Source organism: Magnolia sinica, chromosome 2 (genome assembly GCF_029962835.1).
Source record: "Magnolia sinica isolate HGM2019 chromosome 2, MsV1, whole genome shotgun sequence".
NCBI lineage: Eukaryota > Viridiplantae > Streptophyta > Magnoliopsida > Magnoliales > Magnoliaceae > Magnolia > Magnolia sinica.
Window position 1 is genome coordinate 20,031,568 of NC_080574.1, and position 138,994 is coordinate 20,170,561.

The 138,994-nt window shown below is 40.3% G+C and overlaps 3 protein-coding genes across 9 annotated transcripts; all 3 read right to left on the minus strand.

The window, feature by feature from the left end:
* Nucleotides 1-295: 295 nt before the first annotated feature.
* Nucleotides 296-18,201, minus strand: LOC131236553 (ACT domain-containing protein ACR3). 4 transcript variants are annotated; one of them, XM_058233808.1, is made up of 8 exons: nucleotides 17,976-18,201; nucleotides 11,734-11,843; nucleotides 11,438-11,483; nucleotides 9,744-9,858; nucleotides 9,534-9,601; nucleotides 1,419-2,036; nucleotides 1,160-1,264; nucleotides 296-876 (listed from the first exon to the last, which is right to left on the minus strand). In XM_058233808.1, exons 2-8 carry the CDS (start codon nucleotides 11,802-11,804, stop codon nucleotides 556-558), a joined length of 1,344 nt encoding a protein of 447 aa, XP_058089791.1. In that variant the 5' UTR covers nucleotides 11,805-11,843; nucleotides 17,976-18,201; the 3' UTR covers nucleotides 296-555. The 4 variants fall into 4 exon arrangements, with proteins under 4 accessions (XP_058089791.1, XP_058089792.1, XP_058089793.1 ...); XM_058233809.1 differs by lacking the exon at nucleotides 17,976-18,201 and adding an exon at nucleotides 14,244-14,262; XM_058233810.1 differs by lacking the exon at nucleotides 17,976-18,201 and having other exon boundaries at nucleotides 9,534-9,626; nucleotides 9,744-10,306; nucleotides 11,734-11,809.
* A 28,453-nt stretch (nucleotides 18,202-46,654) lies between these two features.
* LOC131236554 (serine/threonine-protein kinase CDG1-like) lies at nucleotides 46,655-92,049 on the minus strand. 4 transcript variants are annotated; one of them, XR_009166787.1, is made up of 11 exons: nucleotides 91,572-92,040; nucleotides 80,098-80,234; nucleotides 77,059-77,156; nucleotides 58,571-58,914; nucleotides 57,546-57,998; nucleotides 57,188-57,348; nucleotides 54,857-54,930; nucleotides 54,624-54,771; nucleotides 53,945-54,094; nucleotides 47,138-47,279; nucleotides 46,655-46,957 (listed from the first exon to the last, which is right to left on the minus strand). XR_009166787.1 is itself a non-coding variant. In XM_058233813.1 (11 exons), exons 1-10 carry the CDS (start codon nucleotides 91,858-91,860, stop codon nucleotides 47,193-47,195), a joined length of 1,941 nt encoding a protein of 646 aa, XP_058089796.1. In that variant the 5' UTR covers nucleotides 91,861-92,040; the 3' UTR covers nucleotides 46,655-46,957; nucleotides 47,170-47,192. The 4 variants fall into 4 exon arrangements, 3 of the variants coding, with proteins under 3 accessions (XP_058089796.1, XP_058089797.1, XP_058089798.1); XM_058233813.1 differs by having other exon boundaries at nucleotides 47,170-47,279; XM_058233814.1 differs by lacking the exons at nucleotides 46,655-46,957; nucleotides 47,138-47,279 and having other exon boundaries at nucleotides 53,949-54,090; nucleotides 91,572-92,049.
* Nucleotides 92,050-119,167: 27,118 nt separating this feature from the next.
* LOC131227145 (NAC domain-containing protein 104-like) lies at nucleotides 119,168-120,169 on the minus strand. Its single transcript, XM_058222872.1, has 3 exons — nucleotides 119,919-120,169; nucleotides 119,557-119,822; nucleotides 119,168-119,420 (listed from the first exon to the last, which is right to left on the minus strand). The coding sequence occupies exons 1-3, from the start codon at nucleotides 120,073-120,075 to the stop codon at nucleotides 119,271-119,273; spliced, it is 573 nt and encodes a 190-aa protein (XP_058078855.1). The 5' UTR covers nucleotides 120,076-120,169; the 3' UTR covers nucleotides 119,168-119,270.
* Nucleotides 120,170-138,994: the final 18,825 nt, after the last annotated feature.

Consider the following 138,994-nt stretch of genomic DNA (forward strand, 5'->3'; position numbering starts at 1 on the left):
GACAAACCTACGGTCTCATCCTAACACTTGCACGGAAAAACGAAAACGATGGTAGACAATTCGCCGTCTTTAACTTCTCATCACGCCAGTCTCCATCAAACTCTTTTTTCACCGTGTGTTACAAGAAAATAGTGTGTATGCATGAATTTTCTCACTGAAGTGAGGCCCCCCATATGGATGGATAGGCTTGTAATAGATGGTCAGTAAGTTCAGATCATTTGGTAAATGGTGATAGCATGGGTGCCAGATTGGAGAAGGACATTTTGAGATGAGGACAAGCGATGAAAGATGCCTGATTGAAAGAGAGAAAATACTATAGCATGTTGTTAACAAACACAAGTCTCCTCACTATATCACAAGAGCTTCTTTCATACTGTATATACAACGGGAACATTTGTGTGAACAGAGTCCATTAATGAACAAAACATTCAGTCTTGCCTGTATGTTTAGTTCATGGATTTTTCAACGTTAGTTAGGCGCTTTATGTGAAATGGCAAAACCTTCACATGCCTTTGATGGAAGATTTGCTCTCAACAGTTCTTTTTTATCATACGATCAAGCCAAGAATCGCTCAAACAGACTTCCGAAAGAGAGGCTGGTTTTGGCCCACCCACTAGACTCAGGCGCCTCCGCATTAGTGGGCACTTTCTTAACATTAAGCATCATGGTGTGGCCAATCTCTTGACGGAGTGATTCGATGGTCTTCATGTCTACTGGGTTCCCAGAAGCATCCCTCACATAAAAGACATTCATCGCCTGGTCTCCGACCGTTGTGACTCCTGCCCTAGTGACAGACAAACCATTCTCACGAAGAACCCTAGTTACGTCCGACAGCAGCCCTACTCTGTCCCTTGCACAGAGCTCCAAGCTCAGACCCTGCAGTAAAACCCATAACAAACTAAAAAGTTATGGCTAAAGTTGCATTTTGGATGCTCAACTGAAATGAACTACAATCATACAAATGATGATCGCAACCCTAATTGCAATTCCATGTGTTTCAAGCTGGAAAAAAGATGGAATTTATTTCAACTGCAGAATATGAACAAACATGTTTTCCTCTGTAGTGTAGCATTAATTGGTAGTTAGTAGAAAACCTCTCATTGTGAATTAGAAGGGCAATGTGTAAGGTTTGGATTAGGCATGGAGCTTTTTCACTCACCTCAGATACTCTTCGTCGGATTGCAGCTTCCATACATTTGATGACCCTCTCCTTTTCACCTAGTGGATCAAGGGAACAACCGTCCACATGACGTATATAGTACTCCTGAAATTTTCAAAAACTCCTTTTGTAAAGATAGAGACAAGAAAAGGAAGGAGAAAGATTATGCAATTCCAGATCGGATGATACTAGACTCCCAGCAGTAAGTTAAGATCAGGCTGTGTAACAATGATCCATAAGGGAATGATCATATGCATACCTGTAGTGCATAGGGGCCATCGGAGACAATGGACGCATGAAAGACAAGATACTGCATGTCCGTAAGTGTGCACACAGTGTCAAACAGTAACTTTGGCCGATCTTTGCACCGGACATTCACTAGCAAGTAGCCCTTGTCCTCACACCGATCAACAGTGATGATTGGTCTGGAAGAGACAATACCATCCCCCTCAAGCACTCCACCACCTTCATAGTCTCGGTCAGCAAACATCATCTGGTGGAGGCGGCGATCTGTGTGAGTGAAGCCCATGGAGAAACTAGTGCAGGCTCCCTTGCCATCTTCATCACGTCCACGGAGAACATTCCTGAGTTGCTCTTCCATTGCAGATAACCGCTTCGGGTCATCTACAGCACGACAAGTGGCATCATCATTGATGTAGACGACACAGGCTACACGCATGTTGTGTGTCCACACCTCTGCAGCCACCACGTTGCAATGGAAGTTGGCAAGGACGGCAGAGATCTCAGAGAGGAGGCCAGGGCGGTCTGTGCCAACAAGCTCAATGGCTGTGTAATCACCAATGGAGTGTACACCCACCCTCTTCCCGGTCCAACTCTTCCCATCTGTCGATAGAATGTTGCTCTTTGGTCCCAGAGCCTGTAGCAAAAACCAAATGAAAATCTGCTTACATACATTCATTTTCTTTTGGGTAATTAAGCAATTTCATTCAAATGGGATAATCCCAGAAAGAGAGACAAGAAACCTCTAAATCGCAGCATACCATGCCCACATTAAGAAGAAACAAGACCGTGCACGTCAAAAAATAATTGCATCAAGATGCATCAGTCCAAACTAGCATATAGAAACATGAATCTGTTTTTCTTCTTCTTCTTCTTCTTCTATTTTTTGGGTTACATAGATGTACATTGTACCTCAATAATCAATTTAAACAAAACAAGAACAATCACAGTCAGAAACATGTCTTCTATGTTGCTTTTACAATGTATTGGAATTAATATTTATTTTCTTGTTCTGTTTCAGATAATTACCTAAGTCAATTTCAAACCATGTCTGATTATACTTCAAACAAATCAGTCTCTCCTAAACATTGGAACCAGTTACCACTGTCCCTCATATCATACTCAAAACCACAGAACCATGACCGCAATACCAAATGCAAACAACTGGACAGAATCCATGCAATAGAAGAAGGGAGTGTGAAGTACAAAAGTGATAATAAAATAAAACACATTTACTAATAGAAAATTTTAATACGAAAAGAAAAACTCTTTAAGCCCTGGTCCGTAGATGCCCAAAAATGAATTCATCTCATTTTAGTTAGTAAGTAATTATGTATTAGAGATCTCGATCTCTAATACTTTATTACGTTTAGCATGAACTCATTATGTATCAGAGATCAATATCTCTAACACATAATTACAGTTAACTAAATTGACATGAGCTCATTTTTAGGCATCTACCAAAACAGGGTCATACTCTGTCTCACCACATGCTACCAGTATTATTTCCCACGCTTCATTAAAACTTTCTGCACCTATTTGTAATGTAATCAGACAGTGAATTTGAATTGAAATTCAATGAAAGACCCTACTTTCTGCTCCGACTCAGAAAACCTGGGAAAAGAACAACTGCAACTAATTAACCAATTCTATAGATCAACTCAAATTTGACTAACCAGTTTACCATCTTGCTCAAACTAGCTTCTAGTTTTAGAACTGTCCAAAACTTTTAACAGATCCAATATCCTAACTTAGTGATGGTTTTTTAGCAATATTTCAACTGAGTCCTAAGTAGAGCCACATGCTTGGGAAAAAGTAATCCATCTGTGCTGATTGGTCGACCTAAGAAGGGACCCACCAAAACAGGGCTTCTGAGAGTATTTTGGTTGATATAGAATCTCAACCCTGTTTATATACACCGATGAGAACGTGCTTGTGTTGCATTTTTATTTTTTTTCCAAAACCAGTAATTGCACTTAACCATTACTTTTTCAACTATAGTTTTTGTTTTACTTTCATAGATTAGAGTATGATCAAGTTAAGATATAAGAAATGGTGTAGATGAAAGGCAGGGGAGTGTCATACTGTATACTAGATGGTACATTGGTTAGTGTCAACTTATAGCGTCTGTGCTGTTGGCAAGATGAACTGCGATTTTGCTTTCAAGAAGATGGTGATCTCCCTCTCGCTAGGCAGTACATAGATTCAAACCTAATTCCTAACTACTTGTCTTGCTAGGCAGTATACGGACATTTAGTGGATATCAAAACGAAAAACAAGAAATGGTAAAACTGAGCAAGCAAAATATCCAATAATCAGAGTTTATAACATCTCAAGCAATCTAATTTTGGGATGATAACCTATCCATGGTGGGTCTCGCAAATTTGACAGTTGAATCAATGCAAGCAGCACATACGATTTCTGAGATTGTGCATATCAACCATCACCCTCTTCCAGAGCATCAGATAATTCCTCTTTTCTTGACTAAAAACATAGAAATCTCAGGGCAAGTGAGAGGGTATTGTTGGGAGGTTGAAGCTGTTCCATCTCATGGAAAATTTGACAACAATGCACAAGGAATCAGTTTCCAGTTTATGTAGAAAATTAGGAACTTCTCATCCAATCAATCTTTGCACAGTGATCCATGTATGTTGGAACTCACTGGATGAGTGGTCCAATAATGTGTATGGTGGAGATTGTGGGGAGGGCCACGAACTGGGCCCTAAATTTACATATGAAGGACATGCTAACACAGACAATTCTTTGCAGGTGACAATGAGGATCTTTATTTTAAAATAACTAGATGTCTATCACTTGCTGCATGGTAAGATGAGTGGGACATCCATCTGCAGAATTACACCGTGGATGGCCCAAGGACCTCAAATATCACATCAATACAACTTCGTGATCCAATAAGCCAAAATTTCACTATTGAATGTAAACTGTGGACTACTGTTTCTGTTTGTTTGACAGCTATGCAGTTAGCATCAGTACTGGACAGCAGCCCATCAACAGTAGTGTGCACCTGATAGATAGTACAGATCATCTGATCATGCAGGCGTGTGAACCCCATCCATTGATGGGCATATAAATGAGCCCAATCTTGATAATCGCAAAGCATCCTTAAAGGGTAGCTTACCAAAAAGTGGTGCCAACACCACAAGATGTCAACTGAGGTATTATATGATGCTGGATGTAATGAAGATGTTCCTTTTGTTTGTCTTGGCCTCCCTTTTGGCGATTGACATTGTTCATCCAATCTGCTAATTATAGATATGTCATGTCCCAAGATCTCCTTTATCAAATATCTTAACACACTGATTAGCTTTCTATAAATGGATGGTTATGCCAATGGTCTGCATCAAATGTGAAAAGAATCAGCTAATTCTATCGCTCAGATTTTCCAGTGGGGGAGATTTTCAGGGGATGATCCGTTCATAATGGGTACCGAATGATGAGCAGTTTGTAAGAAACTTAACTGGAGTAGTTTGCATCAACTATGAAAGGTGTAAAGAATAAATATGTGCAGGATTCTGCCATTGGTGCTGATTTAGAAGCTTCGCTGGAGAAGATGAGGGATAGCACCAATGTTCAGGTCTTCCACTCCTCATTGTTGATCTTTGGGGCTTTTCCTCTGATTTGAACTGGTGAGGGGAAAGGAGGCCAAATCACTTTTTATATCACTAGATTGGTGGTGGAGAAGTCCCACCCAACTGCAGACTCTCCACCACTGTTAGATGCCTCCACACCTCTCTCGAATGAGAGAGAATGCCCTCTTGTTTACAACTCTTAAGGTAAGAGCCAGTTCGGTATTCCAAGATGCATTATAGGGCTGTACACACCCCACTTTTGTGAGCCCCACCACATGTAGCCAATTGGGTCAATCCGGACCATCCATCCATCCATTCCACCAGCTGTATGGCCAATGCCTTGTGTGACCCATAATTCTTACATTCTCCTACTTAGGTCACTTATGGCATTGGAATGTATGAAATGGATTACGTATATATCCACTTTACTAGACTTTTTTAATGGGCCATGGACAGTAGCCTCAATAATCCTTTCCATCTAGACCACTGATATGGGACCCCGATAGTTATCACTTTATTTATTGAAGTGGGTCTAGATGTGATCACCAATAACAATACTCTTAATGACATGGATTCTAATAGCATGGGTGCGTTGTATAGAAACCTCATGCTAAGTGTGACCCCGCAGGCAAACTTTCAATCAGTCCTACCATCTCTAACAAGAGATGCCTTATGTCTCAATAAAAGCCAACTTGTAACGTACATCTACCTTACGCATGCACAACAAATTAATTCAAATCATAGCAAAAATCTCATCAGTTGATAGTGAGGAGCAGAAGACCTCAACGTTGGTGTCATCCCTCATCTTCTCCAGCGACTTCTCCAGCGAAGCTTCCATATCGACATTGATGGTGGAATCCAGTACGTCTTTATCCTTTACCTCTTTCGTGGTTGATGCAAATGACTCCGAACATGTTTCTTACATTTGGTATCGGAGCATTAGGGCCAAGCGTTGGCCATGATCAATTGAGAACTTGCTATTAATGGTAGCGACAATGGTAGCCACCATCGCCAACAGGTGCACTTGGGTTCATGGCTGTTGGATATTTGGGTTTGCATAATTGTCAAGAAATCTTAAATGAACCATGCTAATGAATTCATATCCCATCCCAGCTTGACCGTGTCAACGAGACATGAATGATGATATCAAGATTGGTTGCATTGCTGTTTGCATTGATCTGCTGGTTAGCAGAGAGGTGTACCATTTTGGATGTTTTGTATTCAAGTCCAATCGGGAAAGAGAGGTTCTAGTTGGGCTAGCTAATGGACTTCTTGGGCTTTGATCTTCATGCCGAATTGTTGGGATCCAAAATCTAGCATGATGGTGGTCGATGCCATCATTGCATTAGGTCCATTCTCATGTCACTATTGGATGATGAAGATCTTCTATCATTACTAACCAAAGATGGTAAAAGGAACTGAGTCGTAACCTAGCCATCAAGCCTGCTTGTTGATATCATGTGATTAAAGGGGCCAAAGCTTCACCTGTTGAATCCAGGCCTGATGGATGGCTGGGATCGACTGATCTATATGTATTTTGAACTGTTTACCATCAACTCAGAAGAAAATATATGGACAACCCAAAATATTAAGTTACTGGTTGAATTGATTCACTGGTTCCACTGCCTCCAAGGTATCATCTCTTGAAGTTTGACAAGGTCTAATGCTACATCTAGAGATGAATGGATTACGTTGTACAAGTAGGGACCATGCTAACCTGATCCTAATTATTGACCTAAAGAAACCTATAGCTAATGAGTGATCCATACAAAATCTCATAGATCCAACAAGTCTAACACTTGCATCAGTGGCCTGTGGGTAGATGGTCAATGAGAAAAGTTAACTGGCCTGTATTTGTTTTGTGGGGTCCACTAAGATATTCATGGCTTGATTCTAAACAAGGCATGATTGTATATAGTGTGAATTGATTAAGGTTTTGATCATAATAATCCATGATTATAATAGGTTACAATGTAAGCTTTGGTAAATTTCGATTAAAAGATGCCAAATAGGACATGTTTAATAAATCTAACTTGTCAAAATTATTGATAATTGACTATATATGCTGTTGCATAGATAGAATGATTCAGAAAAGTGAATATGTCTAAACCCATCATCAACCGAAATAAGAATAAAAAAAACTTATTTACTCAACTTTGGATTAATAATACAAGTAACTTAGGCCTAAATGCTCATACCAACCTAGGGAAATGACAATATTTTGGAAATTATGTCCATGCAAATAACTGAGGGTCCACAGCCCGACATAATGGCTGGACAATTATAATAGCGATTGAGTTGATCCATTCACCCGTCTCTTTGTCCAAGAGCATTGAGAATTTTCATTGAGGGCAATGGATTGGGTAGGATCCATGTTTCTAGGGATTGGTGAGTAGAATTAGTAGTGCATTCCATAAAAGGGGCTGTGACTGATGATGCTTATCGATTCTTATGATCAAAGGGCATGACATATGCATTGTACATTAATGATCAGTAAGGTAGTGTTTGTCTTTAAACGGGCAATGCTCGACCCAAAGGAGTTTATCATCTGGTGGGAGCCAAACAGGGTGAGGTGGATGGTGTTAACAACATAAGATCAAACAATCCATCTTGCCACAAAGGTGTTGGGTTATTTCAGCTTACGTTGTTGGCATTCAGCTAGCCTCATGTTGTGAGTACTCACGTGTTGTGACCTTGGCCAAAAGAAAAGGCCTATAGTAATGCACTGGGTTTCACAAAAGGATTGATGTTTAGGCTGATCATCCTGGATGATCTAATTGACCACCCTATCAATTAAATAAAAGTTCAGCACAATGAAGTTTTTCTTAATTCATGCTTAAAGGACGATGAGATTTCGTTTCTAAATGTGAGCTTTTACACATATTGTCACAGTTATGAATATTGTATCAATTACCTTTCAACTAAATAGCTGAATTGGACAACATTCCAACATTTACTGGTTTAAACTTTCCAAAATAGAAGAAGACTCTAGAAATCACTCTTGGATGTTTGGATTTGGACTTAGCCTTAAGAGTGGATCAGCCTCCTAAGCTTGCTAATTCATGCTTGACTGCTAAGATAATCAAGTACAAGAAATGGGAATGGATTAACAAGCTAAGTTTAAAAATTATTAAACATTCAATTCCAAGGCTTTCCATAAAGGTATGCTCGAGAAAGAGAATGCAAAAGAATTTCTAACCGAAATTGAGGAAAGAATTGCCAAAATCGATAAGTCAGAGATGCTAACACACATTGGTAAACTCATATATTTGAAATGTGACAACAATGGGAATATAAGGGACCACATCAAGAGAATGGTCAAACTCGCTTCTAAAATCAAGGCACTCCAACTTGATGTACCTGATGATTTGATAATCTATCTTGTGCTTTTTTCTCTTCCATCTAATTTTAGCATATTTACAAATGATTACTATACATAAATGGAAAAGTGGACCTTGACTGAGTTGATTACTCACTAAGTGAAGGAAGAAGATAGATTTAAGCAAAACCAACCTGAAAATGCCCACATCGTGTACTCTCCCTGAGGTAATAACTCCAAGAAAAGAAAATGTGGTTCCGAGGATAAAGGAGAAAAGAAAGTAGCAGATACTGACTCGGAAACAAAGAATAAGGCAAAAAAGATCAGACCTGCTACTTCTACAACAAGAATGTTCTAAAGAAGCACTATTATGGATATAAGGCTTGGCTTAAAAAGAAGAAAAATAAAGGTAAAGCTTCTTGTCTGACAGTGATTGATACACATTAAAATTCATAGTGCATCAATACAGGATCAATATTCACATACTAAATTCCATGAAGAGGCATCTAAGGAGTAGGAGACCCACTAATTCGGAGAGTCACATTATCATAGGGGATATCAATAAAGCAAAGAATTGAGGCTGAAATTTTCAGTTTTCCCTTTTAAACATACAAGTTCATTTACATTTGAATCTCATTTAAACCTTTCATATTTTATACTACGTTAGTTTTGGAGCGAGAGCGAGAGAGAGAGAGAGAGAGAGAGAGATACTCTGATTTTGAATTCAAATGTCAGATCAAACCTCAATGCTCCAATAATGTAATGTGAATTTGCATGTCAATGATGGCAATGTAAATAGCAAGCGAGAATAGAAGGAAAATGTCACATGTAGCAATGTGAAGTTCCAAGCTGCTCATCAGGTAGGTTCCATTGTGTGGATACCTCATCTCATCTCAAGACTCGGGTTGCCACGGTCATCAAGTGGACCAAATGTGGTACAAAAAAAAAAAAAATGGATGGTTAAGAGAAATAGACCAAGGCCGACATGCAGCATACACATGTGGCCCACCTAATAATGGGATCAGCCAGAATTTTGGGACAAGGCATCTATTGGATGGAGCCAGCCTGATGAACGTGCTGGATCTGCCATAAGAACACCTAGTTTCCATGAATGAGGCGAAAAAATGCACTTAGCATTCATACCTCGAATACTTGCTCAACTCAATTAACCTTCATTGGTTTGATAATAAATAAGAATAAACAGATGAAAGAAGAGAAGACAGACCTTCTCGATGTCTTCAATGGTTTTTCTGTCCGTTAGTTTATTCCCCTGTTGGTCTGTAACGTGGAATACTGCCACCAAAAGGAAGGGTTGTTGCTGAGAATCACAGAGAGAGACTTTTGTTGTCTTGGATATATGCATGTGTATGAAATGAAAAAGAAAAAAGATAGAGAGAGAGAGAGAGAGAGAGAGAGAGAGAGAGAGAGAGAGTACCATCCATGAACCATCCCCCATCAGAGGAGATGTAAGCTTTGGAGATGGTTAGGTCGAGATCAGTGAGTACCTGCACCACTTCCAGCAGTATCCCTGGCTTGTTCACGCTGTCCACCTGCACCCACCTTCTTCATTCACCCCACCATTCGTTCTCTCCGCATGTGCCAAAGATGCACACGTGTGAGACATTCAGGTAATTATTCAACTAGGCTGCACTATGAGCATGGGCTGGCCCAAAAATCACATGGATGGCCCTTTTGTGCCAAAAAAATTAATACACCAATGGTTAGTCCATATTCACGTAGATATATGGTCTAGTTGATGCGCGAACCCATCTGATTTTTGGGCCAGGCCATGCTGACAGTGTACCCTACGATCAACGGCCAGATCTCCACACAAGTGTGCCACGATTTAGCTTTTGCCAGCAATGCCATGTGTACATCTGAAAGTGTTGTGAACTTCTCAATCACCATTCACCAGGGAGGTTCACTTGGGGGAATGCCCATTCTGCCCCATCACGTGATGATCTAGACCGTTAATCTGTAGGCCCCACTGTATAAAGACTACATAGCGAAAATCCCGCTGACTAGAGATCCTTATCATCTACGTCTACGTGGTGAAATCAGGGCCATTACTCCTCGCCTTTGTATATATTCTCCAATCATCAAGTCATCTGCCATCAGCCGGATCACCTCGAGGTGAGGCAGAAGAGATGAGCCCCTCTTTTACCAGTGTGCATAGATACCATATATAGCTCTGTTTTTATACGGCAACAGTCTCACGGTGCAGATATTTCAATGGGCCAGACCAGTGCGTTTGCCATTCATCGACTTTACATGAGGCACACATGTACATCAATCCAGACCCTCCAAATTGTCTACCATACTTCGAATGGAAAGCACGCCTAAAGTCATAACGATCCAACAAACTTACCCACCCAATCTTGACTGTTTATGCTGGACTGCTAACCCTTCTCTTTGTAATCTTTATTGGTTATCATGGCCATCAATTGGATGGGCAAGATCATCCAACCATCATAACTTTCCAGCCATGCCCCACCCATGGTGGGGCACCAATTCGTATGGTTGATGAGTGACCATAGTTTTACCGAAAGACAACCGAGTTCAAAAATTTTAGCCCATATCCACTCTCGTCTCATCGCCTAAAATATCAAACCTAGGTTTGCTCACGCACATTCACCTGGAAGCAGGTCTGGTATGCGTGTGGGTGGGGGATATCCGCATTGTGAAAATGGCCAGGCGCAAAACTCTGTCAGGTCAGTTCATCAGGCGGGAGGTTGTGTAAACTGAACCCGGACAGGTGGCAAGTTTTTAACATCCATTGTTTTCGTATAGGGATAGCCCACTTTATGAGAGGACTAGCCCAATTTCTGCATCAGGCAGTCTTCACGTCGAGGCCCACCTTATAGACCATTCAGATGTCCCACACACTATCTAGTTTGGGACGTCTGATGTGAATTGGTGTCTTTGGAGAGGGTGCTTATGGGCCGTGTATAGACATCGCAGCAATAAGAGAGTGGTAATGACAGATGAGTGGAGCCATCCAGTCACGTCCTCGTGGGACACATCCTCAAGTGGGTGGGCCCCACTAATCACCTTGGACTTTGACACGATCATTCATTTTCTAAAGTAACAGAAATTTGGGGGGCGTGCCAAGTAAGAGTTCTGCCATACCTTGACAAGCGTGCAGTCGCTGCAAGTAGCATTGTCGATAGAAACCCTGCATTAGGAGTAAATGACAAGTAGAACAATCGTCAAATATCTAGTGATCATTTTGCAGAAACCATACAAGGAAACTTTAGCTCATAAATCATCTCTACCAACGATTGGCTCACATGCTCATCAATCTAAACCATTCAACCACTGTCTATGGATCATATGATTACAATAAAATCATTCGATCTTGATCCAACAGTGGAGGTGGTTTATACATAATAGTTTCAGTGTAGAATGAAGAGATTGAGTGGGACCTTGGAGGATTTATTCTCTGGCTTAAGTTCTCGTACTCAGGATCGAAGTAAGGCCAGCAAACTCGCTCCATGCACGAACTACTTTCTGTACACGCGCAAAATACTCCTCCCTACACACATATGAAGGTTTTTTGAGCTCTAATAATAGAGATTTTTAGAGAAAACAACGGTACATGCCCACAGGAAGTATTTCTACCTGCTACTTTAGCTACATATACATCCTGCCCGTAATTTTCATCGGTGTTATCACGGACTATGTAGCTAATGTACTGCTACGGGGGTATATGTAGGGCAATCAACGGGCTGGATTCTGAACTATTCGGGCTGGCCCAATTAAAATTTAAAACTTTTGATTGAGACAAGGGTCTCATTTCCACTCGTAATTTTGTAGTCGGACCTTGGTGGCCCAGACAAGGCTGGTTCACCTCTACTAACACTGTAGTTGGGCCTGAAGGCCCAAGTTTCCTCCCACATGTATGCAGGGATTGATTTTCTGTAGTAATTAGTAGATGAGTGGATGGGTTGTGCATGTCTGGGCCCAAATAGCCTTATATTGCAGTTTTGTTAATATGGACTTTTTGAGGGATTGGGTTACCCGTCTAACTACGCCAAACAGTGATCGTGCCCGATCTCCATTGTACACAGTAGGGCCCACCATGGAGCAAGATCAATGTGTAGATCGGAGCCCCTACACGGATCACTAAGGTCAAAACCTCACCTGATGTTCCTGTGAAATTGGTAGTCTACAAATGGACGGCTATAATGGAAAGGATAATTTGATTCATTGATATGACGACAGAGATTGTTGATCAGATAAGTATGATGAGTGCGGAATTTACAGACGCTTCCTATCAACGTGGGGGGCCACTGGCTAAAATGTTTCAACCAGAAGGCCCAAGGATACACGGGTTGGTCACAGTTTCGTCACCAGAACGTGAATGGTGTCCTGAATTTGCACAATCTGGGCCAATGATTCATCTATCCAGACCGTTGATCATATATGATCCATATAAATGGGGGATGTCACAAAACTTTTTTTTTTTTGGGTTAGCTTGTTAGTACACACCCATGTCAGTACACACACTCCATATTAGCCACCCCCACTAGGGATCGATACCATGACCTCAAGTGTTGAAACGAGGTATCTCCACTCAGTCTGCCAGTTGAGCAATTTCAAGGTTAGAACACCGTAAACATCATGTCTTTGGCCATTTCGTATGGACAGTTGCTTTATATTTTTTAGTAGCCTTAATCATGACCCATTGATAAATAATAATAATAATAATAATAATAATCATCAACCTATAGTCTCGAAGAGCTTTCAGAAATCCTGCATCCACCGTAAGTCATATAATAAACGGTGTAGATGACAGAAGCATGGGCCGTATTTGTACATTGCATCAGTATACTATTCACGATTCGTCAGGAGTTTGTTAACATGGGAGGAGGGCAGATGGCTAGGGAACTCGATCCATTGCATTTTTAGGCTCTGGACTCTTCCATGTGGAAATATGGAGCACGTGTGAAAGATCGAAGCTGCTCATTAGACAGGCCGTGCTATTTATACGCACTGTATCAAAGACCCACCTTGATACAACCATCAGGTAGGACATGCCGTTTAAATGGACAGTTACGAGAAACGGACCAGTGTGACATACTCAAACGTATAAGTGCAGCGAACCATATGATCACGTGGTCCTTAAATTTTATGGCAAAAATATATTAGGAAGGATCCGTATGATGAGCGGTTTTGATCCTATACTCGTGTGACAGTTTCCACGTGTGGAAAAAGGGTGTCAAAAAGTGTAGTCGCTTTGGTGAGCATCCTTGAAGTGAAGTGTGTGGATACGTGAGGTGGAGCCCGCCGCGCAATATGACACGTCATGCGCATCCGAACTTTATTGGTATTCTTTTTCCGCCCTCTTAGTTTCGGAAAAGAGAAAATCCGGCGACCGGAGCCTACCAACACGTCTACACGTGGCATGCAGGAAAGCCATTCCTGAGTTCCTGACCGCCCAACCCACAGGCCCATTGCCCGAAATATCACTTACCTGATAATCGTACCCTTCCAAAGAGGTAATGTTGAAATGAATGTTAAAGGCAAGAATGATGAACGGCCTACATTCACGGGGCAAAATCGATTAAGATTACCCATCGACGACGGGGCTCTCGGCCTGGAGGTCTATGATGCATGCATGCCTCACGGAAAGTGGAAGAGCAACCGCAGTTCGCACCCCCAGTGTGGTCAGGTCGAATCTCTGACAATGATCCGGCCCCTCAGTGAATCACGACCCTTGAAAATTATGAAGGGGCAGTAATTTGAAACCCAAAGGCAAAAGGAAAAGATAGATATGGACAACACGTGAGAGGCATACATGGCACACATACGCTAGATAACGTTTCCCGCGAAACGAAGTATGAACGAGAGATGCTCCGAAGGAGAAAATAAAACTGAAAATCACGAGTTATAAAGCAATCCATAAAAAGAGGCAGGAGGAAAGCAACCATACGCGAACTCTTTAATTGTACGGATTCTCCATGACTGATGCACCGGCACCGCGAGAGAGAGAGGAAAGCGATGTTTTGTTTGATGGGAATCCTTCTGCAGGGTAAAGCCTAGAATAAAAAGGAGCGTTTTCGATCCCTCAGAGAACCAACCCCAAAAGGAGAGAGCGAGCAATGGAGCCAGATTTACATGATATTCTACATTTCTGCTCTAGTCTTGTTGAGATGATATGCGAATTTGGAGCAACTGTTACCGTACACTGCCTGACTTTGCCAACTTCTACTCATGCACACCTCTGTACGCGTGGCACGCATGTCCCTCAATCCGAACCGTCCAAGACATGTCCCCATCTGTTGATGTACGGTATATCCAAAAATTCAAATCCATTGGACAATCCTAACTGTCTCGTTAGTAAATGCTTACTGAATCTCAACTGTCGATTTTTTATATTCTTTTTCTAGTAATCCATTTTGGTGGCCACTGAACAGAGTCGGGTTTTGGGATGCAAGGGGCCCACGATTTGGGCGGTGGTTGGATTTTAGGTGCATACATTGCATGTGTACGCCTATTTGGTGCTACGCTTTTGCAGTGCAAGATCACCTATCGATCAAAAAGAATAATAGTGTAATTGGCTCATTGGGAATAGCACGAAAGATTACATAAATCTCTAAAGTTCTTCAGCACGAAGAAACATTTCTTTCAATGAGAAAGGGGAAGCATTTATCTCTTCTAGGCTAAGACTAGCCCATCGATGGTGAGCCCGCTTCATGAATGGTAGGATCAGCTTATATAAAAATCCCAAGCCACGGCCCAAAAGTCCACGCCACTACGAAGCTGCAAATGGAATCATAAGATCCCTTTTACTGAGGGAGAATCATACGATCCTCCGCCCTGAGGACGAGCACGGTACCCGTGGGTTTTTTGTTTTAATAAATACGGCCATGGACCATGGTCCATTGATCCAGAGCAACTTTGAAAACCTCGAAAGAGTAGTAGATCCCAGCCGCCAATCATGAGCCTCTTTTCAGTTGAATCGAGACCGTCCCTTGTACTTCACGGGCCACAGATTGATGCGTTACATTCTCTGGTGAGGAGATTCTGGGGGCATGTTCCACAGTTAGGCCCAACAGAAAAAGTCAACAACAGTACACGGCCTCACTTGTACAGACGCGGATAGGGGAAGCGGATTGCGTAGTGAGTAACTTACTAGGCTTAGCGTGTTGAGTAAACTCTGTGAGGTCCACCATAATTTATGGATTTTATCCGCTCCGTCCATCCATTTTCCCAGATACTTCTATGTCATTGAGCTAAAAAATGAAGCACATAAAACGTTTGAATGGACCACAACATAGGAAAGAGTTTAATTGAATGTCTACCATTGAAAATTTCTTGGGAAATACCGAAGTTTTGGATCAAGCTTACATTTGTGTTTTCTGTTCATCCGTGTCTTTACGATCTTATGAAAAGGTTGGATGACAAATAAACATCACTGTGGGGCCTAGCAAGGTTTAAACGGTGGAAATCATTATCCCCACTGTTTCATGTTTTATGATCCACGTGATCTTTGGGTATGCTTCAAGTTTGAGCTCAACCCCTTAAGTTAGATGGAAAAACGGATGGACGGCGTGGATAGACCACATACATTAAGGTGGGCCCAACTGAGTTTACTCAGTACAATAATAGCCTACTGACCGTACTAAAAAGGACTGCTAAACATTACTCATTACGCAATCCGATTTCACGGATTGGGTACTCCCCAGGAAACATGACCTTCCTATGATATGACACGTGGCATGATTTAACTGAGTAAAAATTAAAGCCGGTAACCTTTCAAACAAATTTCAAATGAATACGGATTCCATATAGCATGACCGTACTAAAAAGGATTGCTAAACATACATGATACTATGATAGCGAGAGCGGACAGCCCATGGCAAGTGGTCGGTGCACTGTAGGCCCCACCATAATGTATTTGTTCCATCAATTCTGTTCATCTATTTTTCTAGATCATTTGACGGTATGATCCCAAAAATGAGTTATATCCCAATTTCAAGTGAACCACATCACAGGAAACAATGTTGATTGAGCATCTACCATTAGAAAATTTTTGGGTGCCATAAAAGTCTTGGATCAAGTTGATCTCTGTTTTCCCCTTCGTCTAGGTCTGCATGACCTAATCAAAAGATTGGATGTCAAATAAATAGGGCAGTGGGCCTTAGGAGGATTTTAATGGTGTGTTTTCAATCACTACTGTTTTCCTGTGGTGTGGTCCACCCGAGAATTATATTCCCCTATTGTTTTGGAGCAAGCACTAAACTGATCTGTAAAAATGGATGGACGGCATGGATAAAACACATACTTCATAGTGGGGCCCACAGAGCACCGACCACTAGCCACCGGACTAGTGGCAGCGACTCTAGCCAAACCGCGTCCGATGATAGAGGCCATCAATGGTCAAAAGTCTTGGATAATCAGGATGTCCCCTATCTACAAATTTTGGGAGGGTCACATTAGATGAAGGGCTCAGATCATTGTACATGTAGTCATGATTGTGTCTTACACATAAATTATGTAAGGCAGAATGCACCAATGATCCAGACCATCCATTACATGAGCTCCACCATGGATGGGGTGGGCCACCGTGTACAAGAAGCAGTTATTCAGTCTATACATGGGACCTGGAGACCTAAGGACCTTTTATCATACTCCAATTATACATTTGATTTGAAGTGAAAATCTACCCTTCGTTACGTTTCACCATCCCAGAAGAAGATAATTACACTTCCATAATTTTTCAGAATTCTTACTTATCTAAGAGGCTTAAAGAAAGCATGGCCATTACCACCAGATATTACGTCACCTTTTAATAGTGACCCACCGATGGTGGGCTCCGCAGTGGAAATAGAGGTTTGGAGGTACACAGTTTTGCGTGGTCTCGCAGACACCTACCTTTTTTCCAAATAAAAACGAGAATTCCGGTAGATTAGAAAGTCTGTGCATCGAGGATGGATGAAAAATGCTCTGTTCTTGGACAGAAATCCGCTCAAGAAATCCGATTTTTCTGAGAGGAAAATGAAAGGTGGCGTACTGCGCATCACACATGCCCTGCTTTGACAGCGGGAACAGTGCATGTGTGCGGCGTGCAGCAGAGAAACGCCACATGCGTACACAGAACACACGAGTACTCTAGAGCTACCCGTTAGTAAAATGAGCGACGTTTCGAAGAACGGCTCAGAACCGAAAAAGAATCACAACAAACACAACAGAAAAATACAATTCCCGAAGAATAGAAATCTACACAGGAAATCGAACAGATGGATTGCTGTAAAACCCTAAAGATCCACAGAGAAAGAGCTTTCCTTAAAGAAAGCGTTAGAAAATGACTCGGTGATTTAATCTCTGAAACTACGATAATTACTTGGAATTCTTTATGAATCGCGTTGAAATACCCGATTCCAAACCAAATCTACATATCTCACGATTTAAGGAAAAAAAAAAAAAGAATTAAAAAGCACGTGGAAAGGAACAGAGACTATTCTAATTCTGATAACTTGTCAAGATCTAGCAGAAGAATCGCCCAAATTATGAAGAAATCGCACCAAATTCACAAGAATTGCTCCATTTTTCCGTTATTTAAAACAAAACATGCAGATTTCAAGTAGTGAGAGAGAGAGAGAGAGAGAGAGAGAGAGAGAGAGAGAGAGAGAGAGAGGCAGATTCGAAAGGAAATGCGAACCTGTTTGAAGGCGATGCATGAAAATCTTCAGCGAGAGGAGGAGAGAGAGATGAAAGTCGGTGGAGTCGATTTCAGGGCGGCTGCTGCTGCTGCTGCTGCTGCTGCTTTAGACGTTGGAAGAGCATTTGAAGAGAACATGCTCACGTTCGCCAAAATAAAATGAAATAAAGGAAAACGAGAACATTGAGATATGACAAGGATCGACGATGCTGGCTGCCCACCTCCCTAATAAATAAATCGTGTAATTATTTTTTTACAAAAAACTACTATTTAATATAATATAGAATTTAAGTTCCCTTACCTTTTTGAAAAAGGTTTTCATTAGACTCCCCGATTAATTTAACTAATTATCATTGTAGTACCTTCCTTTACCTAAGTTAATACCTTCCTTTACCTAAGTAGGGCCGGTGGTGTGAGTAATGGTATGGCCTATCTTATTATTTAGGGCTTGATTGGGAGCTTGTAAATCAAGGTAAATGAATTGGGAGCATGGCTTACTTAATTATGTTTGAATGAGAGTAAATGAAATGCATTTGAAATACTAATATTCTGTTTGGATGGGGTAAATGTGAGGAATTGAAATGTATTTGAATTTTTTAATATATTGATAAAAACATATATAATATACCAAATCAATTTTAATATCATGTGATAGTGTGATGAGAGTACAGGGGAGGAATTGGAATGTATTGAAAATTTTTAATATATTCACGAGAAAATATGTGATATCCTATATCATTTTTAATATTACAAGCTAATGTACATCTATGATATTTAATACGGTTATTGAAATATTTACTTTAGTAAAAAATGAGGAAACTTCAAACCTCAAGTAAGCCATAAACTTAAGGATCATAAACAAGTAACTAATCAATATTTTTTAACCGTCCATTTAGATGCTCAACTTTTGGATGGTTTGGATTGTGTTTATTAATGTGATTTTAGTGATGTAGTCATTAATTGAATTGTTTAGAAGTATTATTAGTGTGTAATGTGTGAGGTGGACATGTGCGTAGTGACACCTTTGTTTACTTGTGCAACTCTACAAGGAAGCTTAAAAAGGTATTTCACCCAATTTACTTCCAAATCTCTTTTGCTAGAGGATTTCATTTACATGCTTATTTATCATTAATTCATCTCATTTTCATGCATTTACTCCCATCCAAGTGCACCTTAGGAGGCCATTTACTTTCAATTCCTCTCATTTACCTCCATTTAGTACTTATATCGAAATGACCCGTTGTGTGAAATTTACCTTTACCACTATGTGTATCATTCAATATAGGGGTCATAGATTTTATATATATATATATCAGCCTTATTTGTGATTAAGGGGGACCACAAGATTAGAAACATTGCAAAGGAATGCTCACCTTCTTAACATTTTCCCTTAGTGTGGCTTAAATGAATTATAGATGAGCCAATTTCTTTTGTCCCAGGCCCAAATTTCGATAGGAAATTTAATGGTTGGAGTGAATTTTATATAATTATCATAATAGACCTTATAAAAGGTAAGGATGGTCGTCTCTCTCTCCTGATTGTTTCCTTTGTTGTGGCCCAGCTGAATCATATGTTAGCCTGCTTTTTTATCCTTAAACCTAATGTGAGAGTATACAACTAGTAGTTGGAGTGGATCTCACATACACATCATAGATGGCCTCACCAAAAATCAAGGGCTTCTCTAAAATTCAAGGGTGGTGTCTTGTAAAATTTCATATCATCATAAATTTGAAACCGTTGTAAGAGAGACGCCTACCTTTCATTTTTTTTTTTAAGGGTTACACAATGATGTGTACTTGAAATCCATTGTCACCCTTAGACAAGTGATCCTATCTTAGGCCTAGGGCTAAAAAATCAAGTTGAATTATTATTAAGTGAGACATACTAAAGAAAATAGGTGAGAGACCTTCACCCCTGATTTTTACAAGGCTAATGATAATGATTATACAAAATCTAATCTAACCATTGAGGCAGGCCACACATCGAGAGAAATAATTTAGAGGTTAAGCATTACCCTGTAAATTGTTTTCAATTGTGTGGTCCACCTAAATCATAGATGAATCCAAAGAAGAGGTAGATCCATAGATAAAGTGGACCACACCATACGAAACAGTAGGGATCGAACGCCCACCATTGAAAAGTTATTGAGGATCAAATTTTTTGGACCAAGCTGATATTTGTGTCTTCCCCTTCATCCAACACGGAGTGGGCTTATAAACGGATTGGATGGCATACAAAAGTCAAGGTGAGCATGCGCCCACCGTTCCCTCTGGTGTGATCCATTTGAGCCTTTTTTCTGTGTGATTTTTGATATCATGCCATTAAAGGATACGGAAAAACAGATGAACAAAGTGGATGTAATGCATACATCACAGTGGGCCCTACAGAGCTCAGGGCTGCATGAATCCCCTGCACCCCTGCCACTTGCCGTCCGCGTCCAAGTAGAGGTGTCAATGGGCCGGGCTCAGGCTTGCAAAACCTCATATTGAATAGAGCGGGCCCGGTGGCCTAGATTGAAACAATTCAAAATTCGGGCCGAAGCCTAACCCAGGCCCCACCCGTTGACAACCCTAGCCCTAATGTGTTAATGTGTCTTGAGTGTTTATTTGTAGCGACACACTAAAGGGCTAGAATTTCCAATACATTTCGATTTTTGTATTGTTGATGGTGCAATTTGGTGGTCCTTACTAGCCCATCACATACTTGTAAAATGAAGTGACACTCATTGGTTGGAGTTGGGGGCCCTTTGATGCCTAAGTCAGGTAAGCACACAATGGACCTAGTTAGGTTAGGATAATTGTAAGGACCTTTCTCTTTAGCAAGGGCCTCTATTTATAATTTCTTAAGACCACGTATGTATATGAAATGAATATGCTAAATAGATTCATATCATATAATGAATTTGTTCCTAGATATATCATATTTTTTTTCGGCGTGATCCTCGGCTGAGATCTCGGAAGGTAATTCCACCCATATACAGAGAGGATTCTCCCCTCTACTATAAGGTAGCGGATAATATTCGAGGCTGAGGTCAATGGCCGGAGCCTTTGGTAGATGATAGTCCTCCAGATTGACAGTCGAGGCTGTCCCTCGGATCCGACCTCCAAGGTTGTTGGTTGAGAGTGTGAAGTCCTAGTTCGACGGCAGAAGGACATATTCATGGCTGTTAGTTGGGCTAGTCGCTAAAGTCATGGTCCGCACCTAAGGCTGAGCTGACATCCGACCCTTCACTTCAGGGTGTTTGCCCAATCTTCCCGTTTTATTCCTGGTGAGTCCGATTTTAAGCATAACATGTAGCATAACCTATTCACTATTGGAGTCACAGAATGTACGGTTTAGATCTCATCCATGTACCACGTCTTCAAAATGACCTGGAGGCACGGAAAAATGCCGTAAGTCCGGAGGTGCGGAATCTGCTCCCCTTTAGTATTTTGGTTCCGAGGAGAGTCAGGATGCCTCGTCGTAGGTTACTACCGCAGACGTGGCATAAAGATGTAGTCATCTAGACCATCCGTTAACTGTTCCTCATAAGTACCAGTTCAAAATCACAACCTACTGGTTGGACGGTCCATATCTTTAGAAGAGCTGATCACCCACAGGCAAGGTACAGCAACCCCTGGTAACATACAATCTTTCCTCCCAACATGCCTCTTGTGTATGGCATCAGCACCATGAAAACAGTATGTCCCACCACGAAGACCACCTGCCAGAGAAATCAGTGAGTCAGATCACAGATGGACCCCACTGTTGGAACCAATGGACAACCGACGGTCTGATCCAATAAAGAGGTGTGGCCTACCTAGTGAGAGAATGAGTTTGATAACGAGGAGTGCGATCTTCACGGTGGACCCCATCCTTTTCATGATACCAGTGTCCAATTGGCGGGAAAGTCGGTAAGTACCACAAGTTGTGGCACTGAGTATCTTTAGATTAATGCCACGTGTTTGGTGGCGATGCGCGACATCATAATACACGATATCCAGTTGGTGAGGCGACCTGCCATCTCCCTTCTGATAACTTCAAAAAGAAACTCCCCTGTACTTGTTTGTTTCGCTTCTGTTTAATTTACAAAAATGCCCCTGCATTGAAATTGAGAGGAAGGGTCCTTTGCTTCAGAACGTCCATGGTGTCCTTGTGGACCGTTCATTACCAGAAAATCCATCATTAATGATCCAAACCATTCATATGTGGGACCCACCATCAAAGAGGGAGTCCAAAACTTAAAAGATTAATGGATATAATAGTGACGGTCCAGATAAAAGGCTATAGATTGCGTGGCTACGATCTTTTTCAATCCGAGAGGGTTTGGGTGAGACCCATGTATAATATAGATCAATAGCCTGATTATATGACCCGTGGAACCACTAGATCGATCTGGTGCATCAGGACTGTATAATCAGGACTCTACATATAAAAGAAAAGAGGGTTCCACGTGGCCCAGAACGCAATCCGATTTCATAAATTCCATTGCTTGGTCAATCCATGTGGCTGCTTGGTGAGATGATTAGAGCCATCTGTCCATGAGCTCTAACGCAGGTGGATTAGTCCGGTCTAAGGTTGATAGGAAGAAAACATTGATCGGACGGATAGATTTGCTTGATCGTTGTGATTTTTGTAAAGTGGGTCATTTGGTAAGGCCCACGGATGTTTCAGAGATCTGATCATACAGCCATGAGCATCGACGGACCAAAAGACACCAACACATCGGTGTTACTATATGCAAATGGCTAATGTCGTGCATGCTGTTCGCATACACGTTTGTGAGTTATGATACTCGGGCTGTATATTACGCTTGATGCGCAGTCATCCTGGCATTGTACACGTGGAAAAATTAACTAAACTAAAATAGACTAAACTGTGGGACCCACTCTCAACAACCCAGAGTCCCAAAATCAGATTGGTTAAACAATCCTAACCTCTGATTTGTGGACACTTATTTATTGAAATAGGATTTTTTGAAAATTTTCATTTTTAACCTTCTAATAAATGCCCACTAACTCGGTATTATTCTAAGTTCATGATACATCAAAATTGGGAAGCATATGTTGGACAGTTTACTCAACCTTGTACGGCAACGTAGGCAATTTCTTAAGTGCCCGCTTATCATCTATCCCACACGGCTAGAGTCTTAAGCCTTTTTTCCGATTTTCACGTACGTAATCGGACAGCGCTTTCCATGTCCTGATCTTGTAAGAGAGGATTGACAGACGCTGTGCATCGGTTTTGGACTCTGAATCTAGGGTTAATGCTTTGGTAATCTAGACCAGTGATCTGTTGTGTTGCACTGCAGATGGGTAACGGCGAATAACTCTCCCAGTAGAACAATCTCATCCTTTAGATTTGTGGCCCACGAATACACGGTTAAGAAGGTAAATACAGGAAACGTTCACATTCAACTGAAAAACTGTAAAAAAAATCAGAATTTTTATTCTAGTGGTCCACCTAGGATCGACAATGTCGCTGAAAAAACAAGGGATTAGATCGTGTAAACAACCAATCAGAGTTCTCCAATCACTTGTATTTTTGGCCCAATCAGCTCTGAGGACTAATGAGGTGTGGTCCAATCCACGTTAGGGGAGCAGGAGATGTATGGCATGGATCAGCAACACATGCAAACCACTCATCCTTGCTCAACAGTCGAAGGTTGGTGAAGTGCAACGATCGATGCACATGCACTTTGGAAAATTGTACACATGTCATGTTGCTATGGTTACACGACAAACCAGACCATCCAAAACGTCGACTGAAAATATGGAGGGAGCATAACAGGAAATTGCACTCACCTCTTACAAATATGGTGATGTGATGGAGTGATCTACGGCTATATTCGCACACACGTGTCAGTCTCCCAAGAACAGGTAACATAAACTCTGTAGGGCCCACTATGATCATGTATATATGTAAAATCCATTCCATCCATAACCTAATACATCACATTTTAGTTGGTAAGTCTGAAAACAAGGTCCATCCAAAACTAAAGTGGGTCACACCATGGGGAATAAAGAGATAAGATGCATACTATTGAAATCTTCTTGGGACCCACTGAAGTATTTGATAAAGCAGCTGTTTGGTCATTTACTTTCATCTTTCATGTACTCACATTATGAGCGAGTTGGATATTATATGAAGAAAACGGTGGGCCCCTGGACGATTTCAACGGTGAATGTCACTGTTATATAAACATTACAATGGGCCTCAGGAGGATTTCAACGGTGAATGCCACTATTCCCACTTTTGGTTATATAGTGCGGCTCACATGAGTTCTCATCAGCATCGTTTTCGGCTCATCTCCTAAAATAGGCTGTCTCAACTGGCATCATTTTGAATGTTGAAACCAAAACACTATAGCCATTGTCATCCCAACTTTAATCATCATAAAATAATCATGACTAAATAATGCTATCCACACTGCTGCATGACCCGGCCTAATGAACCTAGGTGCTCCTAGTTGCATCTAGAAACTTGGACAGTTTGATTGATAAATCTGCCCTGTCCATTAAATTCATCTACCCTGTCTAGGGGTTATCATGAAAGCAGTCATGCATGCCCATTATATGTTCTTAACTATCCATAAGTTGTCTATCTTTTTCCTCTTCTTCTTTTTTTTTTTTTAGTTTTTTTTAAGCATTTTCTTCTTAACAACCATCCACTTTCCAGACCATGAGATGGATGATTAGACATGTTTTACAATAGTGATATTTTATTTTTTTAACGAACATATATAAATGAGCTATGATAAGTCTTAACGTATACACTTAGCTTGACATGGTTTAAACTAATATTGAATGCAAATCTATCACAGTTTGGTACATTTATATAGAAATCAGAGAAAATCATACTCATAAGAGAAGACCACAAATGCCTATACGCTGATGACACGTATCTTGCAAAAGGGCATACGGTCAAACCCATTTGAGCATACGTACGGCCAAAACTTGAAAAGCAGTCGTCTCTTGCATGACATGTGATCAACAGACGTAAGTCACACATGACCCCTAGCGTATGGAGAAAGTATTACTAGCTTGTCATTGCCAGACTGTCCACAGTAAATAATCGCACAGCATAGTTGATCCATAATTTAATGCAAAAAGAAAATTCCCCTAAAAAACAAATGAGATCTTTTTAAAAGCCCTTAAAAAATCAAAGCAGGCAACAAGAAGTCATCTAAAGATATAAACATACGGCTTAAGATGGCATAACATAACAAGGACTCCAAAATCAAGTAGCAACTACCGCCTCTGTAAAGATGGAAGAGGGAGAGAAATATTTGACTGAATTGTGATTAATTTTGTATTGAGCTTTACAAATAAATAAATGTATAATGAGCTATGTATGGAAAAATATATTCTAAAAATAGTCTAATTACAGATTTTATGTAAGTCTTGATTTTGTGTATATATGGTAAAAAATCTGTCAATAGCCTCTCAAAAAACTATAAACGTAGCATTTGACGTTGAGCTCAAGGCTGCATGTCAATACAATTAATTACACACAAACTTTCAGTATTATGTTGTTTATCTCGTCCTCTATCTACATCTATTCTTAGTTTAATCTTAGTTTTTTCCACTCATGTGCTATAGCAAACTTAAAGCTCTTAATTTAGCTTCTTAGCTTAATTTCACAATCATCCAGTGCAATTAAATATTCACAATCTTGTTGTTGGATTTCCAAATGACCTTCTTATGATCATCTGGTACTTTCCACAACCATCTCACGAATGTTTCAAGTTTAGAGCAACGTCAAGACCATGGTACTTTCCGCAACCATCTCACGAATGTTTCAAGTTTAGAGCAACGTCAAGACCACGGCCATTTCAGTACTATCACAAACCATTGTAGGCAATCTCCTTTACTCTTTTTTTTCTTTTTTCTTTTTTTTTTTCTTTTGGTCAGATCGTACTATATTGATACTCTGATTTAATATGCCAATGATCCTTTGTTGTTAATTTATTTATCTTTTATTATTTTTTTAAAGAAATATAGTCTAAGCTATTATTGTTATAAAAAGAAATTATTGTCTTCAAGGAAAAAATTATTCATTCAAAATGACTAACCCTGTCTTTCATCACTTACCTGATTGTATTTGATAAGCGGCGGCTGAATAGTCAAGCCATTTTTTTCTATATATAAATTTGGTCCTAATATGACTGATATGGTGTTTGTGGTCATAAGCATTCAATTTAACTCGAGTCAAACACAACTCAGGAACACTTGGCACCTAATCTATTTGCACACATTTAATCAAAATTGGACCATCTGTTATGCCCGCGACCATGTCTCCAGATTGAACTAAAACAGTTAGTTTTACTTCATTTTTTCATAAAAAATATTAACCATCTCTTTCCACCAGTTATTAATCATCACTGAGGTTTTGGCATAGTGGACCATGAAATGTATGGTGGACCCAGCGGACGGGTCAGATCAATACAGTGGCTGTCCCTATGCAACTTTGAGCAAGCTATGAGAATATGGAAAGAACAAAAGTCGACATGTAGTAAAAGTACTGGGATGACGAAAATGATGATTAGAGCTGACATTATGAAGTGCGGAAATAGTGCAATGCTGACTTCGTTATTTTCATATAAAATTATGATAGGCCATGTCTTGTCGGAACGATCATGTCTTCTTACCCATCAAAATCATGCCTCTATCTTACATTGCCAGCTTTCAATACATTATCTTGAGAAATTCCTGTTACACCACCCATTCCTATATTTGAAAATAACATGTCAATGCTATCTAAATCTTCAGTAATTTAGCAAGAGCCCACCAACTATATGAATGAACCCAAATTTGGTTGGTTTAGCCACAGACTTCCTGTTTTAGAGATCATGTCATTGTCGTCATCATCTAAGTTAACCTAATTAATAGCTGTCCACTAAGCACATCCTGTATGGCCATTCCACTGTATTAGGATGGGAGCAGATTAAGTGCAGCACTGACCGTAGACCTACCTTGATGTGTGTATTTGTATATCCATGCCATCCATCTATTTTAGCTTATTTTAGGACATAAGCCAAAAAAATGAAGCAAATCCAAATAAAGGTGGACCACAACATAGGAAACAATGGTGATTAAATGCCCACCATTGAAAACTTCATTGGGCCAACATTAATGTTTAGTTGACATCGGACCTAATGATAAGGTCACAGAGACATGGATGAAGTGAAATACACACACACACACACACACACACACACACACACTCACTCATTCCTATATTTGAAAATAACGTGTCAATGCTATCTAAATCTTCAATAATTTAACAAGTGCCCACCAACTATATGAATGAACCCAAATTTGGTTGGTTTAACCACAGACTTCCTGTTTTAGAGATCATGTCATTGTCGTCATCATCTAAGCTAAGCTAATTAATAGCTGCCCACTAAGCACATCCTGTATGGCCATTCCACTGTATTAGGATGGGAGCAGATTAAGTGCGGCACTAACCGTAGACCTACCTTGATGCATGTATTTGTATATCCATGCGCCATCCATCTATTTTGGCTTATTTTAGGACATAAGCCAAAAAAATGGAGCAAATCCAAATAAAGGTGGACCACAACATAGGAAACAATGGTGATTAAATGCCCACCATTGAAAACTTTATCGGGCCAACATTAATGTTTATTTGACATCCGACCTAATGATAAGGTCACACAGACATGGATGAAGTGAAATATATATATATACTGATCCACTATTTCCCATGGTGTGGTTCACTTGAGATTTAAATTTGCTTGATTTGGATTTGCTACATTTTTCATCCCATGTCATAAAATGAGCTAGAAAAATAGATAGACCATTTGGATATACAATACATACATCAAGGTGGCCCCATGGACAGAGCCACACCCAATCAGCTCCCATTAGGGTTCAGGTCTTGAGAATCACAAGTCCTCAAGTTTTACCATTTATGTTCATGTTCTTTGAGCCTTATCCTTGCCCTCCTTACCAGCATTGTTCTCGGTGTCTATTAGACATGGCTTGGTGGGGTGCGTTTTATGGCATATGCCCATCCTGCTGGGGCCCATGATCAATCCAAGAAGGTTGTATTGGTTGGGTATCTCCTCGTCACAAGAGCAAAACCAAATTCAATAAAATAAGACAAAATCAATCATAAACAAAATACGTAAAGAGCATATGAATTTTATCTGGAAAAATATTCACGGGAAAAAAATCACGGCACAAAGCGACAAGCAATCCACTCTGTGAAACAATATTGTAAGAGATGATGCATCGATCGAGCTCCCTTCGATCGAACCATCGATCAAGCCGGGTCAAACATGCGCAAAATTTTGTAGAGAGTTAATTGTAATTCTTTTAATATTGTAGATCGGCCGCACATGGTCCAAATCGTCCAGTGAACAATCAGTCTAATTCTGAAAAAGCCCGATCAACTGAGCAAGGCTGTCAATCAATCAATGCCCCTGTTTGGGCAGAGATTGCAGACATCCATTCCACATGGTGCGGTTGAGTTTCCATTCAGCCTAGAGAGGGAGAATCACAAGCTAATATACTAGCAAACAAATGACCCATCTTCAACGGCCTCAATGATTGGAAATATCACATTGATGAATCCAACAGCACTATCATGGCCACTGGTGATTTTACTTTGGATTTCTTACTTTTAGTAGGGGAAATACATGCATCTTTCTCATCCATGATATAATAATGAATGGACAGAGATAAAAGAAGGAAATGAAATAAGGTTGATTAAGGAGCTTTCACGTCATGATAATCGAGTAACTTCCACACAGATTATATGAGTGGGTCATTCCAGATTTCAGGATCAAATCGCACCTATTAAATTCCCAGAGTCTCTCACACGTGTCATAGAAGTACAATGTCTAAGAAATCCTAATCCCTATTGATGGCTATTGAATGAAAGGTTGAAAGTAATAGATTGTGTGGTCCAATTTTGAGGAGGGAAATTAGATGGATACTGTTGCCATCTCCGTGTAATTTTTAGGTTATTGTGGATCGACAATTGCTTCACAGATTTTTCATATGGCGCTAACCATCATCGAGACTAGCCCAGTAACGACGTCAAGCCCACTTTTAGGGGAGCCAATTGTGCCTCGGCTCCAAGCTGTATGGGGCCCATAGAGATGTCCGTGACAAATCCACTCCGTCCATCGGTTTTGAAAGACTACAATAGGATATGATGCTAAAAATCAGGAATATCCAAAACTCATGTGGGCCACACTAACAAAACAGTGGGAACTGCAACGTCCACCGTTGAAACCTTCCCGGAACTTAGCAATTTTTATATGCCATCTCAGATAAACCATTGTAACAAATATCATCCTGATACAAAACTTCTGACACCTCCAGTCGTTCAATCCCCACCGTTTCATGCAATATAGCCCACGTGAGGTTTGGATCTGCCTGATTTTTAGAATCATGCCATGCTTTGGTCTTTCAAACAGATGGACCGAGTGGATTTGTCCCGGACATCTCTATGAGCCTCACTTTCAGGGAAGCGGATTGCCTTTGACCCGAGCACACGGATATACCTGCACCCGGTCCTGTGTGGGGTCCACAGAGATGTCTTTGACAAATCCAATCAGTCCATCTGTTTTTAAATACCATAATAAAACATTATTCTAAAAATTAGGCAGATTCAAAAATAAGGTGGGCCACGCCAACAAAACACTGGCAACGGAAACGTCCACCATTGAAACCTTCCAGCAACTGACCATGATGTTTATATGCATCCAAACCGTTCATAGGGTTATTACTACTCTGATAAACCGTAAGAATAAATACGATCCTGATATAAAAATTATGTCACCCCACTTGTTCAATCCCCACAGTTTTGCAGATCATTTTGGGCCCACCAGAAGGTAGATCCAACGCTCAAGTGGGCCACACCTCAAGCAACAGCAGAGAAAATAACGCCCAGAAGAACCTGGATACAATACATCCAATTCTTTCTACTGTACACGTGGCTAAGTGACGTGCAAATTGATTCAGGCCCAAAAGGGCCCCAGCACTGATGGTCTATGTCTCAAAAATCTCTCTTGTTAGACAATCCTTTCTATACCATGTATGGCCAATAAATTAATAATAGAATAGCAAAAACAATTAACGGTTAAATTTTAAAAAAAGAAACCATAGAAAATAATTAATAGGATTTTCTTATGGGTTTTATTTAAAATCTGTCCTTATATTAATATATGAATGGACCTGATCAATACATCACCTTACCATATATCCAGTGGAGAGATTACCCTGCCACATTCCCTTTTGTTAAAATATAGAAATGGATAAAATTGAAAAAAGTTACAAAAGGGCTGACACGTGGGCAAGCCATGTCCGAAGGATTAATCTTTTAGTATATTTATAGATTGCACCCATGTGATGGCCACTGAATCAATGGCCTTGATCATCACCAGTAAGTGGGGAGATGGAAAATGTCTCAGTGGGCACTTGATGAAATCACATGAAGTGGGCCCCACATGGGAAGCATATTGCTTAAGATCACAAATCTACTTACTTTTTCCTAGCTAAGTAGGGTTTCAATAAAAGGTTTTAAAATAGCAAAATTCTTACCCCCAACTTTTGATAACAGACCCTTCTCTCCACATAAAGTGAATGTCAATCATGAAAAGTTATTTAATTATAAGAAAGGAAGTTGACATTCACACCCCCCCAATTTTCAACAGTGAAACCCTTTTTCTGGTACCAATCTCTGTGACCTGATTCCATTGGAGTAGCGATTAAAAAAACAGGGCTTCTAATTTTCACGTATCTTAAAAAATAGAGAAAAGCTTTCGTACTCGGGCAGATAGTGGATGCAGTTTAATGGACGGTTGAAAGAAAAACTAGGCAACGGGTCAAGTTCAACCAACGGCTGTCCTTTAATCAGAGTTTATATTATTTCAATCAGTCACTGTGGCTTTAGATATGCTCCATTCAAACAGAATTTAAATGGTCGAGATAATTATACCTAAATGCCACTGCATTGTAAGGTGACTGTGGCTAGAGCTGGGCCGGGACCACTCGACTTGTCCGACTCGGCTGAACCGAATGGGTGAGTCAGTCTAAATTGAGTAGGCTTCATCCAATCCAAACTAAAATTGAGTTGAGTTTGAGTTACCCAATAACTTTACCCGACTCAACACAAAACTTGATCCAATTAGAATTGGTTCGATTCGAAATTGACTCCACTCGGATTTGAGTATATATAATAAAAAAGAAATTCTGATTTTTAAATATCTCTAACCTTGTACCCCGCACGCGACCCCATCCTGACCCAATCCCGAACTCTCTCTTCCTCCATCATCCTCTTCTTCTAAGCCCGACAACCACCCACCACCACCATCACCCTCCTCCTCCCCCTCCTCATCCTCCTCTCTCTCTCTCTCTCTCTCTCTCTCTCTCTCTCTCTCTCCTCTCTACTCCCTCCCAGCCTCATCTTCCAAGCCCGGCAACCACCCTCCCTCCCAGCCTCATCTTCCAAGCCCGGCAACCACCCACCACCATCACCCTCTCTCTCTCTCTCTCTCTCTCTCTCTCTCTCTCTCTCTCTCTCTCTCTCTATATATATATATATATATATATATATATATATATATATATCTGAATCGGTGCCAACTTGAATCGACTCAATACTTTTTACCAGGTTAGACTCAGTCCAGATTAGTCGATGCCCAGCTCTAACTGAGGCACCAGACTCACCACCATTTAAAGGGTGCAAAACTAACAAAGGAGTCTAGCTCAACTACATAGGCACTAGCAGGTTATTTTGAGAAGTCCATCCATTGGGATGACTATCGGACGTACCAAAAATCTGGGAATTTTTAAGATGTAGCCCATTTGATGATTGGATCGGGGCGTTTTTTTTTTCCCGTTACAATGGGGGTATACCTGTTGGAAATGTCAGATGCAGACCCGGTTTGGCTGGTGACCCAGTTTCAAAGCTCACTCCATCCATTGGGATGACTATCGGACGTACCAAAAATCTGAGAATTTTTAAGATGTAGCCCATTTGATGATTGGATTGGGGCTTTTTTTTTTTTTTTTCTTTCCGTTACGATGGGGGTATACCTATTGGAAATGTCGGATGCAGACCCGGTTTGGCTGGTGACCCAGTTTCAAAGCTCACTCCATCCATTGGGATGACTATCGGATGTACCAAAAATCTGGGAATTTTTAAGATGTAGCCCATTTGATGATTAGATTGGGGCGTTTTTTTTTTTTTTTTTTCCCGTTACGGTGGGGGTATACCTGTTGGAAATGTCGGATGCAGACCCAGTTTGGCTGGTGACCAAGTATCAAAGCTCTGTGAGCTCCACCGTGATATATGTGTTCTATCCTTGCCTTCCATCCATTTTTCAACTCATTTTAAGGCATGAACGCAAAAATGAGGCAGATCCAAATCTCTGGTAGACCACACCACACGAAAACAATGTTGACTTAATCCACTATTAAAAACTTACTAAGGCGGACTGTAATGTTAATTTTCCATCCATGTAGTCACACAAACCTGTGTGAAGGGAAAATACAAATATCATCTTGATCCGAAAATTTGGTGCCCCCAAAAAGTTTTCAACGGTAAACATTCAATCCCCATTATTTCCTTTAGTATGGCCCACCTGAGATTTGGTTATGCCTCATTAAATGAACCGGCAAAATAGATGGCCAGCATGGTTAAAGCAGATACATCATGGTGGGCCCATAGAGCTTAGACACCACCTAGCTGGCTGGTGTTCGGGTCAGTAGCCAAACCACGCCCGTTGGATGTACGGTGTGCGTGTGTGTGTGTGTGTACGGGCGTGCGTGTGTGTATATATACACACACGGGCATTTTTGGAGAACTTGCTTGAGAAAGGGCTTGGATTTTGGATTTTCCAAGCAAAAAAGCAACATTTCTTTGAAAATATGATCTTACTTGATTGCCTTTTGGAATTTGGAATTTTCTAGAAACCTGGTTTCCACTTTTGCAAAATTTCTTGGAACTTAGCTGTTTTTCATTCCTGAAGACGACTTAACGAAGGGAATCTCAAAGAAACAAAAAAGAAAAGAAATTTAACAAAAAAATCTACATAATTAATATAAAATTTATATTTTGGTACCTTTTTAAGAAGTCTTTTAAGGGGTCGTTTGGCACCTTGGATTGGAGGGGATTGGAGAGGATTAGAGGGGGTTTCAAATCCCCATGGTTGTTGGGCAGTATAAAGCAACTGGGGATTGCCAATCCAGGGGGTTTCCAATCCCCTCTTTGAGGGGGTTTGTAATCCAAGGTGAGAGCTTGGATTACACCTAAAATCATTTGAATAATTGCAGGTATAAATGTATGTCACTGTACACTATCATTCTACTGGGCACATGGCTTACTAACGATGATCAGCACCGTCCAAACATTGTTTATGTAGATTAGCACCGTCCAAATATTGTCCATATCAATCAACGATTAAAAATCGTTGGTTAGTCACTCAGACATGATCTTGTGCTTGTGGTCCATCTGAGACTTGGAATTTCATCACTTTTAGGCAAAACATATATTTTAGCGGGCTTATCACAACCATAGTGTCAAAAATTATATATCTCACTAATTGGGGATATTAAAGTTGATTTAATAATTAAATTCAAACCCCTGTGAATATACCATGTATAGGTATTTTTGAATTAAAGTTGATTCACACTCAAGGGTACCAAACACACCGAGAGGATTGCCAATCCAGGGGGTTTCCAATCCTGGGGGTTGCGAATCCAGGGGGTTCCAAATCCACGCTCCCAAACAGGCCCTTAAAATGCTACACCATTTTTCATCAGTCATGTAATTGTGTCTTAACAAACGGTTGGTGGGCATATGAGAAAATGGGTGGGCCACACCATGATGTTTATATAAAATCCACCCTGACCACCAACTTTATCACCCCATGGTAGGCCAAAGGCTAAAAAATAAACCCTAACTTTATCACCCCATGGTAGGCCAAAGGCTAAAAAATAAACCTTATCCGTAATACAAGTGGACTACTTGATTGGAAACAATGTACAAGGCAACAATAGCTTTCTAGGTTGTTTCCCTTGGTATGACTCACGAATAAAAGGCGGGATTAAATTTTAGAGCCAAGTCTAAATTTTGGTGTGGAATATAATGGTAAAACTAGACTTCACATAATCATTATGGTGGGCAATGTAAAAGTCATTTATATATGTCTCTTTCCCAACTATTTATTTAATATTGCCTAACTTGATTTTTTGTCTCTAGGCTTAAATTAAGAATACACATCTAATGGTTATAATAGATTTAGTATATACAGTAGGGTGGGCTCGGCCAAAAATCAAGTTGGGGCATCCCACTCTATTCATAACTCTTGATTTTGATGGGGCCCATCATAATTACATTTATGTAAGTTTCAGTTGACCATTAGATATTTAGTCCCATATTTGGCCCATTGACAAAATATCAATTTGACCTGTAATTCCAGTGGGCCACACAAAAGGAAAAAATTGGGAGAGATATCTACCCTTGATTTTTACAGGTCCACCATAATACTTATATGAAATTCACTCCACTCATTAGATAACAAAAGTTTATGCCTTGTCCCAAAAATTATACCCATCCCTAAGTCAAGTGGGCCACACTACTGAAAGCAGATTGGAGGGCAAGCATTGCCCTGTGCATTATTTCCAATCATCTAGTATACCTAAATCACAAATGGATCTAATTTTTGGGCCCTAGCCTAACATCGATCATACACCTAGTGGTTGGGGTTGGATTTTATATAAATATCATGGTGGTGCTCACCAGAGCCACCACCCATTTGCTCTTACAGGGGCTTTGACAGAAAGCAGTGGAATGATAGTTATATCAACTAATGAGATGACTTTTCAGGAAACTTTCATGAAAAGAGTATCCGAATGTAAATTTAATAATGATAGGTATTTTTTTTTTGTAAAAGTCCCAAAAAAGAAACATGCTCATACGGAGTTTCCCTGTCAAGAGGTTTGCTAGTTGCACACTCGTGTGGAATCTTGCACATCCACGCGTAGACACATGTGCTAACATTGAGCACTTGTATGTGATCTTAGCCATCCATCTGTTGGTTGTAACTATAGATGGACCGTGCGCCAGTCCTGTCACATTAGGAGAACGTAGCCACCAATCTCTGGCCTTTTTCCAGTTAATTGCGAACCATTCATTTGTTTCTCTTTTCAACAATCCTGTAGGCCACAAATCCAGTAATTATCCTACTGAAGAGCTTTTAAAAGAAAAGTCCACTCATGGTGGGGCCCAACAGACCATCCCCTAGATCACTGAAACATGGTCCCACTTGTCAAAATCAAATCCATGCATGCTATCTCAAGTGTAGGGTCGGCAATCCTATATAATGCGTATGATGAATGATTTTGGAGGCCTCTTCGGCGGTTGAGTCTTTTTAGCCAAGTCCAGTTCCTCTGCGAGGCTTCTAGAATAAGTGTGTGGGGACCACAATCACGTCCACCCCGTCCATCATGTGTGGCCACTCATGTTCTCCTTGGAGCCCAAAAGTTAGTTTTATCCAAATCCCAGGTGGGCCACATCCAGTAAAATCATGCCTAAAACATGTAGGATCATGTGTTGTGGCCCACCTGAGCTTTTGAATGACCTGATTTTTAAAGGGTCTACTCATCTTTGTGGGTCTCAAATGATGAATGGATTAGATAGGATATAAAAAAACATGATGGCCTACAAACAACCAGGATAGTTCTAATTGTGGGTGTCCCTATTCCAATTATTCCTTATGGTGTGACCCACATGCATTTGATCAGATTGAATTTTAAGGTATGAGGAAGGAGCGCACCTTGAAGAAAAGGAAAGAAAGAATAATAATAAAAGAGTGCACCTTATGAATGGAGTGGATGTTGGCCCACCATCATGGTGGCCCTTACACTTAACATTGTAAAATAAGCTTATTCTACCATAGTTGCGGAGGAACCAGCCCAATCTCTAAGCACTATATAAAACACCAAGGTGGTGCTTCACATCATCTCTCTACGCTGACCTTTATTCGAGGCATATGATTGGCATGCATATAAGACGAGCCAATGATACAGCGCAGTGATATTAAAAATGGTCACTTGCTGCCATATTCTCCATTACATAAAGGAAACAATCATCCTCATTATGCCATATGCAATGAATGGATCCTTTATGAAAATGGGGCATATGATCAGTCGACACGGTTGGTACACATCGGATGAGGAGGAGCATTGCCAGATCTGTCGACATGGTTGGTACACATCAGATGAGGAGGAGCATTGCCAGATCAGTCGACATGGTTGGTACACATCGGATGAGGAGGAGCATTGCCATAAGGCTGATAAGCTGTTATAGGCTAATATGATTATAAATTGCTTACTATAAAGATTTTTTTATATAAATTTATTTCATTTTTTCACTTCTTTATTTATTCCAACCATGGAAATTCGAAACCAAATTTTTAACTAAATGTAAGCTATATTTTACGACAAATCATTAAGTCATCATAAATAATTGAGTAATTAGCGACAAGCTGTATTTACCACAAAATTGACAATGCAAAAAAAATTCAGCAAGGAGTTTTGGGTTTTTAATGAGATGAATTACAGTTGACCATTTTGAATTTAGACTTGTCCCAAAAAGTCTACATTGTTGTAGTGCTATTCCGATTATCAAAACACAGAATTTGAATAAGATTCAATGAGATGAATTACAGTTGACCATTTTGAAGAGTGTCGAGATAATGAATAAATTGTCACTTTCTTTTCCATCGTTTTCATCTTCATTTTATTGTATTTGTGTGTAATGAGGCTTAATCTGTTAAATCATTGCTTAATTTATTTTAAACTGTTGCTTATTTGGTTGACTTTTAGCAGGTTAAGTTAACATTACCTAATAAATAACATTCTTATCAAAGAATGACTGATTACTACATTAAAAAATAAAAAATAAGGTCAGGGTTTATAGTGCTGTATCAGCTAATATGACCCATATCATATCGGCTAAGCCAATTTATCGGCCAATACCGTTACACAAAAGCTAATATTTATCTCCGCAAAATTCCCTTCACTACACCAACACCACCATACAGGAATGATCTAATGATCATGACCGTTGATATATGAGGTCCCAATGTGGATCAATCATGCTCCAAGGCAACCTAGTCCAATCCATCTAATCATAACCACGCTAATGGACCATTTTACAACTAATTAGCCATTGGCATACATTTATTTGGAAAACATTTATTTGATGACAATGGGGTAATTTGATTATGACTTCTATATATATATATATATATATATATATGGAAAAGGTACTATGCGCTCCACCTCCGATAAGCTCCTGTGAGGTAGAGCTGTGTGGGCCCCACCGTGATGCGTGTCGACCATCAACACCGTATATTTGATGGGTCCCCAATTATGGGATATCCCACAAATCAGCCGTATATGGAACTCAGGTGGGCCATACCATCTAAAATCATGTGAAGACATGCCAAAAACATATAAAAGCACTTGGTGGGGCCTACCTGAGTTTTGAATGTTTCTAAAACTTGGTCCGAACCCTTATCCAAGTGGGACACACATAACGGATGGGCTGGATTGGTAAACCACATCTCAATGGGCCCAAAAAATGATTATGAATGTTTTAATGGTGCACGGCCCCTCCCCACTTCTGTATGTGGTGTGGCCCACACAAGTTACGAATTGACTTGATTTTTGAGATCTAGACCCATGATGGAATGGTACAACTGACTGATGGGATAGATGTTCGAAACGCATCACGATGGGGCCCACACAGCTCAACCTCATGGGACGGTCCCATCAGCTCGAGCGCATAGTACCTTTTCCCAAAATATATATATATATATATATATATATATATATATATATATATATATATATATAGTAGCTTTTTTACTAACTGTTAGCCACTCCCATTAGGGAATCGATACCAAAACCTCAGTGTTAAAAAGACTACTAAATAAACATGTCACGTTTGCTCAGATGTTGACCAGTACAAAATACCGTACATGTTGAGATGAATGAACGTTTTACAGTGACTGTGGGTCCAGTTCTCTTTAACTGTCCATTTCTTTTCTAAATGCATGGCCAACCAAGCGTCTGTACAGTACATTCGGCCTGATAAGCGGCCTGAATGTCTCACACGTGCTCGACGTTGCCACGTGGAGAGAGAAGATTGCCTCAAAAGTGAACTTTTTCCAGTGGACAGGGCATTCCTCGGTTGGAATATGGGATGGTGTGAGTTGAGATGCACGCGGAAAACAAGATGGAGACGCAAAGGTGCAAGTTGCAAGATTCTCTTGCACGCGCGTTGTTTCTCCACCGCACAACCATAACATGCATTCACCAACATCTGTACTTTTCTTGCCACGTCATCTGTCTTCGGCCTCTCCCCAACGGACACGGATTGGCTATTCCCCCTGCCACCCGCCAATGGCTGGTGGTCGGTGCTCTTTGGGCCCCACCATGATCTATTTTTTTCATCTATGCCGTCCCTCTATTTTTCTAGATCATTTTAGTTTATGAGACAAAAATTGAGATATATACGAATCTCAAGTGAACCACATTACAGAAAACAGTGTTGGATGAACGTCGACCATTAAAAACCTTTTGACGGCCATAAAAGTTTTGGATCAATATGATCTTTATTATTTTCCCTTTATCTAGGTCTGTATGACCTAATCAATAGATTGGATGTCAAATAAACAGTACAGTGGGCCTTAGTAAGATTTTAATGGTCGATATCCAATCACCTTTGTTTTCCTGTGGTGTGGTCAACCTGAGATTTATATCCCTCTCTTTTTTTTGCATCAAGATATAAAATTATATGCAAAAATAGATGAACGTCATGGATGAAACACATACATCATGGTGAGGCCCACAGAGCACCGACCATCAGCCACATGGCTAGTGGCGGGGGATCAGCCAATCCGCTTCGCTCGCCAACATAACACCGGAACATTTCATTGGTCTTTGATGATGGGCCATATATGCTCTCTTGATCACGTATGGAGACATCACACACGTCCAATGTGTATGTCTTTGATGTGAGGCCTATCTCTGAAAAGTCGTGTATCAAATCATACTGGCACCTGAGTTTTCCATATTTGTACATGAATTGTTCCTCTTGAATTTGAGTAATGGTACATACAACCTGTCTCACATGCCAATATGTCAATTTCTTATCAAATCCAAGCCATGCAAAAGGAGTGGTCCACCGTGAAGACCACATGATGTAAAGATCAGCCCGGTCCATATATCAAGAAAGCCACATTGTATGAAGACAATGGATGGTTCAAATCAGACATGCCAGTGATCTGATTCATCGCGCTCGTGTAGGACCCGCAGCCATCGCTTGTAATAAAACAATTTCTATGTTATCTGAACCATCTAATGAGACCTACTCTCAGTGAATATGAACCGTTGCGGACTTGTCTTCTAGTGTCCATTTGGATGCCCACGATTGAAGGGTTAGGATCATCCAAATTGTGCATCTTTTGGTTTCTATCCCGTTCTCTAATTGAACCCCAAAATGAATGGTTTTGATCTCGTAAATGCATCCCATCCCTGCAGAAAAATCACAGGGAGACACCGTAGCTTCCATGCATCCAGCCGACTCATGTGAACTTTTAACCGAGAAGACACGCACAACATCATGCGCCCTTGTGTTTGTGCAAGTGCAGTCCATAGCCTGGCAATCCAGACCATTCATCTGATGACCCTCAAACTGGGCACGGGATTCCTCAAAAGAAATGTCCTATATATAATAGATGAAATCCATCAAATATTTGACATTTTTTACCGTTGCTGTATTTTCTTCTGAACCGTCTATTTTCGATCCATTTATCAAAGGCTTAGGATTCTCAATATATCGAGTATTCACTTTGTAAATCATCGAACCAGTGGTCCTGATCACCGAGCCACGGGAACCCCTAACCTCCATGTTATAATTAAACTAGCATATCCGGTGTGTGGCGCACGTCTACGCCACGTGGCACTCATAAGCAAATCAAATGACTAGCACCGAACTCTGACGTGGCAAACTGTGATTTGTCGCCCAAAACTTGCAATGAGAAGCAAATGACTCCTGAAAGGAGCAAATATGCGATTCCATGTAATGGATTGTTAAGGGAAGAAATGGATAGAAAGTGGAGTATCAAAGAAAGAGTGTCTCTACTTAAAAGTGCATCTCAGGGTAGCATGTGATTAAAGAGTATGATTAGTCGTAAATTAAAGATAGTTGCAAAACTAGTTAGTACAGGTTGTGTTTGGATGCAACCCAAATGGCAATTGCAGTATGTGGGTTGCTTTCAGTCAAAGGGCAACGGAAGAGCGAGCTGTAGAATTTTGGCAAGTTGACAACAATAGAACTAACAGAAATCAACAAATCCAAGTTCTAATACTATGAAAACTTGGTAAAAATCATGTAAATTTTGATTGATAGATGGAATATAAAAACAAAGCAGAGTGGTTGTAAATATAGTTATACAAGTATATAATAGAAAAAATTAATTATGGAATATATAAAAACTATTGTTGATGTTGAGATCTAAGCGTACCTACCAGCCCGTCGTATAACTGTAAAACCAAGTGATAATGGGGGCTATGGTTGTAGCCGGAGACCCTCTGATGCCTAAGTAAGAATAAGCACACTCCGGATCTAGTAAAATTAGGATATTAGTGCATACATTTTACTGTATGTAAGGTTCTTATTTATAAACTTTCAAGACCTTTTATGTGTATGTCAATGAGTCTACCATGTAGATATGTATTACATAAGGAATCTTTTCCTGGGTATATGATGCTTATCTCGATGAAGATCTTGGGGAGGTAATCCATTCCGTATATAGAAGAGACATTTCCCAATGGTCGGCATCCGAGGAGGTCATGGTTGATATCCGAAGCCGACCTCTAAGTTTCTCTGGTCGGGGTCCTACAGACTAAGCTTAGTTAATGATCGGAGTCGGTCTTGAGTTTCGTGATCAGGTTAGTGCCCATAGTTGTCCTTTGGTCGTGACAGTGAGATGTCGACTAGGCGACCAAGGCCTGCACCAGTCATAATGGCTAGATTAGTCATGAGGGTTGTGGTCGGCATCTGGGGCCGAGCTCTTTCCCGATATCTCATCCGACTTGTTTATCTTCATTATTTTCATCTGATTAGAGTCATTTGGTTAGTCCAATTTTACCCACAACAAATATAATTGTACAAGAAAAATAGATATATCATTCACTTATAGACTCCTGCACACCTACACATGTGTGCACCTTTGCACACGTGTCATGGGTGTCTAATCTAAATGGTCCATGTGATGCAGAATCCCATGAAACCCCATGTGGCAAATTTTTATCCTGATCTAAAATTTTAGTGGGCCATAACAAAGAGAAATGCAAATCAAGGGAGGAAACTGTTTTCATATTTCATGGCCCATCAAAGTTTTAAATCAAAGTAAAACTTGGGCCCGGGGGGTTTCACGAGGTGTAGCTTCACATGAACGATTTAGATTTTAGATCCACATCATGTATAATGGGTTCTCAAAAAAGTTCGCACCAATTCCATGCGAATTGGTGCGCAAGTGAGCATTTCCCTATATATAGTTTGGCTTGTAACTAGGGGTGTACATCAAGTCGAAGCGAGTTGAGCTGGCCTTAACTAGACTCGGCTCAACCACTAGCTAACCTCAGCTCAGCTCAGTCCTCGAGCCTAATTGGCTAGCTCAACTCGGTTCGGTCAACAATTCGGACCAATTTGAGCTGAGTTCAAGCCAAGATCAAGCTAATTTGCGTTTGCGGCATTTCCACAAACACCTGGATTGCACCTTCAAAATCCCACTGTATGGGAAATAGCAGCAATAGTTTTCAAGATATTTTATCAAACACCTTCTAAGCAATATAAAAACCAAGAAAAAAGGGTATTTATTTCATATATATACCTTCCTTGCTACCAGCCATGCCACCGGCCACACTTCATTGAGTCATTTCATCAAACACTTGGTAAGCAACATCAATATCAAAGTAACAAGTCACTAAAATGGTTCGATTCGAGCTGGATTCAATCCGAGTTGAGTCGAGTTGGTGCCAGTTCGAACTCGGCTTGAACTCATTTTTTAGCTCAAAAAATCCAGTTTGAACTCGGCTTGAACTCATTTTTTAGCTCAAAAAATCAGCTCGACACGGCTTGAACTCGACTTCAAACTAAGTGAATCGAGCTTTTTCGAGTCTGAGTCGAGCAAGCTAAGCTAGCTCGGTTCATGTACACCCCTACATGTAACTTTTTTGTTATTTTTATTCTCTGAAATCTATTCTTTAAATTTTAGGCCTTAATGTAGAAGTACTCAAGTATACCTTCCTGTCCATCGGGCGCACCACCCTTTTTTAGGCCTTGATCTACAACTCAAGTTTACCTTACCACTGGCAAGGTTATAAAATCTGTCTAAAACCTCTGAATTCACATGGTGCAGTCCATCTAAATTTTAAAGCAGGGTGATTCTTTTTAGAGTAATTTCATATTTTCGTATGAATGGATTGAATGGCATAAATAAACCACAGTACGCGCCATACGCAACTAACGGTTGCCATCCCATTCCAGCTATTGCTTTTACTGTAGCCCATCCGAGTTTAAATTTAGACCAACGCAAATTCTGGTTTTCAAAGTGAACATGAGGCAGCACACCTGATGAAAAGGGTGGATCTCATCTACATTCTCCTCCCTCACGTGGTAATTAATTAGTGGACATGTACGAAATCTGGACTGTTCATCTGGTGGGCCCCATCATCTATGGCCTGAACACCTAGCTAGTTTAGTGATATGGGATTGAAATGATAATTAGAGTTTTTGTGAATCCATGCTAAGAAATCATCTTAATAAATCTAACCAAACCAAAGAGAAATTATCCAGTGTTCTCTGAACATTACAAGTTATAGTGCTCCTAGTTGCATCGGTTCACTTAGACATGCCAATCCATCGATCTGAACTGTCCATTAAGTAGATAACACATTCCACTGGCAATGACGCAAAAATCATACAGATAAGATGATCCAATCTATTGGCCTTACTTTTATAGCCATACATTTTTCAAGCCATGGATAGGATGGTTACATTTGCCTAACAAAGTCATCCGTTAGAATCATTAGCATTGCATGATGGGTCCAGTAATATATGTCAGATTAGTGTGATGTTTGCATGCCCATGAAATGTGCACTGGGCCTAATGAACAGTCTGGATCAATTGATTCGAATTTTTAAGTATCCCAGTGACAATCTTCATTTTTCTTTTATTTATTTATTTTTTATTATTATTATAAACTTACATGGCGTAAATCAGAAGAGAACCAACGACGGACATGCAAGCATGCTTGTGTGGGTCCACCTGATAAAGTGATCCACTTGTTTACTTTCTACATGCATTTAGATTTATATGCTTGTTTAAACAGCTCCTGAGTGGAGATTCTATGCTTGTTTTAAAATATCAATATAAAATGAGAATCCACGAGAGATCCAGGTCATTTATCGTGGAGGGCCCACTCCTCATATGTTCCCCTCCAAAAAACCAAGTGGATTACTTTATCAGGTGGACCCACACACAGGTGGACCCACACATGCATGCTTGCATATCCGCCGTTGGTTCTCTTCTGATTTACCCCCCATGTAAGTATCACCATCCCAGTGAGAGTACCAGCCTGGTTTCCTGTCCAGGGCATATCACAGTGGGCCCCACATGATGAATGACCAGGACATCACACATGCGCGCCACGTAAGCGTGTCTGAGCGGATCAGCTTTTCACTTTTGAATGTTTCTTAAAATTGCTGGGTGGTGATTTAAAGTAAAGGGATTAACTGTGACGCTTTTCTCCCTTTTGGGATCCACCATGGTAAGGTTATCTATGACACATGTCAACTAAACATTGGCTGTGGATCTTAGCCATCCATTGGCCTCATTGGACGCGGATTGCGTCCTACCCCCGCCCGTCTCTGGCTGAGAACGGGCAGGAGCTTTGAGTGGCCACTGTGATGTATGGGTCTTATCCACACCGTCCATCCATTTTTTTCCTCTCAATTTACTGTTTAAACCCAAAAATGAGGCAGATCCAAGGCTCAAGTGGACCACACCACAGGAAGCAGAGGTGATAATGATTCTCACCGTTGAAACTTTTCTAGGGCCCACCGTGATGTTTATTTTCCATCCAACCTAGTTATAAAGTTACATAGACCTGGATAAAGAGAAAACACAAATATCAGCTCCATTCAAAACTTCTGTAGCCCCGGGGAAGTTTTTAACGGTAAGGGTTTAATCCTCATTATGTTGTCCACTTGAGCCTTGGATCTAGCTCATTTAAAAAAATGGATGGACGGTGTGGATAAGACCCATACATCACGGTAGCCACTCAAAGTTCCTGCCCGTTCCCGGCTAGAGCCTCATTGGACTGATTGCATCAGCTTGCGGACACGTGTCACTGCGCTTGATGATTTGGTCTCCCCTGAATGGGATGCATAAGTAGCCATCGACCTGGTGACACGTGCCAACAAATCATTGGAGATGAGCAACGTTTGAAGTTGACTCCTATTTGTTGATGCCAACACATAGCTACAGTACATTAGTGGCACTGATACATGACAGCCACTCATCTGTGGGGCCCACCTTTTGCTTTAGATGCACTTTGTGGGTCTCAGCGCTACACGAGCCGCCAATGCATTCTCATTAATTGGGCCGACGTGGGCCACCCATATGATGATGGCCCACAGTCCAAGATCACATGGATAAAAATTAAAAATCAATCTGGATCAGTTGATCAGTCCCCTCCAAAACATATAGTTGAAAACAAAATTGGTTAAACTATCCACTCAAAATAATATGTATTTGGCAGTGCAGGATTATTCCAATTTATGTATTTCTCTGATCATGGCCCACCAAAAATACCAACCTCAGGTCTGTTCAACATCATCCTGCTATGGCGATTGATGCTACACATCTAAACGTACAATCCCTCAAAAGAATCAATTACCCATGAGTATCCGAATAATTTAGACAACCAAAAAGCCTGCTCCCTTTCCTGGGGCAATTTAATCATCACCGTTGGTTTTTTTTTTTTAATACCATCATCATGTCGGCCACATCGATGTGACTTAAGGAAGACTGATGAGTTAGATATAACGCCTCGAGAATGTATTGATAGACCAGCATAGCATTCCAAGATGATGCAAGGACGACAAATCCACAGTCGATCATTTTCATCATGGATTGGGCCCGACCTGACAAATCCACAGTCAATCGTTGGAGAAGAAATTGTTCTTTTGTCCCCCATCAATATTCTTTCTAAACAAGGTAGGACACAGGAAAAGAAATATCACACTAGATATGGGGCACCCAACATCCTATATCATTCAATCTCACCCTCCATCTCTTACATGATTCCAGTTCAGCCTAACTAGTAATTATGGTAGTGTTTGGGAGAACTGTTGTCTGCTCCACTACAGCTCTTGCTTTCCCACATTTTTCCATTAGTAGGTGATGGCAGAGAACTCATCTAGCCACTTCAAATGAGTGACTTACCTTTTTTTATTTTTGTAACAAGCTTTGTCCACGACGGCTCTGTGAGCTCAATAACTAGGCCTAGCTCATTATCTAAGCATCTAAACCTAAGCCTTGATCCTCATGGCCAAGTAGCCATCCTGATAGGGCTGACACATCCAACCCGAGAAGATTAGATTCGGATTCAGATGGTGTTTTCTGAAAAAAAAATAAAAAATAAAAAAATTTAAACCCAATTTAAAATTTTATTCGATTACCCAATCGCCTAATTACCCAACTTCTAAACAGGCCAGATATGGATATTACCATTTTGTAATGGAATACCCAATTGCCGGATTGCCTGACTTCTAAGAAAGTTGAATACAGATATTCCAAGTGGGCATCAGCAGTCCAGCCCACTTTCAGTGTAACGACAGATGGGCCACATGAAGCCCAATCATCAACACAAGTGCCTGCATCACTATCAAGTTCCACTAAGGAAATGAGGATCCAAAAGCCGTGAAAACTCAGCCAGAATGATGTACAAACCATGTGGAGTTAACACATTGTGTGGATGGTAATGCAGAAGGTATGACACTTACCAACCAGCACTTGTGGATGTCTTTTGGTTCCAAACAGTGCAATTTTCTGAAAGTAAGTAAAATGACACAGCCCTTTTGGTTTTAGAAATGCATCTCTTTTCTTTCAACAGTCTATTTGTAGAATATCATCTCCTCTTTTTTTCTGAAATCCTAAAGCAATTTCTAGGAATTTCTCAGTGCAAGATCTCAAATCGAACATTATAGATGCATTTGCAGGTCTAACAGGCTTTCAAATGCCAACTTACAACTGCGTGACAAACGCCTTCGCATGTAAAACCTGCTGCATACATATCAAACATGAGGCCCCATGATCTCAAGGGTTTGGATCACGGAACCATGGGGCCCACTTGTAGAAACTGAAAGCCGGAACTACTTGTTTGGATGAGCAGCTTGACCCAATCTGGTTATAGCTGATTCCCGTATGGTACTTGGGTAACACAGCCAAAAGGCTTTCTTGTACATATGAGAAAAAAATGGCAAGTGTGTGTGTGTGTGTGTGTGTGTGTGTGTGTGTGTGTGTGTGTGTGTGTGTTGGGGGGGGGGAGGGGGGAGCGCGTTTCTGGTTCTTGATTCTCGAGCATGCTGACATGGCACGCAAATGGGAGATCCAAGCTGCCCCTCAGGCAGGACCCCGTTTCTTCCATACACCCTGAGTTGAATATCAGGCCCTCATCTGGTGGGGAAACAATCACATGTCGAATGTGGTCTGTCTTGTCAATTTCTCTCAGCCATTCGGTTCTTTAGTCCACTCATGGACCGCTTGATGATCAGATCAACCCGCTTTTTGAGGCAAGGGGTAAACACAGTGGGTCCGCCTAATGAGAAGCTTGAATCTTGCCACAAGACGACAGTCCAAAAAGGGGCACTCATGCTCCTCTGCATTGAAAACCACAACACTGGTTTTAATTTATTTATACACTGGATGCAACTCAACTACCAAAAATAAACTGAAGAAAATATTCATTGAAATATGACTAACCTCAATGGAGATATTGAACTATTAATTCAACAAGGTAAGAGTGCATGACGCATTTCAAAATGTAAAACAGAAGCTACGTTTATGATTGTTAAGTAAACAGAGAGTTCACCCTTCGGCACACCAAACACCATGCTATGTAGATTGCTGCCTATAATGAGGCATGAACTGCTGTGCTAGATCTCGGACGTGTTCATTCTCCCCTTCGAGAAGACGCACAACCTGTTCAATCACATGTTTTAGGACCCACTAACTGTGCAAGATAAGGAATGGATGACAGAAATGAAAGAAACTCAATATCTTTAGTTTATATGAAGGAAGAAAATTATTACAAATAAGAGAAGTGAAGAAAATGTGGCTTCTCAGTTCAATTCACGTAATTTTACTCATCCTAAACCATTTTAAATTCTAAGGTATAGACCATGGCCATGCTGAAATGGAGGAATCGATAAAGAATTCTTAAAATAAACAAATACTCCGGTAAAAACAGGAATGCTAATGTGCAGCTTGCATCATGGCTTCGTACATGTGGCAAACATTCGTGCTGATCAGAACTGTGGGTCTCATGGGCTGCCTCATGAATGGGCTATAGGTGAAAAACCCTAGGGATTGGATAACTCTGACATTTGATTTATGGCGAGTTTAGCAAGTTGAATGTGGACCTTGCTCAAATTTGAACTAACTGTTTCTTTTTCAGGCTACGGATTTGACAGCTACCACATTTTAATCCCGCTCGCTTTTGAGATATCATCCATCCAGATGGAAGCTAACCATGTTCCAATTGGTAGACTCACAAAAGTTTCAACACAGGTCATGGGTTCGAGTACCCATTGTGGGGTGTGTAAAAAAAAAGTTCCAATCACTTGTTTTCCATGTGTACTACAATGAGGGAGCTGCGCACTACTTTTATGACACAAGCTGCTGTTAGACAGGCCACATGCCTTGCCTTGTATAGCCGATTCTATAGATAGACAATGTATAAATAAAAGATTTTGTATTTATCATTTTACATTGTATAGTCGTTGTACAACTCTATAAATTCAACCCTTCAGGGTTGTCTCAAATACAGAAAAGCGAAGAAAAATCATTTTCCTCAAAGCCTTCATTATTTTGGCTTTGTTTACATGGTATCAGAGCAATACTGATCCTAATCTGGCATCTTCTTCATCACCGGCACCACCATTTGTCAGATCTGACACTCTCCTGTCAGATCCGACTCCTCCTCTGTCAGATCCAACCCTCACGAAGCTCGTCTGATCGTCCCAAGCTCTGTTTGATCATCCCAGGCCTATCCGCACGCCCCTGCTACATGTCCCCTACGCATGATCCTATGCACGCACCTGCTACACATCCCTGCGTACACTCCTACTGCGTCAACAACTCCGTCCAACCATCCCTAGGCCTGTCCTATCGCACCCTAAGCTCGTCCGATCATCCCCACGCTGCGCACGTCCTTGCTGCGCATGCCCTGCTACTGTCTGTTGGGTCAACAGCGTTGCGTCTGGCCATGTTGTATGCTTCCACGTGCACGCCCCTGCTGTCTGTGCACGCTCCTGTTGTCTATCCGACCCCACTATCTGTTGCGCACGCCCCTGCTACCTCCTGCTGTAAGGTACCTTCTTCTTTTGCGTGGTTTATATCATTCCCTAACTATGGACAAAGACTCCCGTACAGAGGCCCCACGATGTAGTTTCGATGGCACCAACTACAATATATGGGCCATCCACTTTCAAAGTTTTCTCAAGGATCGAGGTTTGTGGGGACTAATTGATGGATCTGTTATTATCCCTGCTTCCATCGATGCCGATAAAATAGGTGATTGGGATATGAAAAATGGACGGATTATTACCTGAATTTTTAATTTGGTCGATCGATCAATAGTTATTGGCCTCACGCTACAACGCACTGCTAAGGCTATGTGGGATCATCTCCAGACAATATATCAAAAGAGTAATGCGGCTTGGTTATACCGTTTGGAACAAGATCTGGTTCACCTAACTCAGGGTGACAAAAGTATTCAAACTTTCTACTCTACAATGGTTACAATTTGGATAGAGATGGCTATGATGGATCTAGCATTCGCAAATAACTTTAAAATATTCCACACAATGCGCTAGAGTGCGTAAGTTAGACAGTTTCTTATGAAACTGTGTTCGGAATTTGAGCATTGAAGGGCCGCTCTTCTGAACTGTAGCCCAACTCCTTCAATGAATTTGGTTATTAATGATTTATTAGCTAAGGAACAACGACTGCAGGTCCTCTCTTAAGGGACATCTCAGGGACTAGCTGACCTGGCACTTACTGTATCCACCTCTACACCAAACCGTGGTTCCACTACTTTAACTTGTCGCGGCTGTAACAAAGTAGCACATGTCGTCGCTCAGTGCAAAGATTGGTGCGCGTATTGTCGAAGGACTGGTCATGGTATTTAGGATTGTCGTTCACGTGCCTACGCATCCTCATTCGGCCGTGGACGTGGTGGTCGAGGTCGTGGCCGTGGTCATGCTTTTTCTGCTACTTCCACGACTACTTCTTCCGAGTCTTCTGTTAGTGATACTGCATCCACTGGTTCTATTAAAGGTATTTCCTCACCTTTGACTCTTGCGATGCTCCAGCAGATTGTGCAGGCCCTTTCTGCGGCCGGTATGTCAGGTATCACCTCATCTTCTCCATGGTTCTTCGATTTCAGTGCTTCAAATCATATGACTGGTGATGTATCACATCTCCACAATACTCGTCCCTACACTGGCAATCAGGCTATTTCTACTGCAGATGGCACTAAACTACCCATACAGTCCGTTGGTTCCTTAACTTTCTCTCCTTCTGACTATCGCCAGTTTACCCTTCGTGATGTGTTTCATGTCCCTAAACTCTCCTCAAATTTAATTTCTGTTGGTCAACTTACATCCAATAACTATTTGATCATCTTTCTTCCAAATTGTTGTTTTGTGCAGGATCTGGCAACGGGGAAGGTACTTGGGAAGAGTAGGCGACATGGATATTTGTACGTGCTGGACTTTTACCCATCTGTTACTCCAACTCGTTGTTTCTTCTCTCTTTCTTCCTCGAATATTTGTTCGGCAAATAAAATGTGGAAACTCTGGCACTTTCGTCGAGATCATCCACATTCTGATCGTTTGATTCAGCTATTTTCTTCTAGCATGTTAGGGAATATTTATCTTAATAAAAATGATTTGCATTATTCTTGTTCTTCCTATTACCTTTCAAAAAGTAAGTGTATTCCCTTTCCTCTAAGTACTACAAAATCTTCATTTATGTTTGAACTAGTGCATACGAATGTCTGGGGTCCTTCCCCAATTATGTCTCTCTCTGGACTACGATATTATATTATATTCATTGATGATTTCACCCGTTACACCTGGATTTACTTTTTGCACTCTAAGTCAGAGGTGTTTGAAAAATTCAAAATATTTCATTCTATGGTAGACACTCAATTTCGAGTAAAAATTCAAACTCTCTGTTCTGACTTAGGGGGAGAGTATCTCTCCACAAATTTTCGTACATATCTTCAGGGTCATGGGATTACTCATCAGACCACCTGTTTTGATACTCTGCAACAGAATGGGGGTGGCTGAACGCAAAAATTGCCATATTGTTGAAACTGTTAATACCTTAATGACAGCTATGAGTGTTCCTCGTTCCTTCTGGGCGGAAGTTATGATGCATTCAGTTTACTTGATTAATCGGTTGCAACCATAGTTCTGCATAGTAAATCTCCCTACTTTGTTCTCAGCGGTTCTCTTCCTGCATATTCCACATTTCGTGTTTTTGGTTGTGTATATTATGTTCATCTAGCATCACGTGAATATAATAAACTTTCTCTAAAATCAGTAAAATGTATGTACTTGGGATTTAGAGAAACTCATAAGGGTTTTCATTACTATGACCCGGTCTCTCGTCGTGTATGGGTATCACGACATGTTGTTCTTCTTGAACATATTGTCTTCCATTCATCTGGTCCTCCTTCGCCCACACCAGACTCTCCTAGTCTTACTATTTTTCCTGACATTCCGGTTGCGTCAGGTCCACCTCCTTGTCCATTGCAGGTTTATTCACGATGACCACGTACAAATCCATCACCTACTACTCTCCCTACTGTACCTGTAATCGATCCAGATCATATCTTGATATGTCGTTCCACACATGAACATCGACAGCCTAATCGCTTGATATACTCTATGTCTGCTATGAATACTACCCTGGATATTGTATCTATTCCTACTTCATACCATCAGGCAGGCAGTCATGATTGTTGGAAGAAGGCTATGGCAGAAGAACTTGCAGCATTGGATGATAATCATACGTGGGACATTGTTACTCAACCTCTTGACCACCAATTAATTAGCAGTAAATGGATTTATTTTGTGAAGCTCAAGTCTGACGGATCATTGGATTGATACAAAGCTTAACTTGTCGCTCAGGGATACAAATAGGAACATGAAATTAATTATAATGAGACATTCGCTCTTGTGGCCAAGATGAAAACTGTTCGCACTTTTCTGGCAGTATCATTAGTTCGCTCTTGGCCACTCACTCAGATGGACGTGAAAATTGCTTTTCTTCATGAAGACCTCTAAGAAATAATATATTTGAAACCTCTTCCTGGTTCTTTAATCCCTGCCGATAAAGTCTGTCGCCTGAAGAAAGCTTATACGGTCTCAAACAGGCCCCTCGGGCATGGTTCTAATGTTTTCATGATGTTGTTATAGGAGCTGGCTTTACTCAAAGTGGTCATGATCCATCCTTATTCTTACGCACCTCTAAGCATGGAATCGTCATTGGTCTCGTTTATGTTGATGACCTACTCCTGACTGATAGCAATGATACTGGCATCTCAGAATTAAAGGATGTTCTGAAGTCATCCTTCAAGATGAAGGACCTGGGTCATCTAACATACTTTCTTGGACTTGAATTTTCGCGTTCTATACGTGAAATTCTGGTCAGCCAGCATAAATATACTAAGGATCTTCTCACCTTGGCCTCCTTAATGGATCAGAGGACAGTTCAGACTCCCTTGGAACTTAACGTTTAATATGACCGTGACGATGGTGAACTCCTTGCAGATCCCACATTATACCACTGTTTGGTTGGGAGTCTGGTTTACTTAACAATGACTCGTCCTGATATTGCCTACGCGGTCCAAGTTGTCAGCCAATTTGTTTCTGCTCCTCGAACACTTTATATAATTGCAGTATTGCACATCTTACGGTACCTGCGTGAAACTCTTGATCGATCTTTGTTCTTCTACTCCACAGCCTCTCTGGATCTTCGTGCTTATTCAGATGCTGACTGGGCCGGTTGTACTTTCACCCACAGATCTACCACTAGCTACTGTGTTTTTCTTGGCATTTCTCTCATCTCTTGAAAGTGTAAGAAGCAAGCCACTATTTCCAAATCAAGCATGGAGGCCGAGCATAGAGCAATATCAGCAGCTTGTAGTGAGATTATCTGGTTACGTGGACTTCTTTCTGACTTGGGTATTCATCTATAAGATCCTACTCCACTCCATGTAGATAATTTGAGTGCCATTCAGATTGCCTCTAATCCGGTTTTTCATGAACGGACAAAGCATATTGAAGTTGACTGTCACTTCATCCGCGAAAAGTTTCAGTCTCGGCTCATTTCGCTACCACATGTCGCTTCCCATGATCAGATTGCCGACATTCTCACGAAGTCCCTCACTTCTGCACGACACTCATTTTTAGTTAGCAAACTATTACTTGTCAATAACCCGCATTAGTTTGAGGGAGGATGTTAGACAGGCCACATGCCTTGCCTTGTATAGCCGATTCTATAGATAGCCAATGTATAAATATAAGATTTTGTATTTATCATTTTACCTTATATAGTCGTTGTAGAACTCTATAAATTCAACCCTTCAGGGTTGTCTCAAATATAGAAAAGCAAAGGAGAATCATTTTCCTCAAAACCTTCATTATTTTTGCTTTGTTTACAGCTGCATAATAGAATCTGCATCATGAAAAATACATTGCTACAATGTCTATGTTAATGAAGAAACACAACTCCATCCAAGTTTCATACCCCATCAATATCTCTTCTAGCTGAGCAAACTCATTTCTGAACTGTATATTCCAATTTCAAGTGTCATTTTGAACCATATTTTGCAGGTTCTACCATGCTAGGAGCTCAAGAAATATATGATAGAACCCCAACATGCTGCACCAAAATGGCAAAGAACTATTTGCAATAAGATTGATTTAAATGTTGATGAAAGGTCAACATAACTCTTGGGAGACCTATGAAGTAGATATCCATATCCTCATAGGTTCCTACAGACAGATATAACAGCAATGTAATAAAATACATGCTCTACCAAAACATGCAAGCTTCATGGAGTTCCATGAATGGTGCACCAAAAAACATCTCTTTTGTAAATGCAGCACTAGCAAACAGTGTCAGGACTATTGTTTTGGTGGCCCAACACATGGATGGGCCATGTTCTGAAAACTACATTGATTGGAATCTGGGAAGGGTCTTATCACCAGCCTTAAAGAGGGAGGCTAAACAAGAATGACGAGTAACATGCCACATTCAACAGGCAAAACTCATGAATGTACATGTTTTTGGCCTAGTGCCAAACCATGTGTTGACCCACCAGATCTACTGCCCCAACCACTATATATCCCATGCATGCTGTATTACATGGAAGTTCTGTGAAGCTTGCACTGTATTACTTTAATATAAAAGATTAATAAGGCTTTACATGAATATCTTCTGCTACACCTCATTGTTAGATTAGATGAAAACCATTGTTTACAAACAAGAAGCTAACATATGACATTTTGCAACAAAAAATCACAAAAATAAAAAATAAAAAATCAGAGTACAAAGCCTCAATCAGTTACCTCTCCCATGGATGGGCGCATTTCCGGCCTCCTCCTAACACACAAGTATGCTGTCCTAGCCATATGGTACAGTTCGTATGTGTCGTAGGATTCTCCAATACGAGGATCAATCAGTTCATGTAATGCAAGCTTTTCGATCAGCACTTCTGCCTAAAATAGAAGTAAAAGCATAGAAATATTTGTCGAAATCAGGACAGAGAATTGCTCAAAGGCCCGATTAATTTAGCGATATCTGGCATCCGTATATAACCAACATCTGCAATGCATTCCTTAGTAAAAGAGAGATTGAGAATGAGGAATGCCATCTCTAGACACCCATCTTGAAGCAAACAACACAAACACCCCACATGTGCTGACATGGCACATGCAAGAACCATACTGTTCATAGGGTGATCCCAAAAGGTCTGTTCCATAGCCCAAGAATCAGTTGATCCATTCGTCAGATGGGCCAAAAGTACATGAAATGGGCAGTTAGAAAAAGAGAGGACCAGCAGCCTACGTTCAACATACATTTTGCCACTTGTTGATTCAACTGGCCTGATTTTTAGGACAGGACAGAAACACTAAGTGGACCACCTGATCCTACAGATATATGCCATGACAAAGACCGTGGGGCGTTTATCTTTCACGACTTAATTAAAAAGAGCTTGTGACCAACAGACATCCATAAATTTCATACCCATTGCAGTAGAGACTGGCTTTGCTCTTCTTGATTTTCATTGATCACATTGCGTCCTGATATCAGTTGTAACAGAACAATTCCAAATGAATAAACATCTGTCCTAACAGAAACTATGCCATTCTCTGCATACTCAGGTGCAAGGTATCTGTACAAGATAAATGCCGATAAGTGATTTTCAAATGGAAGCAATGCCAGCATAAAAGGAAATACTTGGATATATCAGTAATCACCCTAATGTACCAAGCACCCTTGTCTGAATAGGAGCCTCATTTGTCTTCCATTTCGCGAGGCCAAAGTCACCAATCTGTTGAAAACATTCCACCAATTGAAAACCTGTTTACAATGCATTTCGTTTGTAATTTCCAATCTTCACATGCACATGTAAATATGAGCTTTTCTAAGCCCACATGCAAGTACAAGTCCACTAATGCACATGCCACCACATATGCCAGCATGGCAAACATGTGAAATATCCAACCTATCCATCAGATGGACTTCACCATGTAGATGATACTGCCAAAAGATAAAGGTAGTCCACTCAGCAGGTATTCCTTGATATTAGAAGTGGACAGATTAAAAAATTTCGGTCAATTTTTTCAAACTGTACATTTGTTCATTTAACTGTGGCCCACCTGACTTCTGGACCGAACTGATTCTTGGGATAGGGAAACTACGTAGTGGTACCCTTCTGATGGATGGCTTGGATATTTCATCTTTGTCACACAGGCATATGTGTTGGCGTGTGCATTAGCGGACTTGTATATACGTGTGGGCTTAGTAGAGATTTGTAAATATATTCATTAAGAACACAAACAACTAGGGAAAAAAAGAGTCCGAGAAGTCTTTACTGATTAAATCATTTTCTATGCAACAACCGAAGTCCAGAATCACATACTGCACATAAAAAGCTTTCTTAGTCATAAATTACGTGCTTTAGTGTATCTGATGTCGACCAAGGTTTGATAATTAAGGGTGTATTTATTTGGATGCATTATCCACTTAAATCGCAGTATTAGTTCAAGAAAATAGACGTGACCAAATTGTAAGTACCTTGATATTCGACTTGTACGTCAGTGTTCAAAATTTTTACTATCAAGTTGGATTTCGAATGAATTTTTACTGTGAATTGAGGGTTATTTCCTCATTATGATCCTACAAAATGACATTATTATTGTCGTCTTCTTGTGATTGAACTGACTGATTGGAATTCAATTCAACTGCGTGTCCAAAAACAGCTTAAGTTGTTAGTAAGCAAAAAAGGTCGAGAGCTCCAAAGTCTCCAAAACTTGTATTGGCAAAAGGAAAGGATTTTACAGAGATGTGACAAATTTGGGAAGCCATGGATTTAGTAAGTATCAAATGTTAATGAAATCAGAAGGCCCCAAGTGGATATTTTTCCATGCTTTTTGTTGATTTGGTGAGGTAAGACAAATGACAACAGTAACATTACAGTTATTATCCCATTTGCATAATTATCACCACAAACTAGTTTTTTTTTGGTATTCTATTGATCAGAATTTACAAGGAATACATCATCACAGCCTTTTCCCAACTACATCAAGTCAGTTTTGCAAATCATGTCAACCAAAGTTTGATGATGGACTGCCCGCTTAACATCGACCCTCCTCTATCCAGACTGGGGACCGGCAGGTCAAATGCCACCGCTGGTGCAATTACAACCGTATTTCCAAAACTCAGTGGCTCAACTTGACTCAGTGAGATTTCGAGCTGAGTATCTTGGAAACACGTTGGTGAGCCTGACTCAGTCGGGGCTTGACAAGATTCATCAAGTTGGCTAGGAAACTCAGGGTGACTTGACACGTCTCAGCGTGACTCAATCGAGTCACTCACCCAGTCAGCTGCTGGCTTTTGTTAAAAAATGTTGCACATGATAGGACTACGACAAGCAACCTCTTTGTGACTAAGAACCTACTACCAGTGCACCAAACACTCAAACAGTGAAGCTCTATTTTATGGGGGTTTTTTTGTTTGTTTGTTTTTTTTTTTTGTTCGTACTTTTTCTCTTCCCAACAAATTTAACATTTTTCCCAACACTAAATGCTTTAAATTAATTATTAAAATATCGAGTTGAGTCAAGTAAAGGCTCCATCAAGTCTTCGAGTTGACCCGGCTAACAAGTCGAGTTTTTGAGTTTTTGAACAATGATTACAACAAGCATCAAACTGACTTTACAAAGAAATAGTTTGCTGTCCGATCTGTCTTTCCACTGCAAAGAAAATGTGAAGGTAGCTGATGATGTCCAACCTAAGGATCTCCCACCCCAACTTCTACAATCAATCATTATGGATCCAATCTTCTAAAATTAAAAGAAGTAAGAAACTCAATATTTGAAGAAGGCTACCGCAAGTACCACAGGATAATGGGATACATACTCCTGTTTGTGTTACCTACACCAACCAGAGGAGAAAAATATATACAGCTGTTTGAAGCTCCCATCGATGCATTGTTATGTTATCACATGCTGCATTCTCAGTAGAGAGAATGACTATAACACCTAAAGGGTTAAAAGAAATGAATGTGATGACTGCAGAAATATTTACCATGGGAACAAAGTCATGAGTGAGTAGTATGTTGCTAGGCCGCAAGTCTCGATGAATTACTGGACCTCCACGGCATTCTTCATGTAGAAAACGCAATCCTTTGGCTGTTCCGATTGCAATAGCATGTCTCTGGTGCCACTCAAGTGTAGGGGCTGATTTATCTAATCATATTAAAGAAGAAACAGTCAGAAAAAGACTATCAATCAGTCAGAAGGTGGAACAGATTGTATCATATATAAAATTAACAAAATAATTGATCCCTGTAGCAACTTTTTTTTTTTTTAATTAGAAAGATTGAATTGAAGCCCACGTAACATTTTTTTATGATAAAAACTTCAAACCCAAAACAATAACTTACTCAATAAATGCCACTCCAGGGATTTGTTGCAGATATACTCATACACCAAAATGTTATAATTCTCTCTGGAACAATAACCCAACAGCATCACAATATTCTTGTGTCTTGCAAAGCTCAAGACGAATATTTCTGAATGGAATTCAGTAAAGCCTTGCAAACTTGCTTCTTTCCGTAGCTTCGCCGCAATAATCTGCCCATCTTTAAGTCGACCTTTAAAGACATGACCAAATCCACCTTCTCCCAACAAGTTCTCTTTTGAGAAGTCAGATGTTGCAGCTTGAATATCTGAAAATCTGAATCTAATCGAATCCTTGATATATAGTACAGTCCTTAGCCCACAGCCAGCGCAAAGAACTGGCTTTTCTGAAGACTCGTTCTCAAAAATGCTGCTGTGTTGGCTCCTAAAACTCTGAGAATCAGATGGATTTCTTGGTTCCGCTTGCAAAGATTTCCCTGGCCGACAAAATGAAAAACAAAAAACCTTTCAGCTAGAAATGATCAACCCTCTTAAAGAATGGAAATTTGAAGAGGGCTACTTGCTAACAATCCATCGTATGTGAACTTTGCAGTCAATGGGTCCACTGGTAACGTGCATGACATCTGAGCCATGCAAAAGGCTGGCCCACTTGTCATGAGGACCACCAAGTACAATAATAATAATAATAATAATAATAATAATAATAATAATAATAAATGCCATTTTAAATCAGACCTGTCAACAGTCTGATTCAATGTGCAGGTGTAGCCCGCAGATGGCAGATTGCTCTGATTTTGGCACCAGGTGATCTTCATGGTAGGCCACACCTTTTGCACAGACCAAATGTCATACACGTGACTGATTTGCACCTGTGCACCCATTGCATGTGCAAGTTCACAAGCAATGGGGTTGTAGGTGAACATCACTCAAATTTAAGAATCCATGAAATTTCAGATGGAATTATCTATCTCATAAAATTACATTAGGAAAAACACAGCATAGCTCACATTCAAGTAGTTACATGCTTTAGAAGGAAACCTAGCCTCACCATTCGAGGAAAAGTTGAGATCTTGCTGTTGCCTATTTCTCGAAGAAGAAGAAGAAGACGAGTTCCGTCTAAGGACGTCAATACCCTCTTGGGAACTGAAAGATGTACAAGAACTTCCACAAGAAATAACAGACTGCTCAAAATTTAAATTATCTGGCTCGATCAAGACAGAGATAGGTTCAACTGATTTTGATAGAGAATAAAACAACTTCTGTTCTGAAACATCTATGTCATTTGCAATTATGGTATTACGCCTCCGCACTTGCAAAGATAAGCTATCTAGAATTATCCCAACCTTGCAAGGTATATGTCTCTCGTAGAACCTCAAATCCTTTCTGAGGTGCCTATTAAGATATAAGGAAAAGAACTAAGCACACAGAGAAATAAATAAGCAATAAAAGTAAAATAAGCTATTATCCAGAAGTACTATTCCAATATGCACTCAGTGACCAAGGATTATAAAATAAAAAACAAAAAACAAAGATGGGTCGACTCGCCCTGGCTAAAAGCCAAGTCCAGCCAACTAGTCTACCATGGCTGAGGGGGCGATGTGAATCTTTTTGGAATATAAGAAAGATAAAAGGGATGGTAAAAAACAGAAAAGATCACTAATCAAAGTAAGGAAATTATAAAGGCATGTTTAATAGAAACTTTTAACAGATAAATAAGATGCATAAAATGTTGTTTACTTCTTATGAGTCACTAGTTGGATTCACAGGTCAAAAACCTGAAAACTCGACTTGACTCAAATTTCCAGCCAGGTCGGGTCGACTCGAAGACTCGACCGAGTCTTTACTTGACTCGAACAGTATTTAATAATCAAATTAAAATATTTATAGTAAGAAATATTTACAGTTGTTATTGTTGGAATATTTGGTTGAATTAAATAGACTATTAAAATTGAGAACCAAAAAAGAAAATAAAATTTTTGAGAAAGAGGACTTATTGAATTGAGTCGAGGCGCGACTGAGTCACTCGGTTTGAAATCGAATTTGCTCCCCTTGGATAGCGTCCCAAGTGCAACAGGCTTCCAGAGCAATCGACCTCCAGGATACAATGACTATGACCCGGTCCCAACGGTGCACTCATTGTACACAGACTCGAACCACTTGCATTTTAATCCGAAAGTGCTGAGTTGACTCAGCGATGAACTCAACAATCAAAAATGTTTAAAACCGAATATCAGAGAGCATTTTATAAGAGAAGGATTTTCATATTTTCAAACATAAATCGAAAGCCTTTATATAGACTGCAAAGTGGTGCATAAGCACCCTTTACAAAGGGTTAGGTCCGTTGGGTTTAAACCCAACAGGTGCGACCAACCGGAACGGACACACCTCTCTAGTTTAAAACGAAAAGGTAGAAGTGCGGGTACACTCTCGCAAATAAAGTCCCGCAAGTACCAATCCACACACACCCACGCGAGTACACTCATACCACAGCCGCACCCGCGCCGGCACCTGCGCCCAGCCGGTCCCATCCCATCCCATCTCGTCGTGCACACGCACACGAACTCGGACTCAGCTCAGCATGGCATGGCTCAACGCGCCCGCACGCGTGTGTAGTCAATGGCATAGATTATAACTATTACCCACCCCCCCTCACAAAGGACCAAATTCACATGCCCCCTGAAAGGGGCTCAAGCCGGAGGCAAAAAGACTATCTTATATACAAGATAGTCTTCTTTATCAAATCCAATGTGGGACAAAACCCACAACTCAAAAACACCAAAACTTTTCACATGTGGAGGGAAACCAAAAATTTGAAAACCAAATTTTTAGTATTTATTTTAAAACAAAATTCAATAATCCCCCACATGTTTTAAAATAAAACATTTTTGGGTTAAAGCGTAATAGTTGTGCAATGGTGCCAGTGTCACCATAGACTTGAACCGACATTAGAAGAAGCAAGACAGGTCTACAAGAATCAAGTGACACCATAGTCTTGAACATGAATCCTTTTAATGTAGATCGCAAGTACATGCCACTCATACAACTCTTCCTCTGCAAGTGATTCTGCGGTTCGGTGCGTTTCAGTCATACACAATTACCTGAATTTCATTAGTGATCTAGAGAATTCGCATAGATTCTCATAGGAAGCGGCCTCCACCTTCACACCCATATAGGTGAATTCCATCAAGTGTATGCAGCAACTGTATACACCACCAAATATATGGCTATGGATCCATTAAGAGTTCTAAAAACTCGTCCTTCTGCATTGCTGCTCGCACTGTACACCATAGAAGGAGCTCATATAACTTAGTGCAATCATCTACCTCGTGTCTTATTATTTATCCATTGAACCTATCTCATGGAATCTCCACTTGTATAGGTTGGGTTGTCGACACTGGCAGCTCATATATTAGGCTAAGCCCCATTCCCTTCGATGTATCATTAACTAACCTTTTAGATAGTCCTTTGGTCAGATGATCTGCCAGATTCTTTTCTGACCTCACAAAATCAATAGATATGACTCCATCACGCAACATGTGTTTCACTATGTTTTGTCTGAATCTAATATGTTTACTTTTTCCATTATATATTTTACTCTTTGCTTTTGCTATAGCTGCTTGACAGTCACAATGAATAGACACAGCCGATACAGGCTTTGGCCACAATGGTATATCAGCTAAGAGATTTTTAAGCCACTCGATTTCTGATCCAGCCTTTTCTAAGGCAATAAACTCGGATTCTATAGTCGACTGAGCGATACATGTCTACTTGGTAGACTTCCAAGAGACTGCTCCTCCACCCAAAGTGAAGACATATCTGCTAGTGGATTTTGTCTCATCGGAATCACCGATTAGTTAGCATCACTGTATCCTTCCTGATGGGATTTCCTCCCAGGCTCCACCGGTTGTGAGCTTCACTCGACCGGTTGAGGGTGGTGCTCGACCAGTCAAGCCCTGGCTCGACTCAAATTCCAGCGACTTTGGGTTTATTTTTCTCGTGGTGCTCGACTAGTCGAGGGAGGTGCTCGACTAGTCGAGGTTACGCAGATTCGTTTCGCGATTTTGTGCAGATTACGGAATTTTGAGGCCCTTTCGCAAAGGGTGCAAAAGGGAGTTTCTTAAACTATAAATAGGGGCGCCTAGGGCTTTATTAGGCAATGCAAGAGGGTTTCCTAAAGCTTTGCAAGGGTTTGCTAAAGGGTTTAGGGCTATCAAAGGAGTGTGTGAGAGAGAGAGAGAGAGAAAGAGAGAGGAAGCTTGTAGAAGGGAGGTTATGCTCGTAGAGGTGATCTATTGTGCACTCGACATCTCAACGCTTCTACATCCTCGTGATTAGTGAGATCTCTCTGTTTTTCTTTTATTCTCTTATTGTTTATCCACTCTTGCATGAGTGAAGAAGGTTGGAACATTCTACTTCATAGTGGATTGTTGATCTGAACGAGGTCCCGTGGTTTTTACCTCTTTGAGGGTTTTCCACGTAAAAATATCTTGTATGGTGTAGTTTTTGCTTTGATTTATTTCATTGCTTTATTATCCCATAATTCTGGTCTAATTTGGGAGGCTAGATCTTAAGGTTTTGTGTAAGGCCTCCAACAAAGTGGTATCAAAGCGCCAAGTTCATTGAACGGAGAAGGATCGATTTTGAATTATAGAAGGTGGCTCATCAAGGATGATCAGCCTCAATGGTTATAACTGGACCATATGGAAGGCTAAGATGGAGGATTTGCTTTATTGCAAGAACCTGTATTCTCCAATTTTAGGCATATCAGCAAAATCCAAGGATATGTCTGATGATGATTGGAAGAAGTTGGACCGAAAGGCGGTGGGGTTTATTAGACAATGGCTGGATGATTCCATGTTCCACCATGTGTCTACGAATACCTCAGCCGCTAGCCCATGGCTGAAATTACAAGGGCTGTATGAGAGGAAGACAATCGGCAATAAAATTTTCTTGATACGACAACTTGTGAATCTCAAGTTCAAAGATGGTGGTTCTGTGGCCAAGCAAATGAATAAGGTCAGCAATATATTGAACCAGCTCTCCGCTATGAAGATGGTCCTGGATGATGAATTACAGGCTTTGTTATTGCTTAGCTCATTGCCTGATAGTTGGGAGACATTGGTGGTGTCTCTAAGTAACTCTGCGTCAGACGGAAAGGTATCCATGGAACAGGTAACTAGCTGTTTCTTCAATGAAGAAACAATGAGGAAGTCTCAGGGGTCCACTCAGCAAGAGGCCCTTGTGACACAGGAACATGAAGGGCGGGAAGGCCCGAGATAAATCAAGAGGCAAGTCGAGTACTGGAATTGTGGCAGGAAGGGCCACTATAAGCATGAATGTCGTAAGAATAAGAACGACAAGAAAGGAAAAGGAAAGGAAAAGGAAGATGAATCATATTCCACTGCGATCGCTTCAGATGGCGACGTTATAGTTATTCTTTCAACAAATCATGATGTTTGTCTCACGGCTATGAGTCAGGACACCGACTAGGTGATTGACTCGGGAGCTTCTTTTCATACAACTCCATGTAAGGACTTCTTCATAAGCTATAAGTCAGGTGACTATGGGACAGTGAAGATGGGAAATTCTGGCATATCAAAGATCGTAGGGGTCGATATTTGTGTGAAGACCGATGTGGACTGCACATTGGTTCTCAGGGATGTGAGGCATATCTCAGACTTTTGCCTCAACTTGATGTCGACAAGAAGGTTGGATGATGATGGCTATGAAAGCCGGTTCGTTGGTAAGTGCTGGAAGCTCATCAAGGGTTCGTTGATCGCGGCCAGAGGAAAGAAGTGTTGCACCCTTTACAAGGCAAGTGTCAGTGTGTGCAAGAGTGGGTTGAACGTAGCGGAGGATTTAGCTATTGACATGTGGCACAGGCGTCTAGGCCACATGAGTGAAAAAGGGCTTCAGGTACTAGCGAGGAAGCGGCTCCTTCCAGACATGACAGGTATACCTCTCAAAACCTGTATTGGTTGTTTATCAGGGAGACAGCATAGAGTTTCATTTTTTAAATCTGCTTCTCATGTTAATAAAGTGCATGCATTAGATTTGGTTTATTCTGATGTTTGTGGTCCTATGAGGATAAAAACCTTGGGTGGGGCATTGTATTTTGTCACTTTTATAAATGATGCATCTAAAAGGGTTTGGGTTTATGCTTTGAAATCCAAGGACGAGGTCTTTGGTGTGTTTAAATTATTTCATGCTATGGTCGAGAGAGAGACAGGTAGATCCTTGAAGTGCATCCGCACTGACAGTGGTGGTGAATACATTGGCAACTTTCATGAGTATTGTAAGTCCCTGGGTATAAGGCATGATTAGACGGTTCCCAAGACCCCCCAGCATAATGGTGTTGCTGAGCGAATGAATCGCACCATTGTAGAGAGAATCAGATGCATGTTATCCCATGTGAAATTGCCCAAGACGTTCTGGGGAGAAGCAATGCACACAGCAATGTATCTGATAAACAGGTCTCCATTAGCCCCATTGAATGGAGAAGTACCTGAGAAGGTGTGGACTGGACAGGATCCATCATACAGTCATCTCAAGGTGTTTGGATGCAGGACATCCGTTCACGTACCAAAGGACGAGAGGTCCAAGCTCGATATGAAGATCAGGCAATGTGTGTTCTTGGGGTACGGTGATGAAAAACTCGGTTACAGATTGTGGGATCCGACAGAGAAGAAGCTCATCAGGAGCAAGATGTGGTTTTCTTTAAAGATCAGTGTATAGAAGACATTAGTAAGATAGAGAAGAACTAGCCTAGTTCAGGTGAGATAGAGGACATAGATTCGATTATTCCTCCCGTGGTGCCTGATAACGGGAGAGTACAGCAAGGTGCAGAGGATGAGGTACTTCCTTCAGAAGGTGGACCAGGGGAGCAGCCCCCACTTGATCCACCTGTTGAGCCACAAGTGAGGAGGTCATCTAGGGACAGACAGTCGTCCAAGAGGTACTCGCCGCATGAATACATTATGCTGATTGATGGGGGAGAGCCAGAAGATTATTCTGAGGCCCTAGCCGACAGCATAAGGGAGAGTGGTTGAAAGCTATGCAAGAGAAGATGGAATCCTTGCATAAGAACCATACCTATGACATGGTGAAACTGCCTAAGGGCAAGAAAGCTTTGAGCAACAAGTGGGTGTTCAGAAAGAAGGTTGAGCAGAAAAATTCACAGACGAGGTTCAAGGCCAGACTTGTGGTGAAAGGGTTTGGTCAGAAGAAAGGCATAGATTTTGAGAAAATATTCTCACCAGTGGTGAAGATGACATCATACTGGTGTTGCTTGGGTTGGCGGCTGACATGAATCTGGAGATAGAGCAATTAGATGTTAAAACTGTCTTCCTCTATGGTGACCTAGAAGAAGAGATGTACATGCACTAACCAAAGGGGTTCGAAGTCAAGGGCAAAGAGCATATGGTGTGTAGGCTGAGGAAGAGCTTGTATGGGCTGAAACAAGCTCCACGGTAATGGTACAGGAAGTTCGACTCGTTTATTTTGAAGCATGGGTATGACAAAACGGAGTCAAACCACTGTGTGTTCACGCGCAAGTTCTCAAATGGTGATTTCGTAGTTTTATTGTTATATGTGGATGACATGCTCATCATGGGAAAAGACATCAAGAAGATCGACAGGCTGAAACAAGAGTTGGGCAAGTCATTTGCGATGAAAGACTTGGGCCCAACTAAACAGATCTTAGAAATGGAGATAACTCGTGACAAAAGCAACAGGAAGCTTTAGCTATCATAAGAGCAGTATATTGAGAAAGTTCCAAAGCGGTTCAATATGAATGCAGCGAAGCCGGTCAGTACTCCATTAGATGGTCACTTCAGATTGAGCGACAGGCAGTATCCCAAGACAAAGGCAGAGGTGGATGAGATGTAGAAGATACCCTACGCGTCAGCGGTAGAAAGTTTGATGTATGCTATGGTGTGTACACGCTCAGACATAGCATATGCGGTTGGTGTTGTCAGCCGGTATCTTGCCAATCCTGGCAAAGAGCAGTGGGCAGTGGTGAAATGGAAACTGCGGTATCTAAGAGGCTCATCCAGGTTGAGTCTGTGCTATGGTGACGGAAAACCTGTGTTAGAGGGCTACACAGATGCAGATGTGGCAAGCGACATAGACTCCAGGAAGTCTACATCGGGGTTCATGTTCATGTTTGCAGGGGGAGCGATTTCTTGGCAACGCAAGCTACAGAGGATCGTAGCATTGTCGACGACAGAGGCCGAGTACATTGTAGTCACAGAGGCATGTAAAGAGATACTTTGGATGAAGAAGTTCCTACAGAAATTTAGCCTGAAGCAGGAGCAGTACGTGGTCTATTGCGGTAGTTAAAGTGTTATACATTTGAGCAAGAATCCAAGTCAGCACTCCAAGTCGAAGCACATAGAGATTTAGTTCACTAGATCAGGGATACTTTGGAACAGAAGGTGTTACAGCTTGAGAAGGTTCACACAGACGATAATGGGTCAAACATGATGACCAAGGCTTTGCTCAAGGGCAAGTTTGAGATTTGTAGAAACCCGACTGGCTTGAAGAAGGTGAATCCCTGCTGGGTTGGAAAGGGGGAGTTTTGATGAGATTTCCTCCCAGGCTTAACCGGTCGTGAGCCTCACTCGACCGGTCGAGGGTGGTGCTCGACTAGTCGAGCCCTGGCTCGACTCAAATTCCAGTGATTTTGGGTTTATTTTGCTCGACCGGTCAAGGACACTGCTCGACTAATCGAGGTTACGCAAATTCGTTCCGCAATTTTGTGCAGATTGTGAAATTTTGAGGCCCTTTCATAAGGGGTGTGAAAGGGAGTTTCCTAAACTATAAATAGGGGTGCCAAGGGCTTTTCTAGGCAATGCAAGACGGTTTTCTAAAGCTTTACAAGGGTTCGCTAAAGGGTTTAGGGCTATCAAAGGTGAGAGAGAGAGAGAAAGAGAGAGAGGAAGCTTGTGGAAGGGAGGTTATGCTCGTAGAGGTGATCTACCGTGCACTCAACATCTCAGCGCTTCTACGTCCTCGTGATCGGTGAGATCTCTCTGTTTTTCTTTTATTCTCTTATTGTTTATCCACTCTTGCGTGAGTGAAGAAGGTTGTAACGTTCTACTTCATAGTGGATTGTTGATCTGGACGCGGTCTCGTGGTTTTTACCTCTTTGAGGGTTTTCCACGTAAAAATCTCTTGTGTGGTGTGGTTTATGCTTTGATTTATTTCATTGCTTTATTATCCCATAATTCTAGTTTGATTTGGGAGGATAGATCCTAAGGTTTTGTGCAAGGCCCCCAACACTTCCAATATAGGAAAATAACCATTATAATGTAAACCATAGGTCATACTGCCTTTTAGGTATCTCAAAATCCTAGACAAGGCATTTCATTACTCTTTTCCAGGGATGTGTATATCTACTTAGCCTTCCTACTGCAATACCTATATATGGTCTATTACAGTTTCTTAGATACATGAGGCTACCAATTATTCTGGAATACTTCAATTGAGACACTATTTTCTGTATTCTTCATGAGAGTCACACTATAATCATAAGGAGTACTGACAGGTAAACAGTCAAAATGGTTAAACTTTCTCAATATCTTCTCAATATAATGAGATTGTGATAATATAATAACACCATGTTTCCTGGTTACTTTAATACCCAAGATTATACTAGCCTCTTCTAAGTCTTTCATGTCAAACTTAGATGACAAGAATTTCTTAGTTGCATTAACTAATTTAATATTAGTTCCAAAAATAAGCATGTCATCAACATAAAGGCATATAATAACATAATCATTTCTAAAAATTTTACTATATATACACATGTATCTACAATATTTATATGATAACCATTTGATTTTAAAACACCATCAAATTTTTCATGTCAATGTTTAGGAGCCTATTTTAAACCATATAGTGATTTAATTAGTCTACATACTTTATTTTCTTTACCTTATATCTTATAACCCTCAGCTTGCTTCATATATATTTCTTCTTCTAAGTCTCCATTTAGGAAAGTAGTCTCAACGTCCATCTGGTGTACCACCAGTTTATATATGGAGGCTATCGCTATTAAGACCCTGATAATTGTAATTGTAGTTATAAGGGAATATGTATCAAAGTAATATATTCCTTCCTTTTGTTTAAAGCCTTTCGCTACCAACCTAGCCTTAAACTTTTCAATAGTTCCATCTAATTTTAGTTTCTTTCTAAACACCCATTTACAACCTATTGGTTTGTTTCCAGGTGGTAGGTTTACAAGTTCCCAAGTGTTATTAGATATAATAGATTCCAACTCATCATTCATTGCCTCCTTTCAAAAGGTTGCATCTGGAGAGTTAATTGCTTCTGTATACGTTGTAGGATCATTTTCTACTAAGAAGGTGAAAAAAATCATCTCCTATGTTAGTTTCTCTTCTAACCTTAGTAGTTTTTGTTGGTTGTATTTTTTCTACTACTTTCTCGTAAGCAATTTTACTAGTAGACGCAATATCCGATTCATCGACTTCCTCTATTCCTATAGATTTAGATTTCATAGGGAATACGTTTTCAAAGAATTCTGCATCCCTAGCTTCTATAATTGTATTAGGATCTAGAATATTATTCTTAGTTTTTAAAACTAGAAACCTGTAGGCTGCACTGTTTTGTGTATAACCTATAAATACACAGTCGTTTTAGGACCTAATTTTATTTTCTTAGTTTCAGGTAATCCTACTTTAGTAAGACACCCCACACTTTAATATATTTATAACTAGGAACATGATTCTTCCAAAGTTCATAAAGTATTTGTTCAGAAGATCTAGAAGGAATTCTATTTAGGATATAATAAGCAGACAGAATTGCTTCTCCCCACATATTTGAGGGTAAGCCTGAACTGTTTAACATGGCATTCATCATCTTTTTTAGAGTTCTATTCTTACGTTCTGCTATTCCATTCTGTTTTGGTGTATAAGGAGCTATAGTTTCATAAATTATTCCACTATTTTCACATAATTCTTTAAATTGAGAAGATTCATATTCACCACCTCTATCTGTTCTAAGTCTTTTAATTTTTATATTTAACTGATTTTCAACTTCAATTTTGTATTTAGAAAAAGTATTTAAAGCTTCATCTTTATTTCTTAACAGATAGACTCTAGTAAACCTAGAGTAGTCATCTACAAAAGTTATGTAATATCTTTTTTCACCCTAGACATGTGATTTCTAAAATCACCTAAGTCACTGTGTAATAGAACAGATGATCTTTCTATTCATTTAAAGGGTTTTCTAATAAATTTTGATTCTACACATGTTTCACATTTATCGAATTCTTCATTAGATATATTAAGTAATAAACTTAATCTTTTCATTTTCTTCAAAGATACTACATTCACATGACATAATCTGCTATGTCATAGATAAAATGGTTCAACGATATAAACAGAACTAAATGTCTTCTTATTATTATCATTGGATACATTTACAATGAATAAACCATCACTGAAGTATCTCTTACCAACAAAAGTTTCATTCTTAGTCATTACAAGCTTATCTGAATCAAATACTAACTTGACACCAGCCTTATTGAGGAGCAAACAAGAGACTAAGTTTCTTCTAATGTTGGGCACATGTAGGACATCATTCAACATCAGAGTCTTTCCAAAAGTGAGTTTCAAAAGTACTTTCCCTTTCCCCACAACTGGAGATGTTCTGGCATTACCCATGAACACCTGTTCATCATCTCCTGATACTTGGTAGGAGGTAAACATGCTACGATTCTTGCACACATACCTAATTGCACTAGTATCTAGTACCCAGTCCAAGTTGTTTACAAGAAAGACTTCTGACACCACAACTACTACCATGTCAGACTCATTGCCTGTTTCTCTAAGATTAGCTTGCAGCTTATCTTTATTTTTCTTAAGCCTGCATATTATAATATGATGCCTAGGCTTTCCACGGTTGTAGCAATTTCACTTTTTCTTGAATTGATTGTTTACATTCTTCTTTTTGAGCTTGTATTCATTTATGTAATGTCCAGTTTACCACAGTTATGACAATTGCCCTTTTTCTTATTATTTGCCCAACTTGATTCCACAAGATTCACCTTTGAATCTATCTCATTTCCATTTTCTTTTTGGTCCCTGATTCTATTGGCATCCTCTATTTGTATGTGTACGATAATAGTTTTTTAAAAAATATTGTTCTTTTTATGTTTCATTCTATTCTTATAGTGCTCCTGACAAAAACACTTCATCCAACTTAATTCCTTCTGTCGACAGTTCATGAACTAGATTTTAAAAATCATGAATCTGATTTGTGACAGGTTTATCACCTGTCATTTCATAATGAAGAAAATTAGCAATTGCATATTTTTTAGCACATGTATCTTCCAATATGTACTTTTTTTCCAAAGCAATGTCTTTAGCAGATTCATAAGAAGCATACACGTCATATAGTTCGTTAGACAAAGAGTTTAGAATATAGTTTTTGTTAGACAGACTGAAATATACTTTGTATAGCTAGCATACCTTGTATAGTTGGTTTCCATAGGTAGAGGATTCTGATTTTATTACTTTCCTTGTATAGATAATGTAATCTCTATATATTCAACCCCTCTAGGTTGTCTCAAATACACAAAAGCTTTCAACTCCTCGGTTTTCATGGTATTAAAGCTTTACTGATCCAAATCCGACACCACCTGTCAGATCCGACCATCCCTACTGCGTCTGGCCACCATCCCTACTCGTCCGGCCACCATCCCTGCTCATCCGACCACCCCTGCGTCGTCCGGCCACCCCTGCTGCGTCGTCCGACCATCCCTCTACTCGTCCAGCGCCCCCTGTTGCTCGTCCTGCGCCCCCTGTTGCAGATCCGACCACCTCCTGCTTGTCCGACAGCTCCTCTATTCGTCTGATCGCCTCTCTGCTCGTCCAGTGTCACCCCTCTGCTCGTCCAGTGTCAGCCGGTCACCTCTATTGCTCGATCTGTTCGAGTTCCAGCAACCCCTATTGTTGTTGCTCCCATTCAGATCTGTTGTTGTTGCTGTTGCATCGCCAGATCTCGATTATCCCGATCCAGCGCCAGATCTCGCTTATCCAGATCCAGATCCACTATCGTTGTTGCTATTCCGCCAGATCCAGATCTACATTTTCCAGATCCAGAGCTCCTGTTGATGTTCCTATTCCGCCAGATCCAGAGACTGCTACCCCTTAGGTATCTCCTACTGTACAGTACACCTAAAACATTCTTCTGCTGCACCTCTTTGCGTGCTTTACATTAATTCCAATCAATGAACAAGAACTCATCACGTACAGAGGCCCCACGGTGTAGTTTTGATGATTTCCATCTGCTACTTCGGTTTGATTTGCTGGATCTATAGTAAATGATTCAGATAGTATGTATGAAACTTTAAGGGTGGTTAATACGAACATCAGTTTCTGTTTCCACCGTTTAAAGCATTGTCCAATGAACGGTTCGATTTTGGCTAACTCACAGAAGCATTTACTGTTACTATAGCAATAGTCTATGTAATTCAACAATTTGATTTCAAGATTGTTGGAATATTTGGTTGAATTAAATAGACTATTAAAATCGAGAACCAAAAAAGAAAATAAAATTTTTGAGAAAGAGAACTTATTGAATTAAGTCGAGGCGTGACTGAGTCACTCGGCTTGAAATCAAATTTGCTCCCCTTGGACAGCGTCCCAAGTGCAACAGGTTTCCAGAGCAATCGACCTCCAGGATACAACGACTATGACCCGGTCCCAGTGGTGCACTCACTATACACGGGCTTGAACCTCTTGCAGTTTAACCCGAAAGTGCTAAGTTGACTCAGTGACGAACTCAGTAATAAAAAAATGCTTAAAACCAAATATCAGAGAGCATTTTATAAGAGAAGGATTTTCGTATTTTCAAAAATAAATCGGAAGCCTTTATATAGACTCTGAAGTGGTGCATAAGCACCCTTTACAAAGGGTTAGGTCCGTTGGGTTTAAACCCAACAAGTGCGACCAACCGGAACAGACACACCTCTCTAGTTTAAAATGAAAAGGCGCAAGTGCGAGTACACTCTCGCAAATAAAGTCCCGCGAGTACCCATACACACACACCTACGTGAGTACACTCACACCGCACCCTCGCCCACGCCTAGCCCAGCCCGTCCTATCCCGTCACGTCGCGCACACGGACACGGACACGAACTCACATGCCTCCTGAAAGGGACTCAAGCCCAAGGCAAAAGGACTATTTTATATACAAGATAGTTTTCTTTGTCAAATCCGATGTGGGACAAAACCCACAGCTCAAAAACACCAAAACTTTTCACATGTGGAGGGAAACCGAAAATTTGAAAACCAAATTTTTAATATTTATTTTAAAACAAAATTCAACAGTTATGTCTAGTTAAAATGGTTGAAATGAACAAATACAAAGTCAATGGCATGTTTGTTGTAGAGTTTTACTTCGTTAGCTAATGCCCTGAGCTGTAAAAGTCACTAACTCCTTTTAACTTTTACCTAAAAGGTCAAATACTAACTCCTTTTGACTTTTACCTAAAAAGAACATTTGACCAGGCGAGTGACTCACCTTGAGTCACCACGTGTCGCATCAAGTCAAGCAAGTCAGCAAGCCGCCTCAACAAAATTATTGTTGATTCAGGGCCAAATCACACTCACAAGCAAGTTTCATAGACTCGGATTAAAACATCGATTTGGACAAGATTCGAGTCAAGTCATGGAGTTTTAGAACTATGGTCACATCTACTTGCCTGTGTTGCTTACATGACCATGTAACATTGCTGAATGACTTACAACAAAACAAATATTAAAACCATTAATTTACAGATTTTCAGCTGTGCCTAAATATGCAAATTAAAGAATCCAGATACCAAATTAAGTAGCTGACATTACAACAACGTAATTTTACAAAAAAGGAAATGATAAAAAATGATTATTGTTAAAAGGTTGATAGTTGAAAAAGGTCCATAGGCCCATTCACATTTTTACTATTATAAGTAAAGAGCAGAGGACTAGGGTACACCCTAAGCATCTCTCTCTCTCTCACACACACAAACACACACACACACACACACCATTTCTCTTCTATCTTTCTCCTTTCTTTTTCTTCTTCTCATTATAACTTCTCAGAAGCCCTCAAGATTAGCAAATGTAGCCATTTAACATGGCATTAGAGTCTAAGTGCTCCTCGGGTTTCTTCTTCTTCTTCTTCTTCTTCTTCTTCTTCTCCTTTTTCTTCTTTTCCTCTCACTTTTTTTTTTAAAAAAAATTAATTCTTCTTCAATTCTTTTCTTGAAGATTTTTTTTTTTCCTGAAGGACTTTCTGATTTTTGTGTGGCCGTAGATAGGGTTGCTGGATTTTTTCTGTTGAAGCAAATTTTTGTATTGCCTTGGTTAGAGTTTGCCAGATTTTTCTGTTGAAATAGATTTTTTGTTGTCTTGGCTAGTGTTTGCTGAATTTTTCTATTAAAGCAATTTTTTTGGTATTTTTTGTATTTCCTTTACTAATCCTCAGTGGTTCCCCTCTTTCCTTCCTTTTTCTTTTTCTTCTTCTCTCTTTCCTTCTTTTTCCTCTTTTTCTTTTTTCCTCTTAACTTGATGAGTTTTATTCTTCTAATCTTTCTCAACAAGTAATGGTTCCCTTCCTTCCCTTTCTAATCTTCTTTTCTTTCCACATTCCTTCTTTCCTTCCCTATACAACAACTTATTAACCTTTTTTCCCTACACCATTTATTCTTCTTTTTCATTCTTTTTTCTTTTCTTTTTTTCGAGTTGTGAGGCCTTTTCCTCACTGACTTGTTGTGATTCATAAGAGGGGGTGACTTGCGGCTGAAATTTTTAGGGTTTTAATTTGTGTTGCTAGATTTCAAGCCCCTTTATTGATTAGCTGAAGTTTTTTGTATTCCGGTTCATGTGTTGCTGGATTTGAAGCTTCTTCGATGTGTAATTGAAGTTCTTGCTAATTTTTCTATCGTCTTGTTGGAGGTATTTGAATAGATTGCCTCTTGCTATGTAATGTGTGCTCGCCACTTATCCACCTCCTCCTTTGACGACTTAGCAACTTCTTCACCTTACCATGGTGTGTGATGTGCCCAGTATTTATTTAGGGTGGTTGGCTCGATCTATTTATGTACCAAGTAGTTGGCCGTGACCGGTTTATGCACAGGACATTGGTTGGGGCTTTGTTTAGACTGGGTTATTGTCCCAACCTTGACTCAAACTTATGATTGTAATGGGCTTGTTTACACTAAGCAATTGGCTCAGATTTGTTGTTTATATTGGATAGTTGGTTCATTCTTATTTGTTCTAGATAGTTGTCCGAACTTATGATTGTGTTGGGCAATTGGCCTAACGTTAGTTGAGTTAGATAGTTAATCCAAACTCATTGTTTATATTGGACAATTGGTCCATTCTTATTTGTTCCAGATAGTTGTTCAGACTTATGATTGTGTTGGGCAGTTGACCCAGCCTTGGTTAAGCTGGATACTTGATCTAGACTCGTTTTTGCCGAATGGTTGTTTGTTGAGGGTCAAGTATTGCATATTAGACCCCAGTTATCACATGGTTTTACGAACATGATAATGTTTAACGTCCTATTTTAATCATGTTTGTGTTGCAAGGTGAATTTAGGAGCTTGGACTGAAAAGGATGCTAAAAGCATGGATTTGATGCTCAAAAATCACTATGGCAAGGGACGGATCTTAGGAGACCGAGATTGAAGAATTCATACGCCAAAGATCTGAGAAAATTAAGTGATTGAAGATAAGGAAGCCTGAAAATCACCGTGAATGCAAGATCACAGGGTTCCCACCATCCGTTTGACACGAAACTTTATATCTGGCTTGAGGACCATAAAGTAACCGTACACATAAAATTTCAGCCATTGGATCTTTATGGAAGTGGCCCAACGGACAGATCAGCCACTAAATCACTGATTTAGGGCCCACCTGATATCTGGATATGCTTTAATTTTGGTCCCAACCCCTTAAATTAAATGAGAAAGAGTATAGATGGAATGGATTTCCTAGAAAACATCACGGTGGACCCCACTTCCAAGTGCGTGTGCATAGCACGCACGCACGCACCAGCCGTGCACCGAACCCTGGGAGTCGGTCAGTGTGCGCTAACCCGACTCCCAGCATCTTCTTTACGCAGAAGACAAGCGTCCATCCGCTGTAACGCGTGGTGGCCCACCACCGTCCATCATCTCGATAATCTAAGTCGTCCATCATCTCGATAATCTGAACCGTCCAAAGTGTCCGAACGGTGGGGCTGACCTTAACCATGGTGACATTTTTCTCCCATGCACGTGTACACACACAGATCACCGTCAAATGCAAGATGAACGGTAGCGTGATTTGATACAGTGGGCCGCACCAAAAATCGATCAAAAACCACCCATTTCCGACTGAAATCTCGCCAGGAATCCAATGGACGGGGTGGATTTCTCCAAAAACATCACTATGGGGCCCACCGAGTATCTGAACGCAACCTGCATAAGGGCTAACGCACATCCATGAAAACCGAGAATTCCAGGAACTTTTGGGCCACAATCATCGATTGTTTTGAAGATCCAGACCGTCCAAAATCTTGGAAAGGGGGCCACGACCCTCACCATGAAATCAGAATGGACATGATGGCTAGGTTCTTCCTCAAAAACTCGATCAAACGCAACTCGGTTTGCGTTTGTCTTGCTGTGTAGGATGTTTCCAATTTCGTCACTACGCAAGCTTATGCATACCATTGCCACAGCCACCGCCCTACCTATTGTTATAAAAGGATGGAGTGGAGAACGTGTAGAGGCATCCAAGGATGAGAGGAGGAAAAATAGAAGAAAGAGAGCGAGAGCAGCGTGGACATGGGGATGACTTCTGAGTTTTTTTCTTTCTCCTTACTTGTTTTCCTTTTTTGCTTTCCTTCAGATTTATTTAGTTAATCATGTCTATGATTAGCTAAACCTCTTAGCTAGGGCTAAGAGGTGAAGCTTGTAGCGTGACGGGATGTTTTCGACTGCTTTGATTCATGGTTGATGAACTCTCTTTGATTTAAGTTTGATTATAAGATATACTTTCAGTTTTTAATGATTGGTTGTGACTTAAATTACAATGAATCTGCGATAGCTTTGAGTATGTTTTTTTCATTATTGAGATTGTGAATTAAGAGATCCTATTGTTCACCATCGTCTCCTTAACATAGTTGGATGATGCAATCCTTCCTAACGTTCATAATTTTCTCAGATTGGCTATGAATTAGTGAAATTCGGTTGTTTGTTTTGTCTCATGGGTATGGTTTTGTAATGGAATCAATTCTAGTTCTCATACCTTTCATCCATTGAGAACTAGATCAAAGGAAGTTCATATTTGATTTTCACTAAGATATCTTCCAATTGGATGAAGATGGGACTCTGATTCCAGTTGTGTTTTGAATCAAACATAAATCTCCATGATCTCTACAAGTGGATCCTTGGAAACCCTAGTTTCACACCTTTGAATTTTACAAGTTTTAGTTAAATAGTTTACAATTATTCTCTTAAATTCTCCAGATTTAGAATACATCTTCTTCTAGTTCTAGTTCTAGTTACTTTCAGAATATGTACAAGGTTCAGTCCCTGTGGATTCGACCTCGGTCTTACCGAGATTATTACTATATCACAACCCTACATTTGGGGTTGTGAACATTGTTCCAATGGCTCACATCACTAAAGTTGAAGAACTGTCTATTGCCTAAAGGTATTGGTGGTCTCATCGTCTCCACTTCTCATCTGCTCATTCGCCGCTCATCACAACCAACACTACTCATCTTCACAATCGTGCTACATTTTAATTTTCTGTTTTTTATGAAATCTTTTGTGTACCTCTCCAAATTCAAGTTCCACTTTTCAAAGCACCTTGAATTTGAGGGAGGATGTTAGAGAAAATTTTCTTTCTTTCTTAGGTTTGATATATTAGAGAAGAATTTCTTTCTTTCTTAGGTTTGATTATGTTAGCCCTTTTCCCAAGTTGGGCCTCTTAAGATGCTTGGGCTTGAGGAGTGTTGAAAGGTTGATAGTTGAGTAAGGCCCATAGGCCCCATTCACGCTTTTACTATTATAAGTAAGAGTAGAGGGCTAGGGTTTCAATACACCTAAGCATCTCAAATTCTTCCTCTCTCTCCTCTTCCTCTCTCATTGTTTCTCTTCCATCTTTCTTCTCCTTCTTTCTTCATTTTCTCATTGTAGCTTCTCGTAAGCCTTCAAGATTAGTACAATATAGCCATTTAACAATTACTAATTACTAATAATAATCACTAATTAATAAAAATATAGCTTATCAAGATATCATTAGCTCTTGGATTCCATCAACAGATAAAATAGTTGAAGTGTCAAATGAGTAATGGATATGTCAGCCTGTGGCAGGAGAATCCAATGATAATTATTGGTTCGTGCCAAAACAGAAACACATACAAGAACAAGAAACAACAATATACTGCATGTTTTAGGTTTATATAAATTCTGCAAAATAATCAGATGAGCTAAGCATTATTTTGCACACATTAAAAACATGAGAGAGAAAAGTACCTTTCAAGTATAAGCCAAGTTGCTCTACAAGAAATAACCTCTTGCCAAATAACTTGCTTGATTGGAATTCCAGCAGTAATTTTGACTTTGATGTCAACCTAATTCACAATAAAAGAACATTAGAGTTTAACAAAAAATGTAACAACTAGTGATAATTTCATGCAATTAGTTGTGTGGGACCTCCTGTATTGTTTGTATGGGAGCCAAACCCGTGAAGTAGGGTTGTCCCACCATCTCGCTGCTCAACATGTGTGAATCGAATGCATAAGCAACATCCATGACATTTTTTTCCACAATTGATATCATAAGGATGCCGGTTTATGTTCTGAAGAAAGTTACCCAGCTATGTGACCAAAAATATACACATAATAGTTTGACGCTGAAACCTTCCTCGAGCGGGATTTCTAGAACCTTATAGAGAATTGAATGAGATTATAAAACCCTTCCCCAGTGAGAGAACTAAAGCACAACAAAACACAGAGGAAAACTGAGAGAGAGACAGAGAGAGAGAGAGTGAGTGAGTGAGAGAGAGACAGAGAGAGAGAGAGTGAGTGAGTGAGAGAGAGAGAGAGATACTTGTCAACTCAACCCGCACACCTTGCTGAGTTGAGTCAAGTTTAGGCAAGTCAATGACATTGTTGGACGTCAATCTACTAGGAACGAGAAAGAGGAGAAATCATAGAAGAAGTTTGAGTTTACCGAGCGAGTTAACCCGCTAAGTCAACTCAGATCCGAATTAGGGTCTGTTTGGAGCAAGAGATCGTCGTCTACAAGTAAGTGATTCCTCTCTTTTGAATTCCATTTCCTTTTGTAGAAAATTCCTCCTAGTTGCGTAAACTATTCTTATTTTTCTCCTAATTTTAAGTTTTATCCTACCTGGTCTAGTTAGGAAATTCACACATGTATAAAATTGTATCTAAATAGAACATACTACATTGTGGACTCCATCTCTACAGTTCTGATTGATTTTTCCTCCTTGGGAAAAGCTTCATTCCTCACCTTACTCATTTCATTAATCGTTTGTAACCAACCTCCGAGGGTTAGGAAGGCCCTTAGATTGTGTGATGTCCTTAGGCAATAATTTAGCTACGACTCATGTTTAATGTTAAGAATATAGAGCTTAGATAGGGTCTTCCCACGGTTCACCTGATGAATTGTCTATTCATGAACATTACATGCATTGTGTGCTTGAAATCGTGTTATTGACTCGCATTATGATTTCTCAAAGGATGAATGGAATACATGACCATGCTATAAATAATGAAACTTGAAATTGAATTTATTTTTCTTTTTGGGTAACATATCGGTGGGCATGTCGAAATTGCTCATCTAAGTACATGTCAAGATTGCTACTTCGCTGGACTGATTAGGTGAGCATGTGGGGATTGCAAAATGTTCCTAATGTCAATGTCGTAAGAGATCCAAGTGCTCTGATCTGTGAGAAAGTTAGGATTGCTCATTTGTGTGCATGTCGGGATTGCAAAAGGTTCCTAATGTCAGTAACAGTGAAATCTTGGATATAAGTACACACATCGCTGGACCGATCAGGTGAGCATGTCGAGATTGCAAAAAGGTTCCTAATGTCAATGCCATGAGAGTCGTGGAAAGTTGTTTTGCTTAATTAATTAAAGTGAAATAATCATGCATTCATAGCATAGAAATCATATAGTCATGCATTGTATCATAGTGTAAATATTAGTATATCTCTAACCACTATTATTTTGTTAGTTTCCGCCTTATCAAACTATTTGTACTTTTTGTAGAATTCAATTGAGATGAATATGATCTCACCAGGCTTCTAGCTTACCCAAATCAAACATCAAATGCAGGTTTTCAAGAAGAAGACGACGCATGTGAAACCGAGTACTTAGACAAATACTTTTACTAAAGTGGCGTCAGTCGACTAGGTTAATTTATTTTATTTGGTTGAATTCAATATAATGAGACATTAGTGAGGGCTTTCTTTAGTAGAGAATTTAGTAAAAGTATATTAGTTAGTTTGAAATTTTAAATTTTAAATTTAAGCTTGAATTATGTCATAGTTTAATGAAGTTCTATTTAAATTTAGTTTAAATATGCAATGTGTGGAATGGGATTTCAAGGAATAAATGCTCGAATTACAATTCACAACCTAGAACTCGGGATCAAGGACATTGTGTTCCGAATTTCAAGGCATGATAGGGTGGGCCCCACCGTGAGTGTATGTGAAATCCACTCTAACCATCAGGTACATCAGCTTGTTGTTAGACTCGGGGCCCAAAAATCCAACCATCCATGATTTAGGTGGACAATAGGATTGGAAACAATGTATAGGGTAACGCCCACCCTCCAAACTATTTCTCTTAATGTGGCCCACTTGAGTCATGGGTGAGCCTGATTTCTGGGCCCCAGGCCTAACTTTTGGTGTGGCATCGAATAGTTGGAGTGATTTAACTTACTCATCAGGATGGACCTTATAAAAAATCAAGGGAGGACATTGATCTCCCAATTGTTTCCTTTTGTATCGCCCACCTAAATCATATGTCAGCCTGATTATTTAGCCATAGGACTAATGTGGATGATGCATCTAATGGTCGGAGTAGATTTCACACAGTGGGCCCTGTAAAAAATCAAGGGTGGGCATCCCCCTTCCAACTATTTCCCTTGGTGTGGCCCACTTGAATCAAAGATTCTCTTGGTTTTTGAGCCCTAGGCCTAACATAGGGTCATCCGCATGATGGTCAGAGTGAATATCAAAAACACATCATGGTGGGGCCAACCAAACCAAACGACACTTGAATCAGAGACTGTTACATTGTATGAATGTATGTATGTATATTATATATATATATATATATATATATATGTATTTTGTATATTATATATATATATATATATATATGTATTTTGTATATTATATATATAATATACATACACTACGTACATGTGTATACACAGACAAATGTATGCATATGTATATATGTATAGTCTGTCGTTACGAAACAGAACAAAGAATAGATAGCAAAGGCATCCCAGCACAAAACATTTAGAGAATATTACCCCTTCATCTTTGCATTGTTCAGCATTTTGCTGGAGCATGTTTACATAAGAATCGACTTTCTTTGAGACTTCTTCTTCCATTGCACGAGCGCTGGTCCCGAACATAGAATCAGTGCATACTCTAGTCAGGTATCCCACTGAAGTCACACAAACCAAGGATACAGTCAGAAGACCAGCATCAGCCAATAATGAACAAGAGAATTACAGAGTTGAATTTTCATTTAATACATTATTTTGAACTAATGTGTATTAGTAAGGGCATCCCTACTCACTTCTACAACATAACAAAGCAATTAATCTCTATGTGCATACCCTTATTTTGGAAGCTTACAGCTCATTCATGCAGTACTTTCATTCTTATAGAACCCATATTTCTAACATAGTCACATTCCAGCATTATTTATTTTCCCTCTAAGATCTAGAGTCTGTACAGCATTGCTTTCTAACCTTGCAGCCTTTTTTCTCATTCTGTGAATCAACATCAAACTGCCACACTCTTTCCAACCAAGCATAAACATTAGATACACACCCCACAAGGTGAGTGTAACGCGTTGGAGGCTTGGGAACGACCTAGGAGCGGGGATTTTTGGGGTTGAACGGCCAGAATCCCTAAAGCAAGCATTTGTATGTTAGAATCCAAGCTAATCTCTCCTCAATACATGGATTTCAAGAAAAAAAAGGGGTAAGGGATTTTACCTAGACGATCAATGGAGCGAATGTGTCGTTGTGGTGGAGGATTTTCTTGGAGAAGAAGTGGAGAGTTGCAAGGTTGAGCTCCCTTGGGCCTCACCATCAACAACACCCTCCTTCACTCTCTTCTTCCTCTCTCTTTCTCCTCTTTCTCTTCTCCTTTTTCTCTCTTTTCTCTTTCCTTCTCTAGGGCAAAATTGTATGGGGAGAGAGAGCCCAAATGAGGCCCTTTTATAATGCCAGATTTGGTAAAAATGGCCCCAAGTGTTGGGTTTTTACTATACTAGACCTATGGGAGGGTCTTTCTAGCCTCTAGGGCCCACTATGGGGTGTACAAGTCAATATATACCATAAGATAGCTAGCCCTAATGATGATCTACGTATGGATATGATCGGCCCGCCATTTGGATGCGCCGATCGACAGATATGATAAGAAGTCTGTTCAACAGTCACCGATAGTCGATCAGGGCCGCGGCTATACGGATATGAGTAGAGAAATATCCTTACTCCATGGGTAAAGTTTGGTCACAAACCGACGGTCCGAAATCCTCAACTTTGCATAAGAGTGGACGACTTAATTCACTTAAGTTCCAACTCCTTCCTTTAGGGTATTTGCACTTCTCATGCACTCGTCCTTTGGCTCAAGTTGTCCAGTTCTGGGAAGTACCCAGGTCTGATTCCAACGATGGACATCAAGCCTAATGAGACGGACATTATTCTATAGTTTTGGAACTAGTGGTCCACCAACGAGCGGTCTAGATATTGTTTAGATAATCGGGGCAGTTCTGGTGGTCCTCTGACCATGAAACTTATAGGATAGGTGCTCCATGGCCCGATGAAGGGCCATGCAAAATTTAGAGATGATTAGATATGGGGTTTGGTCGCACGGGTCTGATTCGTGATCAACGGTCGCCGTGCCACGACCGGGACCCAGATTTTATGGGCGGGCGTAGAAAAATATATTAGACCCTCATCGTAAATTATGAAGAAATCTGACGGCTGAAATGTCTCACATCTTAGTTTTTATTTACACGTGCCAGATTTCAATTTTGGCATTGGTGAGGCGCATCTAGCAAGTGCCAGATTCCACTTCTGGGTGTCCACTGGGTCCGTGGTCCGCGATAGTCCCCAAGCTCAGTGAGATCTATGCTCTCTTGAATTTTTATAATTTTCTGACCTTCCCATGTTACGGTATAGCCCGCACGGGCTGCTGCCAAGTGTAAATGGTCATTTGGCTTGACGGCCCGCACTTGGCCCAATCACAACCCGACTGGTCTACTCTAATGGGATAATCCTAACTTAATTTAGTTGTGGCACCAAACCATGAGTAGTTTAAACGAACGGTCCTGCAGCAAATCCTACGTGGACACCCCAGGACACTGTTCTGGTTGGGCAGGACGTTACACTACACCTGATGTTCAAGTGATCGGGCGGATTCATTGGCTTCCTACGGTTGATTAATCGGATTTGTGCGGTTCTTTACTGGCTTCACCCCTGTATAGACTAATATTAAGTGTTATTGATCATTTAAGTGATATAATAAGTTAATTAATAAAAAAAATTCAAGGATTTTTGGAAATCCAAAACAGTGAAAATTCAGGATGTTACAATCTACCCCCCTTAAAAATAATTCAGTGAAAATTGCCTAAGGGTAGGAAGTAAAGGCTTCATTATTTAATTTGCCTAGGTTTGTTGATTTCAAGTTTATATGCATGGTAGGGTGTATACTATCTATGCTAGGCTAGCTCATTTTAGTCTACCCCCCTTAAAACTTTTTTAGATTCATGGCGACAGTTTTCCTCTATCTAGAGTAAAAATATTTGTTTTCAGTGGTAGACCAATACGGAGAGACGGTTGTAGTAGGCTTGAACCCGATACGTCGATCATCTACCTGACCAGGGTAGAAGGCTCATCATATCCCTTCTTCGTCCTGGTGGATCTTGGTCTTCTGCTCGGCCAAAGCAGTGAGTCCATTGGTAGTCGCCCAGGATTGAGAATTGAGTCAAGCCGCGAATGCTTCGCAGGTGTATACTTCCGTAATTCCGTAGTCCGATCAATCTAAATGTTTAGGGAATACCTCATATCATCGAAATGATAAAATCTCCCCCTTTTTTTTTGAGGTTGTCATTCGGGTCTTTGTTAAAGGGAGTTCTCTTTTTAATTCAAGTCCAAATTAGTTATTAATCAATCTTTATATATGCTTATGGTCAAATGATTATCCCAGAAAGGTTTTTCAATGGCCTAATATTGTATTTGTATGTTGCGGTTTCGATCCTATGGTTATCAGGAGTAGGGTTTGAGAATTAACTGAGTGGACTGAAGTGGAGAAGGGCAGAAAACAAGAGACTCGCAAAAAGAAATAAATATAAATATAAATATAAATGCAGCAGAACTATGCTTACTGATCTCGTAAATGAGGTCCTATTGTATCTTGTGAAAAGAATGTGTGGTTGCCTTATATAGATAAAGGACAAGAGGAGTCGCTTAATGCTCAGTGAACTAGAGTAAGCAACCTAACCCATTAGACTATTTAGCTCGAACCAATGGGGTGTGGTCACTTTGGCATTGTGACAAAGCTATCCTGCTATTAATGGTAATCGAAATGAAAAGCCAACCAAATAAAATTCTTAGAACAGAACTCCATAGTGGAAATATGGTCCTATCAGTATACATGGTGTGGCTCGGAGGGAATTTTCAATACCAAAGTTTCTGGAAGGCTTCTTGAAGGAATAGTATCAAACTCGAGTTGCATGCTCAGTCAATCACGTGGAAAATAAGTGGCAAGCAAAGGGTGTATATATATATATATATATATATATATAGTTATAGGTAACCACATTTTGGCTCAAACCCCTTATCTTCTACTCCTGTAACAAACTCAGCTGCCCTATGCATCATCCCATTCTTAAAGCAAACATTCATCATCGTTGTAAAAGTGAAAAGATCAGGCATGATCCCAACTCAAATTATCTGATCATACACATGAATCGCTACGCGGGCTTCACGGCTCCTAACCAAATTATTGAAGAGACTGTTATTGGATCTCAAAATAGGCCTCATCCACACCTCCCCATATTATGGAACATATAGAGTACATTCTTTGACATGCCATTTTCCACATATACCTCAAAAATGTTTTTAGTGGTGGGAGTTCAGTTCTCACTGTGTGGTTCACTTCAGCCGTCTATTTGTCTGGCTCATACCCTAAAATAATTTGGAAAAACTGAATGAACGGCTTGGCTACAATCCATATATGACATTGGTCCCACGAAGCTCTTGGATTTGAGAGAGGTGAGTGGAATAGGGAGGAAATGGGGTGGGATTTGGAAGCCTAAGGGCCTGTTTGGTTAGTGGAGTTGAATAGTGTTGAATTGTATTAGATGGGATTAATATCATTATTTCACAATGATTGCATGTCTAGAAATACCATGGTATTGCAGCCATCTAATCCCATGTTTGGGATAATAATAATAAAATTACCACGGAAAACACCGGATTAAGCTAAATCATGTTTGGTGGACCATGAAATTTGTAATCAGCAGACCAAATTCACAACGGATGTCGTTCATTTGTACACGTATATAATCAGAATGTCACATGTAAATGGTGCATATGGATGGATGGCATGATTTAACGCATGCCTCAATGTAGGGCCTACATTTGTAGTAGATTTCAAAAACCATGGAATTCATGCATGGGGATCAAATGCAATTTCATGGGACTAAATGCCATTCCATCCCACCTAATCTTACCCTTTCTATCCTCTTCAAATGTTGGATGTAATTACACAGACCAAATGCAATTTCCTTCCACCTAATCCTATCAAATACCATGTGCTAAACACCCCCTAAGGGCCTAAACATGTTTCTGCATATTGTCATCTTGATCTTATGGGCGTGGGCTATGAACAAACCACACTTTGCTTTCGTTGATTTCGGGTAAAGGAAGAATCAAAAGTTTTAAGATATCTCAGAAATTTAGAGGGCTAATGACGCTGTGAACGATGCAAAAGGGGAAGGAAGAAAATGTTTTAGGAACCCATAATGTTTTAGCGAAATTTGCATCGAATACGAACTTATAAGATCTTAAGTAATAAAATTCAATCCTTCTAAGGAATTGTAATCCAACCATGCTAGGAACTACTTGGAATAAAAAAATATATACTAAAAATAATCTGATTTAATTATACAGGACGATTCCTGGCTCAGCCCGCCTCCTGCGAGCCAGTCCTTTCTTTCCCATGAGGGAAAGGATCACCAGAAGGAAAAGAAGGAGGCAATGGTTGCAAGGAAGGTCATCTTTCTTGGCTAAAGGTGGATTGGATATGAGGAAGAGATTTTGAAAAGGGGCTTGAAATTGAGTTTTAGGAAAGGGTTTGGGGAATGGCCTTTAGAAATGAGTTTTTGTGAACGGTTCTTAGGAGTGGGTTTTAAAAGCGGGTTTAAGAAAGGGATTTTAAGAATGGTCTTGGAGATAGGTTTTGAAAAATAGGATTTGAGAAGATGCAAATTTGAGAGAGTGGGTAGTGAGATTTGAGAAAAGTTGAAGAAATGGAGAAAGAGGAGATTTTTTTTTTTTGTAATGGGTTTTGAGAGTGACTGAGCGAATGGAGTGGGACTTGGGAATGAAGTGTGATGTTGGGTTTTGGGGAATGTATGTTGGAAATGGGTTTGGGTTGGATATGAGGAAAAAAAAAGAGATGGGAGTTAGTTGGAGAGAGTATGTTTGATGTTGGCTTTATGAATGGGATTTTGTGGATGGACTTAAGAACGGGGTTGAGAAAAAAAAATGGTTAAGGAAGGGTTTGGGAAGGTGGTTTGGAGGTGAGGAAGAGGAGATGGTGAGTTTGTAGGAGGAAAAGATGGATTTTGAAGAGATGGATTTGAAGATGGGAGAGTGAGGATGATGGAGTGGGAGTAGAGGGAAATGGGCTCTACATATCCCTAATTTTTACAACGATTCTTATACTTTTAGTAACTGAAATATCTTTAAAATTTTTATAATAATTTATCATTAAGTTTAAAGACATCTCACAAAATTTCATCTCATTTGGAGTTGTAAATAAATTATTAAAATTCCAGGAGCAACAGCTGTCTGAAATTAATAATTTTTGAATAGTTGGTAAAACATCTTAATTTTAATTATATTATAATTTTTATTTTATTTTATTCTTATTTTTATATAAAACTAGACTCATCAAGCTTCAATATGGCTTTTGAATCACCTAAATCGGAGTTATAACGAAGGAGATATGAATTTTTGAAATCAAGCTAAAATCTGTAGAAAACGGGCCACCCGGCCCGCTGTCGGGCGTTGGCAACATCCGCTGGGCGCGCCTTGCGACGACCATATCTCGCAAACCGGGATGAGTTATTCGACGTGCCATATATGAATTTGAGGTAGGAAAAGCCGATCTACATAATGAGCCTACTTATTTCATGAGATTCCTCCTGGTTATGGGTCAAAATCTGATTTTTCTACAGTTTCACTAATTTTGGTAAATTTTCATTCACCTCTATGTCTTCATCTCCAAATGGGTTGGAATGATTAATTTTGGTCTGATATTAGCTCATTTAGATTTGGACAGTGGTCTTGACCGTCTAATCTTTCGAATTTCGACTCGTTCCTAACAATACACTGAGGAAGTTTAAGAATAAAGTAATGACAGGTGAATATCTTAAGGAGATATTGGAAAGAGGGATTTCGATTTAGGCCTGTCTAGGTAAGGGCATTTAGTTGTATTAAATAGGGTTGCAATGCTACTCCCAACTCAAGATTTGGGAATGGCATGTGTGGAATGGGTGTGGGACGAAATTCCAAATTAACTTCCTAGGCTTGCTAGATGAGCCTGGTGTTGAGAGGCGTGATGTGGAATTTCCAAATCTCATGATGATGGACTTTCCAAGTAAATTTCAGAAGGAAAATCTGAAATTTACCTCTAGTTGGGTACATTCCAACAGGTCATCATGGAATATGGGATGCGCTCATCCCATGGACTATACCCTATACTTACATTAATCGTTACTCTAACATTCATTTCACCCTAATCCCACCTACTTCAGTTGGCCCCATGGGCCCTAGGAATTTGATGGACTAAACTAGCTAAATCTCCTACTCAATCATATCGAGTCTTACCATCAAGTTTTCAATTTCTTGCCCGGGAATGGGACGTGGCATTGTAAGACTCTCGGATCCCCCTCTCTAGCATTACTAATCCCTTTCTCGCTACCCATTCCTAATTAGAAGTCCTACCCTCCGTCTACAATTGTTGGTTCAGGGTTTGGGATGGTTCCTAGCGTTCTAAGTCCCTGTTGCGTCTTCAAATATGTATCCTCTCAAGTCAGCAGACGCGTTAGTGAGTTCATGACCCATGGCCCAAGGGATTCCAAACTATTGCTCTGATACCATCTTGTAACGCCCTGAAAATCGAGGGTCGTGCATACGCTCGACTCCCGAGTTCCTGGGGTCACTTATAATCGGTTTTCATTAATATGCGATTAATCCAGGTTTAAAGGCGCAGCATGGAATTACTTGAAATATGAAGCACGATCACAACTAGTCTGCTGAAATGTAAATAGATTATTATATACATGTCCAAAAGGATATAAAAAGGGTCGCATCAGGCGTTGCCCAACAAAATCACAAAAGAAATATCATGTCCAAAAGAATAGGGCTGAGTACACAACTCAGCGATCTAAATCCTTTCTACTAGGCCGACGGGGAACCATCCATTAGCTGAAAGTAAGAGTACTCATCCTCCTCCTCGAAACTCGCATCACCAGGCTCCACGAAATCTGTATCACCTGCATCTATGAACGGGTCTGGTTGGTGTTTTAAAACACCATCCCAGAGTGGGAGTGAGTGATCAACTCAGTGGGTGCTATTAGTCTTAAGTTGTAACAAGCATCAATTATAATAAGAATTTAATGAAAAGCAATCAATCATAAACATCTATCTAGTCTTGTTAATACACATGCATGCAGGATGATATGATGTATGCCCTCGCCACAACACTCCCTCGTGCAACACCATCTAACGATCGCCAATGCCAACACTCCTTCAGTGCGACCTCGACTGTCGAGTCGCCAACCTAGCTAATGTCATGCAATGATGATGTTAATTGGGTTTTTAGTTAAGTCCATTCATCCAGCAGATTTGGGAATCTGATACACCCCACGTATCAAATCCCCTGAACTAGTTGCAAGGCCAAGACCCCCCAATGTGTGAGGCTGAGACCCCGCGATCTTTGACCCCGTCGGGTTTCCCCCATCCCCGACTTCAAGCACATGGGGGTGCTGAATGTGGGGTCGCTCACGGTCACTACGGGGAGGAGCGTCACCCCAGCGTAGGCCGACAGCTCTGACATAGTGTCCCATTCCACCATGCCCGACTCACGAGACTGTGGATCAATATTCCATCCGGTATCGATGGGCTACAACGGTGGTAGGGTGTTTCAGTTTCCATACATATGTGAGCAAACAAGGTTAACAAACCAGGTGGGTCAGACAGTGGACTAAACCGCACAAGCCCAGGCAAGTATGTGGCGAAACGACATTGGGTACAAGCGACCCATGTAGTCTAACTACTGCCGCCCACACGTACTCGCCCAAACCTATGGGTTTAGCCTCAAGGTGGTCCTACCAACGGAACCACCTTCGCTCTCCTCATGTTCCTGACCAACCCAAGGGTAAGAATAGTGACTCATAGCATGCCAACTACCAATGTAACATCAAACATATTTAACACCATGTTCTCATGTTGCTCAACATACAATTCAAATTTCTCTAACAAGCAAACTATTAATATTATGAATAAAGTGTATGTGTGTGGTGTGGGTTGGTGAGGAACTTAACACTTCCTCCATGTTGAGAAATCATGTACACAAGAGTAATGAAATCATACGTAATATGAAGCAAACAATGTATAAAAAATCAACACGGCATGAGCATATGATCATCCATACATCAAATCATGTGAGAAACATAAACGACATCATGAGAGAGCCAAACATATAAATCCATACCATTCCAACCAACATACAATTCCTAGGATTTCCCTAAGCTTTCAAATATAACATCCAAGCAATCAAAATCATTAATCTCATATTAAAATTGGTGCTAGGCTACCTAAGAACAATAGTCCGCACCTTCGAATTCGTTGGAGGCTTGGGAACGACCTAGGAGCGGGGATTTTTGGGGTTGAACGGCGGGAATCCCTAAAGCAAGCATTTGTATGTTAGAATCCATGTTAATCTCTCCTCAATACATGAATTTCAAGAAAAAAAAAAGGGACGAGGGATTTTACCTAGACGATCAACGGAGCGAATGTGTGGTTGTGGTGGAGGGTTTTCTTGGAGAAGAAGTGGAGAGTTGCAAGGTTGAGCTCCCTTGGGCCCCACCATCAACAACACCCTCCTTTACTCTCTTCTTCCTCTCTCTTTCTCCTCCTTTCTCCTCTTTCTCTTCTCCTTTTTCTCTCTTCTCTCTTTCCTTCTCTAGGGCAAAATCGTATGGGGAGAGAGAGAGCCCAAATGAGGCCCTTTTATAATGCCAGATTTGGTGGAAATGGCCCCAAGTGTTGGGTTTTTACTATACTAGACCTATGGGAGGGTCTTTCTAGCCTCTAGGGCCCACTATGGGGTGTACAAGTCAATATACACCGTAGGATAGCTAGCCCTAATGATGATCTACGTATGGATATGATTGGCCCGCCATTTGGATGCACCGATCGACAGATATGATAAGAAGTCTGTTCAACGGTCACTGATAGTCGATCAGGGCCGCGGCTATACGGATATGAGCAGAGAAATATCCTTACTCCATGGGTAAAGTTTGGTCGCAAACCGACGGTCCGAAATCCTCAACTTTGCATAAGAGTGGACGACTTAATTTACTTAAGTTCTAACTCCTTCCTTTAGGGTATTTGCACTTCTCATGCACTCGTCCTTTGGCTCAAGTTGTCTAGTTCTGGGAAGTATCTAGGTCTGATTCCCGCGATGGACGTCAAGCCCAATGAGACGGACATTATTCTATAGTTTTAGAACTAGTGTCCACCAACGAGCGGTCTAGAACTTGTTTGGATAACCGGGGCAGTTCTGGTGGCCCTCTGACCATGAAACTTATAGGATAGGTGCTCCATGGCCCGATGAAGGGCCATGCAAAATTTGGAGATGATTATATATGGGGTTTGGTCGTACGGGTCTGATTCGCGATCAAAGGTCACCGTGCCACGACCGGGACCCAGATTTTATGGGCGGGCGTAGAAAAATATATTAGACCCTCATCGTAAATTATAAAGAAATCTGACGGTTGAAATGTCTCACATCTCAGTTTTTATTTACACGTGCCAGATTTCAACTTTGGCATTGGTGGGGCGCATCTGGTAAGTGTCAGATTCCACTTCTGGGTGTCCACTGGGTCCGTGGTCCGCGATGGTCCCTAAGCCCAGTGAGATCTATGCTCCCTTGAATTTTTATAATTTTCTGACCTTCCCATGTTACGGTATAGCCCGCACGGGCTGCTGCCAAGTGTAAATGGTCATTTGGCTTGACGGCCCGCACTGTTCTGGTTGGGCAGGACGTTACACTACACCTGATGTTTAAGTGATCGGGCGGATTCATTGGCTTCCTACGGTTGATTAATCGGATTTGTGCGGTTCTTTACTGGCTTCACCCCTGTATAGACTAACATTAAGTGTTATTGATCATTTAAGTGATATAATAAGTTAATTAATAAAAAAAAAAAAAAATTCAAGGATTTTTGGAAATTCAAAACAGTGAAAATTCAGGATGTTACAGTGAGCAAGCAAAGTAAGGTCATGGACGGGCGGTTGTCAGGCAACCTCGCTAAACACAAAGTAATGTCATTGAGCAGTTGGCTAGACAAAATAGCAAGGAACACGCTCACACATGATTCCCAAAATGATGAAGCCCTACACTGCACCTATCCATTAGGAGAATTTGCGAACAGTTGATGCCTAGAGCATGCAGTGGTAGACTCATCATTTCTTCATTTTCTTAAAATTTCTCGACTGGGAAACACCCAATTCAACCAACACCAGTAAAGTGAGCCCACTCTTCCATCAGCAGTAACGTATCTTTGAAGCCCGAATACAGAGTAGTGAATACTTTTTAAGGAATAGTGAAATAAAAAACAATAACGGAATAAGATTAACATATCATCTGATCATTATTTCATCATGCATCTTTGGTTGCCTCAAATGGGTATTGGCCAATTCAATAAATATGGATAAATGAAGCCTAATTTCCCCTAAGGGCCTGTTTGGGCACCACCCAAAAATGATTTCATGTCATTTTAATTAATAGTGATTATGTATTAGATTTTAATTAACGAGACGAACTAATTTTCAAGTGGCACACAAACATGCCCTGGAGGCATGATAGGACGCTTGATCAAAAGAGCAGAGTTTTTCATCTGATCCAGTATCCAATAACATGATAGTTGACCTGGTCGGCCCAATTACGGGACGCTCCATGCTACAATATCACACGTATCAAATGATCCCATCCAACCGATTGAAAGGCGCAGTTAGTCACAACCAATGGCCTCCATTTAAGGAGGCCCAATCAGACAGTTAGGATCATCTGATAAGAGAGAATTCTAGGGCATCAAGCATCCAATGCAGGTGAGATCATATGAATGACTTGGATCACCAGAAGGCTTAGAAAGCAGAGAAAACACTAGATAGAACATAGTAAATTCCCCTACTAGTAAATGAATTTCTAGGCGGCAATGCAGAAAGAAATAAACCCCAAGAACACTCACTGGGGTGAAGGACCGTGTGCAAGACACCAAGCAAGAGAAGCGTGTTGCCGCTGCTGAGAATACCTCCCCTCAGCCGTATGTTGGTGACTGCCAGCTGAAGCTCATGTTCTTTGAGTTCCTTGGTGGCATCAAATGCAATGACGACATGGGATTGCAGCGGAGGGAAATTATTATCCATCACAATTTGGGAATTGTGTTCTACGACACGATCGATCGAATGAGAAATTAGCATGTAGAATTTCAGAAGTAGTACTACTTGTAGTGATGAAAGGAAGAAGATGAAGAACATAGAATCAAAATGGATGGGATTTGTGACTGTTTGAACGCGATGGGAATGAAAGAGAGCGTTATCCAATAGTCATTCATGTCTGTTTCTCTCTCTGGATTAGAAAATTGTAGAAGATTCGAATTTTATTCTTTGATTCGGATATTCGTCGGAACTAAGAAAAACCAAACAACGAGAGACAGAAATATATGAAAACCGGTTGAGGGTACGAGGGAAGGACTCCAAGGAGGTGGCGAGAGAACCCGCTCCCGCTTTTACTACAGGCGTACTCGCACGTGCTGAGGTGAGACGCGTGCGAGAGCTACTGGACGTACATCAAGAGGACCCAAGTTGAATGTTACTTAGTGCTGGTTTGGATGGTTGTAATTACAATACGTTGGAATCCAAATCACATGTTCAATGAATATGATCTCAATTGGAATACGATAAACTTTGGTTGGATGCCGGTAAATGACACGAATGAAATAGTTTTAATACCATAAATTAATATACGGGACATTGGATATAATCATTATAATAAACCCATTAAATAATATTTCAGCTAAAAATAAGGAAATTTGGAGCCTCAGATGTGCTGTAAAAGTGTAATATTTTCAAAATTCCTAAATTTTATAAGTGAGCAATAGAAGTAAGCTTACTTTTGAAAATCTTACTGTTTTTAGCATTTGCATATGAGCCTTTCATTTCACATTAATACAAATTATCATGGGTCTAGTCTCATGGCTCAGTGATAAACAGATTCTATTTCAACACATGATTTAGTGTGTGAGGATGGATGCGTCAAAATAAATAAATAAAATCCAATTACCACTATTAAACCCCACCAAACGACCTCCTTTGCCCATATGCAAAAATGCGACAATTAAACATTATCAAATCAGCCCTGAAGTTGGGGTGATGGTTGGAGTCTTGCCTTTATAACTGTAATTTTAACTAACTTACCAGTTTTTGAGCCACTGAACGCACCATGAGTATGCATGAATCTGGATCGTAGATCCAGTGGATGACACATGATCAATTGACATGCTGTTTGGACCGTAGATCTGGTGGACCCTACAGTGGGTGACACGTGATCAATTGACATGCTGACTGGGGGTTCAAAACCAACCCAATAAGTGAACTCTAAATCAACAATAGGAAGTTTTTTTTTTTTTTTTTCTTAGTGCTAGACGGGAACTACAGTCAAGTGATGGCTAGGATCATCAGTATGGCTTTTGAACAATCGGTCATCCACTGTAGATTCGCCACATGGACCGCCTTGATTCATGTTTCTATAATACTCTGCGCTACCGGGGGTAGCAATGGTGTTGTGGAGAAGAAAAGATTATGTTTCTACATCGGTGAGTACTGAGTAGTACTAATATATATTGTGCTAATCTAGAATATTATATATTTGAGATGTGCTATTTTTTGTTCTTTTTTAGCTTAAAAGTTTATTGTATCCTTACATATTGAGGTGCTCTTATATAAATAACAATGAATAAGAAATCATTTTCTATTCTTCTCTAGTGCATGTAAGCTACTAGGCCAAACCATGTAAATTTTCATTGTGTTAAGTGTGTAATTGTGTTACATCCTGATCCATAGCTCAAGTGGTAAACTGAGTGAAAGATACCTCATTTCAACACTGAGGTCTTGGCATCGATTCCCTAATAGGGGTGGCTAACCGTGAAGTGTGAACTGACAGTGGGGTATACTAATTAAAAAAAAAAAAAAAAGTGTGCGGTTGTGTTTATTAAATTCTTTAAATAGGCTAGTTGGGCCAAGGCTTAGGCCCTAAACTTGGCCCGAGGGTCAAACCCGGGCTTGAAATCTCAGTCAATGTTCAGCTCCAGTTAGGCCCGGCCAATGATGTGGACCAATCCAGCCTTTAGCTCAAATTATCAACTGAGCCACCGAAAGACTGACTGGATGCTTTAAAATACTTGGCCAGTTCCAATTCACCATACATATTCAGTTTAAAGCCATGGAGATGTTTCAATGATCTTTCCTTAATATAAATAAATAAATAATCTAACTTGGACCATTTCGAGCATTTGATTATTTAAAATATTCATCCATCCCGTTCTGGCTGGCCCTTGTCAGGGCAGGGCATCTTCATCCCATTTAAGGCCAGGCCCAGGGTTTAGTGGACAAGGCCTGAGCTAGTCGGGGCCATTGCTGCCATCCCTCATGCACCTTTTCAGCACACGTGTCAACCAGGGAATCACGTTTAACATCTGCGTATTTAAAACTCATGAACTCATCAGCAGGTCGCACATGTGCATTGAATGATGGGCCGTTGACAAGTACCTCATCACCGTCCTTTCTTTTCATATACGGATGTCCCACCCGATGAGTGGTGCAGGGGAGGGAAGTGGATTAGGTGAGACACCGGCCTCACCCAAGAAGGAGCGGCCCTTACCGTGGCCCCAATGTGTGTATTCTATATCCCCACCGTCCATCCGTTTTTTCAGGTGATTTTAGGGTATTATTCAAAAAATAAAGAAGATTCAAATCTCAGGTGGACCATACTCTAGAAAACAGTGGTGATTGAACATCCTATCATTAAAAACTTGTTATGGCCCACCTGATAATTGTATATGCTTCATTTTCTGGATAATGCTCTAAAATAATATGGAAAAATGGATGGACGGGGTGGATATAGAATACACACGTCGAGGTTAGCCCCACGGTAAGAGCCGGACCGTCTTGGGTGAGGCCGGGGTCTTACCTAATCCGCTCCCACACAAGGAGGTGGCATCTTGTGCAGTACTCAGATGTCGTATGTACTTTGCCGTTTACCGTCTCCGCGACGGTTTGGATTGTCTATCCGTTCGCTGAAGCCTGAAGCATATGGAGTAAACTCTGTGGGGCCTGCAATGATGTATATATATTATCCACGCCGTTCATCCGTTTTATCAGTTCATTTTAGGGCATGAGTCCAAAATCGGATTATATCTAAAGCTCAAGTGGACCATACCACAGGAAGTGGTGGAGATAATGATATCCACCGTTGAAACCTTCTTAGGGCCACAATGATGTTTATTTGTCATCCAGGATGTTTATAAGGTCACAAGGTCATGGATGTAGGGAAAGCAGAAATATCAGCTTGATCCAAAACTTCTGTGACCCTAAGAAGTTTTCAACAGTAGCATTCAATTCACGCTGTTTTCCAGTGGTGTGGTCTTCTTGAGCTTGTATGTGCTTCAATTTTTGAACCATGTCCTAAAATGAGCTTGTAAAACGGATGGACGGTGTAGATAAAATACATACGTCAAAGTGGGCCCCACATAGTTTACTCCATATGCTATAGCGGCATAGGAATATGCATTCACAACCTTCAGCCTTCATTTTGTACATGTGCCCCCACGTTTTAGGGATCTGGGTCGTTGATCTGATTCGCATAATATGAATAAACTATGTTCGGCAAATCATCCTGATGGGACAATCCTGACCCTCCGTTCTTAGGCCTGCAAATAGATAGTAAGAAACTAAGAATAAATACAGACAACGTTCCAAATTCAACAGAGAGAGAGAGAGAGAGAGAGAGAGAGATTGGATGCTTGAGATGTCTCTATCTAGAAAGAAAATGACATCTATTCCATCCATGCCGGTACCATCTAATGAATGGTCTAGATTACCGAACCATAGGCCCGATTGTACAAAATGGAGTGGAGTATAATATAAAATACATATGGACGAGGATCGTATCATAGGGGGCAGGTGACCGAAGCGACCCGGATATTCTCGAGGTATGTTCCCACGCTCCGTTGTCCTCGTCTTCCTCTCTCTGTCCTCGTTTTGTCTGCGTTTTCGCTCATAAGGGGGTGAGATTGCATCCTACCCCGCCAGTCTCCAACTGGGAACGGGCAGGAGCTTTGAGTGGCCACCGTGATGCATGGGTTTTATCCACACCGTTCATCTATTTTTTCATATCATTTTAGTGCATAGTGCCAAAAATGAGTGAGATCCAAGACTCAAGTGGACCGCACCACAGCAAGCAGCGATGATAATGATTCTCACCGTTGAAACTTTTCTAGGGCCCAACGTGATGTTTATTTTCCATCCAACCTAATCGTAAAGTTACGTGGACCTGGATGAAAATAAAACACAAATATCAGCTCCGTCCAAAACTTCTGTGGCTCCCAAAAAGTTTTCAAAGGTAAGAGTTTAATCCCCATTGTGTAGTCCACTTGGGCCTTGGATATGTCTCATTTTTGGGTCTATTCCCTGAAATGATACGAAAAAATAAATGGACGGTGTGAATAAGACTCATACATTACGGTGGACACTAAAAGCTCATGCCCGTTCCCAGTTGCGGGAATAGGACGCAATCCGCGTCCCTACTAAATGGTGCTCCGTGGGCCCACCGTGTAATGTATGCATTTCATCCCTGCCATTCATCCATTTTTTCGATATCATTTAAGGCCAAATCTCTGGTGGACTATACGACAGGAAATGGTAGCAATTGAATGCTCACCGTTAAGAACTTTTCAGAGGCTAAAAAGGTTTTGGATGAAGCCAATGTTTATGTTTTCCCTTCATCCATCAATGGGTTGGATGACAAATAAATTTTAAAGTAGAAATTACTTAGAAAAATAGATAAAAGAGAAAATAAAATAAATATATCATGATGGACCCACGTAGCACTGTTGGTAGCTAGCCACCTCGGTACGGCGCAGGTCCATTTGAGTGACACTTGAAAATGAGTTCACCTCATTTTAATTAATAATAATTATGTATTAAAAGATCATCATTTATTTAAATTACCAATAAACTAAACCGGAATAAAATTAATTTTAAGTTTCACCCAAACACACCTTAAATGTATAGAATTAGGAATAATTTATTTTAGTACAGTTCTTGCCACTCAGCTGTGGACGCGGATTAGATACTGAGAAGGTCAGTAGCCAAATTACTATTGAAGTGATGTCACAAGCTCTGTGGACCCCACCATGATGCATGTATTGTATCCATAGTGTCCAACCATTTGTAGAGATCGTTTTATGGCATGAGAAAAAGAATGAGCTAGATCTAAAGTTCAAGTGGACCCATCACAGAAAACCGTGGGAGGAGTCACAACCACCGTTGAAACATTTACAGGGCCCACCATGATGTATTTTTGATATCTAACCTATTCATAAGTTAACATATACATGGATGAAGTGAAAACAAAAATATCAGCCTGCTCCGAAACTTCTGACTCTCCTAAGAAGTTTTTAGCGGTGGATGTCACTGTCCCCACTGTTTTCTATGGTCGAGTCCACTCAAACTTTAGATCTATCTTATTCTTTTTCTGGTGCCGTAAAACAATCTCTCCAAATGGATGGATCGATATGAATACAACACATGCATCATAGTGGTGTCCGGAGAGCTTGGTGACGTCACTTCAATAGTCATTTGAATTCTGATCTTGTCGGTATCCAACCGGCGTCCCCCAGCTATTCGCTAAAATGACTTTTTGGGACGCCTATTTTGCAGTAAGGTGCTCGCCACCTTTTACTAAAATGAGTTTTTGGGATGTCTATTTTGTAGTAAGGTGCTCGCCGCCTTTTACCATGGTGGGGGCACTATGAAATATGTGCTTTATCCATGCTGTCTATCCATTTTATTTTCCAGGAACACGAGGCAAATTTAAAATATGTAAAGCTCTAGCAAGCTAAGAAACACCTATTATTGAAATTTTTTTAGGATAAGCTAATATTCAATTGTTTTGAAGTGTTAATGTCACCAAGTTATGTGGGCTCTACAATGATGTATATATTATATATCAACATTGTTCATCCATTTAATGGGATCTTTTAGATTATGATCCCAAAAATGAGACAGATGCAATGCTTAAGTGGACTACACCATTGAAAGTAGTGGGGACAATGATTCTGACCATTGGAACCTTTCTAAGGCCCACTATGATGTTTATTTCTCATCCAATCGTATTCATTAGGTCACACAAAACTAGATGGGAAAATACAAATATCAAATCCAAAACTTTGTGTAACTTAAGAAGTTTTCAATGGTAAATGTTCAATCTTCATTACTTTATATAGTGTGGTCTACTCGACAATCAAATATACCACGATTTTGAGCACATGTTTTAAAATAATCTCTTAAAATGAATAGGAGATGTTGATATAATACTTAGATCATAGTGAGTCTCACATAACTTAATGACATCAACCCATGGTCAACACACGGCACGCAATCCATTTCCGACAAATAAACATCACCCTAGTCAACATCTCCACTCTTTCTTGTGACATGATTCACTTAAACTTAGGATCACTTCATTTGTTGGTTCATGCCCTAAAATGAGCTGATAGAATGGATGGACTGCATAGATATAAAACACATATATCACAGCGACACAATAGCATCCAATGCATCAACATATATACAGAGTTAGGGTGGTGTGCGTGGGTGGCAATGGGGCGGATAGGACCAATGCTTGTGCCCTAAACTTGGCCCGGGGTCAGGACCGGGCTTGAAATCAAGGGCAGTGTTCAGATGACTTTAGACACGGCGAATGATGAGTGGCCCAGTACAGCCTTGAGCTAAAATTATCAAGTGAGCTACCGTTACCAAAAGGACCGCACGCTTTAAAAAATACCTGCCACTGTTTTAACGATATAGATGATGTTTCGATTATAATATGACAGACAGCCGAAAGAGGATTAAAAAATAATAATAATCTTAAGTTAAACTTTTTCAAACCTTGATCGTTTAAAATTTTCATCCATCACCTCCAGCTCCTAGTTGGGAATGGATTAGGTGAGATCCAAGCCTCACCCGGGATGGTGGGGCTCTTACCAAGGGGCCCGCCTTGACATGTTTATTCTATATCCACACCATTCATCTGTTTTTCCATATCATTGTTAGTTATGATCAGATTAGGTGGTACCCATTAACACCTTAATGGGTGTTACCCTTACTAACAGTGGGGCCCACTATAATAATGTATTTCATATCTAGGTTGTCCATTCATTTCTTTATACCGTCTTATGACCTTGTCCCAAAAATTAAGTAGATACAAATCTTAGGTGGATAAAAATTAAGTAGATCTAAATCTCAGGTGGACCACACCGCAGGAAACTAATGATTGAACTTTCACCATTGAAAACTTTCCAAGGCCCATGGTAAGTAGATAGGTAATATTTATCTTCCATCCAACATGTTGGTAAGGTCAACTAGACGTGGATGAAGGGAAATACAAAGATCTTCTTGATCAAAAACTTTTGTTGCCTACAAAAAGCTTTTTACAGTAACTCACCCCTTATGTCAATGCTGTAGTTAATGGGAGATTTGTATGATCTGATTAAGTTTTGGAATAACCTCCTCAAATGAGCTGAGAAAATGGATGGGCGGTGTTGATATATAACACATTAATAATTATGGCCCACGCAGTAAGGGTAACCCACTCTGGTGTTATCGCTGGGATGCTAGTGGGCCAGTGTGATGTTGGTGAGAAATGCGCGCCGTGCATGCATTTTGAGAGATCATTTTAAAACATGCTACAAAAAAGAGTGACTCACTGACCACTGTTTGAAACATTCGTATGGCCATATATTTTCAAATCAGGCCATGCTTTCAGTGTGTTCACTTCATCCCAGTGGGAGTGACCTTATAAACGGTTTGAATGGCATATAAACACCGCGGTAGATACCAGGAGGGTTTCAACCGTAGGAAATCCGCGACCCCTCCACCGTGCATTTAAAGGCGTACGGTTAAGTGATTGCGTGCTGTGACACACACCACACACCACCAACCTGAGTGGTGTGTTGACATCACTAAGTTTTGTGGACCCAATATAATATATGCATTATATCCACACCGTCTATCCATCTGACTAGGTTATTTTAGGTTATGAGACCAAAAATGACACAAATCCAAAGAGCAGGTGTACCACACCACAAAAAGCAGTGGGATAATGATTTCCACTATTAAAACCTTTTTGGGTCTACCGTGATGTTTATTTGTCATCCAACAAGATGTAGTAAAAACCTTAGGTGGTTACTAAGAAGTTTTCAATAGTCGACATTCAATCCCTATTCTTTTGTGTTGTGGTCTACTTAATTGATGATGTACCTTAATTTTGGGCTCATGACCTGAAATGATATTGGAAAATGGATAAATAGTGTAGGTATGGCCTACTGTTGCCATACATCAAGCACTTTTGCTTCTTTTTTTTTTTTTTTTAACACACATACAAACACGACTCACACACTAGCGCCTCAATGGGATTTCACTACCTATGGGTGCTCAACCCTTGACCAGGTGTTGAAACACCACTAAAGCAAGAGTAAGGACCCAACCAGGCAAGCGCTTTTTCTTTTTTATACACACGCACATATACCCACACACTCACACTGGTGGAATTTCACTATGGTTCTGGAATCCTTGAGCCGGTGTTGAAAGTCCTAAGAGTCTACCACCCGAGTAAGAGTAATGACCCAACTCGGCAAGGCAAGTTCTTTGAGCATGGGGTAGCTTTGTTGGATCCCTGACTGTGGAATCCACCAGGGTGTATGTGTCGTAAATCAATGCCATCCATCCATTTTAAAATATCATTTTGGATCATTTTTTCAAAAATGATGCAGATCCACATCTTAGGAGGACCACACCACAGGAAACAATGGTTATCAACAGTTAAAATTTTCTTGTGAGTTGGAAAAGTTTTGGATCAAGTTGATATGTATTCGGTCCCTTCGTCCAGGCCTTTGTGACCTTATCAACTGGTTGATGGCAAATAAACATCCTGGTGCCTCACAAGAAGTTTTTAATGATACATGGTCGATCACCATTGCTCGTGTGGTACAATCCGCCTAAGATTTGGATTTGTTTAATTTTTGGAGAGAAATTTACGACTGTACGACCCATTTAGGAGACTAAGCCCACCTCATTTTCCCCTGCGAGAATACGCCCCAGCTGTACGGATGGCTTGACAAAGGTCGAAAATGCCCCTGCTTGTTCCGTCAAGCGGATCGGTGGTGCTCAAAGACGAACGCTGACACTCCTCGAACTCCGAGTTGCACGAACGGTTCAAAAGATATCAAAGTTACATGGCCCCACAGTTACGTATTTATTTTATCCACAACGTTCATCCATATTTCGAGATCATTTGGGAGCATTATCAAAAAAAAATATCATATCCAAAGATCAACTGGACCACACCACAAAGAGCAACAGGAAAATTGATTTTCACCGTTAAAAATTTTGTAGGGCCCACCATAACATTTATTTTCCATCCAATCTATTCATAAGGTCACAAAAGCCTGGATGAAGAGGGAAAAAAAAAATTCATAATGATCCAATACTTCTGTGACCCCTAAAAGGCTTTCAATGTTAGACGTTCAATCCTCCACAGCTTTTTACAGTGTGGTCTACTTGATAGCTAGATCTGTCTCATTTTTCATCTCAAGCCTTAATACGAGTTCGTCCAATATATGCACGGTTTGGATATAACACATACCTTATCATAGGACCCACAAAAAGCGGTAGGAATTACAAAAGTAAAAAATAAAATAGTAATAAATAAATAGGCCAGGAACTTATGGCTACGGTATTTTCTATAGCTACAGATTATAACCGTAGCCATAGTCGTAGCCCTTGCCACTTCGATATGTCCTTTTATATATATCGAAGGTCTTTCGATTAATCGAAAAAGGTCCAGAACTGTCCGGCGAGTTTGCTTCAAAAATCCTGTAATTTTCGATATGTATCGAAGATGATATGACCAATAGCTACAGATTATAACCGTAGCCATAACTGTAGTTTGTGCTGGTTTATGAATTTTTTTTATTTTTTTATTTTTTATTTTTTATTTTTTATTTTTTTACATAGATAATTTTATTCAACCTACAATTTTCTCTAATACATTTTTATATAAATATGTATATATAAGCATATAAAAAAAAAAAAATTCTCTTTTTTTCATTTATTTCTTTATTCATTTAACAAGAATATCTCCTAAACCAAAATTAGTTACTTGACGTACCCTATATGATTTTGGGGTAGGAGAAGCTACTTTAGCCAACCAACCTAGTTATTTTTCAATATTCCATTAGATCTATGGTCAAAAATCCATTTCATTCACTTCGCGGTCAATTTCAATCAGTTCGTGGTCAATTTCATTCATTTCATTTACTTCACGATCAATTCCATGCATTTCACGGTCAATCCCAACGATTCCGTTTTGATTCACGGTCATTTCCATGCATTTCACAGTCAATTCCCTTGACTTCACGGTCATTTGCATGCATTTCGCGGTCAAATCGCTTCAAACCATGATCATTCCCATGCATTTCACGGTCATCTCAAACAATTCCGTGTTGATTCACGGTCGTTTTGAGGCATTTCGCGGTCAATTCCCTTCACTTCACGGTTATTTGCATGCATTTCGCGATCAAATCGCTTCAAACCATGATCATTCCCATGCATTTCGCGGTCATCCCAAACAATTCCGTGTTGATTCATGGTCATTTCGCGATCAATTCCCTTCACTTCACGGTCATTTGCATGCATTTCGCGGTCAAATCGCTTCAAACCATGATCATTCCCATGCATTTCGCGGTCATCCCAAACAATTCCGTGTTGATTCACGGTCATTTCGAGGCATTTCGCGGTCAATTCCCTTCACTTCACGGTCATTTGCATGCATTTCGCGGTCAAATCGCTTCAAACCATGATCATTCCCATGCATTTCACGGTCATCCCAAACAATTCCGTGTTGATTCATGGTCGTTTCGAGACATTTTGAGGTCAATTCCCTTCACTTCACGGTCATTTGCATGCATTTCGCGCTCAAATCGCTTCAAACCATGATCATTCCCATGCATTTCACGGTCATCCCAAACAATTCCGTGTTGATTCATGGTCGTTTCGAGGCATTTCGCGGTCAATTCCCTTCACTTCACGGTCATTTGCATGCATTTCGCTGTCGAATCGCTTCAAAACATGATCATTCCCATGCATTTCACGGTCATCCCAAACAATTCCGTGTTGATTCACGGTCGTTTCGAGGCAATTCGCGGTCAATTCCCCTCACTTCACGGTCATTTGCATGCATTTCGCGGTCAAATCACTTCAAACCATGATCATTCCCATGCATTTCGCAGTCATCCCAAACAATTCCGTGTTGATTCACGGTCGTTTCGAGGCATTTCGCTGTCAATTCCCTTCACTTCACGGTCATTTGCATGCATTTCGCGGTCAAACGCTTCAAACCATGATCATTCCCATGCATTTCGCGGTCATCCCAAACAATTCCGTGTTGATTCACGGTCGTTTCGAGGCATTTCGCAGTCAATTCCCTTCACTTCACGATCATTTGCATGCATTTCGCGGTCAAATCGCTTCAAACCATGATCATTCCCATGCATTTCACGGTCATCCCAAACAATTCTGTGTTGATTCACAGTCGTTTTGAGGCATTTCGCAGTCAATTCCCCTCACTTCAGGGTCATTTGCATGCATTTCGCGATCAATTCCCTTTCTTTTTGGAGGACTGATCACCTGCAACCGAGATACATATGCACATACAATTTTCTGAAGGCAAAAACTAGGCTGTGGCATACCACTAGTTGTAGGTGGTGATCGTTCCCCCTATTCTCTTAAGATTATAAAATAATTATACAGATATCGATATTGGTTTCAACGGCATCACCCTAGCAAACGCTTAGTCTGACCTGAGAGAATATACACTGTGCACTCCTCTTTCAAGTATTTCAATCAATTACTATATCATTTCACGCTCATTTCCATGCAATGTATGGTCAATTCCGACGATTCCACTTCACTTCACAGTCATTTCCATGCATTTCACCGTCAATTCCCTTCACTTCACGGTCATTTCCATGCATTTCACCGTCAATTCCCTTCACTTCACGGTCATTTCCATGCATTTCACCGTCAATTCCCTCCACTTCACGGACAATTCCATGCATTTCACGGTCAATTCCCTTCACTTCATGGACAATTCCATGCATTTCACGGTCAATTCCGACAATTCCGTGCATTCAAGTGTCCAACATTTCCACACTTGAAAGAAATCGAAATTGTCTGTGATCGACTACCTCCTGTCATCCAATGCCTTTGTTGGTCAGATTGGGAACATTTCCTTGGTTGTGCTACCACACCATTTGTGGTTGCTAAATGTGACCCAAGTTCTTCGATCTGCTGATGATGGCCCACCTTGTCAACTTCACTTCCTATACTAGGCAACGGTTGGGATCCTTTCCAATTTGATGTATTGAATGATGCACTCTCTCGCCCGTTGACATCTCTTGTACTCCCATCTGTATGTAAACCGGGTTCCTTGCTAGGCAGATGGTAGGGAACCTCCGCCACTTGGAATCCTTCACCAGAAGATGATGACGGCTCTTTATTTATGAATCCATGGAGTAACATACTCTCCAGTGCATTACCATTTCCTTCTGCCCCTTCATGTAAATCAAGACCCTTGATTGGTGGATGTTGGCTTCCCTCCGCTTCAAATACTTTTTGAGATGATGATAGTGGTTCGTTCTCTATCGACCCATGGAATAACACACCCTCTAAATCACTACAATCTCCTTCTCTCCCTTCATGCAAATAAATATCCTCAATTTTAAGATGGTGGCCCACCTCCTTCACTTCAGATCCTCCACCAGATGATGAAACTGGCCCTCTCTCTATTAACTCATCAATTGATATATCCTCGCGTTTGTCATCATCTCATACCTCTTGTTCATGCAAATTAATCCTTTCGATCGGTAGATGGTGGTCCACTTCCACTTCAAATTCTTCACCTGATGATTTCTCTATTGATCGATGCAATATCACATCCTTCAGTCCATTATCATATCCTTCTTTGAGCACTTCGATCAATAAAGATTCATTACTAGATGATGATGGACAATCATTCTCAATTGACCCATACAACAACATACCCTCAATTCCATCACCATCTCCTCCCCCTTCTTCATTTAAATCGAGTTTCTCGATCAGCGAATGGTGGCCCACCTCCTCCACTTGAAACCCTTCCCCAGTCAATAAGATTCTGGTTGCTGGACCATTGAGGTACATTTTCGATATATCGATATTTACTCGATATATACTTACTTCGATATATCAAAATATCGGAGATATAATCGATAATTGCATTAAAAAAGCAGTTCGACGCTGGACATTTTCTGACAATTTTCGATATATCGAAATCTAGTCGATATATCGATACCCCGATATATCGACATCTACTCGATTATATCGATAATACAATTTAAAAAGCATTTTGTCGCTGGACAGTGTGTGACCATTTTCGATCAATCGAATAATAGTCGATATATCGGTTGATTGTAAGGATGACTTACTACTATTATATCAACTAGATTTCGATATAATCGACAACTTACTCTACCATTAATCGATTAGGTTTCGATTATATCGAAGAGTTTCGATATATCGTGTTCTATTCGATATATCAAAGTGTAATTTTTCCATTTTTTTTCTAATGTGTTTTTTATTTTATTTTTTATATATATATTTTTTTGTTTTGCTTTTTTAGGTTAGCTTGTTAGTACACACCCATGTCGGTACACACTCCATGTAATCCAAGCTGTGTTCATAGTGTGCTTCTTCTAGTCTCTTAAGTTGCACGGTGATTTGCATGCATTTCGCGGTCGAATCGTTTCAAACCATGATCATTCCCAAGCATTTCACGGTCATCCCAAACAATTTCGTGTTGATTCACGGTCGTTTCGAGGCATTTCGCGGTCAATTCCCTTCACTTCAAGGTCATTTGCATGCATTTCGCGGTCAAATCGCTTCAAACCATGATCATTCCCATGCATTTCGCGGTCATCCCAAACAATTCCATGTTGATTCACGGTCATTTCGAGGCATTTCGCGGTCAATTCCCTTCACTTCACGGTCATTTGCATGCATTTCGCGGTCAAATCACTTCAAACCATGATCATTCCCATGCATTTCGCGGTCATCCCAAACAATTCCGTGTTGATTCACGGTTGTTTTGAGGCATTTCGCGGTCAATTCCCTTCACTTCACGGTCATTTGCATGCATTTCGCAGTCAGATCGCTTCAAACCATGATCATTCTCATGCATTTCATGGTCATCCCAAACAATTCCGTGTTGATTCACGGTCGTTTCGAGGCATTTCGCGGTCAATTCCCTTCACTTCACGGTCATTTGCATGCATTTCGCGGTCAAATCGCTTCAAACCATGATCATTCCCATGCATTTCACGGTCGTCCCAAACAATTCCGTGTTGATTCACGGTCGTTTCGAGGCATTTCGTGGTCAATTCCCTTTACTTCACGGTCAGTTGCATGCATTTCGCGGTCAATTCGCTTCAAACCATGATCATTCCCATACATTTCACGTCGTCCCAAACAATTCCGTGTTGATTCATGGTCGTTTCGAGGCATTTCACAGTCAATTCCCTTCACTTCACGGTCAGTTGCATGCATTTTGCGGTCAATTCGCTTCAAACCATGATCATTCCCATACATTTCACGGTCGTCCCAAATAATTCCGTGTTGATTCACGGTCGTTTCGAGGCATTTCGCGGTTAATTCCCTTCCCTTCACGGTTAGTTGCATGCATTTCGCGGTCAATTCGCTTCAAACCATGATCATTCCCATGCATTTCACGGTCGTCCCAAACAATTCCGTGTTGATTCACGGTCGTTTTGAGGCATTTCGCGGTCAATTCCCTTCACTCCACGGTCATTTGCATGCATTTCGCGGTCAAATCGCTTCAAGCCATGATCATTCCCATGCATTTCGCGGTCATCCCAAACAATTCCGTGTTGATTCACGGTCGTTTCGAGGCATTTCGCGGTCAATTCCCTTCACTTCACGGTCATTTACATGCATTTCGCGGTCAAATCGCTTCAAACCATGATCATTCCCATGCATTTCGCGGTCATCCCAAACAATTCCGTGTTGATTCACGGTCATTTCGAGGCATTTTGCGGTCAATTCCCTTCACTTCATGGTCATTTGCATGCATTTCGCGGTCAAATCGCTTCAAACCATGATTATTCCCATGCATTTTACGGTCATCCCAAACAATTCTGTGTTGATTCACGGTTGTTTCGAGGCATTTCGCGGTCAATTCGCTTCACTTCACGGTCTATTGCATGTATTTCGCGGTCAATTCGCTTCAAACTATGATCATTCCCATGCATTTCGCGGTCATCCCAAACAATTCTGTGTTGATTCACGGTCGTTTCGAGGCATTTCGCGGTCAATTCGCTTCACTTCACGGTCATTTGCATGCATTTCGCGGTCAAATCGCTTCAAACCATGATCATTCCCATGCATTTCACGGTCATCCCAAACAATTCCGTGTTGATTCACGGTCGTTTCGAGGCATTTCACGGTCAATTCGCTTCACTTCACGGTCAGTTGCATGCATTTCGCGGTCAATTCGCTTCAAACCATGATCATTCCCATGCACTTCACGGTCGTCCCAAACAATTCCGTGTTGATTCACGGTCGTTTCGAGGCATTTCGCGGTCAATTCGCTTCACTTCACGGTCATTTGCATGCATTTCGCGGTCAATTCGCTTCAAACCATGATCATTCCCATGCATTTCACGGTCGTCCCAAACAATTCCGTGTTGATTCACGGTCGTTTCGAGGCATTTCGCGGTCAATTCCCTTCACTTCACGATCATTTGCATGCATTTCGCGGTCAAATCGCTTCAAACCATGATCATTCCCATGCATTTCACGGTCGTCCCAAACAATTCCATGTTGATTCACGGTCGTTTCAAGGCATTTCGCGGTCAATTCCCTTCACTTCACGGTCAGTTGCATGCATTTCGCGGTCAATTTGCTTCAAACCATGATCATTCCCATGCACTTCACGGTCGTCCCAAACAATTCCGTGTTGATTCACGGTCGTTTCGAGGCATTTCACGGTCAATTCCCTTCACTTTACGGTCATTTGCATGCATTTCGCGGTCAATTCACTTCAAACCATGATCATTCCCATGCACTTCACGGTCATCCCAAACAATTCCGTGTTGATTCACGGTCGTTTCGAGGCATTTCGCGGTCAATTCCCTTCACTTCACGGTCAGTTGCATGACCGTGAAGTGCATGAGAATGATCATGAATTGATGCGAATTGAACGTGAAATGCATGCAAATGACCGTGAAGTGAAGGGAATTGACCGTGAAATGCCTCGAAATGACCGTGAATCAACACGGAATAGTTTGGGATGACCGTGAAATGCATGGAATTGTCCGTGAAGTGGAGGGAATTGACGGTGAAATGCATGGAAATGACCACGAAGTGAATGCATTGACCGCAAAGTGAATGAAATGGATTTTCGACCATCGACCTGATGGAATCTTGGAAAATAACTAGGTTAGTTGGCTAAAGTATCTTCTCCTACCCCAAAATCATATAGGGTACATCAAGTAACTAATTTTGGTTTAGAAGATATTCTTGTTAAATGAATAGAGAAATAAATGAAAACAAGAGAGAATTTTTTTATTAATATGCTTATATATACATATTTATATAAATACGTATTAGAGAAAATTGTAGGTAAAATAAATTTCTCCATGTAAAAAATAAAAAATAAAAAAATAAAAAAATTTGCATAGACTTTTATGGACTGCAGTTATGGCTACGGCTATAATCTGTAGCTATATCTTCGATACATATCGAATACACTTCGATTAATCGAAAATTGTAGGATTTTTTATGCAAAGTTGCTGAACAGTTTTGGACCTTTTTCGATTAATCGAAAGACATTCGATATATCAAAGTACATATCGAAAGACCTTCCATGCATAGTAGAGGACATATTGAAAGAGCATTGGCTGCTGTTATCTATATGGTTATAATCCGTAACCATAGATACCAGGCTTTTTTCTTTTCCCTGTTTTAATCCCCACCGCCTTTGTGGGTCCTTTTACGAGGTATGTGTTATATCCAAACCGTCTATCTATCTGGCGAACTCATACTAACGCTTGGGAAGAAAAATAAAATAGATTTAGCTATCAAGTGGACCACACTGTAAAAGGCAGTGGAAGATTGAATGTCTACCATTGAAACCCTTTTAGGGGTCCCAGAAGTTTTGGATCATTACAAAATTTGTTTTTGCTCTTCATCCAGGTCTTTGTGACATTATGAATGGATTGATGGAAAATAAATGTTATGGTGGGCCCTACAAAAGTTTCCACGGTGAAACTCAATTTTCTGCTGCTCTTTGTGGTGTGGTCCAGTTGCTCTTTGGATATGATTTTTTTTGCTTGGATAATGCTCCAAAATGATCTCGAAATATGGATGAACGTTGTGGATATAATAAATACGTAACTGTGGGGCCCATGTAACTTTGATATCTTTTGAACCGTTCGTACAACTCGGAGTTCGAGGAGTGTCAGCGCTCGTCTTCGAGCACCACCTATCGGCTTGAAGGAACAAGCAGGGGGCCATTTTCGACCTTTGGCAAGCCATCCGTACAGCTGAGGCGTATTCTCGCAAGGGGAAATAGGGTAGGCTTGGTCTCGTAAATAGGGCCATAAATGGGTCGTACAGTCGCAAATTTTCCATTTTTGGACGCGCTAAAATGACTTGTCAAAACAGATGTACAGCGTGAATGCAAAGAATATGCATCAGTGATGGTGCTCTGAGACCCCACGTGTGTGTGTTTTATCCAAGATGTCCATCTACATTTCCAAATCATTATAGAGCATGATCCCAAAACCTAGGAAGATCCGAATCTCGAAGACACCACAAGGAAACAGTGGCAATTGAATGCCCACCATTAAAAACTTCCTACGGCTCATCCTAATGTTTATTTGTCATCCAACTTGCTGATTATGTCAGGCACCCTAGGTGAAGAGAAAATAATCCCTGTCAAGGGTTCGAGTACCCATAAGTGGTGAAATTCCACCAGCGTGAGTGTGTCGGGTGTGTGTGCGTGTGTAAAATTTATTTATTTATTTTTATATAAAAAAAGGTGAAGAGAAAATACAAATATCAGCTTAATCCAAAAGTTTTGTGGTTCCTAAGAAGTTTTTAATGGTGATTATTCATTTCACATTAGATGGTTTGTAATTTTGGACTCATGCTATTAAATAGTTTGATAAAAATGGATAAAAAATATAAATAAGATACATACATCATGATGGGCCCACGTATCACTGTTAGAAGCCATCTCACAACTGAAGCTGTCAGTAAGCAAACCATGCAAAAAATTAGGCAGATACAATACTCAAGTGGACCACACAGTATGAATTGAATGCCGATCATTAGAAACTTGTAGGAGGCTGCAAAAGATTTTGATCAAGCTGGTATTTATATTTTTACTTCACCCAGGCCCATGTGATCTTATGAACAAGTTGAATGCCAAAATAAAAATCATAGTGGGCCTTAGGAAAGTTTCAATAGTGAGGGTCATTATCACCACTACTTTCTATAGTGTGGTCCACTTGATCCTTGGATCTGCCTCATTTTTGGGCTCATATCTTAAAAAAATTTATAAAAAAAAATAACAATAAAAATGGATGGACTGCATGGATAAAACCCATACATCACGATAGGCCCCACAGAACCTCACCTGCAAGAGTCTGTTTAGGTGAGGGCAGGACACAATCCTTTTGACCTTGGAGCATCTGAGAGCGGATTGGGCGAGACCCCGGCCTCACCCAAGATGGGCTGCCCTTGTCATGGGGCCCACTTTGATATATCTATCGTATATCCAATGCCATCCATCAATTTTTCCAAACCATTTTGGGACATGATCCAAAAAATGAGGAAGATCCAAGTCTCATGTTTTAAGCTCGCATTCCCATTATTCACAACCTTAGTCTTAGTAGAATTATCTATTTAAATTTTCATTCCATCTCTTACCTTCTTTAAGTAAAAAACATATTTCAACTAAAGAAAATGTATTTGGTGGCACCCGCGTTAATCCACCATCCATTCACATCACAAGCAACGAATGCTTTAGTAATAGTTCACACTAACTCCTTAGCCATGTAAGCATAAGTTTTCTCCTTTGTGTTACATTACCTGTGGCAAAATTATAGCGTAAATTTTAGGTTTCTTACACACAAAACAACAGGCCTTTATATTGTTTTTGTCTGTCTTCTTGTCCTTGTTAAAATAAAATTTTCTTTCTTGAATGATTGAATTTTGGATTTTCATGACATTTTCCTTTATTTTGATTAAGTGCGCCTTAGCAATAGATTCCACTTTCGTAAATTGTTTGTCATAATTCTAAGCTTCTTCTTGTATTCAGTCATCCAAACTCATTTTTCTCCTTTTATATCTAGGAGACTTTTTATTTTCTATAATAAAATAAAAGTTATTCAATAATCATGGCGAACTAGAAGACCTCATTTATCTTCATGCCTAGGATAAAATTTCAAGTGTTATCTTTTACGGATAATGAACTTGGTTTACAGCTGGCTTATTATCAACCACTTTAAAATTAATATATCGACCAACAATGTACTTCTTGATCTCTGCCTCTTCGGTTTTGATATATTTTCTTCAAATGCATCAAAGATAATTTGGACAAAGTGTGATATGTGTGTATATATATCATAATTTTCATTTGTTAATACACTTAGAATATGATTACATAACAAGTAATCATCTTCCACACATTAAGTTCATTTAAAGAAAGTAGCAGGTTCAAAAGCATCAATAAGTGGGGTTTATTTTTTATGACATAAATCAATTTTAGAGTAGTTATATAGAAGTGTATATATATTTTTTTATTGTTATCTTTTAAAAAAAAATTCCATAAAAAACTTTAAAAGCTTATTATTAGTAATACGGACTTGAAACTCTGTTTTCCACGTGGGCTTTTAATTAACTTGCCTGGGCCTAATTTGCGACTCTAGCCAGCCGCCTCAGGTGGCTTGGCTGATAATCATTTTCTCATTTTTTTTCTTTTTATATATTTTTTTTCTTTTTATAACACAGGCACCCACTACACACCCACGCACGTCGTAGTGGGATTTCTCATCTATTAGTCTACAACACAATGGTTCTTTTCAAAGAGGCCCACTTCAGTAATGTGATGGTCCATGTTTGAAGTAGGGGTGCCAATGGTCCAGGGTCACCCACAATGCATGACTTCAGTCGACCCATTTATCAAATGGGTCTTGAGTTTAAGCCCCTGGCGGATCCACGACAAGTTATCGGGCCCAAGCCTGTGTGACTTGACCCGTTAAGGATTTCACACCACTCATCAAACCTTTCTCTTACTAATGATAAGCTTGTCGTGAGCAGGTATGGATCAGGTCAAGGTAGTCTAGGCCCAGCCTGTTTACTTAATGGGCCTCATTTCAGGTATGGACCCGACTCAAGACCCAGTAAGAAGCAAGTGATTGAGTGGGGCCACAACCGACCATTGCCAGTGTAACTTGAAGGCAAATGGACCATTGTTGTTATTTGGCTGTGGCCCACCCATGATGTGGGCCCACTAGATGGGAAGTGCCATTAACTATACAGATCTACATGAAGCTTGGGGTGATCCATTATTTTAGGTGGGCTATTGGGCCATTAAAAAAAAATCCTGCAGAAGCCCTTTTTGCCTCTATGTTACATCATTTCACTTTTGCCTCTTGAACCTGGACCGTTGGTTAAGTTTTGATTTGACCACCCATTTTCTGGTCACCAATCTAATGGCTACAGTGAATCTCGGTGTGTTTTTCGGGTTAAGAGACTGGGACCCACCTACAAAGTGTGTTATGAGATTCACGTAAAAAGTGTCCATTTGACAGATGGTCTATACACGTGATCACATGTACAGTCAAGATTTGGATTGCTGGTGGGAGGACATATAAAAAGTGTGGCCGAGCAAAAGATGAGATGGGTGAGCTTTTCCAGTTCAAGGCTCCCGCATTTCTTGCTGCTACAGCCAACAAGTGGTGAGGAATCGTATATACCGCATTGATGCACCACCACATAAGTGCCCCCAGACTAGCTATAAAAGTACCACCCATGTTTTAGTGATCCATGCAGTCAATTTCATGGGGGCCCACATTATATTAGGGATGCCATTAAGATCTCCCAAAATGGAGGATCCTAGCCCTTCAACCAACGGAATATAGATGGACAGTAAATAAAGAAACTTAGCAACTGCACAGAAGAAAAGCCAGAGACTGGATGGCCAGGATCATCCAATCTGTATAAAAAAAATTGTAGCATACCCCATCCACGGCGGATCACATCCGATGGATGGTCTGGATCACAAAAACATGGGGCCCACTTGTACAAATGGAGGAATAAAAGTTGAAAAATGAGTAGATCAATCCCATAAATCCTGAGAGGTTGAAGATGTTGATTGTATAGTGGGTGTTGACTCTTTGTGGGGAAATTGATTATCCAAAGATGAGATGGGTGGTCGCTTGCATGGATTAATTAACACAGGTAAGGTTGGGTAAAAAAGAGACAGGTGGATGCACATCAATCATCTTAGTCTCTTTTAGGCCACATAAAAACCATCATTAGTTGATTAAAAGGGAGTTACTCATTTCAGATCCATCACCCCTTGTTTCAATTTCAAACTAAGCTTTGTGAACAAGTTGAGATTGGACCCATGGCCCATTGCCATGTCTTCTGCAATCACATCACTTTCAGTTTGGTTTTGTAGCAGTAAGGCCAAACAATACCACACTCTCTCTCTCTCTCTCTCTCTCTCTCTCTCTCTCTCTCTCTTCCTTCTTTTTTATTTTTTAATGAAAGAAATTAACTGAATCTTTACTCTCTCCAGGTACCTGCTAACGCTGCACATGCGATCGGTGCTGTTCGTCCGGTGGGGCCTGCAATAGATGCTATATGGCCCAAAAATTAGGCGGCCCCAGTAATTGGACGGGCCACGTGCTCATGAAAAGAATGGATGGATAGAAAAGATTGACAGATGGGTGTTCTATATTCTACGTACCCATGTGGCCCTCGTGCTCATTGCATCGGCCTAATTCTGGGGCCACCTCACATTAATGTTAGGCCCCAACTGATGAAAAGCCTGGATCTTGTACAAGTGTGCCCAGGGGAGAGTAAGATCTGATGGCTACGGCTGCAAGTGGCCATGATGCTGGGTCTCTCCTCACAGGACTCGGATTGCCTAATGTAGAACACAGCACTGAGGTTGGTATTGTGCTGATGTGGCAAAGTAATGTAAGCCCACCATGACGTATGTGTTATATCCACACAATCCCATACTTTTTGCTAAAAAAATGATCCCAATAAATGAGATAGATCAAAAGCTGAAATGAACCATATCACAAGAAGTATCGAGGATTGAATACATATCATCAAAACCATATCACTTTTGAATTAAACTGATATTTGTATTTTAGCTTCATCATCTAAGTCTATGTGACCTTATAGATAAGTTATATGGCAAATAAGCACCATGGTGTACACAAAGAAGGATTCTAAGAGTATGTGGTCCACTTAAGCATTGGATCTGCCTCATTTTTTGGTTCATGTTGTAAAATGTTTTGAAAAAATAGATGAACAGTATAAATATAACACATACAAAATAGTGAGGCCTACAGAACTTTGCCATGTCAACACAAGACCCACCTCGACGCCGTGTTCTACGCTATGCAATCCGAGTCCTTACATGGGGCGGTGGCCCACCCCTAAACAGTTTGGTAGGCCTCCATACGGACTACCATCCTCCATGCATGTGGTATTTGATTCTTTTTTCTCTTTTTGGTATGGGTGAGATGATTAGAAGGGTAGTGCTTCCGAGCTTATTAAGCAAAGGATAGTATTATTGTAATTTGTAAGCATGGCAGGTACAATATGATGTGAAATTGTGAATATTTCAAATTGCCAAACGGCCCCCCCACTCCCCTTTCTTTTTTTGGGTTTTGGCCTTGGTCCACATCGGCTGAACGTTTTCTAAACAGTAACAATGCTAAAAACTGATGATTACCGTACGTGGTGATGAATCTAGACCGTCTAATCCATTGGAATCTTGTTGGATGAGCTCTATCCGAAAATTTTGACTGATTCGAAGTTCATAACAATTCAATGTATTATCTATTTTGAACAATCAGGCAAAAATAAAACTGGAAAAACCTATATAAAGTCCAGATAGTGAATTTCGTGCATTGAAGCATTGGTGAAAAATCGATTGGATGGTTCAGATTGATCATAATACGTGGCAGGTTTGCGAATTATAGGGTCGTGCCAATATCTAAGTGGCAGCCCTAGATGCACCGGATCTAGCCTCTACTTTTTTAATTCTCGGTAAGTTGATGAGTTCTCTTTTTCTTTTCTAAGAATGATACTATGCGGCACCCATCCATGCGATGCTCGTGAGTGGACCCCTCCCACATGACGTCAGCATGATCTCGATAGTTCATCAGCTGGGCCCCACGGTTGAGATGCTATGTCCTGAACGCACACTAATCGGAAGTTTGTAACCGTTTGATTGGTAGGCTGCAAAATGGGTGGTTAAGAGTATTGGTGGATGGTCCAGATGAAGTCCTCTATGGTGAGACATTGAATCGACGGTGCAGATCATGCTGACATGACATGGATTGCCGTCTCAGGATTCTATGTTGAAGAACCATTCTACGTATGCTGATACGAGCATTGAGCTGCACATGCATTCGGGCCCACTCTCTCTCTCCACCCAAGGCATGCACACAGCACTCGGGTTTTCCTTTCGTACAAATGGCCACAACGATTCAATGATCCAGACCATTCCTCTCCCTGGCCCCATAGTCTATGGACCATTCCCCAAAAAGATTCTGAATAAGATAATCATCATTTTATGGATTGGGAAATAGAAGGTTAAGAAGAGAAGTAATGCTACCGTCCCCATCAACTAGAAATATGTTCTAGTTGCAGTCGAGGATCTTCGAATTTGGGACATGGACGGGTGTAAACAGGTCCATCGACTGTGGGCCCATTAGATCAATCTGGATCACTGATAGATGGGCCTCACTCCTATAAACTGAAAACATGAGTATATGGTGCATATCCTCCGGTTGAGAATCATATAATTCCTCCTACCTGTATACACGCAACGCATGTATGCTTGCACGGATGCCTACGGAAGCGGATTGGCTGGTGTACCGCACACCAGCTATATGGCTGATTTGTTGACGTCACCAAATTCCGTGGGTCCCATCATGAGGTATGTGTTATATCCCAACCGTCCTTTCATTTGGAGAGCTCGTACTAAGTCATGAACCGAAAAATAAGACAGATCCAATGATCAAGTGGACCACACTGCAAAAAGGTGTGAGGGATTGAATGTCTACCATTGAAACCTTTCGTGTCACGGAAGTTTTGGATAGATACGATATTTGTTTTTACTCTTCATCCAGGTCTGTGTGACCTTATGAACATATTGGATGGAATATAAACTCTATGCTAGACTCTACGAATGTTTTAACGGTGAGAATCATTGTCCCCGCTGCTATTTCTGGTGTGGTCCACTTAAGATTTGGATATGAATAATTTTTGGTATCATGCTCTTAAATTATCTCAAAAAATGGATGAACGGTGTTGATATAATAAATACATCATTTTGGGGGACGTGTAACTTTGATATACTTTGAACGGGAACGGATTGGCTACTCCCCCTGACACCAGCCATTGGCCGATGGTCGGTGCTTTGTGGGATCCACCATGATGTATGTGTGTCATCCATGCCGTCCATCTATTTTTATATATCATTTTATGATATTATAAAAAAAAATTAAATATATCTCAATCTCAAGCAGACCACATTGCAGGAAACAGTGTTGAATGAATTTTGGCCATTAAAAACGTTTTGGGGGGCCATAAAAGTTTTGGATCAAGCTGATATTTATTTTTTCCCTTCATCTGGGTCTTTATGACCAAATCAAAAGATTGGATGTCAAATAAACAGTACAGTGGGCCTTAGGAGGATTTTAATTGTGAATATCTATTCATTATTGTTGTCCTGTGGTGTGGCCTACCTAAGATTTATATCCCTATCATTTTTTGTATCAAGCTCTAAAATGATCTGTAAAAATGGATTAACGGAATGGATGAAACACATACATCATGGTGGGGCCCACATAGCACCGACCATCAGCCACCGGACTGGTGTCAGGGGGAGTAGCCAATGCGTTACCACTTTGAACTGTTCGTACAACTCAGAGCTCGAGGAGCTGCAACGATCGTCTTCGCACGACACGTACTCACATCAGCCATATTGCTGCTGTGCGGTACACCAGCCAATCCGCTTACGATGCCTACGGTTATGTACGACCGTACGAGGGAGTTATTTAATACTCGCGCAGCGGACGGCACTTGATACGCAGGCACTCAGAAATGTACACATGACATACATTAACTCAAATTAAACCGTCTAAATTGTAGAACTCACAACAATCAGATTGGTTGAACGATCCTAACCTCTGATTCGCCGAGACCTGTTTGTTGAAATAGGACAAATGGATATTTTTCATTTTTAACCGTCCAATGGATGTCTACCAATCCGATAGTCCGATTATAAAATAAGCGTAATTATTATTCCACCATACACGTAAACTGGGACCTATAATTTTGATAGTTTGATTTGAGTCGGTTGTATTCCACATATTCAATTTGTAAGTAATTTCTAAGTGCCTGCGTATCATGAAACCTGCTCCGCCAGAGTATTAAAGTTTTTCTCTCATGTACGTGTGTACGCATTGTGCTTCTGCTGCACGTACAACACTACCGGGAAAGCTGGCCACCATTTCTAAGTTGTGACGTCTCATCCACCGTACATTCATCGTGCAGTCACATCAGTTGACAGCACAATCCAAATCATAAGGTGGATTTTAGATGGAACGCTGAAAATCACACTAGCCAAATGATTCTAATCAAACAGTTAGTGGCCATCAAATGGATGGTTATGAGTAAAGTGGACGGCAGTCGATATTCCACGAGTGAGATTAGAAGGTTAAGATCGTTCGATCAATGAGATTTTCTTCGAGCTGCGATCCAACAACAATGGGAACCACAGACGGCCATGGTTGGAGTGCACGCATGCCACAACTTAAAATAGTGGTGGACTATCACGTAAGTCTTGGGCGCTGTTGTGCGATGGTAACCTTTCTATAATTCCTTCGAAAATCACATCAATCATGCATTCGTGCGTAAGGACTTTCCTCAGTTGAATGTGCACCGTGATTCTATTTTTAAATTGTCGTTTGAAAACCAACTTACCATATATGGCCAGGATCATCTGATCATTTTTTACTTCGTAAGATTTTCCATCCACAGCGGGGACTACTAGATGAACGGTCCATCATGCAACTGGTACATCTCTCGAACTTCACACATGTGAATGCTTGACCACGGTTACTAGTACTCCGTACCATTAATCACCCGAGGGAATTTTGGTCACCTATGTTTTCCATGCTATTCTTGTACGTGTTTATGGGAAGAGGATTGGCTGGTGTACCACACACCAGCAAGCTCCGAGTTTGTACGAACGGTTCAAAGGAGATCAAAGTTACATGGGCCACACAATGATGTATTTATCATATCTACACCGTTCATCCATTTGGCGAGATCATTTTACACCCTGATCCCAAAAATGAGTAATTTCAGAGGCTTAAGTGAACCACACCACAAATAGAAGTGGGGACAATGATTTTCACCGTTACAAAATTAGTAGCCCCACCATAACGTTTACTTTCCATCTAATTTATTCACAAGGTCACACAGACCTGGATGAAGAGAAAAAACAAATATCATATCGATCCAAAATTTCTGTGACTCCATAAGGGTTTCAATGGCATACATTCAATCCTCTATTGCCTTTTACAGTGTGGTCCACTTGAATTTTGGATCTTTCTTATTTTTTGGCTCAAGTATAAATACGAGCTCACAAAGTGTACGGACGGTTTGGATATAATTCATACCTCATGATGGGACCCACAGAACTTGGTGACGTCAACACAGCCACATCGGTGGTGTGCGGTACACCAGCCAATCCACTTCCGTGTTTATGATATATATAAAAAAAAAGACCCAAACGAGTACGCCTCACACGAGTGCACATGCACGTGTGACACACTTCTCCTGCTGATGACCACATGCATGATGCAATGCTTGTGCAAGCAGCCACCCATTTAAAAAGGAAAGAAAAGGAGCATTGCATTGTCACTCAAGACAACCACCAAGATCATCAGAAGGCAAGTTAAAAAAAAAAAAAAAAAAGGCTTGCCTACACAACAGTGCTGTTTGGGCTCCACTCTCCCCACCTTATACTCCCCATCCAATAACCAACTCACGTGCTTTATGTGATCTCAACTTAAGAAGCCATTTCAGAAAAAAAAAAAAAAAAAACATTTGAAAGATCATCTAATTTCAACAAAACACATGATATATTGTTATTATAAGAGCATAAAAATGTTACACTTTCATTAAGGAGTATAGTTACATTTTCAGATCTCTTTTTTCTTTTCTATCTAATTCGGCAAACTAATCTCATCGAGATCATCGTCTAACGACAAGAAAACCTCATCCAAGCATGAAAGCTCTGTCCCCTCATCGCAGAAGCTCGATTGCGAACCGCTATCTCTCTCATGCACTCGGCACAGGATCCAATCTTTCGAAACCTGAAAAACATCGAATTGTGAGAAAGATTACAAGAAAATGAGTTATTGGTATTGGTTATAAACATGTGGGTACCCACATGGAGATGGACTATTGGTTATAAACATGTGGGTACCCACATGAAGATGGATCACTTACTGTTTTGGGCTTTCCTCTCTTCTTTGAAGATTTACTACTAGTAGCACAATCCAAGAGATGAAACTCATGCATTACCCAATTGGTTTTAATCCCAAATGGAGATTCACCGACGTAGAAGATTAGAGATTTCTTCATTCCAACTGTCCTACTACCACTAGTGATTGTGTCATCCACACCTATTGGCTTCCAATAACCATTGGCTGTGGCTGGGTTTTGTGTTCTATGGCTGAAAAAATACCATTGGTTTTCTCCTTCCAATGCTTTGCCTACAGCCATATAAGAAAGAAAGAGAGAGAAAATTATTTACTACAAGAAAGAACGTTGTCCACTAAAAAAATGTGGTGTGACCATAGCTTTCTAACCATTGAGTTCCCATGGATCATAGCGGTAGAGCTCGATGTCGGGGATGATGTCGGGGTGGCAAGGTAAGCGGGCCGCCTTGCGGTAGAGGAAATGAACGATGAGCTCTTCATCGTTGGGGTGGAATCGGAAACCAGGAGGGAGGTTGATAGAGCTCATTTAGATGTGATAAGAAAGGAAGAAGTGGGAATCAATGAAGAGAAATGAATTGAGGAATGGTAGCTGGGTGTGTTTTGTATTTATAGAGAGAGAGAGAGGTTTGACGTGATTGAGAAGATGGTTTGATAACGAATGGAGTGTTGGGTGGTGGGATATAGAAGGCGGCGGGTAACGGAACTTTTGATAATTGAAAAAAAATACCTTCAACGGGATTTTGTCAGTGTTGGAGGGAACGGGTTTTATAATTATATTATATAGATAGGAATTGTAGTTCAATGATGCATAAGGACGTCTATAGATTGATTACCCTGCACCGGTGGGCCAGGATTCAGTAATCCAGACCATTGATATGAATGGCCCCTAGTTCCTAACCATGGACTAATGATACACAATTAAAAAGTACAAGTGGGTAGGATTTTCCACTATGGGTTTTTCGGGGACACCAAAATATGATGAGAACCTTCAAATCAATGGTCTGGATCACTGAACCATAGGCCCCACTTCAATTTATGCACTATGAAGTATCCAAACTACTGATGGGGTGGTCAGGATCGTCCCATCAAAATGGTTTAGGCTGTGACCCAATTCATAGTGTGAACTATCTTGTTGGTGCTGCCAATTCAATCAAACTAGGCCACATTTGTACACGAGTGTTGAATTGATTGCTTATGTGTAGGTAAAGTATGCGGGTTACTGTTTGCTTGCCTAACTCAAGTGTTGATCGAATTGTTGGTGTCTCCTTCACTGAGGTGGACAGTTTGGAGACTGGGATCAAAGGTCGAGGCTCATCTTAATCACTAATATTGCACTCCGTTTAAGTTATTTGTGAAAGGAAATGAGGCTAATATTTTTAAATGAGTTTTTATTGTCTTATGACAATAGACATAAGTTTATGGACTTAAGAACCTTTTCTTTTAGTGTGATTCACTACTAGGGGTGTAAATCGAGTCGAACCGAGTCAAGCTACCATCAGCTCGACTCGGCTCGGCCACTGGTTGACCTCAGCTTGAACTTGGCTCAGCTCGATCCTCGAGCCTGACTGGCCAGCTCAGCTCAGTTCAGTCAGTAGCTCGAGCCAACTCAAGCCGAGTTCGAGCCAAGATCAAGCCAAGTTCACCATTGAGGCATTTCCACAAACACCTGGACTGCACCTTCAAAATCCCTCTTGGCAAAGTAGCGTGCGCTTTGCCGATGCCTTCCCAGCAGGAGAGTAGGCCTAGCCTACTTGCGTGCCACGGTAAGAGATAAGGGTGGGTGCTATTGCCAAATTTGAAGGAAGCGATGTTGGGGTTCTTTATGGAGACATCAGCCTTAAGTGTCATGTTGATGGATAGATTTGTAGCAGTTTCTATGTTGAATTTCATCCTATTGATGATAATGGAATTCAATGTCATATCAGGGTCTCTTACTCTGAAAACAGTTAGAGCCAACACCAAGATTACTATGGCAAGAATTAGTGTTGTAGCTGCGCAACAACCACAACAGAGTATGTAACACTGCTTTCAGAGCTTTTTAGGTGATGGTCGCTTCTTCGCATCCTCCTCGTCGCTATTCATTCGATTGAAAGCTGGTGCCAGCGGTCTTACTTGATCCATTTTATCAAACACTTGGTGAGCAACATCAATGGCAAAGTAACCGAGTCACTGAACTGGTTCAATCCGAGTTCGATTTGAGCTGGATTCGATCCGAGTCGAGTCGAGTCGAGCTAGGGCCAGCTCAAACTCGGCTCGAACTCATTTTCGAGCTCAAAAAATCTGCTCGACTCGGCTCGAACTCCGCTTCTAACCGGTCAAATTGAGCTTTTCCAAGTTGAGTCAAGCACGCTAACCGAGCTAGCTCAGTTCGTGTACACCCCTATTCACTACCGTAGTCTAATAATAAAAATAAAGAAAGAAAATATGAGTCAAAAATGTTTTTCTATAAATGATGTTTACAATAACGACAATCCGTTCATTGCCTAATCGAGACTGAGCTTTGTAGCGGAACAATCGTGATGTGTTGGATAGTCGTCTAGTCAGTGCTTGGTTAGAATTAGACATCGTGGTGAGACGACCGATAAAAGGTAGATCTTTGGCAATTTATTTGTGTGCTCAATCGGAACCAAGCTTCACAATGAGGTTGAAATTTGTTTGTGAGCTTAATCGAATATGAGCATGTAGCAAGACGATTGTGACTCGGCTATCACCTTTTTATCTCGTGTAGACCAAACTTCGTGACAATATGGTCGACAAAATCACCTAATATGTAGCAAGAAAGTCCCGTGGTATTTCGTTCGAAATTGAGCGATTTTTCATGCAATTCATAAGGATGTCGTGAATAAAGTGTAGAAGGATAAACTAAGAACTAAGAACTAAAAACTAGGAGCCCTATACTATAAGTAGTAATTGACTAAAAATAAACTAAAATAAATAAATAAAAAGATAAACGTCCATTATGGATGAAAAAAATAAAATTGTACATGCTTGATTATAATAACACGTGAGGCCTAGAGCTCTTCGTGGAGTGTTGTGTATATGCACTTCTAGGAAGTGATGTCCCTGCATAGTCTTCAACATCGTGAAGGATCTAGACATTCGGCTATGCGAATCTCTTTAATTTTTTCATGTATGCGTAACATATCGCATGTTGTCGCATGTACAAGAGAGGCTCTCGCATGTGTGGATTTCATTGGTAAAGAGTTGCTTGCAAGGCTAGCTCTAACATTTAATGTTAGATATATATAGATCACATTTAATGAGATTCTGATATTTAATAATGAGAGAGTGAGTTTGCTTTAATGAGACTCTTAATTTTGTATAGAATACTTTTTATAGAATTCTAACATTTAATATTATTTCTAATGCACATGTCTTTAATTCATCTTGAAGTTGATTTACAACACACATGACACAGTTGCCATGCAGCATATTCAGAGCTCGTTTGATATGGTCGCGCCAGATTGCATGGAAAAAATGGAGGGTACAAGTAGAATTTCACCAATCAATTAACGTGTGATGCCGACATGTGGTGTCATCTTATTGACTCATGTAAGTGTGCCAAAGATAGGCATAAGTACTTTTAAAATGAAGGTCAACAGGACATCATTGCTTACCCGGATTGGAGGTTATCCCATTTAAAGTTCTATTTTTATTTTTTTCTCTTAGCAAAAATTTAGAAATTTTGATTTTATAGCTCTTCCTACAAAATGTATCATTAAGAAAAAAGAGGTTGAATGCTATGTAATTGCAGTAAAATATGCTTAACCAAAAAAAATATTAAAAAAAAAATAGTCATATGCGTGTGAAACGTATCCATCTATACCTACAACTTATTCTGACACGTCTAAAGCCTATTCATGTGCCTATAAAATTTAATAATGTGTTTTGGGTGGGATGTTGCCCACCTGATGACTAGATTGGCATAATTGGTGGGCGGCGGCGGCGATTTTTCTGATCGGGAGACCCAGTTGGACGGTTGGATGTCATACATATATACCATGCACAGTGGGCCCTACAGTTACTTGTGCTGAATACTCATTTACGTACTCGTCAAATTGAAATTAAAATGCGAAGAAACCACAAAAGAGACAAGGACAAAGATAGTGTACAAGAGCTATGTAATGTTCTGTTTAGTGATCCAAACCGTTGATATGATGTGTGTCATGATGGATGGACTGATCCACTAAAAACAATTCCTGTTTCTTGGATAGGAGCCAGAAAGTACACTATTAAGTAGGAACAAAACATAGCAACAGTTATTCAATCAAAGAAGAAATTAAAGGCAAAATATTCGATAGGTGGGTCCTATCATTTAACAATGGTTCGGGTCATCAAACCATGGCCCACTTGTACAGTCTGAAATCTTACAGCACTATATTAATAGGAAGTACAAGCACTCGGTTCGAGCATTGTATGGACTTTCATTATAAAATCCTATCTTTCCTGAGGAAGCGTGAGTCACGCGACTCCTATCTTTACACATCATACTCAGGCTTTCATTTATGATAAATAGGGACTATGGTATTTAATCCAAGCCATTGGTTGGTTGGGTAAGCTGTGGATGGACCACGCCTCAAAAATATTCTACCTACAGGGACTAGATGTTGATGTATGTATATATGCTGGCCATAAATTGAAATATTATAACTGTTACTGCATCTCCACGGTCAAGCACAATAAACCAACGATCAAGATTACTGAAGGATGGACCCCACCTTTTAGAATTAAAAACCCGAGTAGAATATGCAAAGACGCGGGTGGGGCATCATATAAATAATTCCCCATCTTTCATTCCACTTTCCAAGGAATAAAAGATGAGAACTTGGATGCCTCCAAACTAAGGCCATGTCCCACCACCAACACTCCTTCCCATCTTTCCAACCTTTCTAAAGAAAGTGGCCCACGTCTTTGCAAGTTATACACGGGTCTTTAGTTTTTAATAAGTGGGACCCATGGTTTTGCAATCTCAATGAATGGTCTATAGACTTCGACCGTGGATGGAGCATACCACAAAAATCTTCCACAGCGGCTAATATTTCAATTCAATACAGATCATGGCTTTACTTGGCTTACTTGGCTTTACTCAAATCAAAAGGTCGATATTTTCTGATCAAGGATAATTTTGAGGTTGTAGTCCATCGATGGTGGGACACAACACACCAATGGCCTGGATTACTGAGTTATGGACCTGATTCATCAGAACTGAAAGCCTGTGTAGAGTGTGCAAATGAACCTGTGCAGACAAAATGGGCTCCGTTATTTTCAATTGAAAGGAGGTTCATTAGTTCATGCGCCGTTTCGATCAACCTGGGAGGAGGGCTATCCTCTATAATTTTCTTGTGATGGAAAGCGCCTGGGGATTAGTATCATCTAATCATTCATGAGAGGGTGGGCCCCACTCAAAGTTTGCTTTATGTAAAGCTAGGTTTAAGGGGACGTGATAGATATGTACATATTTGTCTTGTTCCTAGATGGGCCCATGGAAATGTCTCTTGGCCATCTGACCCTTGAAGATTTTTATTTTTTAATTTTTTAAATTGTAAAGTTGGTATTTCGTTAAAGAATAATAGTAGTTATGGAAGAATATTTTCATAACGCAACCTTCTTTTGTCTAGGGCCTGTTTGATTTTTCAAATCCCTGGTAAGTACCATGTAAATAAGTAATTATTACTTCTTTTTTTTACTGTTTGAAAAAAGCATGTATATCTGCTTGAAAACCGGTGCAAAAGAACTTGTTTAAATGTGTGGGCCCCACCATGATATATATGATATATCCGCTCCGTCCATCTACTTTCGTAGAACATTTTGAATCATGAAAAGAAAAATGAGACAGATCCAACACTCAAGTGGCCCACACTAAAGGAAATAGTGTCTCCAAGAAGTTTTTAACAGTAGGTGTTCGACTTTCTTTTTCCTGTGGTGTGGTCCACTTGAGCTTTGAATCTTCCTCATTGTTTTTTTCATGCCCTAAATTCAGGTGAAATAACGGATGGACGGTGTGTATAAGCCACATACATTATGATATGCCCCACATATATTTTGCAGTGCCCTCGTTTTTAGCCGCACTGCATGTTGGTTACACAGTCTGAAAACACAATTAGACTCAATTTGAAACCCAATTGAATGAAGTCAACTCAAAAAACTTGAACGAGTTTCTCCAAAAATCATGTCATAACATTGCAGCAGAAGCCGAGGAGTTCACCATCATCATATCGGGAGATGAACTGAGCTCTCACTTGTAGAAGCACTTTGACTACGTGTCTAAGTAATCATGCAAAGGCAACTTAGAATAAATATCATCATAGATTTCAGTACATGTAAAAATAAGTGGAGAATAAGATGCAAGATATATCTGACTCGTCACATCAGAACTAAAATAATAGTACTATTAAGAAATTATTCTACTAACCAAATAAAAAGAATACAAGATACGAAAAGATACGAAAAGAAAAAAAATGTACGAAAATATAAGAAACATGTCTATCCCTTTTCTTATCATGTGCCTAAGAAACCTTCAAAACACCGTCCCATGCACATCTTCTCTCCCCTTGTCAATTTATGAGAAGAAATCCTTTGAAAAAAGAAAACCCTCTCTACCTTAAAAAAATGATAATAATATCTCTCTTTTTCTTTCCTCTCCATTTTGCTAGCTTTAAATAAATAAATAAATTATATACCGTGCCTTGAAGACATTAGTGAAAAGATTAATTTGCCCTTAAAATGTTGTTATTCGAAAAAACTACCCCTCAACTAAAGTCAAAGTAATAAGATACTATTATAGCATTACATGAAATTTTCAAAATTTTTGAAAGTAGTATTTAATATTCAAAAGTATAAATAATATACAAATAATGTTTAGTCCCGTCAAGTTGACTTTGTCGAATTTTTTCGATTCAATTTGAGTTTCTCTTCAGTTTTGATAGAGTTGTGACTAGATTGATTATTTCTTGAGTCTTGGTGAAATATGGTTGGATCAACTCAAGCAAGTGAAGTTGGGTTTTTTTTTTTTTTTTTTTTTCAATTTTCTAACCATTAGGTACAACAATTATTCCATTAATGGACGTTAATTTGTTTGAATTAGATCATTGACCTCTTTCTTTTCATTTTTTGTTGGAGAAATTTACGCCTGTGGACCCCACCTTTTAACCATTGGATATTCTTGAAGCAATACAAACTTAACATACACACTTAGACCTCCTCGTACGGACGACAAATTCCAGGACGAAAATACCCCTCCTTTTCAAGGAAACGGATTGGGTACTCCTCCTGCCACCCGCCAATGGCGGATCGTCGGTGGTCTGTGGGCCCCACCATGATGTATTCTTTTCATCCATGCCGTCCATATATTTTTCCAGATCATTTTATGGTATGAGACCAAAAATGAGGTATATCCAAATCTTAAGTGTACCACATTACAAGAAACAGTGTTAAATGAGCGTCAACCATTAGAAACTCAAGTGGAGCCCACTGTGATGTTTGTGAGAAATCCTCCCCGTCTAAGTTCATTCATAGGGTCACAAAGACCTGGATGAAGAGGAAAAAAAAAATTCATAATGATCCAAAACTTCTGTAACCCCTAAAAGGGTTTCAATGGTAGACGTTCAATTCCCCACTGCCTTTTACAGTGTGGTCCACTTGATAGTTAGATCTATCTTATTTTTCGTCTCAAGCCTTAATATGAGCTCGTCAAATAAATGGACGGTTTGGATATAACACAAACCTCATGATGGGACCCACAAAAGCAACATAGAAAAAAAAAATCTACAGACTGCTGCCGTGGCAGTCTAGCAGATTTTTTATTTTTTATTTTTTTTAATTACAGGGAGAACTTTTTCTCCCTTAAATTTTTCTCTAATACATAATTATGTAAATATGTATATATAAGTATATAAAAATATTTTCCTACCTTTTAATTCATTTTTTTTGTCTATGTATTTAACAAGCATATCTCTTAAACTAGAATAATTTTTTTTTCTTTACACACACCCCCACACACTCACACTAGTGGAATTTCACCACCTATGGATACTCGAATGCTTGACCAGGTGTTGAAACTCCTAATAGTCTACCACCCGAGCGAGGCAAACATGAAAATGAGCGGAGCAAGCGTGAAAATGAGTGGGGCAAGCATGAAAATAAGTGGGGCAAGCTAGAAAAACAGCGGGGTAAACTGAAGTATGAGCGGGGCAAACTAAAACAATAGCAGGGCAAACCAGAAAAACAGTGGAGCAAACTGAAGTATGAGTAGGGCAAACTAGAAAAACAGTGGGGTAAACTGAAATATGAGCAGGGCAAACTAAAAAATGAGCGGGGAAACATGAAAATGAGAGGGAGAAACTAGAAAATCAGCGAGAGAAACATAAAAATCAGCGGGGGAAACTAGAAAATCAGCAGGGGAAACATGAAAATGAGCAGGGCAAACTAGAAAATCAGCAGGGAAAACATGAAAATGAGTGGGGCAAATATGAAAAATGAGCGGGGCAATTATGAAAATGAGCGGAGCAAACTGAAATATGAGCGGGGCGAACAAGAAAAACGGCGAGGCAAACTGAAATATGAGCGGGGCAAACTGAAATATGAGGGGGTAAACTAGAAAAACAGCGGGGCAAACTGAAATATGAGTGGGGCAAACAAGAAAAATAGTGGGGCAAACTGAAATATGAGCGGGGCAAACTATCTGATTTTGTTGATGAATTTGGAACTTTCAACATCAATTTCTTTGAGAGTAATGATCTCTTACAACCGGTTGTTGGATAGCTTATAACACAGTCCATCTAACCTGTAAACCTATCATCTACCTGGGACATGATCATGAGGGTCATGTTAAAGAAGGGACTCACCTTGAAGAATCATTTGGTGAAAAAACCAGGCCATTGTGCATGAAAAAAACAGAGAGTTTAAATCAGAGATGTTGATGGTGTGCTTCCATGTACTCATTTGGCCCACCTGATAAATGAGCAGGGCTGATTTTTGTGCCAGTTGACCTACATGGTGGGTCACATTTCTTCATGGTTCAAATATCCTATACATGACATATTGGCACATGTGATTAGTTGTATCTTAAGCTAAGCAACGATGGATTGTATGTGATCATTACTTTTCCTACAAATAAGAACCACCCATTTGGTGGGTCCCCATCGAATGGAGGGACCATCTAAGAAGTGCAATCTTGGGCAATTCCCATCCAAAAAGAGGCCCACAATTTAGAAGGTCAGGATTTATGTGCATATACACTAAATGTAGGGTGGACTTGTATTCTAAGTATGATCTACAATACTCCTCTTTTTTAATTCTTACTTTAATTGAGGGATTTTTTTTTTCTTCCTTCCTTTTTGCAAGCAGAGCTAATGCTCTTTGGGCTTCTATCATTGCTGTTGGGTCATTGGATGATTTGGGTAGCTAAGATATGTATTAAATCTTCATCATTTAGCAATCACTTTTATCCGTGTGTGAAGGAAAGCTACAAAGGTGGGGTGATGAATATGAAACATTTGCTGGTTGATGATATCTATCATTTCATTCACTTCGCGGTCAATTTTAATCAGGTTGCGGTCAATTTCAATCAAATTTAGATGGCTTGGATTGTCGTGCAGCTATGCCATGTACGGTGGAAGAATTCTCTTCATTTTTTAGTCAGTGTTACACAAAAAAAGAAGAGAAAATGGGCTTTCTTGTTATACAATGTCAGCATGGCGATTCATATGCCGATGTAGCAATTATATATGACACAGGCAAGTAGCAAAATTGTGTTTACAAAAATGACGATTCATATACTTGACCCGCTCATTTTCATGTTTGCCCCGCTCATTTTCTAGTTTGCCCTGCTCATATTTTAGTTTACCCCGCTGATTTTCTAGTTTGCCGCGCTCATTTTCATGTTTACCCCGCTCATTTTCATGATTGCCCCGCTCATTTTTCATGCTTGCCCCGCTCATTTTCATATTTCCCCCACTCATTTTCTAATTTGCCCCGCTCATTTTCATGTTTTCCCTACTCATTTTCTAGTTTTTTCCGCTCATTTTTATGTTTCCCCCGCTGATTTTCTAGTTTCTCTCGCTCATTTTCATGTTTTCCTCGCTCATTTTCATGTTTCCCCCCTGATTTTCTAATTTGTCCCGCTGTTTTTCTAGTTTGCTCCGCTCATACTTCAATTTGCCCCACTCATATTTCAGTTTGCCCCACTGTTTTTCTAGTTTGCCCAACTAATTTTCATGCTTGCCCCGCTCATATTTCAGTTTGCCCCGCTGATTTTCATGCTTGCCCCGCTCATCTTTATGCTTGCCCCGCTAATTTTCATGTTTGCCCTGCTCATTTTCATGCTTGCCTCACTAATTTTTATGGGTGATTTCGTCATGTATAAACCATATAGTTTCCTTGTTTGGATGAAACTTTTATTTTGGAGTTTTTGGGGTCTGAATCTTTCTTTCTGCTCCCAATTAAAATAGGGTTTGAGAACACAAAAAATGACGTGTTCACAGCTTTTACTCGTAATCTTCATATGGTTAACTCCACTTGATAATCTCATAATCACTTTCATGACAAACTACATAAATAATTGTGTTCTTTAATTTTCTTCATTGCTTTCACATTTTCAATCAACCGTATAATTGTGAGTTCATAATGGTTTCCTACCTATTCAAATAAACATAAAAATCAAAGTCAACAGTAAAACTTGGAGATGAACGATATGATCGTTGACAAGATAATATGAATAGTACTCTCGGGTCTTGAGTTTATTCAACTGTGACGCATGGTTTGGTGATCTAGGCCAGTCATCTAATGGGTTGCACCATGAGCTAAATTTTTTCCAAAATTTTCCCTGCAAGTAAATCATTCTAGTTTAGGATTCTTACTCTTGCTCGGGTGGTAGACTCTTAGGAGTTTCAACACCCGGTCAAGCGTTCAAGTATCCATACGTGGTGAAATTCTACTAGTGTGAGTGCATGGGCGTGTGTGTGCGTGTGTAAAAAAAAGAAAAAAAAAAAACATTCTAATTTAAGAGATATGCTTGTTAAACAAATAGACAAAGAAATGAATTAAAAGATAGAAAAATATTTTTATATACTTATATATACATATTTACATAATTATGCATTAGAAAAAAATGTAAGAGAGAAAAAGTTCTCTACGTAAAAAAATAATAATAATAATAATAATAATAAATAAATCTGCCAGACACCGCGGCACTGCCGCCGATCTGTGCTCTTTTTTTTTGCTAGGTTGCTTTCGTGGGTCCCATCACGAGGTCTGTGTTATATCCAAACCGTCCATCTATTTGGTGAGCTTATATTAAGGCTTGAGACAAAAAATAAGATAGATCTGACTATCAAGTGGACCACACTGTAAAAGGCAGTGGAAAATTGAACGTCTACCATTGAAACCCTTTTAGGGGTTACAGAAGTTTTGGATCATTATGAAATTTGTTTTTCCTCTTCATCCTGGTCTTTGTGACCCTATGAATGAACTTAGACGGGGAGGATTTCTCACAAACATCACAGTGGGCCCCACCTGAGTTCCCATCGCCGGACCGTCCGTCAGCGCTCGTCTCTGCACGCCAGCATGAGGAAGGCAGGGGTATTTTCGTCCTCAAATTCGGTGTCCGTACGAAGAGGTCTAAGTGCGTATGTTAAATTTGTATTGCTTCGTAAATACCACTAGATAAAAGGTGGGTCCACAGTCGTAAATTTCTCTTTTTGTTGTCCATCTTAATTATGGCCAAAACACAGGCAAGATGATCTATTGTCCATTGTTCTCAAGCTACAACAGACGCAAAGTGGGCCTCCGGATTTGGATAGTCAAGATTTGCTAAACAGAGATGATAGAAGCATGCATTGATCTAAGCATATCTTGAGCTTATAAATGTGTTGGGAGAGATACATAGATTGAGTACTTATGCATTGGATGAAAAGAAAAAAAAAAAAAAACGCTCAACCTATGCATTGGATGGTCATAAGCAATACGTAATACGGGCCCACAGATTTTAGTAAAGGAAAAAAAATTACATTATAGTATTGGGATGCTTTATATGAAAGATTGGGAGTGGCACATAAGACATAGATGTAATAAAAATGATATTAAAATGGTGGTGAGTAAACATTGCACGTGAACGTGTCCTAATGAACGCCAAAGAGCCATGATGGACTTGTGCTAGAGATGGAGAAAGGGTTGTGATGTGTCGTGCAACCATGCTCCCTATTCAACTATTTTGGGAAATTGATGTGAGAAATGATGTTTTTTACAATGGAAAGCTTCTTATCTTCTTAAAAGATGACTTGAAAGAGTTTATCTTCTTATCTGCGGTTGCTTGCATTCTCTTTTTCTTTCTCTATTTTAAGTTGAGAAGTTAGGTTCACTCATTTGTAATTATTCAGAACATGTTATACATGTAGCTGATATTTATACCCTCTTTTTTTTTTTTTTGTACATTCACCCCTTTGTTCTACTTTTTAGCATGCTTTCACTGCATTTTTATTGAAAAAAAGAGCCAAAAATATGGTGTATGTGTAAAGAAAAATATAGGGTATAGAGTGTGATGATCCATACACGTGCGCACATCTACAGTCCAAGTGTCATATTATCGGCCTCTCTTTAGATGTTGTGTGGCCCCTAAAATTAGATCAACGGATGATCCTATCTTCTCACTAACAGAAATTTGTTTGTTGAACTTGGACTGTTGGGTCATTTGAATCAACCGTTCATTTTATGGCCACCCATCAAAGTGTTAAGATCGACCGTTCAATGTGATTTTTTAGATTAGGCCCCATCTACAATTTGGACTACCATATGAATAGTTTGGATTAAGGTAGATATATGACACGTGTAGTGTCTGCATGCATGCGTGTTGATTGTTACATACTCTGGGATTTTAAGCTAATGCTGGGTTTTCTTTTATGATTAGGGGGTGAGGAGGACTTCAGAGGTTGGAATCTAAAGAGATTGATAAAAACAGTAAAGGTGTGGGCAATGGTCTGATTGAAAGGAAATTCGAGCCACGACAATCTAAGCCATTGAAAAGTTCTATAATTGATGAGAGAGAGAGAGAGAGAGAGAGAGAGAGAGAGAGATGTTTTACCTGGAATTTTTATCTCACACAATTAACTTACCAAATGAACACGTTGACAAAACAAGCACATCCAGTCCATTGCATGTGAACTTCACATGCAAGCCCATCCTTCCTGTTAGCACGAATAGGACATCTGAGCCATGAAAAATGTGGGCCCCACAAAGAAGATCACCTTGAAAAAGTTAGGCCACAGTCCTCTCATGATACAACCGACAACGTATGGGTCTGAGTGTTGGTCTAACTGACTGTATAGGTGCAGACTACCTAATGAATGGACCATCCAGTTTCTTTGTGCTACCTGATATTCATGGCGAGGCTCAACCATATTACTAAAACAATTTAAATTTCATAAGGTGGATTCATTAGGTATGATTGTAGCAGATACGTATATAACGCTAATAACTGACAATTTTAAGTAGGCAATTAGTAGAAGAGTCATATCTTTTAAATTTGATATGACATTAGAAAGGAATTCCAACATATGTTGAGGAACTCGAGGGTCTGTTAGATTTTTTTAGTGGAAATATTATTATTTTTCCTATAATTAGTTGTAACCAGTGGAAAATAAACATTTATAACTTACAGAAAAATTTCTCTCCAGCCGCCCTATGACGTGACAGCTAAAGGCTTTGACGCCCCAAAATTAAAGATTGATAATTAAAATTTATGCAATTCATGTCACGTACCAAAATTTTGGTAGAGAGTGGCCACACTTTCGTACTCGAGTTTCAGTTTGTAACTCTGTACACAAAGTGTACTAAATTCATCTGTTGATCAGTTTAATCAAAGGTGAGAATTGCATTCATTCTAAGTTCTACCTAATTTTATAGAATTCCAATTACACATGCATAGCGCTTAGCATCAGTCAAACAAGCATTTATAAATCTTCGTAACCATTCAAATTACATAAATCTCAACCATCATTCATTTGTTATAGCATCTTGCTATAAATATGTTTATTATAGACTCACAATGTCTCAATTAAACAAATCTAAACAATTGTTTAAAAGCCCATAATCAATGCCAATATGCATTATAGGTCAATCAAACTATCTGAACAAATAAATCATATATTCAGGAATGGTCTAATGCTGCCAATTCGTCTTTAGACAAGTATATTGATCACATTTCACGTGGGTTATATTCAGGTTCGGTGACCCCTTCTCGTTTCTGCGCCACATCATTTGCGAACGGCTCATCTGTATGGTTTTTCCATCAATAAAAAGATAAGTTGGCTAGGCTTAGTGAAATAACTCAGCGTAGTTCATAATCATAAAAATTAAAATATTACGAAGCACTGAATACAAAAATGTATGCACTAATGTATGAATGCGCCAAATGGGGTGATCATTCATTTGCTTAGGTTGGAGATCGTCAACCCACATCCACCTATTGGGTAGGTGATGTAGAGCGGGTCGCAAATACGTTCATGTCTAAGATGGTTCAAAGAAGGCCCGATCAGAGGCGTAAGTCATCAAGACCGTCAAAACCTTCAAGCAGACATATCTCGTAAATCGGAATGAGTTACTCGATGTACCATATATGATTTTGGGGTAGGACGAGCTACTTTAGCCAACCAACTTAGCAATGTCAGGTTGCCCATACTGAATTTGCGAGATTCCATCATATCGATTGTTGAATTCCATGTTTAATTCTGTTTTTACTATTTATAGTAAGTTTTAGTTTGATTATAACTCTTCATCCGTTAGGCTTTAGAAGTTGTGTCCAACATGAAAAGTGCTTAGAATAATTAGGAGAATAACTTGGTTACGCTACATAGGACACTTACTATAAAAGGAAATTTACTATTTATGTTAAGTTATAAATTTTAGGGAGTTTTAATTATAGTTTGCTTATAATTTCTCTCTCATTGCTTGGTATCCCCATTTAAAGGGTTGTGAACTTGTTTATTTCATTTATCAATCATTCAAGAAGTTTCTTTCATATATTTTAAAATTATTTCTATTTCTTTTCCTTGTGGATTGGAGAAGTCTCTGTGAGGGGTCCATAGAAGCTCCATGGATACAGAGTAGTTATCCTTAAGGAAGACGGTGATCGACCTCATCACGTTCATCCCAACGTCAATTGGTATCAGAGCAAGGACTCCCCTTGCGCCGATGGCAAACAACAAAGGCATAAACAAAAATCTTGTGGACGGTGATTCAGGGATTCGTTATCTTTCGGAAAGAATGATAGTTTTCCACCGGGAGAGTCAGTTGACCATACAAGAGCTGCAGGCAACCCTCGACTGTATTGCAGATGTGCTAATTCCGCCCCGAGCTCAAAGTAATGTTTAACCGCCCATGGTCGTTGTACGACACAACCCCAATTTCTATAAAGCACTATTAGATGATGGTAAATCGCAGGCCACCACTTTGATCGTGAGGAAGCCGTTATACATGTCAAAGGTAGAAATAGAATTATAGCGAGATAATATCTTTTGAACGAGGTGCACTGTAAGCTAAAAAGTTTATAATGTGATCATTGATGTAAGGAGCAGTGAGAATCTCATGTCGAAACTAATGGTGAAAAAGTTGTAACTGAAAATAGAAAAACATCCATCTCTGTACACAATTGGATGGATCAAAGAAGTCAACAAAATAGAGATAACCGAACAGTGCACTGTCTCGTTTTTCAATTGATAAAAATTATAAGGATTAAGTAGTTGTGACGTAGTCGACATGGAAGTTTTTCATATGTTACTTGGTCGACCATGACAAATTAATATTAATGTTATTGATACACATAGAGGTCGGGATAATGTATTTAAATTTACTAAAGAAGGTAGAAAGATTGGCTTCGTCCCTGTGGGAATAGAGAACCAACCCGAAACTTCTAAAGTTGAGGAACGGTCTCTCATACCCAAACAGGATTTCGTAAAACGATTGAGAAAACAGGAGATGGAGATGCATTATTTGAAAAGGAAAAATATATGGAGCATGTGAACATCCCAGAGGATTTGGAACCAGTGTTACAGGAGTTCAAGGTGATTGTGCTTGATGAACTTCCTAATAAATTGTCTCTCATATGAGATATACAAAACCACATTGATCTTGTCACAGGGATAAATTTGCCTAATTACCCACATTATCAGAATGAGATCTTGAAGGCAAAAGTGAAGGAACTGATCTATACCAGCCATGTCAAGGAGAGCATGAGTAAATGTATTGTGTCAACTCACGAGCCTAATGCCAAGTATAAGAAAAAGGCTAATAAACTTCAGCATCAAAAATTATCTCAAAATCATGAATGTAAGGCCCATATCCTAGTCTGTACCGTTCTGTAGACTTCTGCGATCCTTCCCGTCGAATTCTGGCAACCAGCAACCTATGATTGATGTTTGTGTGTGACTCTAAGTCGTATTCCGTAGATCTGAGTCAGCTCAATCGAGACTTGTACTATTGCAACCGCGCCGTCGCCGCGGTTCCAACGCCGCATCTTGCACACCGATTCGATACCCTGGCCAGGAGATGTGGGCCCGCGTTCAGTTTGAGAAAACACCACATGTTTGCAATTACAAGAGAATCTCTACAACATGTCCCATCAATCAATCAATCAATCACCTCATGTCAAATACAAGAGCAACCCCAAAGTCAACTCTGTCTCTCTCTCTCTCTTACACACCCATACATGTCAAGTACATTTATCAACTCACATCCATCACTCACACCCATCACCTCTCTTATAACCACCCTCTCTCTCTCTCTCTCTCTCTCTCTCTCTCTCTCTTCACATGTTCCAAGCAACCAAGGAGGTGCACGTCCAAGCACTTTTAAGAGAGAAAAGAGTGTGTTGTGTGGCCCACTTCCTATCCCAAAATCTATCATCCTAGCCCTTTAATCCTCATCACCTTCCATCAAAGTGAGACACAAGAAGATTGGCGTTCCATCGGACCAAGAAGATCGAACGGTGGGTGTTTTATAGGCATAGATTTAATGTTTTAATGATGGGCCAAGTAGGGCCTACCGATTGATGGTATGGATCTCACTTTGGACCCTAGATGTGGCCAATGGCCCACTATGATTCTCATGATCATTCCATAATGGGGCCATTCTCCATGGACCCCCATCATGATGTTTACTTTCTAGTTTGAAAGAGGTCATCTAGACCTTCCATTTTGGTGGAGAAGGAATCTTCACCATTAATTTTTGATTTGGTGGGCCCATATGTATTGGGACCCACTTGATGTATGATTGAAATGTATGAAAGGGAGGGCTCATAGTGTCAGGGTCCCTCCATCGCACGTGTCCCTTTCTCTCTCTCTCCCGCTCTTTTTCATTTTTTGTGATGATGGGGCAGTGTGACCCACTCGGATGGACCCCACCTTGATATATGTCTTATCCACACCATCCAACCTTTTGGTGGCCTACCTAGGCAACACGCCTGCAGGTGGGGCCCACCTTAGAAATGTGTTGTAACCAAACCGTCTAGCGTCCCTGGATGCTGGACATGGCACATAGTGAAGTGTGAACTAACCGTGTGGTGTGCTGACCGGCTAACCAAACAATATATATATATATATTAGCTTGATTCAACAAGCTTTTGGTGGGCCGCTCATGTAGGCCCCACCTTGAAGTATGGGTCTAATCCACACCGTCCATTCTATTTCCCAATTTATTTTAGGCGTTGAGCCGAAAAATGAAGCCAATCCGATTTTCTAGCGGGCCATAGCATAGAAAATAGTAGTTTCTACCGTTAAAATCCATTAGGGCCCACTCTGATGTTTCTATACACCAAAAAACATCGCATATTGCGCTCATTTGGTCAGTCTTGAGCCATAGAATCCAATGGATGGAGTGGATTCACCTGATGCGGGGCCCACCTAGGAAAAAGCACAAAAAAATTATTTTTCAAAAAAAAATAATACAAACAGCAGACGCTGCTGCTGGATGTCCAAAGGACGCTGCAACAGCGTCCTGCTGCGTCGCTGGCAAAGATGAAGGGACCGTGGGTCCAACCGTGGGCCCCACTGTGATGTGTGTTGGACACCAACACCGTGCATTTTGTGGGCCCCTTCTAGTGGTGAGCCACCCTAAAAATCAGCCGTGCAAGGAACTCAGGTGGCCCACACTACAAGGAACAATGAGGATTGAACGTCTGCCATTGAAACCCTTTTGTTGTCACAGAAGTTTTGGATCAATATGAAATTTATTTTTCCTCTTCATTCAAGTCCCTGTGACCTTATTAACAGATTGGAGGGTAGATAAATGTTATGGTGGGCCCCACGTGGGACCCACTGATGTATGTATTGTAATCCACACCTTCCATCAGTTTGGACCCCACCATGAGGTATGTACTTTATCTATGTCGTCCATCCCTATGGGACCCACCATGATGCATGTGTTGCATCCAAACCGTCCAACCATTTTGAAAGATAATTTTAACGATTGAGATAGAAGAAAAATGAGACAGATCCAGTTATCAGGTGAACCATATTGCAGAAAAACAGTGGATTTGAACGTCCACCATTAAACCCTTGGACTTCAAAGTTTGGACCAATATAATATTTATTTTTCCTCTAAGTCCAGGTCTTTGTGACCTTATGAATAGGCTGGATGGGAAATAAACCCTATGATGGGGCCCACTGGAATTTAACCATGGAAATCATTATTACCACGGTTAGATATGGTATGATCCAGTTGATCTTTTGATATGATTCATTTTTATATAATACTCTATATTGATCTCTAAAAATAGATGAGTTGGGCTCGGCCCATTCAAATTGGCCCATTTGATTCGGCCCATTTGATTAGGCCCAATGTGATATATGAGACCCGTTGTTGAGGCCCACCTTGATGTGATGTATGAGGCCCGTTGTTGAGGCCCACCTTGATGTGATGTATGAGGCCCGTTGTTGAGGCCCACCTTGATGTGTATAAGACTCATTTGATGTATTTAAGGCCCATGGGTTGAGGCCCAATGGGATGTATATAAGGTCTATTGCAATGCGTGGTTCCACCATAGTTTGTGTAATGATGTTTATAACGGGCTGTGCCTTGGGAGCAATGATGGTTTGACGTCTACATTATAAGAATAATGTTGGTTAAATGTCCATATTGTATCTCTCCCTAGGGCCCATTGATAGGCCCATACTTGTTGTGTAAGCCGTCTGGACCCATCTTCGTTGTGAGGATAGTTCATCACCATATAACATGTTTAGTATAACTCCATGATTCGTGCCCATACGTATCATATGTATGCTTGATATGAGGAATGTTTGATCATAGCATAAGCCATTGGGCTGAGACATTTACGGGACTCTTTATGAGACGGAGTGCCCCACATGATCGCGTGGTACGCGTAGGATTGTTGCATGACTGGACGGTGTGACTCATGCATCTCGCATATGTGTGACATGATCATTATACGCCCTAGCGAC

Excerpts from the sequence above, each read along its gene's own strand:
- LOC131236553 (XM_058233808.1), bottom strand. The coding sequence starts at position 11,804 with ATGGAGCGAGTTTGCTGGCCTTACTTCGATCCTGAGTACGAGAACTTA. Across the intron at positions 11,484-11,733 it reads CAGAGAATAAATCCTCCAAG|GGTTTCTATCGACAATGCTA; the intron begins GTCCCACTCAAT and ends CTCCTAATGCAG. Across the intron at positions 1,265-1,418 it reads ATGGCCCCTATGCACTACAG|GAGTACTATATACGTCATGT; the intron begins GTATGCATATGA and ends TGAAAATTTCAG.
- LOC131227145 (XM_058222872.1), bottom strand. The coding sequence starts at position 120,075 with ATGAGCTCTATCAACCTCCCTCCTGGTTTCCGATTCCACCCCAACGAT. Across the intron at positions 119,823-119,918 it reads TGATCCATGGGAACTCAATG|GCAAAGCATTGGAAGGAGAA; the intron begins GTTAGAAAGCTA and ends ATATGGCTGTAG. Across the intron at positions 119,421-119,556 it reads AGAGAGGAAAGCCCAAAACA|GTTTCGAAAGATTGGATCCT; the intron begins GTAAGTGATCCA and ends GATGTTTTTCAG.
- LOC131236554 (XM_058233813.1), bottom strand. The coding sequence starts at position 91,860 with ATGTTCTTCATCTTCTTCCTTTCATCACTACAAGTAGTACTACTTCTG. Across the intron at positions 58,915-77,058 it reads ACTTGGCTTATACTTGAAAG|GCACCTCAGAAAGGATTTGA; the intron begins GTACTTTTCTCT and ends ATATCTTAATAG. Across the intron at positions 54,931-57,187 it reads CTCATGACTTTGTTCCCATG|ATTGGTGACTTTGGCCTCGC; the intron begins GTAAATATTTCT and ends TGTTTTCAACAG.